Source organism: Pan paniscus, chromosome 17, assembly GCF_029289425.2.
Source record: "Pan paniscus chromosome 17, NHGRI_mPanPan1-v2.0_pri, whole genome shotgun sequence".
NCBI classification, from domain to species: domain Eukaryota; kingdom Metazoa; phylum Chordata; class Mammalia; order Primates; family Hominidae; genus Pan; species Pan paniscus.
This window is the reverse complement of record NC_073266.2, coordinates 33,628,658-33,772,836: the sequence shown is the minus strand read 5'-3', so window position 1 is coordinate 33,772,836 and position 144,179 is coordinate 33,628,658.

Below are 144,179 nucleotides of genomic sequence, written 5' to 3'. Positions count from 1 at the left end.
AGGACCCCAAAATACATGTAGCAAAAACTGACAGAATTGAAGGTAGAAGTTCTCAATTCAACAATAAGAGTTGGAGACATCTATACTTCACTCTTAGTAACAGACACATCAACTAAATGGAATATCACCTAAGATATAACAGACTTCTGCAACACTATAAGTCAACATGACATTACACTTAACTATAGACCATGCAACCTTAAAACAATAGAATACTACACATTCTTTTCAAGCACACATGGAATGTTCTCCAGGATGGAGCATATATTAGAACATTTAAAAAATCTGAATAAATTTTAAAATATTAAAATCATACGAAGTATGTTCTCTGATCACAATATGTAATTGGGTTTAAACAACAGAAGGACACTTGGAAACTCCACAAGTATTTGGAAGTCAAGCAATAAATTTTGAACCCATGGGTCAAAGACAATATAAGAGAAACTAGAAAGTACTTTTAACTGTATAAAACTGAAAACATATTGATATGGTTTGGATTTGTGTCCCTGCCCAAATCTCATGTCAGAATTGTAATCCCCAATGTTGGAGGAGGGGCCTGGTGGGAGGTGATTGGATCATAGGGACCTCCCTTTTGCTGTTCTAGTGAGATAATAAATGAGTTCTCATGAGATCTGGTTGTTGAAAAGTGTGTAGCACCTCCCCCTTTACTCCTTTGCCTTCTTCCATGATTGTAAGTTTTCTGAGGACTCCCCAGCCATGTGTCCTGTATAGCTTGTGGAACTGTGAGCCAATTAAATCTCTTTTCTTTACAAATTATGCAGTCTCAGGTAGTTATTTATAGTAATGTGAGAAGAGACCAATACATATATCAAGATTTAAAAGATGCAATTAGAGCAATTTATAGAGAGGAATCTAAGAGCTTTACGTTCCTATATTAAGAAAAACAAATGTTTCAAATCAGTAACCTAATTTGCACCTTAAGAATTTGAGAAATGAGGGCAAACTCAACCCAAGGCAAAGAGAAGGAGAAAACTCTAAAGAATAGAAGGGAAATCAATTAAGCAAAGAAAACAAAAAAAAATTAGAGAAAATCAATGAAACTACAGTTGGTTCTTTGAAAGATTAACAAAATTAACAAATTATGTAGATTAACCAAGAAGGAAAAAAGAACAGATAAAGTTCACCAAAATTAGGAATAAAAGAAGGGACATCACCACTGACCCTTCAGAAATTATAGGAATTAGAATACCATAGTACAATTTATGCTAACGAATTTGACATTGACTAAATTGATTCATAAACACAAATTAGCAAAACTGACTTAAGAATAAATAAAAATCTTAATAGAACTATTAGGTACACAAGTAAAGAAATTGCACTAGTGATCAAAAATCTTTCAACAAAGAAAAGCCTAGGCCCGGCCTTGCGCGGTGGCTCACACCTGTAATTCCAGCACTTTGGGAGGCAGAGGCGGGCGGATCACAAGGTCAGGAGATTGAGACCATCCTGGCTAACACGGTGAAACCCCGTCTCTACTAAAAAAACAAAAAATTATCTGGATGTGGTGGCGGGCGCCTGTAGTCCCAGCTACTCGGGAGGCTGAGGCAGGAGAATGGTGTTAACCCGGGAGGCGGAGCTTGCAGTGAGCCGAGATCGCACCACTGCACTCCAGCCTGGGTGACAGAGTGAGACTCCGTCTCAAAAAAAGAAAAAAAAGAAAAAAAAAAGAAAAGCCTAGGCCCAGAAGTTTCCCTGATGAATTCTACAAAACATTTAAAAAAGAAGTAATACCAATATTCTACAGTTCTTCCAAAAACATAGAAAGACAAAACATATTCTAGCTCCTTTTCTGAGGCCAGTATCACCCTAATAGTAAAGCTATGCAAATATGTAATGAGAAAATAAAATCACGGACAAATATTGGTCATTAATATAAATGCAAAAATCCACAACAAAATATTAGCAAACCGAGTCCAACAATATAAAAACAAATTATACAGTTGAGATTTATCTCATGAGTGTAGGGCTGGTTTAATGCTTGAAAATCAATTAATGTTGTATATCATATTAATAAAAAAGAACAAAAGCTAAATGATCATCTCAGTAGATGGATAAAAGCATCTATTGAAAAAAGTCTAACATCTCTTCATGATAAAAACTCTTAATACAGTTTGAATATAAAGGACATTCCTCAACTGATGAAGAGCATACAAAAAAACATTTTATGTGTATCACCATACTTAATGATGAAAGACTGAAGGCTTTTCCCTAAAGATTGAGAAAAGGGCAAGTATGCCTACTCTCACTTTATTACATAGAATAATTTAGCCAGTGTAAAAGGCAAGAAAAAGAAAAAGAAATAGAAATAAAAGGGAACAAAATTGGAAAAGAAGAAGTAAACCTTTTGTGATTGTCAGAAAACATGATCTTGTGTACAGCAAAGCTTAACTAGTCCACAAAACCCTACTGGAAGTGATAAATTACTTCAGCAAAGTTTCAGGATACAAGATTAACATTCAGAAATAAACGTTATTTCTCTATATTGGCAAGGACAAATATAAACATGAAATTAGGAGAAAGATTTTATTCACAATAGCATCAAAAGGAATAAAATATTTAGCAATAAATTTAACCTAAGAGGTATAATATCTGGACACTGAAAAGTTCAAAACATCAGTGTAGACAATTTTAAAAGATCCACACAAATGGAGAGATATTTCATGTTTATGAATTAGAAGATTCAACATTGTTAAGATTATAATTCTCTCCAATTTGGTCTACAGATTCAATGCAATTCACTATGAAAATTTCAGCTGAATTTTTTTTTGCAAAAAATATACAAGATAATCCACAAATTTATACGGAATCACAAAAGACTAAGAATTTGTCAAAACTGTTTTTAAAGAGAGCAAAGTTGGAAAACTTTCACTTCCAACTTCAAAACTTACTTTCAACTACAATTACTAAGTGTGTTGCTCTGGCATAAATACATAATTTACATAAATATATATGTACACACACACATATATATATGAAACAAAAACTAAGAGTCCATAAATAAACCTTTATATTTATGATGATTTGATTTTTGACAAAAGTGCTAATTCAATTCATTGAGGAATGGATAGCCTTTTAAAACAAATGGTGGTTGGACAATTGAATATCATATGCAAGAGTATGAACTTGGACCATTATCCCACACCAAAAACAAAAATTACCTCAAAATGGAATATAAACTTAAATGTAAAAACTAAAATGATAGGAAGTTCTCATTATTTCAAAAGATAACATAGAAGAATTTCTCTGCAACCCTGAGTTAGGCAAATATTTCTTATATATAATACCAAAAGTGTGATCTTTAAGACATAAAATTGATCAATTGGTTTTCATCAAGCATAAAAAGTTTTTCTCTTCAAAAGGTATCAGTTAGAAAATAAAAAGACAAACAAGAGTCTAGGAAAAAGTACTTGTAAAACACACATCTTATACAGGACTTAGGTCCAAAACATACCAAGGAGTCTATACCTCAGTAGTAAGAAAACTGTCCAATTATAAAAATGGATAAAATATTTGAATAGACATTTCACCAAAGAATATATATGAATGGTTAATAAACCCATGAAGAGATGCTCAACTTATTAGTCATCAGGGAAATGTAAATTAAAGCTACTAGAATGGCTATACAAAAAACAGAAGACAATGGCATAGGTTGATGAGGATGTGGATAAACATTCTCATATATGTTTGATACATTAGTGATGGTAATGTAAAATGGTCCAGCCACACTGAAAGTAGTTTAGCAACTTATTTAAAAGTTAAATATAAATTCGCCATAATAAATAGCAATTCTATTCTTAAGTATCTACTCAAGAATAATGAAATCAGATATCCACACAAAGATTTACACACAAATGTTCTCACCAGCATTAATCATAATAGCCAAAAAATGAAACAACCTATATTACCATTAACTAGTAGATAGAAAAAATGTCATGTACTCATATAATGAAACACTATTCAGCAATAAAAGGGGTAGAAGAGCCTACTGATACACGCTTCAACATGAATGAACCTCAAAGACATTGCTAAATGAAAGAAAAGTGCCCTTCAAATGAGTGTAATATATGTATATAAAATGTGTTCAATAAAATTTTAAAAGATGTGATTCAGCAGTAAACATGCCCTGTCCCCTAACTCCTATGAAGCTGAAAGATTTGCCTTGGCATTGAGGAGAATAACTGTGAAAATATCCTTGAAAATTGTAACCTTAAGCAGGTCCTCACAAGAATATCAGCCTAAATTGTTATTGCAATACACACACCTTAAGCAATGAATTAAGTTCAAAGTTGTTCCTGACGTATACTTTTCTGGTCACTTGACAGAAGCAAATATAAATTAGCCATCATCTTACCCTCAAAAACATCTTGTAGCCGGGCATGGTGGTTCATGCCTGTAATCCCAGCACTTTGGGAGGCTGAGACGGGTAGATCACTTGAGGCCAGGAATTTGAGAACAGCCTGGTCAACATGATGAAACCCCATCTCTACTAAAAACACAAAAGTTAGCCAGGCATGGTGGTGCATGCTTGTAATCCCAGCTACTCAGGAGGCTGAGGCAGGAGAATTGCTTGAACCAGGGAGGTGAAGGTTGCAGTGAGCCAAGATCGCACCACTGCACTCCACCCTGGGCAACGGAGAGAAACTCTGTCTCAAAAAAACAAAAACAAAAAAAATTGTAAACACTTAATGGAAATGATCATCTTACAATAAAAAATCATCAAGCACACAAATAAAGCCACCATGAGTAATAACAGAAACAACAGATAGAAGAAAGAAAACTTGCTAGCTTACTATATGAAATATAAGAAGTGTAAAAACATATGCAGAGAAGAGAAAATTATCAAGAATCACCGTGCATGTCTGAAAAAATAATATGTTTTAGAAATTAAAAGTAAAATAACCCAAAATTTCTATGGAGAATTGGAACAGCACATTGGACACAGTCGAAGACATAGATGATAAACTTGAAATATTACAAATGAAATTACCCAGAATACTTTACATAGAGAAAAATAGATTAAAAATAGAGATGGGACAAGATGACTGACTAGATGCAGCCAGGAGGAACATCTGCCACTGATGGAGTGGGATATCAGGAAGACTGGCATCCTCCTAGCAGATCATCAGAGAGAAAGCACTGAAAATGGATGGAGGGAAGACACAGATTCTGGGATGAATGGGGAGGAAGCTAGGAACCCTGCACAGAGCTACTGCACACCAAGGCTCATTCCTAGCCCCCAATGACTCCTGGGGAAGGGGTGAGTTGAGTGGATAAGGAGCAACTTGCTCTCACCATGGGCCTCTGGTATCATGGCAACAAGAGACTCCACAACCTCCACAGACACTTGAGCTGGCAGGGAGAGCTTCTTAGAGAAGTGGTGAGGCAGAACTCCAGCTGGTGTGAAGCCCAAAGGGTTTGGTGCAGGAGCATCTGTAGTGGAGCATGGCCATGAATGATTATCCCCCAAGGCTTGCCTTGCTCTCTTAGGAGACTTTAGCCCTAGGAAAACTGCAGAACCTGAAAAGGGCAGGACAGTCTTGCCCATGAGATGGTGCTGGTCGAACCTGAGAATCCCTTGATCTGCTGGTCTCTCCAGGGGCCCCATCCTGGCCATGCCTGCTTGCAGCCTTGAATGCCCAGATGGAGTGCTTTCTGGAAGGTCTGCATCACAGCTCCTGTGCTGGTGGACCATACTAGACCAGTGGAGAGCACTACGGAGTGGCCCCTGCAGATGCACACCAGCCTACCCACACCCTTCATCCACTGAAACCTCCCCCATGCTGCCTTGCCTACACACACTCACCCACGGCCACCCCCAACATTGCTTTGCCACACAGTGTCCATTGCAGGAAGACCTTGCCTCCCCTTTCCCACCAGCACGTGTGCACGTGCACCCCACTGTGCCACTGCTGCAGGTGTGAGTACACTCTGTCCCCCCAACCCCACCATGCTGCCATTGCCATCAGAGCATTTGTGGGCATGGAGACCACCAGCCCCATGCAACCAGCACCCCACCCCTGTGCTAAAACTGCTGCTGGTGCAAGCACACACAGGGACACCAAGAAGGTCCTCCCCTCACCAATGACCTTTTGCCACCACCACTGCAAATGCCTGCACAGAGCCATGCACCCCACCACAGCAAATAAGTGTGTACCCCACTGCACTGCCACTGCTGCTGACATATACAACAAGGATGAATAGTACTGCCACCACCTACAAAGCACTTTGGCTGGCACCACCCATGAGTGTTGTGACCAGTGGCCTTCAAACGCATTGGCCCCTCCAGTGTAGTAGGTTACTAAATTCAAGGGGAAAGAAAACAAAGCAAGGATCCTGATACCAGCCCCCTAGAGCCACAGCATGCTGTCCAGTAATCCTAAGCTGAGCCTTGGCCCCTTAAAATCTTCCAGACAGAAGCCAGCCAAATGAACCCATGTTATTCCACAATCAAACCTCAAAGCACATTAAATAGGATAAAAGGAACATCAAAAAGAAAACCATCCGAAGGATGGTAACTTCAAAAATTGGCAGAACATCAGCCCACAAAGATGAGAAAGAACCAGGACAAGAACTCCCCAACTCAAAAAGTCAGAATGTCTTCTTATCACCAAACAATCACATTAGTTCCACAGCAATGGTTCTTAACTAGGCTGAGATGGCTGAAATGGCAATAATAGAATTCAGAATATGGATAGGAACAAAGATCATGGACATACAGGAGAAAGTCAAAACCCAATCCCAGGAATCTAAGTATTACAAAAATGATATGAGTTGACAGATAAAATGGCCGTCATAAGAAAGAACCAAACTTACCTAATAGAGCTGAAAAACACACCACAAGAATGTTATAATATAGTTACAAATAGTAACACCAGAATTGACCAAGCTGAGGAAAGAATCTCAAAGCTTGAAAAATGGTTCTCTAAAATAACTCAGTCACAGAAAAAGGAAAAACAACAAAGAGGAATGAGTAAAACCTCTGAGAAATATGGGTTTATATAAAGATACTTAATCTATGGCTTACTGGTATGCCTGAAAGAGAGAGAAACCAAGGAACTTGAAAAACGTATTTCGGGATATCATCAATGAAAATTTCCCCAACCTTGCTAGAGGCCAACATTCAAATTCAGGAAATGCAGAGAAGTCCTGCAAGTTACTTCACAAGAAGATCATCCCAAGAAACACAGCCATCAAATTCTCCAAGGTCGAAATGAAAGAAAAATTATTAAAGGCAGCTAGAGAAAAGGGGCAGGTCACCTACAAAGGGAACCCCATCAGGCTAACAGTAGACTTGATCAGCAGAGACCCTACAAGACAGAAGAAATTGGGGCCTATATTCAGGATTCTTAAAAAAAAAATTTTCCACCAAGTATTTTGTATCTGGCTAAACTAAGCTTTATAAGCAAGGAGAAATAATATCCTTCTCAGACAAGCAAATGCTAAGGGAATTTGTTACCATCAGTCCTTCTTTACAAGAGATTTTGTAGGGAGTGCTAAACATGGAAAGAAAAGACCATTACCAGCCACTACATAAACAAACGTAAGTTCATAGTCTAGTCTAGTGATATTAGGTATCATCCATACAAACAAGTCTGAATAACCAGCTAACAATGTGATCACAGGATCTAATTTACACCTACCAATACTAACTTTGAATGTAAATGAGCTAAATGCCCCAATTAAAAGACACAGAGTGGCAAGCTGGAGAAAGATGCAAAACTCAGTGGTGTGTTGTCTTCAAGAGACCCCCCCCTTACATGTGATGACATCCATAGGCTCAAAGTAAAAGGATGGATAAAAATCTACAGAGTGAACAGAAAGCAGAAAAAACTGGGGGTTGCTATTCTAACTTCAGACAAAAAGAACTTTAAGCCAATAAGGTTCAAGAAAAGATAAAGAAGGGCATTACATAATGGTGAAAGGCTCAATTCAACAAGAAGACCTAACTATTCTAAATATATACACACCCAACACAAAGTATCCAGATTCATAAAGCAATTTTTTAGAGAACTATGAAGAGATTTAGATAACCAACAATAATAGTGGGATAGTTGAACACTGAACTGACAATATTAAACAGATCATCAAGACACGATACTAACAAAAATATTCAGGATCTTAACTCAACACTTGATGAAATGGACCTAATAAACATCTACAGAGGTCACTACCCCAAAGCAACAGAAAATACATTCTTCTCATCTGCAGAAGGTACATACTCTAAAATCGACCACACAGTTGGGTATAAAATAACCTTTGGCAAATTCAAAAAATCGAAATTATACCAACCACAATCTCAGACCATAGTGCAATAAAAGTAGAAATCAATGCTTAGAAAATTACTCCATATGATTAAATGGAAATTAAATAGCGTGTTTCTGAATGTCTTCTGAGTAATAATGAAATTAAGGCAGAAATCAAGAAATTATTTGAAATTAATGAGGAAAAAAGATATACCAGAATCTCTGGTACACAGCCAAAGCAATGTTAAGAAGGAAGCTTATGGCACTAAATGCTCACATCAAAAAGTCTGGGCCAGGCTCAGTGGCTCATGCCTGTAATCCTAGCACTTTGAGAGTGCTAGGTGGGTGGATCACCTGAGGTCAGGGGTTCGAGACCAGCTTGGCCAACATGACGAAGCCCCATCTCTACTAAAAATACAAAAAAAAAAAAAAATTAGCCAGGCATGGCAGCACATGCCTGTAATCCCAGCTACTCAGGAGGCTGAGGCAGGAGAATACCTTGAACCCAGGAGGCAGAGGTTGCAGTGAGCTGAGACCATACCACTGCACTCCAGTCTGGGCAACAGAGTGAGACTCTGTCTCAAAAAAAAAAAAAAAAAAATGGAAAGATCTCAAATTATCAACAACATCACAACTAGAGGAGCTAGAGAAACAAGGACAAACTAACTCCAAAGCTAGCAGAAGACAAGAAATGATAAAAATCATAGCTTAACTGAAGTAAATTAAAACATGAAAAACTACAGAAATATCAATGAACCAGGAGCTGGTATTTGAAGAAATTAATAAGAAAAGCAGACCACTAGCTAGACTAATAAAGAAAAAAGAGAAGTTCCAAATAAACACTATCAGAAATGACAAAGGGGATGTTACCACTGACTCCACAGAAATACAAAAACCCTTAGAGACTATTAGGAAAACCTGTATGCACATAAGCTAGAAAACCTAGAAGAAAAGGATAAATTCCTTGAAACATACAACCTCCAAGACTGAATCAGGAAGATATTGAGTCCCTGAACAGAACAATAATGAGTTCTGAGATTGAATCAGTAATAAAAAGCCTACCAACTAGAAAAAAACCAGTACCAGATACATTCACAGCTGAATTCTGCCAGATGTATAGAGTTGGTACCATTCCTACTGAAAGTATTTTTAAAAATTGAGGGAGAGAGACTCCTTCCTAACTCATTCTGTGAGGCCAGCATCATCCTGATATCAAAACCTGGCAGAAACACACCAAAACAGAAAACTTTAGGGCAATACTCTTGATGAACACAAATGCAAAAATACTCAGGAAAATACTAGCAAACAAAATCCATCAATACATCAAAAATGAATCCACCATGAACAAGTAGGATTTATTCCTGGAATTCAAGGTTGGTTTAACATATACAAATCAATAAATGTTATTCACCACAAAAACAGAAGTAAAAACATAAACCACATAACCTCAATAGATGCAGAAAAAGCCTTTGATAAAACTCAACATCCTTCATGTTAAAAATCCTCAAAACACTAGGCATTAAAGGAACATACTTCAAAATAGTAGGAGCCATCTATGACAAACCATAGACAACATCATACGAAATGAGTAAAACTGGAAGTATTCCCCATGAAAACTCGAATAAGACAAGTATGCCCACTCTCTCCACTCCTATTCAACATAGTAATGCAAGTCCTAGCCACAGCAATCAGGCAAGAGAAAGAAATAAAAGTCATCCAAATAGGAAGGCAGGAAGTTAAAATATCCCTGTTTGCCAATGATATGATTCTATACCTAGAAAACCTGATAGTACCTACCCCAAAACTCCTTGTTCTTATACACAGCTTCAGCAAAGTTTCAGGATATAAAATCAATGTACAGATATCAATAGCATTCCTATACACAAACAACATCCCAACTAAGAGCCTAATCAGGAATGCAATGCCATTCACAATAGCCACAAAAAGAATCAAATACCTAGGAATAGAGCTAATTAAGGTGGTAAAAGACCTCTACAATGAGAATTACAAAAAACTGCTGAAAGAAATCAGAAATGACATGAACAAATGGAAAAACATTCCAGGCTTGTGGATAGAAAGAATCAATATTGTCAAAATGGCCATACTGCCCAAGCAATTTACAAATTTCATGCTATTACTATCAAATTATCAATGACATTATTCACAGAATTAGGAAAATAAACTGTTTTAAAATTCATATATAACCAAAAATAGCTCAAACAACCAAGGGAAAATAACAAAGCAGGAGGCATCACATTACCTGACTTAAAACTACACTATAAAACTACAGTAACCTAAACAGCAAGGTACTGGTACAACAGTCATATAGATCAATGGAACAGCATAGAGAGCCCAAAAATAATGCCACACACTTAAAACCATCTGATCTTCAACAAAATTGACAAAAGCAAGCAAAGGGGAGAGGACTTCCTATTCAATAAATGGTGCTGGATTAACTGGCTCACCACATGCACAAGATCGAAACTGGTCCCCTTCCTTACATCATATCCAAAAATTGACTCAAGATGGATTAAATACCTCAATTTAAAACCAAAAACTATAAAAACCCTGAAAGATAACCTCGGAAATATCATTCTGGACATAGGACCTAGCAGACTTCATGACAAAGATGCAAAAAGCAATTTCAACAAAAACTAAAATTGACAAATGGGACCTAATTAAACTAAACAGCTTCAGCACAGCAAAAGAAACTATCAACAGAATAAACAGACAACCTACAGAATGGGAGAAAATATTTGCAAACTATGCATCCAGTAAAGGTATAAACTCTAGCATCTATAAGGAACTTAAACAAATTTACAAGCAAACAACAAACGACTTCATTAAAATGTGGACAAAGGGACATTAACAGACACTTTCCAAAAGAAGACACACGTGTGGTCATCAGGCATATAAAAAACTGCTTAACACTAGTAATCATTACAGAAATGCAAATTAAAACCACAAAGCCATTCTCACACCGGTCAGAATGACTATTATTAAAGAGTCAAAAGATAGCAGACGCTGGCGAGGTTGTGGAGAAAAAACACTTATGAACTGCTGGTGAGAATGTTAATTAATTCAGCCATTGTGGAAAGCAGTTTGGCAACCTTTCGAATAATTTAAAATAGGATTACCATTTGACCCAGCAATCCCATTACTGGCTATATACCCAAAGGGATATAAATCATTCTACCATAAAGACACATGCACACATATGTTCATCACAGCACTATTCACAATAGCAAGACATGGAATCAACCTAAATGCCCACCAATGGCAGACTGGATAAAGAAAACATGATACATGTACCCCATGGAATACTATGCAGCCGTAAAAAAGAATGAGATCATGTTTTTGCAGCAACATGAATTGTGCCAGAGGCCATCATCCTAAAGCAAACTAACACAGAAACAGAAAACCAATACTGCATGTTCTCACTTATAAGTGAGAACTAAACATTGGGTAAATAGGAACACAAAGAAGGGAACAACAAGTAGGCATCAGGGCCTACTTGAGTGTGGAGGGTAGGAGGAAGGTGAAGATTGAAAAACTATCTATCGGGTACTATGTTTATTACCTGGGTGACAACACAATTTGTACACCAAACCCTACAACATGCAATTTACTTATATAACAACCTACACATGTACGCATGAACCTAAAATAAAAGTTTAAAAAAGAGATGGAAAATAGAACAATTATAAGACATGGAAATAATATGCATTAGTTAGGGTTTCAAAAGGATAGGAAATTAAGAATGTGGCAAGTGCAGTATTTGGAGAAATAATGGCTCTGAGGTAGATTGATTGCAAAAATTGCTGCAGTTCTTTACCCCTCCCTGTATGCATGCTCTTTGCAATGTGACTTTGGAGAGGCACCCATGAAGAAGTGGAATTCATTTTCCCATGCTTTGAAAATAGGCTGGCCTCTTGACTTCCTTTGAACAATAGAATGCATAAGTCACAGAGTGCCTGTTCTGAACTTAGGCTTCAAGAGGTCTTAGGTGGTCCTACTCTTTCTCTTAGAGCCTTACCACTGTCATGCGGAAAACCTCCCTGCTGGAGAATGACAGCCCATGTGGAGGAAAGCCCAGTTTCAGCTGAAGACATCCTAGACAAGCCAAGGGTCAGCTGAGCCCCACATATGTGAGACGGTCCTGTCAAGATCATCAGAACAGACTACCTACCTGTCTCATAGCTGACTGAAAATTCATGAATTAGCCCGTCCAAAGTGGGCTTCCCTGGTGACCTACAAAATTTAGAATAAGTCTTTGTTTGTAGACTTAGAAGGAAGAAAATGTATATGGTAAACTTTTGAAATTCGCCAAGATGATAACCAGGCAGAATATTAAAAGTGTCAGCTGACTGTTCTTATCTGTGCATGGCACAGAACTGAAAAAAAAAAGAGAGAGAGAGATGAGCTAATAGGAGAACTGGCCACTGCACTAGTGTAATTTAGAGGAAATATAGAGAGTTGGAAAATAGATACATTTTTAATCTCCAGTCTCTCAGTTAGTAAAATTTTCTCAATGTAGAATGAGGCCTGAGGACTAAGATAAAAATCAAGAATGTGATTCTAAGACCCTTTTTGCCAGCAGGTTTTCTCATCTAGACAAAAGGGATTTCTAGAACATTCAAGGGCATAATGCATAGAAGCCTAATACCAACATAGTAGTAATTAGAAGAAAGCAAATTTCAAAAACAATTGTGGATGTGATGCTTGACGTAGAATGTAATCAGATACGTTGAATATCCACCAAGTTTTAAAGTAAATTGAGTTGGCAAAAGAGCACTAAGTTTATATTAAAAGAGACTGAGAGTGTTCAAATTGCAATAAGACCTTTGGGTCCCCAGTTTGCTATGAGCAATAAGCAGGTTGAGATGTCTACTCAATGCCCAAAATTTGTCATTCTTTAGAGGTGGTCAAGCAGGTTGAGTAGAAAGGATAAATGTCTTAGAGGAAAAATACAAGAAATGAGGACTCATAACCATTAGTAGGACATAGATTTTCTTACATATACATCAATTTTCTTGAATCATTACTTGTAAGATCTAGCAAAGGAGGTAAATTAGATAGCAATCTTATAGCATTTTTAAGTGAATACATTAAGACACCAGACTTTAAAAGTTTAATATTTGATTCTTGTTTGGCTTATTCATCCATTCATTCATTCGTTTTTATTATCATTGCTGGATTAACTAACAAGTCCACTAGGAAAGTTTTCACTAAAAATATGAATAATTTATTGCTATTGATAGAAGCAGGATAGCATTCATCATTTCTCTTGATCTGGAGTTTATGTCTACTACATCACCAACTGCCTCTATTCTCATTGCAAAATTCTATTAATGCAGAGAAAGCCCCAGTTCTCTTCATTTGAATGCAAGGGGAAAATGCTATTCTATTGCTTGAAAGACAAAACTTTTCTATTTCCTATAAAATTTACATATATAGATAGACATAGATACATTTATTGACAAAATACCACAAATAAAATAGTATTCCCTTTTCTTTAATACATGCAATAAATTATAAAACTTAATGTTCACTCTTTAAACATAAAGAAAAAAGTAATCAATGGCATAGGCTTCACTCATCTTACAATTTATTGTGTGCCATGCTTTATAATGTAGTCTTTGCAGTGAAAATCACTTATATAAACTTATATAAAATAAGTTATTTTCTTCTTACTGCAAACTCTTGTTCTGTAAAACATAACCATATGGATAAAAATGAAGGCTACTTGCAGGATTGGTTTCAAAACAGAGATTATACTTGAAACAGTAGCAGAATAACAAACACTTCATGCAGTTCATTGCACTACTATCATTGAAACTCTACAAAGCAATCAAATTTATCTGAATAGCCAAAAGTGTGATGAGACCCCGCATGATTAAAACTCTGAACATATTTATGTCTTGCTGAATGCCTGTGTGTTTCATGGGTTTTATTAATAACCCATCAAAGTGAATTTAACAAGTGTGGTCTCTCATTTCGATAGAAGACTACAAATTAAGACAGATAATGTTGACAAATATACACTCACTTTTAAACTATTGACAAAACTAACTATTACAATTTGAATCAAGTAGATATGATACCCTTTTGTTAGGCAATATGGTCTATAAGAAAGAGCCATGGATTGAAGGCAAAAATGATGTTCCAGTAAGGCTCAGTTGTTTGCTAGCTATTCTTAAACTCTAAAATCTCTGAGTTCATTTAAAAGCAATATTCAACTTGTCCAACTGAGGAGCTGCTATGATTAAATGTGGTAATGTATGTAAAATAAAGTCATTTGTAAGTTGCTATGGGAGATTAGAATAGCAAAAATGCCAAGACAATAAGTAAACACTTTCTTATGTAGTGATTTAGTTGTAACCTATAATGGCTTGGAATTCAGTGGGGGAGAACAGTGGGAGAAAGACCATGAACAGAGGCCAAGAATGGAGAAGGAAAAAGGAAAAGCCTGGCTCACAGAGAGCATCTGGATGCCACCTTGGAGGGAAAGTTGAAGTTGGCACAAACAAATGTATCTATTAGACTGAGACTCTAAAAATATATCTAAGTATGACCCATGCTTCTGTCTTTCCCTGCCTAGCATAGTATTCATATGTTATAGGTGTCTTCTCTCAAGTTCTCTAGAAAAAAAAAAACCTCATATTTTATTTGTGAAATACAAACTTAAGCCTTTAGCCATTAATTAAAAGTTTTATTTTTAAAAGTTTGAAGACAAAGAATTGGGTTTCCTAGGCACATAATAAGTTACAGCTCAGCACTGCTACGCTGATACTTTTATGTCTACCTCCTCATCAAGCCCAGAAAACTATAATTTTTCCTATACTATTCATGTAAAAGTGTTCTGTTGTTTATTGTCCCTCAAAATTATCCCCCAAACTTCTGCATAATTTTATCTCTTAGCCTATTTACTTACTTTTTTTTTTGACCTATTTACTTTCTACACAATTGGCCTTGGTGCCTCTGTTTCTGAAAATGGCACCGGCTAGTTTTCACTTCATTCACCCAATGAATTAATGAAAGTTTTTTATATTCTTGAAGCAAAAGAGGAGCTTTGAACTAGAACTGAGAAATTCAGTTTATGTGTAGGGAAAAAAATAATTATTTGGCCAATACTATTGCTATGCAACCACTACAACAACCAGCACTAAAATGAAATGTAACTTCATAAATGAGAGCTGGTTTGAAAAGAATATGGTTAGAGACTATTAATCAAAGCCAGCACCTGCTAGAGCCTCCTGAAAAGAACGAGCTAGAGAGGAAATCAAGGGCTTTATAAGAATTTATATAATTTTTTTTTTCTGAAGAAAGCCCAAGTGCAGACTCATGGGGTTGTTCCTTAAGTTCTAAAATTATCTCAGGCTGTGCATCTGCAATACACAACTAATTATGATTAAAGCAGTAATGGGCCACCTACACCTGTTATGATGCAAAAGAGACACATCACCATTTAGATTTTTTAAATGTTTCAACTGTAAGTGAAATAATATGTAGGTTTTTGTAAAGGAGAGGGCATGGTCACAAGGATAACTGAAAGCACTAATTCTATAGCTCCTCTTTGAAACTTAGAATAAAACTCAACATTGAATATTTGCTGAACATATTAATATAAGAATGCATTATTTTAATAAATATTAGAAAATCTAATAATGTCATGAAGTATTACAGATGAGACTTTTTTAGGGATATTTTCTCCATATGAGACAAAGCATTTGCTATCACTCTGGTCATTTTTTTTCTTTTTCTGTGGGGTGTCAAAGTGTACCCTAAAAATTCACATATGAATGAAGACTACCTACTTCTCCTTCCTTAAGGAAGAATAAAGTAATTGTAGGGTACGTATTAACCAGCATTCTCTAGAGAAACAGAAACAATAGAATATCTAGATTTTATAAGGCTGTCAAGTCCTGAGATCTGCAGGGTGAGTAGGCAAGCTGGAGAGTAGGAATGCTGATGGTTTGTTTCCAGTCTAAGGCTGAAGGCCTGAGACTTGGGAGAACTGATGGTGTAGTTCCAATCTGAAGGGCGTCAGACTTGAAACCCAGGGAGAGCCAGCATTTTGACTCAAGTCCAAAGACAGGAGAAATCTATTTCCCAGCTGGAACCAGTTAGGCAGGACGAATCTTCCCTTCCTTGGAGAAGGATCAGCTTTTTGGTTGTGTCCAGGCCTTCAACTGATTGAACAAGGCCCACCTACATAGGGAAGGTAACGTGCTTTACTCAATCTACCAATCTGAATATTAACCTTATCCAAAACACCTTCACAGAAACACCCAGAATGTTTGACCAAATATCTGGGTACCTTGTGGCCCTGTCTAGTTGACACATAAAATTAACTATCACAGGGTTCTTATCTGAAATGTTCCCATCTTTCAAGGTTTCTGTGATCTGGCCTCAGCCTCATTTATTCAACTTGGTTGAATGTTAATCACATGAGCCTTCTTGTTTCTGGTTATCTGGATCTAATTAATCCTCAAATATTTCCATGTACATGCTCATCCTACCATGCCCTTGATAGAAGTAGCCCCGATACTCAAAATGACTCATCTTCTTTTGTTTACTTAAATCTTCCCCAAATTCAGAGTCCTAGCTCTATTGTCATGTCCAGAAATCCTTCTGGGACTCCTTTAGCTTTAATGTATCTCTTCTTTCTCTGAAATCCTATAGAGTGAGGGAGGTCTGTGTCATCTAAAGTTAAAGTCTATTAGAGAATTTCTTTTGTTATTTGTTCTTTTGTAATGTGTGGTAATATTCTTAACAGAATGTAGGTTTGTTGAAACTAAGGGTCATCTGCTATTTTCATTTATCTATTTGACATGTAGTTAAAAATCTGCTCACAAGGTATTCACACTTTGATAAGGAAATTGGAATAATTAACAGATAATTCCAATAGTGTAATTAGTGATCCCATACAGGCAAGCATATGGTGTTATGAGTGCAGAGGTTAGGAAAGGGTTAAAAAGTTGCTCCAGAAGTAAGCAGCTTAAAACAAGAAATATTTATTATCTCGCAATTTCTGAGGGTCAGGAATCTGGAAACAGCTCAGCTGCCTGGTTCTGGCTCAAGATCTCTGATGAGAGATCTGTCACGCTGCTCATTGAATGTACAATCTCATCTGAAAGCTCAATTGGGGGAGGATCTGCTTCCATGTGCCCTTATCACATGGAACCTGGCTTCCCTCAGAAAAAGTTCATATGAAGAAAGAAAAGGGATCATCATTGCAGACAGGAGGCAGGACTAGATTGCAGCTCCAACTTAGATGGACAGAGCATCGTGCAGAGGCTCACATAGTAAATTTCAGTTCCAGAATCACTGCAAGAATAAATCAGGAATGCTGAGACAACCCACAGACCCTCCAAAGGAAGTGGACTGCTCCTGCAGGACCCGGGAGACATCCTAAATACTGTGAGTGCCCACACTGCAGAAGTGGGAAAGGGAGATCCTCCACCCCCGAACACTCACCTCCCACTGGGGAAACTGAAGGTCTAGCGTGCAGGAGAAGTTTCCAACTTACTCGGAGCTGAATCAATTTAGAGAGCTGAGTGAAAAACAGGGGTAGAGAAAGCAGCGGGAAAGGCCCTGGGAGCTTGCTGGGTCCCCAAGCCAGCCATTCCTTCCTGGCATCACAGGGATCCTTTGGGAGGGTGGCCAGAGGCATGGGGAAAACACCACATGGGGAAGGAAGTCACCAGCTGAACTTTGTAACAGTTTGAACCAGTCGAGAAGCCTCCTGGCCAGAACTCAGGGGAGGGCGCAAATCCTGTGTGCAGACTCCACAGGTTGGGGAAGAACTAAAGCCCTTTTCTTTCACAGCTGGGAGGTGGGTACCCTGGGGCAAGTTCTCAGCCCTGCTTGCCCACTGCCTGGAAACAGACTCGGTGCTGTTAGCGGGGGCATGGTGGGAGTGAGACCAGCCCTTTAGATTGCATGGGAGCTGAGTGAGGCCTGTGACTGCCGGCTTTCCCCCACTTCCCTGACAACTGACATGACTCAACAGAGGCAGCCATAATCCTCCTAGGTACACAACTCCATTGACCTGGGAACCTCACCCCCTTCCCCCACAGCAGCCTCAGCAAGACCTGCCCCAAGGAGAGTGAGCTCAAACACATCTAGACTTTCCCTCACCTGATGGTCCTTCCCTACCCACCCTTGTAGCTGAAGACAAAGGGCATATACTCTCGGGAATTCTAGGGCCCTGTCCACCACCAGTTCCTCTCCATACTAACATAGCTGATGCTCTCTGGAAAGTGCCATGTCCTGGCAGTAGGCCAACCAGTGCAAAAACAGAGCATTAAACCACCAAAGCTAAGAACAAACACAAAGTCCATTTCACCCCACTGCCACCTCCACCGAAAAAGGTGCTGCTATCCATGGCTGAGAGACCCAGAGATGGTTCACAGCACAGGACTCTATGCACACAACCCCCAGTACCAGCCTGGAGCCTGGTAGACTTCCTGGGTGGCTAGACCCAGAAGAGAGGTAACAATCTCTACAGCTCAGCTCTCAGGAAGCCATATCCATAGGAAAAAGGGAAGAGTACTACATCAAGGGAACACCCCATGAGACAAAATAATCTGAACAACAGCCTTCAGCCCTAGAACTTCCCTCTGACAGAGGCTACTCAAACGAGAAGGAACCAGAAAACCAATCCTCATAATATGACAAAACAAGTCTCTTTAACACCCCCCAAAATCACACTAGCTCACCAGCAATGGATCCAAACCAAGAAGAAATCCCTGATTTACCTGAAAAAGCATTCAGGAGGTTAGTTATTAAGCTAATCAGGTAGGCACCAAAGAAAGGTGACACCCAATGCAAGGAAGCACAAAAAATGATACACGAAGTGAAGAGAGAAATATTCAAGGAAATAGATAGCATAAAGAAAAAATAATCAAAACTTCAGGAAACACTGGACACACTTATAAAAATGTAAAACACTCTAGAAAGTCTCAGCAACAGAATTGAACCAGCAGAAGAAAGAAATTCAGAGCTCAAAGACAAGGTCTTTAACTCAGTCCAACAAAGAAAGAAGAATAAGAAAATATGAACAATGCTTCCAAGAATTCTGGGATTATGTTAAAAGAACAGACCTAAGAATAACTGGTGTTCCTCAGGAAGAAGAGAAATCTAAAAGTTTGGAAAACATATTTGGGGGAATAATCGAGGAAAACTTCCCCAGCCTTGCTAGAGACCTAGACATCCAAATACAAGAAGCACAAAGAACATCTGGGAAATTCATCATGAAAAGATCATTGCCTAGGCACATTCTCATCAGGTTATCTAAAGTTAAGACAAAGGAAAGAATCTTAAGAGCTCTGAGACAAAAGCACCAGGTAACCTAGAAAGGAAAACCTATCCAATTAACAGCAGATTTCTCAGCAGAAACCCTACAAGCTAGAAGGGATTGGGGCCCTATCTTCAGCTTCCTCAAACAAAACAATTATCAGCCAAGAATTTTGTATCCAGCGAAACTAAGCATCATGTATGAAGGAAAGATGCAGTCTTTTACAGACAAACAAATGCTGAGAGAATTTGACTCTAGCAAGCCATTACTACAAGAACTGCTAAACGGAGCTCTAAATCTTGAAACTAATCCTGGAAACACATCAAAACAGAAGCTCTTTAAAGCCTAAATTTCACAGGACCTATAAAATAATACTACAATTTAAAAAACAAAAACAAAAAACCAAGGTACACAGGCAACAAATAGCACAATGAATGGAATAGCACCTCATATCTCGATACTAACATTGAATGTAAATGGCTTAAGTGCTCCACTTAAAAGATACAGAAATGCAGAATGGATAAGAATTCACAAACCAACTATCTGATGCATTCAATAGACTCAACTAACACATAAGGACTCAGATCAACTTAAAGTAAAGGGATGGAAAAAGGCATTTCATACAAATGGACACCAAAAGTGAGCAGGGGTAGCTATTCTTATGTCAGAGAAACAAACTTTAAAGAAACAGCAGTTCAAAAAGACAAAGAGGAGCATTATATAATGATAAAAGGCCTTGTCCAACAATAAAATATTACAATCCTAAACATATATGCACTTAATACTGGGGCTGCCAAATCTATAAAACAATTACTAACAGACCTAAGAAATGAGATAGACAGCATCACAATAATAATGGGGAACTTCAATACTCCACTGACAGGACTAGGCAGGTCATCAAGACAGAAAGTCAACAAAGAAACAATGGATTTAAACTATACCTTGGAACAATGGACTTAACAGATATATACAGAATATCCTGTCCAACAACCACAGAATACCCATTCTTTTCAACAGCATATGAAACTTTCTCCAAAATAAATCACAGGGTAGGCCACAAAATGAGCCTCAATAAATTTAAGAAAACTGAAATTATATCAAGCACTCTCTCAAACCACAGTAGAATAAAACTGGAAATCAAGTCCAAAAGGAACCTTCAAAACCATGCAAATACATACAAATTAAATAACCTGCTCCTTAATGATCACTGGGTCAAAAATGAAATCAAGATGCAAATTAAAAAATTATTCAGACTGAAAGACAATAGTGGCACAACCTATCAAAACTTCTGGGATACATCAAAGGTGGTACTAAGAGGAAAGTTCATAGCCCTAAATGCAAACATCAAAAAGACTGAAAGAGTACTGAGAGACAGGACTAGCTGGATTTCTTAGGCCGACTAAAAATCCCTAAGCCTAGCTGGGAAGGTGACCACGTCCACCTTTAAACATGGGGCTTGCAACTTAGCTGACACCCGACCAATCAGAGAGCTCACTAAAATGCTAATTAGGCAAAAACAGGTTTTTAGCCAATCATCTATCGCCTGAGAGCACAGCAGAAGGGACAATGATCGGGATGTAAACCTGGGCATTTGAGCCAGCAACAGCTACCCTCTTTGGGTCCCCTCCCTTTGTATGGGAGCTCTGTTTTCACTCTATTTCACTCTGTTAAATCTTGCAACTGCACTCTTCTGGTCCATGTTTGTAACGGCTCGAGCTGAGCTTTCACTCACCATCCACCACTGCTGTTTGCTGCCATCACAGACCCACTGCTGACTTCTGTCCCTCTGGATCCGGCAGGGTGTCCACTGTACTCCTGATCCAGCAAGGCATCCATTGCCACTCCCGACTGGGCTAAAGGTTTGCCATTGTTCCTGCAGGGCTAAGTGCCTGGGTTTGCCCTAATCGAGCTGAACACTAGTCACTGGGTTCCACGGTTCTCTTCCGTGACCCACAGCTTCTAATAGAGCTACAACACTCACCGCATGGCCCAAGATTCCATTCCTTGGAATCCGTGAGGCCAAGAACCCCAGGTCAGAGAACACAAGGCTTGCCACCATCTTGGAAGTTGTCCGCCACCATCTTGGGTTCTCTGGGAGCAACGACCTCCTGGTAACATTTTGGCAACCATGAAAGGACCTCCAAAGCCATGAGTAATATTGGACCACTTTTGCTTGCTATTCTGTCCTATACTTCCTTAGAATTGGAGGAAAATACTGGGCACCTGTTGGCCAGTTGAAAACAATTAGCGTGGCCGCTGGACTTAAGACTCAGGTGTGAGGCTATCTGGGGAAGGGCTTTCTAACAACCCCCAACCCTTCTGTTGGGACGTTGGCCTGCCTGGAGCCAGCTTCCACTTTCAATTTTCTTGGGGAAGCTGAGGGCCGACTAGAGGCAGAAAGCTGTCATCCCGAACTCCTGGCATTAGCTGGTTGAGATCATGGTGCAGCCAGAAGTCTCTACTAACAGTCGCCCATGTGTGCACTGCTACCTTTCCTTCTGACCCATACCTCCTGGGTCCTGATCACGACTTTCTTGAAAGTGTAGCCCCCAAATTCTCCTTACCTCTGAATCTACTTCCTCTGATCCCTGCCTCCTAGGTATTAATGGTTCAGACTTTCATTTTCTCTAGCAAGTTGTATCTCCAAAGGGATCTAAGGAAGCTCTAGGCTGCGTCCTTAGGCATCTAGGCTATAAACCCAGGGAGTCTTATCCCTGGTGTCCCTCCCGATTTAGGTATACAGCTCTCGACATGGGCAGTTATGTGGGATCCATTCCCCACCACCCTTGCCAGGGCCCCAAGTTTGTAATGGCTAAGAGGAGGAGAGAGAGAGACATGGAAGAAAGAGAGATGGAGGAGAGAGAGAGAGACACAGAGGAGAGACAGACAGTGATGGAGGGGACAGAGAGAGATGGAGGGGAGAGAGAGAGAGATGGAGGGGAGAGAGAGAGAGAGTCAAAGAAAAAAAGAGAAAGAAATAGTAAAAAAATTAAAAAATAAAAAAACCCACAGTGTTACAGTGTGCCCTATTCCTTTAAAAGCCAGATAAATTTAAAACCTATAATTGATAATTGAAGGTCTTCTCTGTGACCCTATAACACTCCAATACTACCTTCTTGTCAGTGTAAACAAGGGCATAGCCTGAAAACACTGAGACAATTGACAATCCATAGTTTTCCTATCAAAAATCCTTAACCCAGTAACCTGCGGATGCATTCAATCTGTAGCAGCAACTGCTTTGCCAACAGAAGAAAACAGAAAAGTAACTTTTAGAGGAAACCTCATTGTGAGCACACCACACCAGTTCAGAATTATTCTAACTCAAAAAAGCAAAAAGGTAGCTTACTAACTCAAAAATCTTAAAGTATGGGGCAATTCTGTTAGAAAAAGGTAATTTAACAACAATCACTGATAATTCCCTTAACCCAGATTTCCTAACAGGAGATTTAAATCTTAATTACCATACAAAGGTCCGACCAGACCTAGGAGGAACTCCCTTCAGGACAGGACTATAGATGGTTCCTCCCAAGTGATTGAGGAAAAAAACCACAATGGGTATTCAGTAAGTGACAGGGAGACTCTTGTGGAAGCAGAGTTAGAAAAATTAAATTCCTGGACACATACACCCTCCCAAGACTAAACCAGGAAGAATTTGAATCCCTGAATAGACCAATAACAGGTTCTGAAATTGAGGCAATAATTAATAGCCTACCAACCAAAAAAAGTCCAGGACCAGATGGATTCACACCTGAATTCTACCAGAGGTACCAGGAGGAGCTGGTACCATTCCTTCTGAAATTATTCCAATCAATAGAAAAAGAGAGAATCCTCCCTAACTCATTTTATGAGGCCAGCATCATCCTGATCCTGATACCAAAGCCTGGCAGAGACACAACAAAAAAAGAGAATTTTAGACCAATATCCCTGATGAACATTGATGCAAAAATCCTCAATAAAATGCTGGCAAACCAAATCCAACAGCACATCAAAGAGCTTATCCACCATGATCAAGTGGGCTTCATCCCCAGGATGCAAGGTTGGTTCAATACATGCAAATCAATAAACGTAATCCATCATATAAACAGAACCAAAGACAAAAGCACATGATTATCTCAATAGATGCAGAAAAGGCCTTCAACAAAATTCAACAGCCCTTCATGCTAAAAACTCTCAATAAATTAGGTATTGATGGGATGTATCTCAAAATAGTAAGAGCTATTTATGACAAACCCACAGCCAATATCATGCTGAATGGGCAAACCTGGAAGCATTCCCTTTGAAAACTGGCACTAGACAGGGGTGCCCTCTCTCACCACTGCTATTCAACATAGTGTTGGAAGTTCTGGCCAGGGCAATCAGGCTGGAGAAAGAAATAAAGCATATTCAATTAGGAAAAGAGGAAGTCAAATTGTCCCTGTTTGCAGATAACATGATTGTATATTTAGAAAACCCCATCATCTCAGCCCAAAATCTCCTTAAGCTGATAAGCAACTTCAGCAAAGTCTCAGGATACAAAATCAATGTGCAAAAATCACAAGTATTCCTATACACCAATAACAGACAAACAGAGAGCCAAATCATGACTGAACTCCCATTCACAATTGCTTCACAGTGAATAAAATACCTAGGAATCCAACTTACGAGGGATGTGAAGGACCTTTTCAAGGAGAACTACAAACCACTGCTCAACAAAATAAAGGAGAACACAAACAAATGGAAGAACATTCCATGCTCATGGATAGGAAGAATCAATATTGTGAAAATGGCCATACTGCCCAAGGTAATTTATAGATTCAATGCCATCCCCATCAAGCTACCAATGACTTTCTTCACAGAACTGGAAAAAACTACTTTAAAGTTCATATGGAACCAAAAGAGCCTGCATTGCCAAGACAATCCTAAGCCAAAAGAACAAAGCTGGAGGCATCACGCTACCTGACTTCAAACTATACTACAAGCCTACAGTAACCAAAACAGCATGGTACTGGTACCAAAACAGAGATATAGACCAATGGGAATAGAGCCCTGAGAAATAATACCACACATCTACAACCATCTGATCTTTGACAAACCTGAGAAAAACAAGAAATGGGGAAAGGATTCCCTATTTAATAAACGGTGCTGGGAAAATTGGCTAGCCATATGTAGAAAACTGAAACTGGATCCCTTCCTTACACCTTACACAAAAAGTAATTCAAAATGGATTAAAGACTTAAATGTTAGACCTAAAACTGTAAAAACCCTAGAAGAAAACCTAGGCATTACCATTCAGGACATAGGCAAGGGCAAGGACTTCATGTCTAAAACACCAAAAGCAATGGCAACAAAAGCCAAAATTGACAAATCTCATTAAACTAAAGAGCTTCTGCACAGCAAAAGAAACTACCATCAGAGTGAACAGGCAACCTATAGAATGGGAGAAGATGTTTGCACTCTACTCATCTGACAAAGGGCTAATATCCAGAATCTACAAAGAACTCAAACAAACTTACAAGAAAAAAACAAACAACCCCATCAAAAAGTGGGCAAAGGATATGAACAGACACTTCTCAAAAGAAGACATTTATGCAGCCAAGAGACACATGAAAAAAAGCTCATCATCACTGGCCATCAGAGAATTGCAAATCAAAACCACCATGAGATACCATCTCACACCAGTCAGAATCATGATCATCAAAAAGTCAGGAAACAACAGCTGCTGGAGAGGATGTGGAGAAATAGGAATGCTTTTACACTGTTGGTGGGACTGTAAACTAGTTCAACCATTGTGGAAGACAGTGTGGCGATTCCTCAAGGATCTAGAACTAGAAATATCATTTGACCCAGCCATCCCATTACTGGGTATATACCCAAAGGATTATAAATCATGCTGCTATAAACACACATGCACACCTATGTTTATTGTGACACTATTCACAATAGCAAAGACTTGGAACCAACCCAAATGTCCATCCATGACAGACTAGTTTAAGAAAATGTGGCACATACACACTATGGAATACTATGCAGCCATAAAATAGGATGAGTTCATGTCCTTTGTAGGGACATGGATAAGCTGGAAACCATCATTCTCAGCAAACTATTGCAAGGACAAAAACCCAAACATCACATGTTCTCACTCATAGGTGGGAACTGAACAATGAGAACATTTGGACACAGGGTGGGGAACATCACACACCGGGACATGTGGTGGGGTTGGGGGAGAGGGGAGGGATAACATTAGGGGAAATACCTAATGTAAATGACAAGTTAATGGGTGTAGCACACCAACATGGCACATGTATACATGTGTAACAAACCTGCACGTTGTGCACATGTACCCTAGAATTTAAAGTATAATATAAAAAAAGTGGGCTAAGAATATGAATAGACATTTCTCAAAAGAACATATGCAAATGGCCAATAAACATATGAAAAAATGCTCAACATCACTAATGATCCAGGGAAATGCAAATCAAAACCATAATGCGATACCACCTTATTCCTGCAAGAATGGCCATAATTTAAAAAATCACAAAACAGTAGACGTTGGCATGGATGTGGTGATCAGGGAACACTTCTACACTGCTAGTAGGAATGTAAACTAGTACAAACACTATGGAAAACAGTGTAGAGATTCCTTAAAGAACTAAAAGTATAACTACCATTTGATCCAGCAATCCTACTACTGGGTGTCTATCCAGAGGAAAAGAAGTCATTACATAAAAAAAGTTACTTGCACATGCATGTTTATAGCAGCATAATTCGCAATTGCAAAATCGTGGAACCAACTCAAATGCCTATCAATCAACAAATGGATAAAGAAACATATATATATGTGTGTGTGTATATATGTATATATGTGTGTGTATGTGTGTGTATATATATATATATATATGATGGAATACTACTCTGCCACAAAAAGGAATGAATTAATGGCATTCACAGCAACCTGAATGAGATTGGAAACTATTATTCTAAGTGAAGTAATTCAGGAATGGAAAATCCCACATTGTATGTTCTCACTGATATGTGGGAGTTAAGCTATGAGGATGCAAAGGCATAAGAATGATACAATGTAACTTGGGGACTTGTGGGTAAGGGTGGGAGGGGGTGAGGGATAAAAGACTACAAATAGGGTGCAGTGTATACTGCTCAGGTGATGGGTGCAACAAAATCTCACAAGTCACCACTAAAGAACTTACTCATGTAACCCAACACCACCTGTTCCCTAATAACCTATGGAAAAATAAAATATCAATTAAATAAAAGTTTATCTGAGAGAAAGGGAATGCAATGAAGAAAGAAGCTGCAGTCTTTTAAAATCTACTCTCAGAAGGGAGATGCCATCGTTTCTGCCATATTATTATACATGTTAGAAGCAAGCCTCTAAGTCCAGCCTTCACTCAAAGGAGGGGAATTAGCTTCTTTTATTGAAGGAAATATTGAAGAATTGGTAGATATATTTTAAACCATCACAAGTTAGGGAACAATCTTAGAACAGATGAAAACTACATTAAAATTTTAAAAATCATTAGGTGAAAAAGGTAGGGGAAAAAGTATTTTTGGGAGAGAGACCCAAATATACAAAGGCAAAGAAACATGAGTGAGCATGAGACCTCTGGATAACAGAAATTTTCCATGCTATCTGCCTTCAAACAGCATGGATATAAAGGGAGAATGAAAGACAATGACTCGGCCTTATGCTCCACCTAAAGAGTCATCAGGCCTCATTAGGCAATCTAAATGGAAGAGTGACATGATCATATTAACACCAAAAATGAAATGAGGGGAACACAGAAAAATTGCTAGGGAGTGGGGGGCCTGCAGGCAGAGAGAATGCTGTATGTTTTATGGTGGTCCTTCAGGTGACGTAAGTGTGAGTCTTAGTAAGATAAACACTATGGTGACAGAGTGGAAATAATAAAATGGTGTTTTTAGTACACTGAATCAGCAAGGATCAATAGATATTTCTTATAGATTGAATACGAGAAGTAAGGGATAGGAAGAAATTAGGAATGACACTTGCTTTTCAAGCATGGGCAGTTAAGTAAATTTGAGGCAAAAAGTCTAGGAGTCAGGAGGAATGATGGGTCGATTTGGAATATATTGAATGTGACATCCCTGAAGGACATTCAAATGAATATATTTCGTAGAAGGTTTGACAGTCAGCTGCTGAGCTCAGGCTAGAAATCTGTCAGGACAAAAGCTGAACCTTTCAGAAGTCATCTATATGCTTAGTGATCTTTGTTGGAATCTTGAGAAAGGACAATGTAGAGGGAAAAGATGAGGACTGATGATAGACAGCAAATGGATGTTTAAAGGGTGGAAGAAGGAAACTAGCCTACAAAGGAGGGAAGGAGTCCTTATAGAGACTGGCTCAACACAAGACCAAAAACTATCTATAATCTCCTCAGAATATATGAAGGTGCTAAACCCAGAATAACCACTTACTACAAACTTGCTGTTGGCTGGCCGACCTGTTCATTAGCATTTATTAAAGCCAACTCCAAACCTGTCTGTGGAATGAATCCACTTTAGAAAGCATTCAGCTCCCCATCTTAAATATACAGAGCTAAGATTCATTTTGAAAATACTTCCCAGGTTTCATTTTACAAGCTTAACCACTATGGTTAATAATCCTTTCCAAAACTTCACAAAAGTTCAATTGGATTAAATATTGGTGATTATAAGAGATAAAAACTTACATTAATTCACTAAAAAGCACAACTATTGTGTTTTTTGGTTCTTGGACAGAAATCCTGACTACCGGTAACACCAAAATACATTAAGAAAAATTTTAGTTTTTAAAAAAAGTGAGACAAGTTAAATACAACTAGAATTTTAATTTTTCACCCAATACAATCTGTAAATCTAATTATAAATTTTATGATAGAGTCTGTCTCTGGTGATGTTACAATCGCAGAAACATAGAAAACTAAGAATGAAAATTCAACAAATATTCCAGAATATGCAAAACTTCTCACTAATTATATGGTGATAAATTATTACTATTTATATAATTATAACTAGATGTCTTTAAAACTCAAAAAATCAACTTAAAAACTTTTAGAACTTACTAGTAAGTTGTAATATACACTGCAATAATATCAAGTTTCTCCTATGTTAAACCATAATTACAAGATGAAATAAAAGGAAAATATTTTTATTTACAGAAGCAAAAAAAGAAAAAAAACCATGAAATACCTAGAATTGGCTAGCAAAATTTGCAACACATAGAAGAAAAAAAGCTATAGGAATTATTTAGAAAATCTGAAAGGAGATGAAATATATTGATGTACACAATGTTTTCTTTTCCCAGAAGGATTAAATATTGAAAAGCCAATACTTCTCAAATTGATACGGTTTAATTCAATTGTGATGGTATTTTGTGCACTTTATGAAAATGATTTTAAAGTTTATTTGGAAAAATAAGTATAATAGCTTCAAAAAGACTCAAAGAGAAAAGTTATGTTGCTAAATTGCACACAAAACATAAAACATAAGACTACCACGAATAAAATAATGTAAAACTGATGCAAGACAGAGCATAGGAGTGAAACAGGATAGATGTTCTGAAACAGAGCCTAACTCAGATAGCAAGATGATGTAAGAAGGACCATTACAAACCAGTGGGGCCAGATTATTCAAAGTTAGTGTTGGGGAAAATTGACCCTTGCAGAGATAATGATCAAATTTAAACCTCACTTTACATACTCTAACATAAAGAGATAAATATTTTAAAAAACAGGAAGAGGCTGGAAAAAATATATTTAACTGATCTTTGGATGCGCAAAGACTTCTTACGAGTACAGGAAATGAAAGAAAACACAAAGGAAAATATAAATAAAGTTATCCATGTAAAACTTTTAAAATAACGTTTGTCAATTGCAGGCTGTCTTCCTGTGCCTCTCCCTAACCCAGCACTGAGGCTTTCCCCGTGTCTGACATCAGAAAGAGGAGGTAACTTCTCTCATTTCCAGCTCCTAACGTTCCTTCTGACATTATATCTCTGAGCTTGCTTGTCAGTCTTGTTCCCTGAGCTCCAGTATGTCCCAAGGGCCTAGTATCTCCTTCACTTCTATAGTTACCTTCACAAAAGCAAGAATCTAGAAGGATCATTGTGTGAGTAGTAGAGTCCAGATTTGTTCAATAATGCTTAGCTATAAATTGCTCCTACACTAACTAGATTTAGGTGCTACTGACTTGACAGGCTGAGCTGCATTGCATCTTGTTGGATGATATATTACAACAGTCCCTCAAACTGTTACCATAAGTAGAATGTTTCTCCTCTTTCTCTTGACAGTTTGGTTTTGAACTAGAATTAGGAATCCTACAATTTTACACATTGCCTTAAATTCCTCCCGGAGACTTCCCACAGCCTACAGATCTTTTAACTTGCAATCACCAACAGTGCTTTCTCAAAAGCTTGTCACAACAGCAGGGAGCAATTTAGTGGCCTATTTTAAGCACACCCTCTGTCCTTATCTCTCACCTCTGAGACAATATAATCCACTCGACTCCTTCACCTGCAGTCTGAAAGACCTCATAATCGCCTGTTCCACATTGGCAGCCAGAGCTCTAGGAAGTTCAGTTACAGCTGGGAGAGAAGGAAATGACCTTGAAGTTAAAGTAGGTCAACCACTTACTTGTGGATAGTTTAAATTGAGGTGTAAATAAATACTGCACCTGAAGTCTATATCCACAATGGTAGCCCCACAAATCTAAACCAGGAAATTGTATCATAATCTTTTGCCCAAAAAACAGATCTATGGCTCTCTCCTGGAGCAGAGGGGGCGGGTATTAATCTCTCCACTTCTCTCTCTGTGGGAACACCTTAATCAATCCCTTGCTGCCTTTGACCCATGCTATCATGTTACTCTGGTACCTACCTGGGACAGGTGGCCTGTGTCTTTCTTGTGCCAGTTGCAGGATTCGCCACCACGCTGCCAAAAGTGATGCACACAGCAGCCCAAAGACATTTTGAATAGCCGTTAACTCAAAAACTTCCCCCCAATACAGACCACGCAGAATCACATGCCATACTCCTCGACCCTTAGAACAGCTTCACCTGGACAGTTCTAGGCCAGTAGCGGGTCTTGTGTGTGAGTTCTTCTCCCTTCTTCCAGCATTTCCTTCCTCCTGTATGTCTCTTCTGTGATGTCCTCTGTACTATTTATATGGCAATTTATAAGCTGGGTGGAGTGGTGAACACCTGTGGTCCCAGCTACTTGGGAAGCTGAGGTGAAAGGATGGCTTGAGCCCAGGAATTCTAATATAGCCTAGACAACATAGCAATATCTCATCTCTAAAAAATAAAATTAGTAAATAAATAAACATACTGCAATTTATACATGAAAGCGGAGACTGTCATGTTCACCTGTATACCTGCAGAATAATCCCTGGCACATACTAGACATTCAGAAATTATTAGTTAAATGAATGAAGATTCATTACATAAACTCCCATTTGCAAAAAGCTTCTCTTCAATCAGTTACAAACATTTTATGAGTTGGGGATTCTCTAGTTAGCAAGTATAAAAGGGAAGGGTTAGCCTTGATTTATGAAGGAAATGGTAGTAAAAGGACAGAAAGATGACTGCAGACAGAAACTATTTTGAGACACAATTAGAATGGCTCTTAGAGGAGAAAGGGTGAAAGTGGGAATGGACTGGTTTGATTCAATTAATTCTTAGGATGCTGAGGTCATCTATTTTTAACTCCATTATCCTAAGAGTTAAAACTGTCCTACTGCTCAGAATATAAGTCTTTGGCCTCCACCAGCCTCTGGCCTGATTTAGTGTTAACATCTTCACATAACTTTATTTGGTTCTGTATCAATGGGGATGTGGAATAACGCACAAAACCTTTTAGAAAGGCTCACTTCCTAACGTTATAGTAATTTTCAATGTTTTTAAAATGTGCTTTTCATTTGTTTAGAAGCATAAGAGCTTACTGAACTTTCTGTTTGGTTGGGACCCATAGGTGTTATATTTTAATATAACAAAATATAGGAAAATATATAATGAAAATATATATTTCAATATAATGAAATTTTCATTATATATATTTCCTGTCCTTTGCCTGTTTGTCTGTGGGCATGCCTGCAGAGTTTGATGAAAGTACTCTAAAGTAAACACTTTTCCTCTTTTATTTATTAAGTTAAAATTTTACTGGCTTTGGGGTACTTTATTTTCACTGAAACATATTCTTAGATTTTGAATTTTTAAAACCAATCATAATTTAAAATTTCCATGGTTTCTTGCAAGATAGAGACGCTCTAGGAAATTGTTTCATCAAGTAATGAAAACAATATTAACTTAGAAATTACAGAATGACTTTACATGAAAATTAATCTCTGCAATAATTGTAATATTCTGGCCATACCCACTATAACGTAAATTTAACTATTTGCTTTTATAAATTGATTTGCTTCATCTTCTCTCCTATGATTTATTCATTTTTGATATCTCAGTGTCTGCCTACATTTACTGAAAAAAAATCTCAAAAGTGAAGATAACACAGGTTCTATTCTCAAATAAATTTTCTATTGCTTCTCAAACTCCTAAATTTTTTCAAAATAAAAACAAAAATAAATACTGCACCTGAAGTCTATATCCACATTGGCAGCCCCACAAATCTAAACTAGGAAATTGTAACATAATCTTTTGCCCAAAAAACAGATCTATGGCTTGGCCGGGCGCGGTGGCTCACGCCTGTAATCCCAGCACTTTGGGAGGCCGAGGCAGGCGGATCACGAGGTCAGGAGATCGAGACCATCCTGGCTAACACAGTGAAACCCCGTCTCTACTAAAAATTACAAAAAAAAAATTAGCCAGGCGTGGTGGCGGATGCCTGTAGTCCCAGCTACTCAGGAGGCTGAGGCAGGAGAATGGTGTGAATCCGGGAGGCGGAGCTTGCAGTGAGCCGAGATCGCGCCACTGCACTCCAACTGCACTCCAGCCTGGGCGACAGATGAGACTGTCTCAAAAAATAATAATAATAAATAAAATAAATAAATACAACAAAAATAAAAAAACAGATCTATGGCTCTCTCCTTGAGCAGATGGGGCAGGTATCAATCTCTCCACTTCTCTCTGTGTGAACACCTTAATCAATCCCTTGCTGCCTTTGACCCATGTTATCACATTACTCTGGCAACTACGCGGGACAGGTGGCCTGTGTCTTTCTTGTGCCAGTTGCAGGATTGGCCACCATGCATTAGTGCATTAGAGGTAGACTTTTATTTCGTTTCAGGTAACATTAAATACTAGTACAAAACCATCATAAATTGATACTGATGACTTAGAAGAGGGAAAAGTAAGATAAAAGAGCTGTCTTATTCTGGAAATCTATTGAACAGCATGATGACTATAGTTAATAAACATACTGTCAACTTGAAAATTGCTAGGAGAGGAGATCTTAAATGTTCTCACAACCAAAAAAAAAGTATGTGAGGTGATGATGGATATGTTAATTACCTTGATTAAATCATTTCATGATGTGTATATGTATTATATACATATATCACATTCACTGTAAATATACACAATTTCTACTTGTCAATTATATTTTGATAAAGCTAGGGGGGCAGCTACATTTTTTAAAAAAGAGCTGTCAATATTTGGGAGTAAGGGCAGTGGAGTTCAGATGTGTTCCAGGCCTGAGGATGGCTCTGAGGTTGAAGATGTACCCAGGAAGCACTGAAATCTCTTTTCAGCTCCAGTAAAGTACACCCTGGTGATCACTGGTGTAAGAACAAGTCAGGTCACCTTCACTTCCATGATGTACACATTTGAAGTATATTCTGTTATCTTAAAACCTCCCATTTGCTGTCCCTGGATATCAAGGACTTGATATCATAGTCAGGCTCACAACTGGCTTTTAGTGTCTGGGAGCTCTTGTTTCATGCTTTGAGAGACAATTGAATATTTTCTCCTATTAAAATTGTAAAGCATTAAAATGACAATGAAATACTACTATATACCTATTAGAATGGCTAAAATCAACAACACTGACAACACAAAATACCGGGGAGGCTGTAGAGTAATAGGAAGGCTCATTCATTGCTGATGGGAATGCAAAATGGTGCAGCCCCTTTGGAAGATAGTTTGATAGTTTCTTAGAAAACTAAGCATACTCTTACCATATGAGCCACCAAATTGTACTTACCCAAATGAGTTGAAAACTTATGTCCACACAAAAACCTGCACACAAATGTTTGTAGTAGCTTTATTCATAATTGCTAATACCTGGAAGCCAATCAAGATGTCCTTCCATTGATAAATGGATAAACTGTGTCATATTCATAAAATAGATTTTATTCAGTAATAAAAAGAAATAAGCTATCATGCCATGAAAAGATAGAGAAGACTCTTAAGTGCATATTGCTAAGTTAAAGAAGCCAATCTGAAAAATTACATTCCTTTTCATGTATGATTCCAACTATATAATATTCTAGAACAGGCCAAACTGTGAGGGTAAAAAGATCCCTGGTTGCCAGGGGCTCAGTGAGAGAGAGGGAGAGGTGAATAAGTGGAATACAGAGAATTTTGGGGCAGCTGAAACTGTTCTGTATGATACTGTAATGGTGGATACATGCTGTTACACATTTGTCAAAACCCACAGAATGTACAGCACAAAGACTGAGCCATTGGGGGTAAACTTTAGCTAATAAAAATGTATCAATATTGTCTCATCAACTGTAACAAATATACCACACTAATACAATATTTTAATAAGGGGAAAAACTGTGTGTGTGGTGAAGTGAGGATGTACATGGGAATCTATGCTTGCCACTCAATTATTCTGCAAACCTAAAACTGTTCTTAGTCTATTTAATACATATATATATACATACATAAAATAATTTTAAAGTGGTAGGGAAAACTTAAAGATCAGACTTCATCAATAACCCATATAATTATATATTAGTTGTTTCTCTGTAACAATTGAGGAAATATTTTGATATTGGCAAAACATCATTGGTCTCTTGGTACTACAGATTACAATAAAGACAGAAAAATGATTTTAAGTCCAAGAAATACAAAAGCATCTAGACTGAAATAAACCAACTGCTAGCCCAGAGAAACTCCAAAAGACCGAATCCATCTGTTAGAAAATATTATTCCCAGAACTCAATAAGAAACAGGGAAAATTGAGGAAGAATATGAAAGAGAAAAAGAGTTTGGAGCAAGCAAAATGGAAGAAAGAAAAAATATTTGAAAATAAAAGGCAGTAGAAAGAACAAAAGATGAAAAATAAAGTATTCCAATGTTTAATAATGTACTTAAATGAAGAATAAAGTCAAATAAAAACATGTGCAAGTGTCTACAGATTCTTTTTAATCTAGTGACTTCAATAAGATTGATTGTGTAATTATCAACCAATAGTTTTTCTCTAGGATTTTTCTTCCTAGAGGAAGGTGAAGATATGAAGAGAGGTTTATAAAAATACACTGTTCAGGTATATTTTGTGCTGTGGTTACTTGTATAGTATCTGATTATTTTTGCTATTAATTAATGCACATTTTGGAAATGGATTAAAGGTTTGTAATAATGATAATAGAATATGTAAAATCAATTTTTAGGAGTTTCAAAGAGCCATTAAATATCGATGGCAGTTTGGATATTGACTTTTCTACCACAAAGGTTTGAATAACAACAAAAAAAGGCACATCTCTGCTATTGACTAGCATCGTGAAGCTGAACTACAATCAATGATTTGAAAGGTTTATTCAAAAGTCTGAGAGTTAGTTATTGGATTTGCCCACTTCATAGACATTTTGCATTCAAGCACTGCAGTAAATTTGGGTGCATATTTGTATGATGTTTAGGAAACCTCTGTACTGTTTCATTATTTTGATGTTTCCAATGTGAGGAAAGCAGCTTGAAAATAGGTTAAAAGGAAGGAGATAATACAATTCAAATTCTTACCATGGGCTTGCTTTTTTTTTTAAGCCTCTATTGTGTGTCTTTTGTGAAATTCTGTAATTTCTGGAAGCAACATTTTAGAATATACTCCTAACCATATATTTTCAATACTTTAACATTTAAATTGAGATACTAAAAGCAAATGGCATATGTCTGCCAAGAACCTATTCGTTGTTGATTTTCTAGGTGGAAACAGTATGTAAAACATCTACTTTCTAGTCTATTATGTTACCTATATTATTCTATAAGACATAATTTTACGCCTTTTAAAAGTAGAAAAATTCTAATTTAAGAAGGCTGGCATAGAGTCTAGTCTTAGATAAATGTCTTTAAGTGACTCCAGGAATGCTGCTCTGAATCTCAGTCATCTCATCATTAAGTGGGAGTCATGTGTTGTATGTATATAACAACATTTTGGCCAACAAATACTGCATATACAATGGTGGTCCCATAAGATTATAATACTATATTTTTACTGTACCATTTCTATGTTTGGATACATTTAGATAAACAAATACTTACCATTGTGTTACAATTGCCTACCGTATTCAGTACAGTAACATGCTATATGAGTTTGTAGCCTAGGAGCCATAGGCCATACCATTTAGCCTGGGTGTGTACTAGGCTGTCCCATCTAGGTTTGTGTAAGTATACTTTATGATGCTCACACAATGACAAAATTGCCTAATGATGTATTTTTCAGATTGTATCCCCATCATTAAGCAATGCATAACTGAATTATCTCTATCCCATTTCCCAGGGTCATCAAAAGGCTTAAATGGGCTGCACTGTAAATGATGTAAGCTGGGAGAATGTCAGCCTTATTGGTAGTGACTGGAGCAGCCAACCTGGAATATAATAGTATGGCATTCAAACTGGCAGACTAAGAGGTCTCCCAAATCCACAGCCTTTTGGGGCTAATCTCAGATTGGCAGCCTGTTCTAGAAATGTTAGTATAGAATATAAGGAGACCTACATAGAGACCTAGCTAAACCATGTCAGTAAACATAGATGCTGGACAAATTAAACTCTTGTTCTTTTACCTCTTCACACTGAAAATATGGATGATTTCTATAACATGTATTTTTGTTTTTTTCTAAATATTTTACAATGAATACAATTTAATTTTACATTGAGAAAAAATGTTTTCTGTAAAAAATGTGAAGAAAGGGGCCACCTTTTAGGATTGTTATAAGAAGTAAGATGCTATAATAATGCACCATCAATATGTTAGTTTGTATTCTTCATTAAAGTGGTGAAGAAGCCTAGAGACTTATTTTAGCCAAACTCTCTTATTTGACAAATGAGTAATCTGAGGTCTAAAAGATGTTATTTACTCAAATGTTTGTCATGGTAGGACCTTATGATTCCCTTCTTCATATTGCTTTCAATATGTCACACAACTAAGGGCACTGTGGACATAACACTTAGTCCATAAACTAAGTCTAGGTTAAGAGCTAGAAAAGGAACTTCTATTAGTGAAAAGAAGAGCAGCACAGCAGGTGGGTTCAAATGAGCCGAGCCCCAGAGTTTCTTCCTCTTAAATCAACCAGGGTAGGCTATACCTAGCAGTCAACAGAAACAAGGGCTGGAGAGAAAGAAAAAAAATATGGGAAAAAAAAAACCACGTTCCGATGATCTGGGACCAAAGAAAGGTTGTAAGATTAAAAAAAAAAAAAGAAAAAAAAAGGGAAAGGAGAAAGAAGGAAGTGGTCAAAGAAAGCATTACATACCACTTATTGGTTTATCTATTTTGTTATGTAACATAGGCGTGTGTATAGCATAGTACAAAGAACAGAGAATAGAAGTGGGAGATGAATTTGAATCCTGACTCTTTACTAGATACCACCTGAGAAACAAAAAACCATTGTAAAGGATTTTCTCACTTATGAATAAATTGTATGTTCTTTCACCAGATATGTGCTGAATACCTATTATGTGCCAGGTATTGTACTTGTTATTCCATTTATTCCTCTCCCCAGCCCCCAAATCCTCCCAAGTCCCTCTACATACCACAGATTTACAAAAGAGGACCCTGGGACTTAGAAAGTTAAAGAAATTTACTCAAGGTCACAAAGCCAGTAAGCAGTGGAGCTTGGATTGAAATTCAGATCAGCCATACTCCAAAACTTCTCATTTTCATCATATCTGGTTACTGATCCTGTTTCTAAGAAACAGAAAATTAATTAAATGTGTTTAGCTATCAGTCCCAGAAACATGCAATCTTTATTTATCATGATGAAATACAGAAAACTCTCTTGACTGTCGAATTTCAAGTGCTGCGCGTAGGTACTCAATAAGTATTTATTGACCAGTGGATTATTATTGCTCCTTACTTTTTTTCTTCTCTCTTCTTTTGCCTTTTGCATTGCCTGATCAATTTTTATACTGTGTAAAAATTTCCTTCCTTCTTTCTTCCTTTCCTTTCTTTCAACTGTATATATGTATATATATATATATATCCTTTTAAGTGTGGCATAAATATTTTCAGCCTGAGTTCATTTGTTTATAGTAAGCAATTGTAATAACTTACAATCTGGCCTATTTCTATCAACTTTGCTTTCTATTTTTGTGATTATTTGCAATTGCCTTTTTTTCTATCTTTTGTTCTATATTGTTTTGCCTGTCTCTATTTTCTCTTGATTTGAAAAGTATTCATTTCTTAAATATTTTTTACTGAATTACTTTTTTAAAAAACAAATTTTCAGAATTACAGTCTTTAATTATTAGAAACACAAATTTAGCAGGCTTTTGCCACCCTGATTCCCATTGCAAACCTTTGTAAGCCTTGGTTTAGACTCTCTAGCAGGACATAAAATAGTAGCAACCTCGATTACTTAAACTGATATAGATACACATTTGTGGTTTGATCAAATGTGTATCAGATACACATTTGATATATATATATATCATATATAGATACACATTTGATAAAGAATCACATTTGTGCTTAAAAAAGGTATAGGTTATAAGAAGAGTACAAATGGATTTTCTGTTCTCAATAAAACAGCCAGAGCTATCCTTTTAAAACCTGTGTCAGAACATGTCATTTTTCTCCTCAGAGCATTTCATGGTCTCAATTCACCCAGAGTAAACCCCAAAATCCTCAGAGTGGTCTACAAAGCCCTACACAGTCTATGTCCCATTACCTGTCTGATCTCATCATTGATTATTTTCCCCCTTCATTCAATGCACTCTGGCTACACCGGCTTTCTCGCTAGTTCTTCAACACATTAGAGCTGCTTTCACCTTAGGCTTTTCCAGGAGCTCTTTCCTCTGTCTGAACCATTCTTCTACCAGATATGCATGTGTCTAACTCCCTCACATCCTCCAAATGGTGGCCAACTGTCACTTCCGCACAATCTTACTTAAAATTGGAAGCTCTAGGACCCCCCAATCACTCTTACCTTGTTTATTTTTTAAAGAGCAACAGCGTGTCTATTTCTAGCACACTGCATAATTTATCACGCTTGTTGTTTGTTTCTTCCTTCTCATCCCACAAGAAGCTCTATGGCAGAAAGGTTTTGTTAGAGGTTCTGCTGTTTACTAAGACACACATTTTCTAAATGAACTTTAGACTCTGCCAGAAGGAAACAAGAACAAGAAGAAGATATTTGTGTTGATTTCAAGGATAAGGCAACATTAAAAACTCTGTTCAATAGACTCAGAATTGAGGTGGTGTAGGGAATACTGTGACCCCATATAGACTTCATCATGACAAATGAAGTGAGCAGTCCCAGTAAAGTCAACATGTAGGTGTGATGTTTGGTCATGTTACGAGAAGTTTAAAATAGAACAACAGCACTAGAAGTATGGCTTTACCATATACTAGGCCAACTTTACTTAAGATGAAAGAAGAATGAAAGATCACAAGACAGTCAAAAACCTACCTTAGACACGGCTCAAGAAATCATTTCTGGGTGAAAACTAAAGGGACATCACTTTCAATAAAATGGAAATTGTTATTTTAAAAATCACAAATGCTTAACAATACAAGTCACAGTGTTACTGAGCAGAGCAGAGACATCCTGAAAGGTGAGGATAAAAGGAAGATAAGTAGGTGAAATTATATCACTAATATTTAGCGCTTACTGTATGCAAAGAACTATGCTAGGCATTTTGCTACATATTATTTCAAAAGTCCTTAAAAAAAAAAACCCTCTGAGTTTTAAAAAAAACCCTCTTTATCCAGGTGAGAAAACTGAGTCTTAGAGAGGTCATGTGGCTTTCCCAGGAGCATACAGCTACTCAAAGTAGCTGTGAATATGAGTCTTAAGTTTTGTTCTGTCTCTTGTCAAATTCTAGGCTTTTACTTCTACTGTGATACTGAATCTGAGCTAACAAATTCACACAAATCTACTGGAGCCCTATGAGAAAACAGCATGAAAAAACCCCAAGAAAGAGAAATAGGATGTTTTCTTGTTTAGTTGATGAGGAGATAGAAAGAAGTAAGGAAAATACGAAGCATTTAAAGCTAAATCCAATCCACCTAGAATTCATCAGGGAGAATACACAGGAATAGCATATAGTAAAAATGACTTTAGAAGAGTCAGTTTTTGCCTGCAGTGTGCAGATAAAAATAAATCAAATATGATAGAGAAGGAGTTCAGAGAAATTACAAGAGAACAGGATCTGTCCTCCCAGAAGAAGCTGTGCTTTACTACTGTAGGGATCCGACAGAAGTCTGAGATTAGAGAAGTCACTAGTGGAAAGAGAAGAGGGAGTTAGAGCGCACTAAGAAAATACATAAGAGAGTGAAAGACAAAACTTAACAGGAATCTATATTGTAAACATTGCAAATATGCAAGCATATTTTTGACAGAAAATAAGCAACAAAATTTATTCTCAAGCAGTAGAAAAAACAATATTGATAAATTCACTGATCTGAGCTTTCATACCAGTCAACAGAGGAAAACTTCCCCAAATATGCGTGTATTTTTTGTTTACCACACCAGAAATTGGGCACTCGAAACATAAAAATTATTGGAATATGTGGCAGTGCATTGTGTATTGAAGAGGATACAGGTTAATAATCTTGTTTCAAGAAGTTGAACAGTTGGAGGTTTCAGCATATTCTTATTTAAACCCACAGCCTAAAAACCTTAAGAGGAAGAAAAAAAAACACACACACAGAAAGTGAGGAGTGAGTCAGTAAGCCAGATATTTAGATACAAAAACCAATAAAGATTGTAAAACAAAAAGTGGTCAAACTGTTCAATAGTGGGCTTACTTTCTCAGAAGAAGGAAAATATGGCAGCAACATAGTAAAGACAGGAACATTCCTGTAAGATTAAAAACTACATGAGAAATAATGACAGCTCTGCTTTTTCAGAGATGTCAGAAAATGTTAAAATAATCACACAGTGGAAGAAGTAATGCCAATTACAATGAAGGATAAAGTTAATATTTCTAGTATCAGATATGCTTTTTAATGTAGAGTATTTACAAAAAGAAGGAAAAGATTTCCAGCTGGAGTTGGAATATAAATGATAAAAATCAATGAGCAAGAGAGGTGATTCTCACTGGAAAAAGTGCAGATGATGAAAGAAAAGATATAAAAGAACAGTAGGTGGTGGTGGGCTTAAGAAATTTAAAAAGTTAGATGGTACCCAATAAAGTACATTTAATAAAAATGTATTTGTGCAGCTATTTCATGTTTGGGCAGCGGCAGGCTGGAATAAAGAGAAAACCAGGGCAAAGCTGAGATGCCAGGGAAAACACATAATCTAACAGAAAGCATCCATGTTGAAATGTGAGCAGCAGGCTTGTTCCTGGATGTAAGTGTCCATCTCTGAATTTTATACAGGAGATTACAGCAAAAGGACATAATTCTTTGGTGCTTTTTTCCCCCAGTGGCTTATGGAAGAATAAGTAAATGGCTAATAACATGGGAAGAATTTCTAAATTTCTAAAGACAATTTTAAAAAAGAAAAAGAGAGGTAAAAAGGCTTATAATTGGGTATGCCAAATTTTTCTTTAAACCATCTGATTTACCAGATAAGTTACTGAAATATCCATTATCTACATTCTTCAGACTAAACTGTAATTTATTTTCTCACATATCTGTATCCACTTATAGACTTCAGCTGCTAGAGGACAGGAATCATGTCTTATTCATTTTGGGATGCTAAGTGCTAAGAACATAACAAGTGCTTCATGGATGTTCTCTGAACTAAAAAAGATATGTGAATATACCATATATTGGTGCAATTAGCGTTCCTTAATGAAAAAAGTAATTAATCTATGGACCGAGTTGAAGTTGCTTCTAACTGTACAGGTGGTCGGTAAAATAACTCAGAAGAAAACATCCATCAAATATGAAAGTATCAAAGTATAAAGTTGAAAAGGGATTTGGTACACGGTAGCTAAAATGTATGTAGATTATATCACTTTTGATAGTATTTCACTGATACTATCTAAACACTAAGTAGATAATAGGCCAGTGCAAAAGGAATTGCATATTTACCATTAAAAATACTTCTAGCCTCCAAAATTGTGAGAAAATAAATTTCTGTTGTATAAGCCACCCGGTCTGTGGTACTTTCTTATGGCATCCCTAGAAAATTCATATAAATAGTAAGGAATGAGAAGAAGAATGGATGAAAAAAGTATTCAGGAGGCAGAGATGGTAAGGTGACTGGATATGTGAATGGTGAAGAAAAGAAAGGACTTCAGGATTCTTTTTCAGCTTTGTCTGCAGTCCCTCAAATGCATTTACAGATATTCTGAGAGAAGGGATTCTCCAGTGAGACATGGTAAAGGTTGTCTTTACTATCTTCTCTTCCTTGAGCTCAGTGTTTCACATAGCACTATAAAAGTTCAGAGGAAAGGCCAGGCATGGTGGCTCACGCCTGTAATCCCAGTACTTTGGGAGGCGGGAGGCCGTCAGGTGGATCGAGGCCAGGAGTTCGAGACCAGCCTGACCAACATGGGAAACCCTGTCTCTACTAAAAAAAATATATATATACAAAACTTAGTTGGGCATGGTGGCACACGCCTATAATCCCAGCTACTCAGGAGGCTGGGGCAGGAGAATCACTTGAACCTGGGAGGTGGAGGTTACAGTGAGCCGAGATTGCGCCACTGCACTCCAGCCTGGGAGACAGAGTGAGACTCTACCTCAAAAAAAAATAAAATAAAATAAAAAATAAATAAATAAATAAAAATTAAAATTAAAATTAAACCTCAGAGGATCTGGAGTGATCTCTTCCTTCTGTAAAGACAAATAGCATTCATTTTTTTAACCCAGCTTTATCCAATCTTATTAACCACAAAATACCTTCCTTCCATCTTTTCTGTGTTCCATAAAGCTGTGTATTTTTGTGTCAGAATGCCTATCAACATTAAATAAAATGTACATATTTTGGGTCATGATGGTCTAGAACAGCACTGATACAATATAGCAGCCATTAGCCATATGTGGTAATTTAAATTTAAATTAATTTAAATGAAATTTTAAAATTTGAGCTCCTCAGCCACAGTTTAAATTTTTAACGAATTTTCAGTTCATTTAAATTTTAAATGAAATTTACTTTATCCCTTCATCTGTTGATGGACACTTAGGTTTCTTCCAAATCTTAGCTATTGTAAACAGTGCTGTAACAAGCATAGAAGTGCAGATATCTCTATGATATACTGATTTCCTTTCTCTTGGATATATACCCAGCAGGGGGATTGCTGGATTATGTGGTAGCTCAATTTTTAGTTTTTTGGGGAACCACCAAACTGTTCTCCACAGTGGTTGTGCCAATTTACATTCCCACCAGCAACAATGTACAAGATATTCAGTTCCTCAGCCACAAAATCCACACTTCAGGTGCTCAAAAGCCACATGTAGTTAGAGGCTACTACGTTAAACGGTACAGACATAGAATATGTTCATCTTCACAAAAAATATGTTGAACAGCACTAGGTTGCAATACCTTCTAGATTACTTAATTGGGTAAAGGGGTGAATCAAGAGATATAAAATTGAGAAAAAGAAATATTTTGTCTAGGGTATTTTTCTTTGAGGGGAAAAAGTGGAGATGCAATTGCAGTTTATGACTTGCTGAGTTTCAGTTTTCTCTGATATATACAAGTGTAGCTGTTTATCTTAGACTAATGCTCACAGGAGACATCAAACTTTGGAGGCAAGGATTTGGATTTTATCGTTATACATAAAGTTAGTAAATCCAAGAATACAGAAATAGATAGATGGTGCAAGAAAACCAGGCAGTGAGAGCAGAACAGTAGCTCTGGGACATAATCCTCAAAACTCTTCAGGGGCAAACAGGAGAAATGGTCTAGGGAATAAATCAGCTGACCTACAAAAGGAAAAGCCAAGGAGGAGTGTCAGGAAGCCAAGTAAAGTGGGTTCTCAGAGAAAAAACTGGTGTTTGGTAATATTAAAGACAACAACAAGTTCCAGGGAAACAGACTAAAATGTGTTCTTTAGATGTACAAGTATGAAGCTATGGTGAGATTTGTCAGAATGATTTCATAGGGCTCCCTTAGGAAGAGGAGTCAGATTTCACTGTGTCGAAGCTCTGTTGATTACATTTCATCGATGATGGCTGCAAACAAAAAGACAGAGACAGTTTTTGCTTCAAGGAAAAACTAGAGATTTTTTTTTCAGATAAGAGAAACTTGAACACACTTGCAAGTTAAGGAGAAAGAGCCACTTGAAAGGGAGAGGTTGATGATATAAAGGAGGAAAGAGGTAACTGGTAGAAGAGCAAGGAGGAGGTAGTAATCAAGAGCTTAGGGGAACAGACCCCAACCATGGCTCCTACTAGGAGGCAGAACAACACGTCTTGCTGGCTCCCACTCCAGATCAATGCTCAAGAACACAAACCAAGACTGGAAGGAGACTAACTGACATTCCTATGGTGGTGGGTCCATAGGAGCTCATAACTTTAAAATAAATAATGGATAGAAATAGGGAGATACAAAGATAGAAAGGCAAAAAGAGGCTGTGTGTGGACCAATGCAGAAAGTATTTCATGAAACAAAGATAAAATGGACAAAATTCTACATGCCAGAGGTCCAATAAGATAAAGAGAAAAGAGGGGAGAAACTAACATAGATAAAGCAATTGACTTTAATCTTGAGGAAGGCTACTTAATGTCTGACTTGACAAATGTGATGAAGTCAAGGTGTAAATAAGTGTATAATTCAGGCGTAAATAGGTATAGACATAAATACATTTTTATGTGCAAGGTGAGAAGGGAAGTTGTCATTCACAGCTAATGTTCCCAATTTTCTTGATTTGGAAGCAAGTTAATCCTCTGAGAGAGAGAGGAGGGGCAGTTGGTTGAAATGAATGCTGAAGATTTAGAACATTTGATGATGAAAAAATACAATCAAGAATAGTTATATTCTCAAATTCCTTTTCTTTGATGGCATAGGTAGCATTGAATTATAAACTTTAGGACTCCATGTCAATAATAAATATATAAGGACGGGTTATTGCTCACAGTACAATGCTACAACTGATGGGTGATTGTGGAGGGAGTGCTACAGTTCCACTCTGCAACAATTACAGTAAAGATTGGGTTATGTCAGGACCATTAATGGATGCAAAATCTAGGGAGTAATTGTGATGGGGAGGTAGATAGCTATATAGTCTTAAAGTGTCTTTCTGCAAACTATACCAGTGGTAATAGAGAAAACCAAACTGCAATTATATAGCAGAGAAACCAGGCCACACCTTGACCAACCAATGGCACTGATGAAGGGCAGTTGACACTATGAGCCGTTATCTGTGATATCCTGAGAAGGACCCATCATCTGTGTACCATTCTGGCCAAGAATGAATAGTCTCAGTCTAGTTATAAAGAAATATCATAAAAGCCAACTGCTTAATGTTCTATTAGTAAAAAGGTGGGATTGAGAGTATATTTGTCAAAAATGTCAGTGTCATGAAAGGAAAGGTTTCTGATTTAAAGGAGGCTAATGAATCCTCACAGCTAAAAGCAATGTCTCACTCTAAACTGAATTCCGTGTTGGAGGGAACAATTATGCTATAACATACTTTATCAGGTGAACTCACAAACTGAAATCTGGACGGAAGATTAGATCAAAACATCATATCAATATAAATTTATGAAGCTGATAATCGTATTGTGGCTATGTAAGTGAAGATCCTTAATCACTGGAATGTTTTGGAGTAAAGAATCATAATATATGCAATTTTCTCTCAAGTTCTTCCAGAAAATAATTATGCATGTGTTTGTACTATACATAGGAAGATGGATAGATGAGGGAGTGATGGGGAAGAGAGAGAAAAGAGCAAATGACAAAGCAAATGGGTGAATAAATAATAGGGGAATCTGTGTATAGGTATTTGGGTGTCATTTGTATTATTTTTATTTTCAACAATTTTTCAAGTTTGGAATTAAACTATTTAATTTGAAATTTTTAGGGTAACCACAGTAATAGAAGTGGAATGACAGTTTCCACTAAGAGTCTTCAGACACAGTGAGGCTTGAGCTGGATCACCAAGGAGACAAAGCAGGAAAAGGCTTGACAAATTGTGACAATCGGCTGTGCTATTTGAAATATATGAGACAGAATATAGCAGTCCCCTTGCTCTGAACTTCCCTTTCATTTGGTGCCCTTGACATCAAGATGAAGAATGCTCCAAAACGAGTTTAAACAGAGATTAAATGTGAAAACAAGGAGGCTGTACACTGATGTACCTCCATTAACAAATCAATAAAGAGTCCTCTCCTTTTTGATATCCCTGGAAGTTATGCTGTTATGCCTTGCTGAACATGAAAGATAAAATCAAACTTACATTGTATAAGAAGACAAAAATTCCCATCTGATTAATGCCTCTACATATATTGCAAAGGATGTAACATGTGTTAGAGAATTCTTTTTTCAATCACTAAAACATAATCCAGTTTTTAAAAACAGTATGTTTTAGATGTCTCATTCACCACATACTAATATTAACTATTAATATGTGCCTGCCTTGGTCGCTTACATTTTAGAAGATTTTTTTCCAGTTTTATTTTATAAAATGTAGGAAAAATATCAGTAACACTAGAGAAGCATAACAAACTAAAATGTACACTCTTGGATAACTCAAGGATATTTTTAAACATGCCACCACTATGTTTTGAATCCACTAGAAACACAGATTTTTGTACATGGCCTCATTTCTCTGTTTAACAAAATGTCTATTCTACAATCCTATTTAAGAGGAAAAACCTAACAGGAAGGTTGATCCGATAGTCAATAGCTCACTTTAGAAAGCCAATAATAATTAGTCTACCAAAAGATATGGATGAAAACACTTAGTGATTTGTGGTCTTTTAAAAATAATTAATTATAAATTGTTGAGACACCTGGCTTCTTTTTAAAAAAATCCTCTTGCTGCTTTCAACTGAGCACTTAACGCTATAAAAATTAAATATTTAATGTCTATTTTATTTGTAGTATTACAGCTGGAATCCATTTTGCAAACGTGTTTGTTTCACCAGTCATGCATACAGATAGAGCTTTACTATTTTCAGGTGTCTGCGCTCTCTGGTTCCTGCCTCTCAGCAGCATTTTGCTGTGGGCCTGCCCTGGCGTGTTCCACCCTACAACTGATTCCTCTAGGTAATTTCCAAGCATTAGAATTTGCAAAACCATCAACGTCCCACATTGTGGCCTTTCTAATAGCATTCTTCATTCATTAAATATTCTGGGTTGTTAACTATGATACACACAGTTATAGACAATAATCTGTACCAGGAGGAAACCCTCAACTGCAGAACTTCAACCCCTAGAAAGCGTAGACAAATATGTTAAGAGTAACCTATGTTATAAATAGTTTGCTGTCTCCTGAACATTCAGTGTATTACAGACAAGGCCTCTTGATTGAGATAGAAATAGAGCCTCAAAATGGGACTTAGAGAAAGTGTCTATCACTAGAAATTACCTTGCCCCCATTGTAATAATTCCAGGAGACCCCAGGGAAGATATGTGATGGTGCAACCAGCTTTGGAATATTCCACTTACAATTTGGAATTCTGTCTCCAGTTTTGTACCTTTTGAGCAACAGCCAGGAGTGATGGAAAGGTGAGGGGGTGTCCCATTTTGAACTTAGACTTCTGCAGGGTTTTAGATGTATTACATGTAAGTGGAAAGAGATAACATATATATATATACACACACAAACACACACACACATATATACATACAATGATACAATGTCAAGTTTACTTAGCAAAGTTTGAAGAACTTTTGAAAATGGAGGCCACACAGGCAGGACCTAACGCAGCATGTCTCAGTATGACTATCCTAATGGGACAAATTTCAGGGAGCATCTCAGTACACATAAGGATCTTCCAGAGCTAAGGAAATCACCAAACTGTTGTTACACAGCAGAACTTTTATACCTACTGTTTATATTTACATCCTAAGTGGCCAACGCTCCCAATATATGCATTTCCTTTTGAGGGTATGTTAATGTGTATAAGGCTCTAATGGTTCTTGACCCAATTTAACCATTCACAAAGTCACACCCTTATCTGGCAGGAGAAATTAGAGTCTGCTTTCGGGTGTCTTTGACTTCAGTTTGCCCAGGACCCAGAATCCATTTTCCAACAAGACACTCCCTGATTCTTAGATTTGTTTCTGAGTGTGTTCTAAAGACTATAATCATTAAACTTTCCCACTTTTAAGTAGGCTTTTGCTGAAGCTTATACAAAAAGAGCAGGGTCCAAACATTCTAATGCCATTACTTAACTGCTCGTTACTACTGCTTAAAACATGTATGCATTTAGACTGCTGAGAAGACATAGCTCTCTTGACCTCTCGCTATATAAAATGTATAAAAAAGTTCTAACAAATACTAAGCTTGGCTTAATTTTGGGTAGTGAAAAACTGATTTTTTTAAAAACCTAGGAGAGCTCTCTTGAAGTTCTTTATGTAGTTTAAATAGCTGGTTAATATCAGTTAGTTTGTACCATTACTAAAAATTTTCAGAAGAAAACCCACCCCTTTTATAGCAGCACTTATGATTAATTGAAGACAAAATTAATAATTTTAGCACTACTCTTCTCAAAAAGTCAAAACCATTATAATGATATTTCTTGGCAAGTTTGAGTTTTTCCTCTATGCCAAACATAGTACTGACAGTTTTTTTTCCCCCACAGGTTGAAAAACAAATGATGACATTTTAAGATGTTGAAAGTGGTTGTCTTTGAAGGTGGTTCTTAAAATTATTTCTGTACCAGGACATTTTAAGAAGTTAATCACATTTATAAATCCTTCATTTTCTCAAAATTCACTATCTGGAATAATTTATTAAAAAAAACCCTCAAAATTTTCAAAGATCTCCAGAGGGCCACATATATCTTGAGTCTACACGGAGTCCCAATTAAGGGCCTTGCTGTTGTCCAGTTTTTGATAACGTGTGGAACAGAGTCATGGACTTGGCTTTCAAGACTACCCATCTACTTTAGGGACAACGTAAATAAATTCTTCACATGCTCTCCCTATGCCTCTGTTCTCTCATACATAAAAGGAAGATAATGTAAGTACTTTCCCCAGTGTGAGAATTATTCTTTCAACCAATATTTGCTGCATGACTAATGTGTGATGGTCATTGCTCGGGTAGGGAGATAAAAGAGTGAACAAGATAAACAGAGCCTTCATTGAATTTATAGCGTAGTAAGGAAGATGAGCAGTAAACACATAAAAACAATAAAAAATTAATTCCATTTAGGTAGGTACTATTAATATGAAGGGACACACCACATGCCATGAGAAACTATAGCAAAGGTCTGAAAGATGAGTCAGTGCATTTTTATTACCTAGGTAAAGGAATCTGGGACAAGGGTGTTATGGACAGATGAAAGACCAGATATTAAACACCATGAAGGTTAAACCTTCAAGGAACTAAAAAAAGTTCAATGTAGTTGTGATCTAAAAAGCAAAGTGAGACAGGGCTGTAGAGGAATGAAGGGGGTGATCACGCAGGCTACTATTCATTGTAAAGATATGGACTTTATCCTAAAAGCAATGGGGAATCATTATAATATGTTAGGCAGAGCAGTGACAAGACAGGATTGTGCTTTTTAAAATAAGACTGAATAGACAATCTCAATAAGCCTGTAGTTAGCAAAGAAATTAAATCAGTAATTAATAACCCCAAAAAACAAAAAGCACCAGGCCCAGAATAATTTACTGGTGAATTCTATCAAACATTTAGAGAAGAAATAATACCAGTTCTCTATAATGTCTTCCAGAAGATAGAAGCAGAGGAAATATTTCATAACCCTTTCTATGAAGCCAGCATTGCTCTAATACTAAAACCAAACAAAGACATTACAAGAAAAGAAAACTACAGGCCAATATTTATCATGAACGTAGAGGCAAAAATCTTCAACAAAATACGAGCAAATTAAATCCAGGAATACATTAGAAGAATTATACATTACGACCATGTCAGATTTATCTCAGTTATGCAAGACTGGTTTAACATTCAAAAATCAATTCAATCTATCATATCAACAAGCTAAAGAAGAAAAATTACATGATCATATGAATAGCTGCAGAAAAAAAACTCTGGACAAACTCCAACGCCTATTCATGATAAAATCTCTCAGAAATTTGTGAATGGAACCATGAAAGGAAAATAAATCTTGGGGCCCCAAATCACTAAGCTAAAGGGAAAAGTCAGGATAGGAACTGCTTAGGGCAAACCTGCCTCCCATTCTATTCAGTCACCCCTCTGCTCACTGAGATAAATGTGTATCTTATTGCCATCTTTGGAGAAGTTAATCAGAAACTGAAAAGAATGCAACCATTTTTCTCTTATCTACCTATGACCTGGAAGCCTCTCCCTGCTTCCAGTTGTCCTGCCTTTGCTTTGAGTTGTCCCGCCTTTCTTGACTGAACCAACGTTTATTTTATATATGTTGATTGATGTGTGATGTCTCCCTAAAATGTATAAAACCAAAATGTGCTCTGACCACCTTGAACACATGTCGTCAGGACCTCCTGAGGCTGTGTCACAGATGCACATCCTCAACCTTGGCAAAATAAACTTTCTAAATTAAATATTTGTCTCGGATATTCAGGGTTCACAGAGGGAAGCTTTCTCAACATGATAAAGAACATCTACAAAACCTCTACAGCTAACATCATATGTAATGGTGAGAAATTAGCTTTCCTTCTAAGATCAGAAACAACATAAGGATGTCCCCTCTCATTACGTCTTTTCAATATCATAGCAGAAGTCCTAGTTAATGTAATGACAAAAGAAAAAGGAAATAAGAGGTATGCTGATTGAGAAAAAGAAATAAAACTGTCTCTCCTTGCTGATGTCATAACTGTCTGCACAGAACATCCAAAAGAATAAAAAAAAATTCCTGGAACTAATAAGCAATTATAGCAAGATTGTAGAATACAAAATTAACATAAAAAAGTTAATTTTCTTTATACCAGCAACAAACAAGTGGAATTTGAAATTAAAATCACAATACCATTTACATTATCACTCCCTCTAAAATAAAATATTGTTATAAATCTAACAAAGTATGTGCAAGATCTATATAAACTACAAAACTCTGGTGAAAGAAATCAAAGAACTAAATAAAGAAATAGTCCATATTCATGAAGAGGAAGACTCAATATTTTCAAGATGTCAGTTTTTCCCAACTTGATAAACAGGTTCAACAAAATCACAAACAAAATCCTAGCAAATTATTTTTTGGATATCCACAAAGTTGTTCTAAAGCAAACAAGGAGAGAGGTAAAAGAATAGAATAGCTAACGCAATACTGAAGGAGAAGAACAAAGTTGAAAAACTGACACTACCTGACTAAAAGCTACAGTAATCAAGACAATGTGGTGTTAGTGGAAAAACAGACAAATAGATCCAAGGAATAGCATAGACAGCCCAGAAACAGACACACAGAAATATCAACTTATCTTTGACGAAGGAACAAAGACAATACAATGGACAAAATATAGTCTTTTCAACAAGTGATTCTGGAACGCACATACAAAAAACAAAATCTGGGGACACAGACTCATATCCTTCACAAAATTAACTCAAAATAAATCAAAGTGCCAAATGTAAAATTCAAAACTATGAAACTCCTAGAAGATAACATAGGAGAAAATCTAGATGACTTTGGGTATGGCAATGATATTTCGATACAACACCAAAGATGTATGCCATAGAATAAATGTAGTCTTGACTTTAATGAAATAAACAACCTCTGCTTTGCAAAAGACACTGTCAGGAGAATGAGGAGACAAGCCACAGACTAGGAGAAAACATTTGTAAAAGAATTATCTGATAAAAGACCGTTATCCAAAATACACAAAGAACTCTAAAAACAATAAGAAAGCTAACAGCCTGATTTAAAAATGGGCAAAAAAAACTTGAACAGACATCTCATCAAAGAAGATATACATGTGGCAAATAACCATATGAGAAGTTGTTCCACATTATATGACATTAGTGAAATGCAAATTAAAGCAACAGTGAATTACCACTACATACCTATAAGAACTGCTCAAATCCAAAACACTGACAACACAAAATGCTGGTGAGGACATAGAGCAACAGAAGTTCTCATCCATTGTTGGTGGGAATGCATAATGGTACAGCCACTTTGGAAGACAGTTTGGCAGTTTCTTACAAAAAAAACAAAAACAAACAAACAAAAAAAGCATGGTTTTCCTATACAATCCAGTGGTCACACTCTTTGATATAAACCCAAATGGGTTGAAAAATTAAGTCCAGGCCAGGCGCGGTGGCTCACGCCTGTAATCCCAGCACTTTGGGAGGCCAAGGCAGGTGGATCATGAGGTCAGGAGTTCAACACCAGCCTGGCCAAGATGGTGAAACCCCATCTCTACTAAAAAATACAAAAAATTAGCCGGGTGTGGTGGCGGGTGCCTGTAATCCCAGCTACTTGGGAGGCTGAGGCAGAGAACTGCTTGAACCCAGGAGGCGGAGGTTGCAGTGAGCTGAGACAGCACCACTGCACTCTAGCCTGGGCCACAGAGTGAGACTCTGTCTCAAAAAAAATAAAAATAAAAATAAAAATTAAGTCCAAACAAAAACTTTCACAATATGGTTCTAGCATCTTTATTCATAATTGCCAACACTTGAAGGCAATCAAGTAGTTCCTCAGGAGGTGAATGAGTAAATAAACTGTGGTATATGCAGACAATGGAATATTATTCAGTGATAAAGAGAAATAAGCTATCCAACCATGAAAAGACTTGGAAGAATCTTAAATGCATATTACTAAGTAAAAGAAGCCAATCTGAGAAGACTACATATTGTGTGATTCCAACTACATGACGTTCAGGAAAAGGAAAAATTATAGAGAGAGAAAAAAGATCAGTGGTCTTCAGGGATCGTGGGTAGGGAGGGATGAACAAGAAGAACACAGGGGATTTTTTAGCAAAGTGAAACTATTCTGTATGACTCTTTAATGGTGGATACATGTTATTATATGTTTGTCCAAACCCATAGAATGTGCAACATCAAGAATCAATCCTAATGTAAACTATAAACTTCGGGTGATAATAATGTGTTAGTGTAGGCTCATGGACTGTAACAATGTACCACCTGGTGTGGGATGTTGCTAATGGGGGAGGCCGTCCTTCCTGTCAACTTCACTGTGAACCTAAAACTGCTCCAAAAAATTAAGTCTACTTTTAAAAAAGAGCCTGGATGCAATGTGGCAAATTAATTGAAAAGAGGCAATAATGGATATGGGAAGACTTGATGGAAGACCATTGTAATTGTCCAAAACTGAGGTAGGGCAGTAGTAGAAAAGATGCATAGAACTGGAGAAAATGGGGAAGTTTTAAAAATAGGTGACACAGATATCAGCAATTGTTTGTATATGAAAAAGCTGGGCATTAATAATGACTCTGTTTCTACCTGGGAAAATCGGTAGAATCCGTATGTAGCATGATGACTAACACCTAGCTCAATAACTATTATCTATTGCTTTTTATATTTATTGATAGAAAAAGTAGGAATCGTGGTTATAGTAGTAATATTAATAGCAGCAGTGTCAGTGGCGCTAGTAGTAGCAGTAATGGTATTAGTAGTAGCAGCAGTAGTAGTGGTGGTTTTGGTAGTAGCAGTAATTGTAGTCGTAGTAGTAGTAGCAGCAGTAGTGGTAGGAGCAGTAGTAGTAGTAGTGGTGGTGGTGGTAGTGGTAGTAGTGGTGGTGGTAGTGGTAGTAGAGGTGATAGTAATATGCTTCTGTTTATTCTGAAACTTGACATCAGATCAATAAGCTGAATTATCTCATTGCTAGAATTGACATCTGAGCAATAATCAAATGCCCCCAAAACTTTCCCGTTTTAGAAGCTATTGTGTACCTCAAACAAGTATAATACCATTAGCAAACAATTCATACAAAACAAAGAGCTCTCTAGTGAAATAAAAAATTGCATTTTGTGGCTTCAAGTGTAGAACAAGGATCAATAAATTGAAATTTCATGGAGAAATTTCCATTAAGAATCATAACCATAATCACTCTATTCTAAAGAAATTTCTAACGATGAAATGTGCTGCCTGGTAAGAAGTGAGTTCTCTGCCAGTGGGAAGTTTGATCGCAGACTGTTTCATCCCTTAGCCAGGGTACAATAGGGCTGGTTCCCAACTTGACAACTTAACAGATAACTTGGGGAAGCTTTATAGAAATAGAGATGTCTGTATTCCATCCCTAACCCAGCATTTGAAGCCAGTGCTAGAGATTTAAGCATGAAGACTGTCAGTTAGATTAGATAATTTATGAGATCCCAGAGTTAATAAAAATTAATAATTTTCCTCTTTGCTAAATGATCAGTAAGACTTTATGTGTCGGAATACACTTATATTTTCTTTTTCCAAAATTTTCCCTACTCACTGTTATCCTACATTTACTTCTTTCTTACATTAATTTCCTTTCAAGTTTTTTCCACTGAACTGTAAATTCCTTGAGAAGTATAGCACCCTGGTCTAACTCATCTGCCATTTATCAAAGAATAATGTAATGTCTTTCACATACCAGTCACTCAATAAGCAGTTGTTAAATGCCAGACCTGGGGATGCTGCTTTGCACTATTGCAGTCATCTTTTTCCACCAGTGCACTAAATGGCTTCCTAGTAAACTAATTGAACCAAGGCATCTTCTGTTGTTTCTTAAGTCACAATCAGGGAATAATTTAGGAGACAGACTTCCTAAGAACCATTTCTAGAGTTTACATTGCTATAGAAATAAGAAAAATACCATATCTTCTACTGTAATTGACAACTAATTTTATAGATTATATAAACAAAAGTATCAAATAACTAACTTATAGTCATATAACATGCACAAATAACTAACTCATCATACTCATATAATTTATCCAGCTTAGACGGAGCCCACATGCCTCTTATACAACCACCTACAGAGAACTCCAAAATTATCAATTATCTGAAGCCTAGAAAGTTATACAGTTTTCAGAAAACAAATTATTATTTCTTAAATAATAAAAATATTAAAAACATGATGACCAAAATGGAATTCAGAAAATTGCAAAACAATATCTTCAAAATGGAAATTTTTGCAATAGACAAATAAGCTGCTGTCATCAATATTGCTATGAATATACAGTAAGGCATGAATGTTTAAAGCAAATAAAATCAGAATATTTGGGGGAACTTCTATGGTAATTTTCTATGACTTCACTATGTGGATGACACCATACAGATATTTTCATTGCCATGAGGGTTACAATGATCGTTGGAGATAGAAGACGTCTGAATTCACAAACATACAATTCTAGCCAACAAGTATCTTTTCAGTACTCTCCAGATATTAGTCAACTCTGAAATGTAATACAAGACATGGTCTTTCCTGAGAGGGAATTCTATTTCTGCTCCAATGATGCTTTAATTTTCAATCACCCTGCCTCCTATTACACTTATATTGTTTCTCTCCATCGTTCACTTCTCTCTCCTCTTCCATTTTCCCTCTATCAGGCTGTATTGGAGTAGAAGGTAGATTTAGTTGGGTGTGCACACCATGCTTATATCATCTTATTCTTATGTACATCTTGCTTCACTATATTCAACATATACAGGGCTCTTACACCTTTTCTGGACAGAATCATAAGCTTCACAGATTCATCCTGTGCAACGAACAAACTGCAATGACTTGTACGTATTAAAAGTATAAATAAACAAATACATGTCATGGAGAACTATATTATCTCAGAATCATATTTATTCACCTCATGCCATTTCCATTTTTAAGTAAAGAAGAAACAAAAAGCAAATCTATTAGAATTTTGATTCAGCCTTCTGAGTCACTGGAATTACAGGCACAAGCCACCACTCCCAGCTGTTGATTGTCAGTTTTAATTCACTTCCTGTTACTTTTTGTGGCATTGCCTTCTCTTTTCTATTATGCTCTGATTCCCTCTTGGATACTGTGATGTCCAGAACAACAACATAGTAATGCCAAAACAAGTATTTTCAAAACAGGAATACTTAAGCTTCTAAGTAAGATCTTGTTGATAGAGCTGTTTTTGATTTGCTTATGGTCGATCACATATTTCTCCTGGGAAATGTTCACTACAGGGAGAGTAAAGCTCTTGACCTGGAAGAATGTCTTGATCACTGCCTCCAGGGTAATCTGGCTTCATTTTGGAAACTAGGTCAAGATTTAGTGGTAAGTACAACTGATGACTGGTAGACTGCATCCTATCAGCAGTGAGTAAAATTTCTCTTCTTGGTTAGGGAGGTTCATTTCTAGGCTAATGCATGCTTCCTTCTAAATAGGAAAGTCAGGGGAGGCAAGCTTTTGGCTTGGTAGTGCTAGATTGTGGTCAACATTATACTGTTGTGCACTCCAGGCCTTCTTTCCAACTTTTGCTTGTTTTTGTGTTAACTTCGTGGAGATAGACTTTTATTCTAGAAAAGTCCTGAAAAGTGTATATTTCCATGACCAGGAAATTCAAAAGCCAAGGAGAGACAAGGGTTTGGGAAGAGCACATGGTAGGGAAAGTATTGCTTCCCTGGAGAACTGACCATCAGCTGAAGAAGCAATAACTACAGCAGGGCGGGATTAATGGAGCTGTGGTTGGAGCGAGAGACGTAGTGGATGCTTGGGTTGTGAAGAATGCAAGAATTCAAAGTGAAAGATGCAAGAATCCACTTTGCGTGGAAAGTGATCTGTTATACATGTGGAGTACTCTGTTTTCTGTGATTCTGGATAGCACTTGTCCTTCACTCAGTGCAAAAGTACCAGATTCACAGAGTTCAATGTTAAGTATTAAGTAAAATCATAAAAATGTATAGGAAAAGCTCTCAAAGGAAGGTTGGCTGTACCTAAGGCACAAGTGCTAGAGATGACTCCTGAACAAATCTCTAAAAATTCCTGAAAGATAGAAGTGCTTACCTGCTGGCCTTCAAAAGAAGAGGCAACCTCTCTCTATGGGACATTTCTCCAGCCAAGTTTTAGCTTTAAAAGTTGACTTTGGATGAAAGGCATATTTAACTGGCATTCTGGCAAAGATGAGCTCATCAAGTCTTTCTTTATTCCTCCAAATAATACTCTGGTGTGCTCTGTAGTTACCATCAGAATATGGATATGCAATGTAAGACATATTGGCTTCTGAGGGAAAACCTCACATGTGACACATATCAGAGTAGAAGGAAATTTGGGCTAAATTTTCTTCTCCTCTAATATGTGTCACTCATGCAACATATAAAGTGCTGCAGTTCTGGAACTTGATAGTATCTTTAATTTTTGCCTGTAGAATTACTGTTATATGATTTTTTTTTGTCCTATTGCTTTTCTGAAATTTTAGGAAAATGGGAAAATAGAAAACATCTTGAGAAGTTGGAGCAGAAGATTCCTTCCTCCAGAGCTGCTCAAAGAGACACATTCTAATGAGACTTCAGCATGAGAAAGCAGTGATTGAAAGAGAAAAGATGGAAAAATTAGAGTAAAGATATTTTGTATATATTTTGATGTTTACACCAACATAATGTGTGTATGTATGCATATATATATATAACATATATATGTACTATGAAGATATTTATTATAAAGAATTGGCTCACTCAAATGACCAAAATATTATAGGTGCTGTGATCTAAATATTTGTGTCCCCCTAAAATTCATACACGAAACCTAATACCTAATCTGATAGTATTATCAAAATGGGGTCTTTGGGAGGGGATTAGGGAATGAAGTCTCTTCCCTTATGAATGGGATTAGTGTCCTTATAAAAGATACCCCAGGGATTTAGCTATTCCTTTCCATCATGTGAGGACACAGTGAGAAGGCACCATCTATGAACCAGAGAGCAAATTCTCACCAGATACTGAATCCAATGATGACTTGCTCTTGGGACTTGCCAGCCTCTATAACTGTGAGAAATAGATTTGTGTTGTTTATAAGCCAGCCCGTTGTTCTAGCAGCCCAAACACACTAATAAGATTGAAAGGGTAAGCAAACTGGAAACTCAGAAAATAGTTGTGGTTCAAGTCCGAAGAAGTCATGCTGGAGACGAGGAAGAGCCAGTGTTGCCAAGGAAGTCTAAAGGTTGTCTGCAGGCATAATTCCCTCTTGCTTGGAGCAGGCCAGCCTTTGGTTCTATTCAGACCTTCAACTAATTAGATGAGGCCCACCCACATTAGGGAGGGCCATTGGCTGTACTCAAAGTCTACTAATTTAAATATTAATTTAATCTTAAAACACTCTCATAGAAGCACCTAGAACAATGTTTGAGCAGTGCCACTCATTCTCACAGGTGAACGAAAGACTGCAAGCCCCTGTAGAGACCCTACTCCTTCCCCTAAGACTGAAGGGGCTAGAGCAGTCTGGACTTTTATGAGTTTTCAAAACTGACCCCCAAAGGCTCCCTGTCTGAACAATGTACCACACTAAAAAGACACTGCTGGGAGTGAAAGCAAAATTTGGCAGATAAGCAAAATAGAGAGAAAAGAAGAAGATTATCCACATAAAATGAGGGAGATAACCAGGCGAAGGAATTTCAGAAAGCAAGCTGCCATAAATCAACAATGAACAAAAATAATAAAAGAGAGAGAGAGCGAGTTCTGTGTAGTTGCAAACACTATGTGAACCCAATCTCTTTTTAAATATTTAGGGAAGCTTAAATTTAAAGTACTTAAATTTACAGAAGAAATATTTAGGGAAACGTAAAGTACTTAAACTTAAAGTACTTAAATTTACAGAAGAAAAGATTGAAGTCCAATTCCATTTGAAGTTTTTCTAAGAACAAAGAAAAGAAGATAACAAACAATATGAATCTCAGGTAAGGGGAAATATGTACTTAAGGAAAAAAATATCAAAACATAAGTACTACTTCAAAGCAAACTAAAGAAATTAAGAAAAATAAAACACGGAAAATATTATTTTCAATTCAAGCAATACTCATTATCAATTAATATGTGTAGCCATTTTATGAGATCATTGGAGAAGAAAAATAAACATGATAAAAATTCCAGCTTCCAGGACCTGACAGGCACATGAGGAAGGACATTAAAAAATCACTCAATCACAAGACTTTAAAAAAAAAATAAATGAAACCTGACATTAGCAAGCTTTCAGTTAAAAGCCACCCACCCCCCAAAAAAAATTCACCATTGACCAAATCCTCAATCACTTCGTAAGTTTTACTTGGGAGAATTCCAAACTAATTTGGAATTTCCAAACTAATTGTAAATTTTAGTTTACAATTTTCTAGCAAGTCTCAAATAAAACCAGAGATCAAGTGCTAATCAAGCTGAGTAAATTATTATGTGGGGAGAGGGAGGTTAAGAGTAAAACAGTGTACATTTTGAATGAAATGTTTCAAATCCAGTATGACTAAGTCACAGTAGGGATGACACATTTTCAGTCATTTCAGGTCATCACATTCACGGGTGGAAGAACTGGAGACCCTTGTGAATGAGGAAATACAGAAGCAAGGTGTGGAGCGCCACAGGGGACAGGGAACATGGCCTCCTTTCCCAAGCAGCAGATGGCTGACCTCTTTGCCTGCTTTTGCTTTGCTTCTTTTCTTCAATTTTTCCTGACAGGGAGATGCCCAGCACTGGGTTTACTAGCTTCCCTGGTTCTCTATCTTCTTCTTACTCTTATCCCATCACAGGCAATTGCAAGGGCCTGGCCTACCAAGGGTGCCTGGCTCAACTATGGAGAACTGCCCTAATATTTTCTTACAGGTCAAAGAGCTGTAGTTAAATACTCAGTTAATCTATGCCAAATTTCCTTTTTTCTGATAATTCCAGTTTGATCAGGGGACTCAGATCCATTTTCCTTCCCAGGACAAAGCTCCTACTTTCTATCCCAAACTGCCTAAGTTGGGTCTGTCTGCTCTCTGTGAGTGCTGGCTTGCCTGATACTAAAGCCCTGTAACACAAAGACTGCTCTTGCTCCTGCCAATGCCCCTACAGTACTCTGACTCAGCCCTATTTCTCGCTGCCTCCACACTTTTCAGGGTGTTGTCTGCTCTTTGATTCTCAGGGGTCAGGCTCCAGTCACCAATACCAATATTCCATTATTTGTTGTTTGACCTCCTTGAAACTACTGACTACTTGTCTGGGCCACACACTTTTTGGATACCAAGCTAACCTGCCTGGTGGACATTTTTGCCATTATACACATCTTGGGCCATCCACCAACATTTTCCCTGCCTTAAACAGCATGATGGATTTTGTGGTCCTACGTTTTGTCATCTGCCCTAAGCTGATGGTGAACATTTACAAGCTAGAGCAAGTCAGGACCTATCCTTGACTTCCCATTCTCTCACACCCATATCCAACCCACCAGTAACCTCTGTCAATCTTCAAAACATGTAGCACATGTCACTCCTACTCCGCCACTCACAGCTGCTCTTCTAGCCTCAACCACAATCATCCTTCACCTGGACTGTCAGCATAGGCTTCTGCTTTCACTTTTGATTCCTACAGTCTAGTCCCCATCCAGTAGCCAGAGTGATGGCTCTTACCAAACATGATTATATCATTCCTGTGCTCAAGACATCCCTATAGCTTCAATCACATCATAATAAAATTCAGAATCTTCACCACAGCCTCTGAGGCTGTACATGATCTATCCCCTTAGGTCTGTCTGGGTTTATCTTCCAATACTCTGGGCCCCATTCATGCACCACTGACATCACACTGGCCTCTTTGCATGTCCTCAAAAACCCAATCTTCTTTCTGCTTCAGTGATGTGAAACTACTGATCCCTTACCTGGAGCATATCCCTCAACATTCACATCACTTCTGATACGGTCTGCCTCTGTGTCCCCACCCAAATCTCATCTGGAATTGTAATCCCCATAATCCTCACGTTTTGAGGGAGGCACCTAGTGGGATGTGATTGGATCATGGGGATGGTTCCTCCAGGCAGTTTTCATGATAGTGAATTCTCACGAGATATGATGGTTTTATTAGTGTTTGACAGTTCCTCCTTCACACACTCTCTCTCTTTTGCCTGCTGCCATACTTGCTTCCCTTTCAACTTCTCCACGATTGCAAGTTTTCTGAGGCTTCCTCAGCCATGCAGAACTGTGAGTGCATTAAACCTCTTTCTTTTACAAATTATCCAGTCTCAGGTATTTACTTACAGCAGTGTGAGAATGGACCAATGCAACTTCCTTTCTTTCTTTGCATTTTGCTGAATTACTGCTTTCCCCACAGAGGCCTTCCCTGACTGCCTTATCTAAAATAACCACACAACATGTACACACACCTCCAACAAGCACTCCTGACACCCTTCCTTTGTTTATTTTCCCTCATGGTACTTTTTACCATTTGACATTAGTTTATGTTTTTATTTTCTAATTGGTTTATTGTTTGTCTCTCCTACTATGATGTAAAATTTATGAATAAAGGGACTGTTTTCTTTTTCTTACTGCTACATCTTCAGTTATAGAACAGCATTTAACACATAGTAAGTATTCTATAAAAAGCTTATTTAATTAACGTGGGATGAGGCTGAACCAGAAGAATGAAGTGGATACATTCACCTATAATAGGAAAATGGGGCTAAACTCATTAAGACCAGCATATTCAATGTTTCAACCAAGGACGGATGTGGTCAGCCTCAGGAATAAAATTGACAAAGCTCGCCCTCTTCAGTTAAAAATTCCAGGCAATACTCTAACATATATATAGCTCTTCCCTAGATCTTTTCAACATCTCTAATTTGTAAGCTGTTCTCAACACGCCGAAGCCTACCCTCTCTTGTTGTCTTCCCTGGTGTGTCCTACTGATGATCCTTGAGATCTCTTATAAGTTGCCTGATACCTCTAAGCTCTTCATTGATTTAAAAAAAAAGGAATATTTATAGACTCTAACTTACAAGTTGGCAGTTGGTGACAGAATGAAATAATATATGCTAAATATTAGCACATTGTTGGCCAAAAGTGAAGCTAAGTATTACAATCTTCTCTTTGCTCCCCCTTCTCTCACATAGTGAAAAATAGGATGTAGTTCAGTGTTTTTCTGACTACCTAATTAAAGCAACAATGAAAGTATTAACAATTATCGTAGTGCTAATCACAAATTATTGATCATATATTATGTGAAAGGGGCAGATACATGATGTCTCAAATATCACCCAGAAAATATTTGCAGATTAGCATTATTGGCCTAATTTCATGATAAGTGAATTGAATGCTGGAGAAGTTTAATTCCTTGTTCAAAGCTATAAGTTGGTAATTAGACAAATAAGTATTTCAACATAACTAAAGATTCCATATTTCTTTTATTAAATTTAATAGGGTAGCAACATTTCAAAAGAAAATCAGGATACAGACATTTGTACTATTTGAATTTTCAAAATTCTTTCACAATAATTTCTTTATTTAATAATACATCACCATATCACCTTTCTCCACTGATAAACAAAATATATAGTCAGAGTAGTTTAAATGTTAGCCATCTCTCTCTCAAGCTAAACCTTAGAAAGGGGCTAAACTTACAGAACCCAAAAGAAAAGTGAAAACAATGACTTGGGAGGTAATATGAATTAGCTTACTGCAGAGAAGACTTTTTTAAACATCAAAAAGTGAATTAAAAACTGCAGCTCTTATACAACTTTGCTCCAATTTTATTAGATTGCTTGATCTTTTATATATTAGATGACAGTAAGGCCTAAAGGAGTATATTGAGGGTACTAAATAAAAAGGAAAAAAACCCAGTCTGATAATGATTAACAAATGAATTTTCCTTTGCCTGAGCAGCTCTTATCTCCAAAGATCTCCCAAGTTGGGGTCTCTTACTCTTTCCCCACATGTCATATCCCTATCCCAATTTCATCACAGATGAGATGATTAGTATAACTAAAAGACAGGCCAAAAGAAATTATCCAATTGGAATAATAGAAGGAATAAGGTTTGAAAATACTAACCAAATGGTATAACATGCATGTAACTGTATAGCTGGAATGGGAAGATTGGGAAAAAGGGACAGACAATATTTGAATTAAAAAACCTGAAAATTTCCCGAATTTGGTGGAAAACATTAACTTATGGATCCAAAAACTAAATGAATTTCAAACATAATAAATACAAAGAAAACCACAGCTAGCACAAGAGTCAAACTTCTGACACCACAAATAAAGAGAAAACCTTGAAACGAGACAAAAATAAAGGACACCTTACATATAAGGGAACAATGACAAAAATAATAGTTGATGTCTCATCAGAAATAATAGAGGTCAGAATAAATTTAAATGACAGTTAAAGTGCTGAAAATTAAACTATCAACCCTAAATTCAATAGCCAAAAACCACATGCTTCAAAAATGAAGGCAAAACAAAAACATTTTTGCATGAACAAACATGAACAAAGTTCAATGCCATTAGACCTGCATTGTAAGAAAGACTAAGGGAAGTTTTCCAGGCTGAGAGAAAACGACAAAAATTAAAATCTCAGATCCTCAGGAAGGAATAATAAGCACAAATGATGGTAAATGTGTAATAAATATCCAACCAAAGAATTATTTAATGTAGGCATTGCTATATTGGATTTTAGAGTTTATATCATATATAAATGTAAAATTTATGAAAACAATAGCAGAAGGGTGGATGTATATAAATTTCTCATTTTGAAATTCTGCATTTTATGTAAAAATACAATATTAACTCCAATTAAACTGCGATACCTTAAAAAGACACACTGTAATCTCTAGTTACTACTAAAAATTATTAAAAGATAAGTGATAAGCTATTCAGGAAATTATATAATTACTTTTAAAATTATTAGTACCAAATAAAGCAGCAAATAAGGAAGAGAACAAAAAAATAAGAAATAGAAAACACAGGTAATTAACTGGTGATCTATCTCTAATTCGCCGTTAAGCACATTCAGTAAACCTTTTATTATAGGTAATGTTTTTCTGTTCTTTAATATACAATTAATTCTTGTTTAAAGCCTCCATTTCTGTACTGATATCCCCCATCTATTCACTCATTAGAATCTCTTTTCCTTTAAATTCTTGATCATATTTAAAATGGTTGTCTTAAAGTCCTTGTTAATTCCAGTATCTGGGTCATTCTAGGGTCTGATTTTATTGATAACTTCTGCTCTTGGCTATGTGACAAATTTCTCTTTTTCTTTGCATATCTAATAACTTTTTATTTTATTCTAGGCAGGATTGAAGAGTTTCCAGGTTTTGAAAAAACTATTACTATAAAAAGTGTTAATTTTTGCTCTAGAAGTCAGGTCAATTTCTGGCTGAATGCACTTAACTTTTGGAGGCTCAGTTTTATGTTCTATTGAATATGACTGTGAAAAGCCTGAGCTGTTCCCCAAGCCCTTCTATCTTACCAAGACTTTATCCTCAAGTCTATCTCTCTGTCATGGCAGTGGCAGAAACATCTGATGAAAATTTTTACTTTTCTATCTATTGTTTTCCATCACACTTCTTGAAGTCTCTCCCATGCGTGCTTACTGGTCATCTTAACACTGTAGAAGCTTGGCTTTGTAATTTGATAGCATATTGCAGTTTTGCCCCTTATGAATTATTTAGCACCATATTCTTTGGAATATAGTCTTTACTTCTAAGATGTGGTTTTCTTGAGGTTTCAATTTAAAGCCCTAAGTGTTTTCCAAGTCTCTTTATTTTGCTAGAACTCAAACTCCAAATTTTATATCCCTATGATAAGCAGCTGTTGAAACTCTGAAAAATAGCTAGAGAGTTCTTCTAATGATCTCACAGGGTGAGATCATTGAAATCTCATCCTGTTTAAGTTAGAGGCCAGCAAGATTATATACAGACATGAACGAAGTTTCCCTGCCATAGGGAAACAAATCTCCCCTAGAATCTTTCCTTCCTAGGATCTCCCCAGATCAATTTCCAGGCACTCTAGCAATCTCAGACTCCATCCTCTGATCCTCAGGACAATGGGACTGTCATTTTCTGCTTGATCTCTATCTGCAATGCTACATGCAAACTTAAAATTTCCCTCAGAGGGATAAAAAAAATATAAATACAGTTTCACCCACTGTGATTACCTTCTTTTAGTGATGGAATCTCCTCTAGTTTCCTCCTCTTTTTCACCATTCCCCATACCTCAGATAGTTACCATTTGCATTTTATTTAAAGTTTTATCAGGCTTACTGGAAGCTACAGACCTGAGAATTCTTCAAATGCTCTATTTTGATCATCTCAGTCTGTGCCAAGTTATCCCATTTTCTAGAGGAGAGTTCCCACAGTTGCTTTTATTACATATTATCTGTAGCTTCAAGGAGCAACTCTCAATAAATTTTCTTACTTGGCACACTCCTAGGAGAGTCACTTTCCATCAAAGCGCTAATCATGGCCTGGTGACTTTACAATATGGGGACCCTACTACCATTCTTGAATTCATCTACTATACTTTCCCCCTTACTTTCTCTGCTTTAGTCACAGACACTTATTATTATTCCTTAAACATAAAGCAACGTACGTAGGCTTTTGAACTTAATCCATCTTCATAAAACCATCTTCTGCCAGATATCCATGTGTTTCACCTTCACACTTCATTTAGGTCTTTATTCAAATGTCACCTTCTCAGGGAGGCTTCCCTGACCTCCTATTTAAATTGCAACTTCTTCATCATTCCCTGTTTTTTTCTTTCCTTATATTTATTGCTATATACATAGAATTTGTTATTGACTTGCCATGTAAAGTGGTGCAGGAACAGTACCCCAAAATATGGCACCTTAAAAATTGAGAAAACAGCAGTAACAGGAAGGCCACTGTAACCTTCTATATCTCCTTTCTCCCCTGAAGCAGACTAGAAACTAGAATTGCCCCATCACTTCTTCCCTAAAGCAGTAGAACACTGGAAGGTCACTCTCTGACCTTCTCCATTTCTTCTCCTCTAAAGACCCTCATGTGACAGGTACCCTGCCATAAAGAAAGAAATGTCACACAGAAACAGAGGAGAATCTCAGCAAACATGCCTTACTCAGTTCTCCCTAGTTTATTACCATTAGATGATGCCCTTTGTCCTCAAAGTGTACTTCTCTTCACTCTTTATCAGACCTAAGTTTGATATCAAACCTTATCTAAGTTGTAAAAATACAACTTTCCTCCTTTCTTTGGGTCATCACTTCTAAAGGTTCCCATATCATGTAAACATTTATTAAATAAATGTATGTGCTTTTCGCTTGTTAATCTGTCTTTTGCTATGATGGTCTCAGCCATGAACTTTACAATGGGTGAGAAAAATATATTATGTTTTCTCCCCTACACGTTTGTCTTATCTATACTCCTACTAGAATGTAAATTCCACGAGGGAAGGGGTTTGCGCCCATTTTGCTCACTGCTTTTCCCCAGTCTGGTTTTCCCCGGCACTGAGTGTTAAACAAATGAATAATGTAATTTAGTTTTCTCTCTGACTTACTGAATATCTTCCTTTTTAGATTTGTATGTTACTTTGTCACCCTGTCTCATCTGGTAATGTGAAATTTTCATCTGTTTTCCTAGTTTCCTTTAATAAGTGGTTAAGATCGAGACTATCTCCTTTTTGTATAGGTCTAGTTTGTCTGTTAAGATTGCAAGTCTCCCATTAAGTAAGTAGGTCTTTTGTTTCATTTCTTGATATTTTCCCTACCTAGCTTCTGCCATTTGTGAAACATTATATTTCTGTACTGTTTCTGTAGTAAGTCAAAGTAAGCTTTCAGGATGTAGCAGAAAATATATGTGTATAGAAACCCAGATAAACATGATATGCAAACTGAATTACTTTGGGGACAAAAAACAAAAGCAGATTAAAATGTATTAAACAGAAATGAAACAGTTAAAAATTTTTATGTTAGAGCTAGACTTTTTGCATTCATATCCCAATGCATCTACCTACTACTTCTGTGATTTGGGGGAAGTTACTTAAGTCTCCTACACTTTTTTCTTGACAGCAGGTTTTGCCTGGCCTTCCAGTGGCACTATCATGGCTCACTGTAGCCTTGACCTCCCAGGCTCAAGTGATCTTCTCTCCTCAGACACCCAGGTAGCTGGGAGTACAGGCACACCAACACACCTGGCTAATTTTAAAATATTTTTTGTAGAGATTAAGCCTTACTATGTTGCCTTGGGTGGTCTTGAACTCCTGGCCTAAAGCAATACTCCCATCTAGGTCTTCCAAAGTGCTGGCATTACAAGTGTGAGCCACTGCACCTTGCCACTTAAACTATAATGATATCTACTTCATATGGTTGTCATCTAGCTTGAATTCATGTAAAATACTGAGAATAGTGACAGACAGATGAACACTAAATATGTGCTAGCTATCATTACATAGCCTAGAATTATGTGCCTCATAAATGACCGAGTCTTGGGAATGTGGGTCTGATTCAGCATCCAGGTAGCAGAAAGAGTCTGTTTGGGAAGCTTCCACTACCAGCACTGTCTGATACCCTTACAAAAGAGTTATGTTGTGCATTTGCAAAGGGAACCCCATTAGGAGAGTTGAATTAAAACAGAGAAAGCAAATAAAGCCTTAAAGATGAGATGTACAGGAGCAATTGGTGAAGTATTTTAGCAGGAACTGCAAAATTTATAGTAGTCCTAGCCAGAGCAATCAGATAAGAGAAAGAAATAAAGTGCTTCCAAATCAGTAAAGAGGCAGTCGAACTGTTACTTTAAACTCATATGTTCATATACCTAGAAAATCCTAAAGACTTCTCCAAAAAGCTCCTAGGTCGGATAAATGCATTTAGTAAAGCTTCAGGATACAAAATCAGTATAAGCAAATCAGTAGCACTGCTATACACAAACAATGACCAAGGTGAGAAACAAATCAAAAACGAAATCCCTTTTACAACAGCTGCAAAAAAATAAAATAAAATCCTTAAGAATATAACTAACCACTGAGAAGAAAGATCGCTGCAAGAAAAACTACAAAACACTGCTGAAAGAAATCATAGAAATTACAAACAAATGGAAACACATCCCACGCTCATGAATGGGTAGAATCAATATTGTGAAAATGACCATACTGCCAAAAGCGGTCTACAAACTCAGCACAATTCCCATCAAAATACCATCATCATTCTTCGTAGAACTAGAAAAAAAAATCCTAAAATTCATATGGAACCAAAAAAGAGCCCACATAGCCAAAGCAAGACTATGCAAAAAGAACAAACCTGGGGGCATCACATTACCTGACTTCAAACTATAGTACAAGATTATAGTTACCAAAACAGCATGGTACTGGTATAAAAATAGGCATGTATACCAATGTAACAGAATAGAGAACCCAGAAATAAAGCCAAATACTTACAGCCATCAGATCTTCAACAAAGCAAACAAAAACATAAAGTGGGGAAAGGACACCCTATTCAACAAATGGTGCTGGGATGATTGGCAAACTACATGTAGAAGAATGAAGCTGGATCCTCATCTGTCACCTTATACAAAAATCAACTCAAGATGGACCAAAGACTAAAATCCAAGACCTGAAACCATAAGAATTCTAAAAGATAACATCGGAAAAACCCTCCTAGACATTGGCTTAGGTAAAGAACTCATGATCAAGAACCCAAAAGCAAATGCAACAACAACAAAAAATAAACAGATGGGACCTAATTAAACTAAAAATCTTCTGTGCAGAAAAAAAAAAATCAGAAGAGTAAATAGGCAACCCACAGAATGAGTGTTAATATTCACAAACTATGTATCCAACAAAGGACTAATATCCAGAATCCACAAAGAACCCAAACAAATCAGCAAGAAAAAAAAATAATCACATCAAAAAGTGAGCAAAGAACATGAATAGACAATTCTCAAAAGAAGATATACAAAAGGTCAATGAATATATGAAAAAATGCTCAGCAGCACTAATTATCAGAGTAATGCAAATTAAAACCACAATGAGATACCACCTTACTCCTGCAAGAATGGCCATAATTTTTTAAAACATCAAAACATAATAGATGTTGGCATGGGTGTGATGAAAAGGGAATACTTTTGCAATGCTGGTGGGAATGCAAACTAGTACAATCACTATGGAGAATGGTTTGGAGATTTCTTAAAGGACTGAAAGTAAAACTACCATTTGATCCAGCAATCCCACTACTGGGTACCTACCCAGAGGAAAAGAAATCATTATATGAAAAAGACGCTGCACACACGTCTATAGCAGCACAATTCACAATTGCAAAAATGTGGAACCAGCCTAAATGCTCATCAACCAATGAGTGGATAAAGAAAATGTGAGATATATAAATATATATATGAATACTACTCAGCCATAAACAGGAATAAAATAATGACATTCACAGTAATGTGAATAGAGCTTGAGACCCTTATTCTAAGTGAAGTAACTCAGGAATGAAACATCAAACATTGTACACTCTCATTTATAAGTGAGAGCTAAACTATGAGGACACAAAAGCATAAGAATGATATAATAGACTTTGGGGACTCTTGGGGAAGGGTAGAAGGGGGATGAGGGATAAAATACTAGACATTGAGTGCAGTGTGAAGGGTGCACCAAAATCTCAGAAATTACTACTAAATAACTTATGCATGTAACCAAACACCATCTGTTCCCCAAAAACTGTTGAAATAATTTTAAAATAATTAATTAATTAAAAATTAAATAAAAAAACTTACAGTAAATTACCTTGAACTGAGAAACCAAGTAAAGTGGGAAAGTAAGGGAAGCTGACTGGAGTGGTCAAAGAAATTGACATTGATTCTCAATCTGAAAAGCTCTATACATCTTAAAGTGCTAAAACTGTTCCCAAGTAATGGAAACACCAGCATACTTCTAAGATATTGTGGGTTCAGTTCCAAAGCAATAAAGCAAAAGTTCAGACCACAGCAATAAAGAAAATGTCACAAAAAAATGAGTCACACACATTTTTTTGGCTTCCCAGTGTGTGTAAAAGTTGCATTTACAGTATACTACAGTCGATTAAGTATGCAATTACATTGTGTAAAAAGACAATGTACATACCTTAATGCTAAAAAAAAAAGATGCTAACAATCATCTGAGCCCTTAGAGAGTCATAATCTTTTTGCAGGTGGAGGGTCTTGTCTAGATGTGGATGGCTGCTGACTGATCAGGGTGGTGGTTGCTGAAAGCTGGAGTGGCTGTGGCAATTTCTTTTTTTGTTTTTTTAGGCAGGGTCTCACTCTGTTGCCTAGGTTGGAGTGCAGTGGTGTGATCATGGCTCACTGCAGCCTTAAACTCCTGGCTTCAAGTCATCCTCCCACCTTAGCCTCCCAAGTAGGTACACATCACCATGCCGGGCTAACTTATTTTTAATTTTGTGGGGAATAAAGATGAGGTCTTGATATGTTGCCCAGGCTGGCAATTTTTAAAAATAGACAACAATGAAGTATGCTGCATCCATCGATTCTTCCTTTCATGAAAGATTTATCTGTAATATGTGATATTATTTGATAGCATTTTATCAACAGTAGAACTTATTTCAAAATTGAATTCAATCTTCTCAAACCCTGCCACTACGTTTTATCAACCAAGTATGTACTAGTCTAAATCCTTTGTTGTCATCAACAATGTTCACAGCATCTTCACCAGAAGTAGATCCCATCTCAAGAAACCATTTTTCTTTGCTCATCCATAAGAAGCAAGTCCTCATCCATTCAAGTTTGATCATTAGTTTGCAACAATTCAGTCACATCTTCAGCTTCCACTTCTAATTCTAGTTCTCTTGCTATTTCCACCATATCTGTAGTGACTACTGAAGGAAGTCTTCAGCCCTTCGAAGTCATCCATGAGGACTGGAATCAACTTCTTCCAAATTTCTGCTCATGTTGAGATTTTTACCTCCTTCCATAAATCACAAATGTCCTTAATGACATCTAGGATGGTGAATCCTTTCCAGAAGGTTTTTAATTTGCTTCTCTCAGATCCACCAGAGAAATTACTATCTATAGCCACAATAGCCTTACACAATGTGTTTTTTCAACAGTAATATTTGAAAGTAAAAATTACTCCTTGATTCATGAGCTGCAGAATGTATGTTGTGTCAGCAGGCATGAAAACAACATTCATCTCCTGTATTGCTCCATCAGAGCTCTGGAATGACCAGCTGTATTTCAATGATCAGTAATATTTTGAGAATAAATCTTTTTTTCTGAGCAGTGGGTCTCAACAGTAGGATTAAAATATTCAGTTAATCATGGTATAAGCAGATATGCTGTCATCCAGGCTTTTCAGTTCCACTGATAAAGCACAGGCAGAGGCAATGTAGCGAAATTCTAAAGGGCCTTAGTATTTTCCAAATGGCAAATAAGCTGTAGTAGCTAAAGTCGCCAGCTGTAGTAGGACCTAACGAGAGAGTCCGCCTGTCCTCTGACGCTTTGAAGCCAGGTATTGACTTCTCCTTTCTAGCTATGAAAGGTCTAGAGGGCATCTTTTTCCAAAACGAGGCTGTTTTGTCTACACTGAAAATCTGCTGTTTAGAGTAGTCACCTTCATTAATGGTCTCAGCTAGATCTGAATAACTGGCTACAGTTTCTCCATCTGCAGTTTCTGCTTCACTTGTGCTTTCATATTATGGAGGTGGATCCTTTCCTTAAACCTCATAAACCAAGCTCTACTAGCTTCAAACTCTTCTTCTGCAGCTTCCTTACCTCTCTCAGCTTTCATATAATTGAAGAGAGTGAAGGACTTTGTCTGGATTAGTCTTTGGCTTAAGAGAATGTTGAAGCTGCTTTGATCCAGACGACTCAGACTTTCTCCATAGCAGCAATAAGGTTGTTCTATTTTCTTATCATTCTTGTGTTCCCTGGAGTAGCACTTTTCATTTCCTTCATGAACTTTTCCTTTACATTCTCAATGTGGCCCCAAGACTGTCTGGGGCCAGAAACCTAACTTTTGGCCTATCTCAATTTTTAACATGCTTCCCTCAATATGCTTAATTATTTCTGGCTTTTGCTTTAAAGTGAGAGACATGCAACTCTTCTTCTACTCCAACACTCAAAATCCACCGTAGGGGTATTCATTGACCTAATTTCAATATTGTTGTATCTCCAGGATAGAAAGGCCCAAGAGAAGGGAGCGAAGTGGGGAAATGCCTGGTCATTGGAGAAGTCAGAATACACATAGAATTTTCAATTAAGTTCACTGTCTTATATGGGTGTGATTTGTCACACCTCAAAATAATGATAATAGTAACATCAAAGATCACTGATCACAGCTCACCGTAACAGATAAAATAATAATGAAAAATTTGAAACATTGTGAGAATTACCAAAATGTGATACAGATACAGAAAACAGAACACATACTGCTGGAAAAAAATAGTGCTGACAGACTTGCTCTAAGTAGGGTTGCCAGAAACTTAAATTGGTTAAAAAAAAAAAAAATGGTCTCTGTGAAGTGCAATAAAATGAGATGTGCCCATAGTTAACATTCAGGGATCCATCCACATAGTATACTACTTCTGATGAAACAAACAAAAGAGGTGGCAATTTGAGGAGAAAGTTATCACAAAGGTGAAGGTGTCATGACAAATGAGTCAAGGGCAGATGGGTGTTAATGAATTACCTAAATGCAAAAGTTAGGAGGACAAAAGTTGTACTTAAACATTTATGAAGTCAATTAGAAGTAAAAGAAACAAAACCATCTCAGAAACCTTAAGGCATGACTACAAACACTAAATATTTGAGAAATAGACTAAAACTAGGGGCTTAATTTTATGAATCACTGCAGTTCAAGGCTTCTGGAAAATAGGGATATTTAATTTTTTATATCAAACCACAAACCTTTTTCCACCATTCCTTCCACATTTCCTATCATCCTTTGCCCTAAAATCCCCAAGATCTTCATGCTGCTTTACTTCTCTACAGCAGGGGTGGCCCACCCTGGGAGGGGTCCGTGGCCTGTTAGGACTTGACTACACAGCAGGAGGTAAGCTATGCCTCCTGTCAGATCAGCAACAGTGTTAGATTCACGTAGGAGCATGAACTCTATTGTGAACTGCATGTGTGAGGGATCTAGGTTGCACACTCCTTATGAGAAGCTAATGATAAATGTAATACTCTTGAATAATTCTGAAACCATCCCCCCTGCCAGCCCATCTGTGGAAAAATTGTCTTCCATGAAACCAGTCCATGGTGCCAAGAAGGTTGGGAACCACCGCTCTATAGGACATCCTGCTGACACCCAGAAAAGTTCCACAGGTTTATTTTCCCTCTCCATCTCTCCCAATATAAGACCTTGATCTCACTAGATAGTAAGAAGATAGTAGCAGGTAAACAAATGCTCCCTAAGCTAAGCTCCCTGTATGTGTCAGTACCTAGGAATGGTCTCCAGTATTGACAGCTACATGAGAATCAACAGAAAGAGTAAAACTAAGTCTTCCTAAGTAAGATTTCCCACTCTCATATAAGACCACACAGGCCTTTATATGATAAGATCAGCCAGATGCTAAGGCAATCCTGAGCATTTTGTTATCCAAATGTGCTTTTTTAGGAAGCATGTGTTAGAAATTCATTTCTCTAACCTTCTAACTCGATCACTTTGTAAAATATAAGCATTACCCAAATGGCAGTTGTATTCACAGATGTAGGCCTGCACTATGTTTCTGGGGAAAAGCCAAGAATTTGGAATTTCTCTGCATTTTTAATGTTACCAAATATTTCCTGTAGTAGAAAATTTCATTTAATGTATATAGATAAAATTTGGGTATTATAAAAGTGGGTGAGATATTACTTTATGTTGTAGGGGAGAAAAAGTAATATATTTTCCTCAGCCATTGCAAGATGGATGGCTGTCATCCCTGTAATAAAGGAGAGATTAACAAGAAAGAAAGGCAACAAATTGATTAACCAAAGTTCTACGTGACGTAGGAGCTGTCAGAAATGAAGTCCGAAACACCCATGGAAAACTGCAGTTTTATGCTTCAGTTTGATGAACACTGGACAGTGATGTATGTAGAAGTGTGATTGGACGAAATTGGTATGGTATAAACAAACTGGGAGGAACTTTGCAATTTCTGTTTGTTCAATTTTTCTGTGTGTCTTTATGTCTTCATTCCTTTCCTCTGGGTATAGGGCAGGGCATGTGTCACAAGAGGATCCTCAGGGGAGAAGGGAGAGAGAATTCTTTTCATGTCCCCATGCAGAAAGGCAGAGGAGGTTAGTGATCTTCTGCTCAGGCCAATGTGACATACTTTGGGATACAGCGTTCTGAGCCCTGACACTAGACTGTACACATTGTGTTGTACAAAGAGATGAGACTTAGACAGTATAACCTCTACTCACACAGCTCATAAGTCATGGAACCAGACTTTCTGGGTCTAGGGATTCCTGTCCAGGTGCTTTACATACCTCTCACTGGTGTATCTAGAGATGTTTTTGAGGGTGGTCAGGCAGAAACTCCAAAAGGCACATCTCTTAAGGACTAAGATTTGTGTACCCTCAGCTGTGGGAACACTGCCCCCGGAGTCGTCTGAGGACTCAGCCTATGCCCTCCCTGTGCTGTGTGTCATTGACAGCTTTTATTCCTCCCAGGGAACTCCCTCATTACAAACCCCAACTAACTGCCAGGAGGTGGAACTGGACTAAGAAACCTACGATCTTCTTTGTGCCTCTTCAAAATAAGGATTAAGGCAATGTTTCATTACCATTTTCTTATATCCAAGTTCCATCCTACCTCAGCACCACTTAAAACTCTCTCCAACTTGTGCTCTTTCCTTCAAGCAGCTCACATCACTCTCACTCTGTAAACAGAGGTTTTATAATAATAAAACGTACAAGTCTCACATAAATATGCATGAAAACTGCCACTGTTCCACAACATCTGGTGCCCACATCTGCCTTAAATTTCTCTTCTAGAAATTAGCGTCAGAGCTCCTCTCTCCCTTGCATTCTGACTTAATGACAGATTTGCAAATTATTAAGGAAACAAATTATATAACACTTCAAGTAGCTAGTGTGACAAGATCTGAAACATTCTAGGCATGCATGTATCTGTTTCACTTCATTTCTTCTTTGGAGAATAATTTCTATTGTGACTCCTTTAAGTTTTTGACAATTAGCTAGGAAACACATTTTCTGGAGTATCCTCAATTTTTAAGCTAAGTTTCAGGAATAGAGTCAGAAATACTACGTCTTCTCTGGAGACGATGCCATATGCTCCATGTGCTCTTGGTGACACTCGGATGCTTATGCTTTGACCCAGAGAATTTACCCTTTCCACTGTCTGCTTTGCCACAGCCTTTGAGCAGATGAAAATCAAGCTCTGATTTCCTTGTTTTTGTACATTAGGTCCAGGCTTTCAGGAAGCTCTGATAAAACACTAGAGAAAGCTCTCTGACGACCAAAATTAGTCTGCCACACAAAATAACATGCTCTCTGCCACCCCTTGCCATAATGCAGCAGTGTTAAGAGAAGGTTAAAGGGAGAGAGAGTGGGAGGGGACGGGAGCTTGGGGCAGCTGAAATAAAAGCTATAATGTCTCTGGATTTGCTTATTTGATGCTAACCTTACCTGCCACTAGCTTCAAATTGGACATGCCATTTGAGTAACATAATGACGAGTTACCAACCCACTCCAAACACTGATTCTTAGGAAGGCGTACCTTCTTTTTTTCTTTCTGCCCTTCAGCATATGTAAGCTTTCTTAAAGAGACGTCCAGTCTGGTGGCACACCTTTAATCATCCGTACGCCAATCATTCTCTCTGGTTCCTGCCAGATGCCCCTGAAATAGACCACTGCCCACAACCTGGCAGGCTGGAGAGGCTGATGACTGTGACAATTATAAGAGGCTAATTAGCACACCAGAACGGTGGTAACCTTGCCTTTCCTGTGCAGTCACCGTGCAGAGTTTTCTCCAGAAATTTCTCCGCAGCAATGTTACAGGCTGTTCTTTTCCACCGTCAGAGGTGAAAGCAAAATAGAAACTAAAATTGGAGTGTGTAGAGCCATCTGGATCAGATGTGGCACAGACAAGAAAGTCTGGCAACTTTTTCAATCCTTGTCATGTAAAGACAGCTACCAGAGCCCAGAAAGCAAGCTCTATCAAAGTGGATAGAGGTGATAAAGGCGATTCTACACTATAATTTGTCCATCAAAAAGACCTCCACTAAAAACCCCTAAAAGCACTCAGCACTTCTCTCTTCGTGGTTCTATGCCATTTTGTTGGACAAGTCACAGTGAAACTTCTTGTATGTCTTTCTAGTAGGAGCTCTAGAAGAATCTCCCAGAAAAAGTTGCTGTGCAAGTTTTTCTTCTTTGAAAACTAGAGAAAGAACATTTAACACCACAATACTTCACTTCTGGGCTCCTGAAACCAACTTGATATTATGGGAAAAACTTATGCTTGGAAAGGACTGAGTCCCAGATCAGCCTCTTCTGACTGTGTGTTCTTGAGCAAGTCACTTGCTCCATCTGAATTTCAGTTCCGTCATCTGCAAAATGGGCATAGTAATACTGATACCTGCCTTACTCAAACAACACAATCAATGAAATAAAGCAGGTGGAAGTACCTGATGCTATCAGCCACTCCGTATGTAAGTTGGTCCCTATTGTTTTAAATGAAAATATTTTATTTTTCTGATGGAAAATTGTATTTGCTTATACTAAAACTTTTCAGAAATTGTATGAAAATAGAACAGGGTAGAAATGGTTTCTCTTTTCAAAGGGATAACCACTAACAACATTGTGATATTTTCCCTTCCAGTCTTCCTTTAAGCACACACCCCCACTTCACAAAAATGGTGTCATACTATGCCAGTTGTTTGTGAAATGCAATTTTTATTTAATGTAATGTGAAAAAATGTAAGTTATTATTTTTACTATGAAAAGGAAAGTAACCCAGATGCAAATTGAAGATAGCACAAATATGCCCAGCATATGGCATTTCCCCACTGTGTCAAAGTGAATTATTCATAAGCATTTGTCAGAAATATCCAACATTACTGAGCTATTCTGGAACAACAGGGTACCAATTCTGAAGCAGAGATTGCCACATGTTCAATAAAACCTGTTTTGTTTCCCTCCTGGGCATATGGCAAAGCTATATTTGCTAGACCCCCTTGCATTTAGATGTGGTCACATGACTGAGTTTTAGCCAATAGAACATGAGTAGAAGGAATCTGTGTCAATCCCAGATGAAGCGGTGAAGAAGAGTCTGTGCCTTTGCTGCAGAATCTCTCATCCTCTGCTAATTGAATGAAAGGAGCCTATAAATCTGGGTCCTGGAGCAACCGTGATGTATACCACATGTCAAGGACACACGGATCTCAACATAACTAAGAAATAAACATCTACTAGGCTACTGAATTTCAGAAGTTTCGATTCCAACAGCTATTCTTACTTGCCCTAACGAATGACACTTTTAATATACTTCCAAGTAATATGTATAGATTGAAACTTGGAGTACATCCAGAACATTCCTGACATGTGGGCAGAGCTGAAAATCATTGAGTGTTTTAATTTCAGAAACGCAGAGAACGACTCTCCCTAGTCACTTACTTGTTACAAATAAGTCTCTCCCTATTCCCTTATTAAAAATTTCTAAATTGCTGTTCCTAGAGACAAAGCCTTCTTTCTATATGTCAGATTAAGACTGAAAATGTAAATATCCCTCAGAGAGATAACACATTCATTCTACTCTAAGGTGTGAAAAGGGATATTATTTTTACAGCTAAAATGCAGGGTGAGGTGAAAGAAAGCAGATAAATAATAAGAGTCTAAAAGGAAGGGGAAAGTAATACAGAGAAAAAAAGAAAAGCTACCAAAATGCATTGTTAAAAGTTCAAATATTTCCAAGTTTTGTCTGAGATTGGTCATATGAAGTATGTACATTGAAGGCACATTGCCTAGTTTAAAGAATAGTAAAGACCATAAAGAAGGGCTAATGTCAGAAACTGCGAAGAGCAACCTAACAAGTTAGCCTGCCATGGTATTTTGTGGATGCTGGCAGAAGACAGAAGGCTCTTAGATCAGAGACAAAGGACTATTCCCAGAGCCCAGCAAATAACATGAATTTCATATCTCTCTTGTTGCCCCTTGCATCCTAGTGCCCATGGGGATGATGTGAAGGCAGGTCAGGTCAATGCTGTACACCGAGTGGGCTCTGTGTCCCAGTTGAGGAAGCCAGAACTTGAGAAACCCTGATATTTTATAATGGACTGTAAACAAACCTGATGTGTCCACAATTGGTTCCTTCTGGTGAGTTCTTGGTCTCCCTGACTTCAAGAATGAAGCTTCTGACCCACGTGGTTGAGTGTTAACAGTTCTTAAAGATGGTGTGTCCAGAGTTTGTTCCTTCAGATGTTCAGATGCATCTGGAGTTTCTTCCTTCTGGTGGCTTCGTGGTCTTGCTGACTTCAGGAGTGAAGCCGCAGACCTTCGCAATGTGTTACAGCTCTTAAAGGTGGCGCGTCTGGAGTTGTTTGTTCCTTCAGGTGGGTCTCGCTGGCATCAGAAGTGAAGCTGCAGACCTTCATGGTGAGTGTTACAGCTCATAAAGGTAGTGCAGACACAAAGAGTGAGCAGCAGCAAGATTTATTGTGAAGAACAAAAGAACAAAGCTTCCACAGTGTGAAAGGGGACCCTAACAGGTTGCCACTACTGGCTTGGTGGCCAGCTTTTATTCCCTTATTTGGCCCTGCCCACATCCTGCTGATTGGTCCATTTTAGAGAGCGCTGATTGGTCCTTTTTACAGAGTGCTGATTGGTCCATTTTTAGAGCGCTCATTGGTGCGTTTACAAACCTTTAGCTGGACACAGAGCACTGATTAGTGTGTTTACAATCCTTTAGCTAGACAGAGAAGTTCTCCAAGTCCCCACCCGACTCAGAAGCCCAGCCGGCTTCACCTCTCACTGACAGACATTTTTGTCCTGGAAAATGGCATTACTTTTATTATACTAGACTAAGTTTGTCAAACCTGCAGCCCACAGGCCACATGTGGCCCAGGACGGCTTTGAATCTGTCTCAATACAAATTCATAAACTTTCTTAAAACACTATGAGATTTTTTGTGATTTTTTTTTTAGCTTATCAGCTATCATTAATGTTAGTTTTTTTTTAATACTTTAAGTTTTAGGGTACATGTGCACAATGTGCAGGTTTGTTACATATGTATATATGTGCCATGTTGGTGTGCTGCACCCATTAACTCGTCATTTAACATTAGGTATATCTCCTAATACTATCCCTTCCCCCTCCTCCCACCCCACAACAGGCCCTGGTGTGTGATTGTGTGATGTTCCCCTTCCTGTGTCCATGTGTTCTCATTGTTCAGCTCCCACCTGTGAGTGAGAACATGCGGTGTTTGGTTTTTTGTCCTTGGGATAGTTTGCTGAGAGTGATGGTTTCCAGCTTCATCCATGTCCCTACAAAGGACATGAACTCATCATTTTTTATGGCTGCATAGTATTCCATGGTGTATATGTGCCACATTTTCTTAATCCAGTCTGTCATTGTTGCACATTTGGGTTGGTTGCAAGTCTTTGCTATTGTGAATAGCACCACAGTAAACATACATGTGCATGTGTCTTTATAGCAGCATGATTTATAATCCTTTGGGTATATACCCAGTAATGGGATGGCTGGGTCAAATGGTATTTCTAGTTCTAGATTCCTGAGGAATCGCCACACTGACTTCCACAACGGTTGAACTAGTTTACAGTCCTACCAACAGTGTGAAATTGTTCCTATTTCTCCACATCCTCTCCAGCACCTGTTGTTTCCTGACTTTTTAATGATCGCCATTCTGACTGGTGTGAGATGGTATCTCATTGTGGTTTTGATTTGCATTTCTCTGATGGCCAGTGATGATGAGCATTTTTTCATGTGTCTGTTGGCTGCATAAATGTCTTCTTTTGAGAAGTGTCTGTTCATATCCTTCGCCCACTTTTTGATGGGGTTGTTTGTTTTTCTCTTGTAAATTTGTTTGAGTTTTTTGTGGATTCTGGATATTAGCCCTTTGTCAGATGAGTAGATTGCAAAAATTTTCTCCCATTTTGTAGGTTGCCTGTTCACTCTGATGATAGTTTCTTTTGCTGTGCAGAAGCTCTTTAGTTTAATTAGATCCCATTTGTCAATTTTGGCTTTTGTTGCCATTGCTTTTGGTGTTTTAGACATGAAGTCCTTGCCCATGCCTATGTCCTGAATGGGATTGCCTAGGTTTTCTTCTAGGGTTTTTATGGTTTTAGGTCTAACATTCAATGTTAGTGTGTTTTATGTGTGGCCCAAGACAATTCTTATTCCAGTGTAGCCCAGGGAAGCCAAAAGATTGGACAACCCTGTAGCTAGACAGTAAAAACATCTTCCATCTGCTCCAGAGAGGGACAATTCTGTTTTTCAAGGCTGTTTGCTATGTAATAATCCTTGGAAAGTTAGCCTAGATCAAAGTACATATTCTCTTAAGACATGCAAAATCGTGAGAGATCCATGGAGTATTGTCTCCAAACAGTTAATTTCAATACATATATTTGGCTGTTAAATGCTTACCACTTCAAAACTGAAACACCATCTAGTACGTTGATGGCTTTAAATAAAGATGTTAATATAACTACAAAAAAGATAAATTAAAATGTGCCATGGAGATAGCATATGGCTAAAAGCAAAGTTTTGGAATGAGACACTCTTAAAATTGAGCCATATTTCCATCATCTATTACCTATGTGACTTCAGGAAAGTTGCTTGATTTCTTTCCATTTTAATTTTTTCATCAGTAAATTGAAATAATACAAATCTCAAATATTACAAGAATCATAAATGGTATCACGTAAATAAAGCAGATCAGTACATAGCATACAGTTAGTTCTCAGAATTTGGTGCAGATTATTATTACTTAATCTCTGAATAAGTCATATACAAATATTCCTTAAACACTTATCATTTGGTTTACACTGCATTAAAGACAGTGTTAGTGATAATGGAAAAAGATGTAAGAGAGCCTCCATTCTCAAATAACAAATTACACTATAACAATGGAAACAAAAGTAGCACAGACAGAATTTCATGGATATAGTACCATATACAATCAGTACCATAAATTGCTAGAATATAGATTCCATGGAGGTAGGAACTTTTTCTCTAGCTCCTTAATAGTATTCAGCACATACTAGGCTTTCAATAAAATTGTTGAAAGGATGTTGAATAAAATGATTAGAGAATGACTCCTTATTTCACTGTAAATCACTGTGAACTAGAATAGCCAGGGAAGGCTTAGTGAAGAAAATGGGACTTGGGCTGTGTTCTCTGAAGTTTTCATGAAAGAGGAAATGTGAAAAATGACAGCATCTTTTCAGCCCGCTACAGCAAACACAGGGCTTCTTGCAGCAAAAGTGGAAGTTATCATTTTAGTAAGTCTTACCCATGCTCAGCTCAGCAGAGCAGGGCAGCATGCTGGCTGTACCACCTGCTTACAGGATGAGTGTGCTGTGGCTGCCGGAGAAGAAGAGGAGACACAGCAGGGAGGTCAGCTTGGACAAAGTCTCTGCCTGGCAGGGAGGGTGGATGGTCTCAGGAAGTTGTCTGGATGTGTACATGAAGCAAGATTTTGGAGAATTTTTAACACCATTATTGAGGTATAACTTGCATACTATAAAATGCACCAACTTTTGCTTTATCGAGTTAAAAGTACACTTTATACTTAAAGTATAACTTGTACAATTAATACTTTAAGTATAAAGTTTGGGAGTTTTAGCAGATGTATACAGCTGTGCAAATATTCCCATAATCCAGTTTTAGAACAGTTCTATCTACCCCAAAATATTTCCTAAGGTCTTTTTTTGCAGTCAGTCCTTGATCCCCACCCCAGGCAAACAACTAATCTGTTTCTGTCTCTACAGTTTTGCCTTTTCTCGATATTTTACATAGATTCACATAACATATGTGGTTTGTGAGTGGCTTCTTTCATTTGGCATGGCATTTTTCAGGTTTTCCTATGTTGCAGCTTGTATCAGTAGTTCGTTCCTTTGTATACTTAGTAGTATTATATTGTATGTCTATACTATATTTTCTTTATCACACAAAATATGTGATTGGATTATTTCCCATTTAGATAAAAATCTGTCACCTTTATCCCCCAAATTCAGATTTTTGCCTCCAGATCCAAGGAGAGCACCCCTCCTGGCAGCAAAGCTGCTGACTTTGTGCTCAATATCATCTTGAAAACCTTCCCTTTCCACCTTAAGGACTAGGAGGTGAGAAGGGCTCCCTAGGCAAGGTCATCTGTCCTTTCCTGGAGGTCTATCAGTTTTTCAAGAACAAATGCTTCAACTTTTCTGCCCTGGTCAATTTCTAGTGCCAGAAAATGGTTGTTTTTGACAGTTTTGACAGTTCCATCGGAAGAATCACCAACCTCTTTATGTCACTTTAACTGGAAATTCCTTTCTTCTAAAGGATGTTGAAGGTCAAGATACAAAGTTTGATTCTCTGAGGATCAATAGGAAACCAGTTTCAGAGTCAAATAACCTGTGTGTTACTTTAGAGATGTCAGCATGGGGCATAATGTGCAGTCAGTTGGAGGGGAGCAATTTCAACCAGGAAATTCATCATATTAATCAAATAGGACAGGTTTAAAACTTCTTAAGTGAATTAGGGCTAGGGCAGTGGCTCATGCCTGTAATCTCAGCACTTTGGGAGGCCAGGAGGGATCACTGGAGGCCCGGAGCTACAGATCAACCTGGGCAATATAGTAAGAACCTGTCTCTACCAAAAAATAAAAAATAAAAAATAAAAAATAACCTGGGTGCGGTGGCATGCACTTATAGTTTCAGCTTCTTGGGAGGCTGAGGCAGGAGAATAGCTTGAGCCCAGGTGGTTGAGGTTACCGTGAGCTATGACTGCACCACTGCACTCCAGCCTGGGTGACAGAGGGAGACTCTCAAAAAACAAAACAGAAGTTAATTGAATTAATCTAATGCAATTCAATTGCATGGTTTATTTTTTTTTGTCAAGTTCTCCTTCACATGGCAATGTTTATGCTATTTCATACATTCTTTTTGAGAATATGAGGGTCTTTCTTTTTTGCTCATTACTCAGCTTCTACGCATGCCCATACAGGTCAAAGTTTGAAATTACTAACAGCATGCAAGGATGCCCATTATCACAAAATACCTTGAAGGCGCTATGCTTTCTTTGGTCTGTAAGCATTTGTGTATACTGTGTCCTTTGCTTAGTACTGTCTTATGCTCACCTTTTCTCACCAGGCTGAATGCTATCCACCCTTCAGTCACAGTTTGATATCATATCCTCCTGGAGCCCTTTCATGCATGACATCCTGAGGGTCTTCCGATGCAGTTCCCAACCATATTAAAATTGTGTATTTGCAGATCTATTTCCCTTATTAGATTTAAAGTCTGTGATGGGAGGGCCCAGGCTGCATGGCTCACTATTATAGTCCAAAAATTTGGTGGACCTTCAGAAACAGAATATGTGGTTGATCAATACATACAAAATTGTTTTAATGGAAAGTTGCATAGGATTATTGTAAAAGGACCAACTCCTCATGACCTTTGGCAAATTACTTAACCTTTCTAAGCCTCAGTTCAGTTTTGAAAAACAGGGTTGATCATTACACATGTTGTGAGGATTAAAAGGAGAGATGCATTCAAAAGCTGTTAGCACAGTGCCTGGCATATAGCAAATGCTCAGTATGTGCTAACCATTAATCAGGAACCAATTACAGTCATTGTTGGTGGCATGGGAAAAGTGCCTGCTGCTCAGCTCTGCTGTGGGGAGCATAGCTGACCACGACTCCTGGCCGCTGGGTTCTCTGGACTCCCACCATGTTAATGCCAAGCCCCCCACCCCAAGGCTTCTCCCAGCCAAGGACTGAGCAGTGGGGCACTAGTGCAGGGCCACTCCTGCCAGACAGGTGACTTCTCTTGAGGACTCTGATTCAGCCAGGTGGAACATGCCCTGAAACTGCTCTGTAGCTGATGCTCTTTCTGCCCTCTCCTCCACTGCCCTCCATCCCATCTCCTTTCATAAGTGTCAGACCACGCCTCTTCCTGCACATTCCTACTCTCCCTATGGTCCCTCCTGGCATTTTTTCAATAAATGCCCTGCATGTCAGATCCCACCATGCTGCCTGCTTTTTGGAGGATTCAGACTAACATAGTTGGTTCCAGTGTGGGTATTAAAAAACAGGGCTTGAAGAGAGAGCTTGGGGCTACCTCACTCACTGCCCAGTAGACAAGATGGATATCATGCTGAGTGGAGTGGGGCACACATAGACCCTCACATAAACAGTGGCCCAATTGCTGCAGAACTCTTTGTTGTTGACTTGGGAAAACATCCTGGTGGAGGGGATGCCCTTTCCAGGGCAACGGTTCAGATACTTGAAAGATATGAGGAGCAATTGCTACTAGGATGGCAGAGCTGGCTGATTATTGCTAAGTTGTATTGAGACTCAGCAGAAGCGTAATGAGAAACAGAGGGCCAGGAACAAACAATTAAAAATAAGAGTGAGAGCCAGAGGGCCTTTTTGGTCTCTTTCAAAGAGCCCATTGTCTCCTGTAGTGACAGGTCTGACCCAGCTCAGGAGCAGGTTCACTTGACAGTCTCAGCCAAGGCAGCCTGTGCTAAGTTTGGAGCCTTGGTTGAGAAAACCTGGCACCCTGAAACACGGGATATGACATCCAGACAGGTGTTCCTTGGGAGTTTGGCTCTGTGGAACTTAACCCTCAGAGCTTGCAGACATGATCTACCCTTCTCTTCTAGTGGCTAGCACTTCCTCCATGCTAGAAGATGGTGCAGGTCCCCACAAAGGTATGGTGCCTCCCTCAAGAGCTACTCTCACCTCTTCTCCTGGGTGCCAGGCTGATAATAGAATGAAAGCCCAGCATATACTAGGCCTGAGAAAGAAGGAAATGATTATATACTGAAGGGACTACAAAATCAAATTGCACATAGCAGTAATCACTAAGGCAGTGTCCCTGGGAATGGATTTTTCAGGGTGCTGGATGCAGGGGGCCAGGGAGAAGCCACCTGCATCACTAAAGTGGCAGTGATAGTTCTGCTGTGATGCAAAGACTGAGAGCAGGAGAGGCTTCTACAGGGCTGGGTTTATTAATACCTATGTGCTCAAGGGGTTTGGGGAGTGAGGACCATGTGGTGGTGCTTACCTATCAGAATCTGGGATGCCGGAGCTCCTCTAACAACTGCAAAATTCAGAGGGGTAGTGAATATGAATTGACTCACATGGAGGTATGGAGATGGTGAATAGAGCTCAGCATCCCTAGAGGCAAAATACTCTGGCAGTCAACAAAGAAGATGCTTATCTTTGTAGCCAGACAAAGGCAAGAATCACACAGCAAGGGGCTGAGGGCAGTTGCCTCAATAAAATATCATAATCATCTGTTCAGATCCAGAATCCCCTAACTAGATGGCAGGAATTTACAAAACTGTAGCCAGTATACATTCAAATGTTTCCCCATTTTTTCTTTCCCAAAGGGACTTATGGTCATTACTTTGGTGACTCTACTAGGGAAAGAGAAATACTCAAACATACTGGAGACTCCTGGACACCGAGCCTGAATTGGTATTGATTCTTTGAAATCCAAAGCATCATCAGAAACCATTCAAAATGAAAGAGGGGTTGGACATCCAGATAATAACAAAATGACTAAGTCCGTTGACATTAGCTAAACTTTGTCATCATCATGATGAGCATGTGAATGTAGTGGCCACAGTGACAGAGATGGATGCTACATATAAGGCCCAAAACATGAATTTCTACTTATCGAGGCTGATCTAATGGCTGTTGTCTCTGAAGGTCCAGCCTGTCAGTCACAGACACTAGTGTTCTTCCCTGAAGTGACTCTCTTCCTTGAGAAGACCAACCAGCATTTGGTGGCAAGTTGACTACATGAGTCCCCCTCTATCTTGGAAAAGCCAGTTGTTTATTCTTATAGGAATAGATCCCTATTCTGGTGTTAATTTTGCAGAGCCTGTTTGCAGAGCCTCACTCAGCACCACTAACTGGAACTTACAGAATGCCTGATCCACAGGCATGGAATCTCACACACGGCACATCCAGCCAGGGCTCCCACTTTATAGGGAAGGAGATGAGTGAGTGGACCCATGACAATAAGATCTGCTGCTTCTGTTCCATACCACATCATTCAGAAGCAGTCAGCCTCAAAGAATGATGGAATGGCATCTAAAGACATAAATGAAGCACAGCTCAGAGGCAACATTGTAGATGGATGGGGTACTACCCTTTAGGATGCATGCAAGATTATATGCATTTAATCAAATACCTCTATATGGCATTGTGTACTCAATAGAAAGTCTATATCAATCTGGAAATCGCAAGGTGGAAGGTGGGATGGCCCCACTTACTCTCACAAATCCTGCTGGGAGATTTGGGGTTTCTCATCCCTTTATCTCTGGGCTCTGCAGCACTGGAGGTCCTGGTTGCCAAAGCGGGAGTTTTCTTTCTAGAAGACACAGCTAGGTCCCATGGAACCACAAGCTAAAGCTGCTCCCAGAGCATGCTGGACTCCTCTTGTCCACGGTCCAAGAGGCAAGGATTAGTGTCACCATCTTGGCAGAGGTAAAGGATCCTGATTGGTAGTAGGGGTTGTAGCCACCTTTACAAAATGAGGGCAGGAAGGAACACCTTTAAGAACCAGTTGATCTCCTCGGGCCCCTCTTTTCACTCTCTTGTTCCTTGTTACTGTTAAAGAACACATGCTGCAGCCTCAGCCCAAGAAGTGCCCAAGACTCAGACCTCGCAGGAATGACAAGTAATAGCTAAGAGTGTGGGCAATTTAGAATGAAAAACAGACAAGGCCAAGGATAAGGACCAGCTGAGACCCTGAGATTGACTGCAGGAGCTGAAGTTTGTCCCACTGATCTCTGCTTCCAAATTGCCTGTCAGGAAGAGTGGCCAATGAGAACCATGGAGGAGCTGCCCGTGAACCTGCGTGGAGAAGTAGATCAGTGCAGCTCAAGGAGATGACTCTGATGGCTGTGAAACTGCACTGCTCAGCTCTCTTACTGCAGGGAACATAGTTGATTGACAAAGCAGCTACTTGTGCTCTAGATATACTACCACATGCATGCTGAGGCTGCACTACCCAGCTGCTTCCAGCCAGACAGTGAGTGTGGTGAGGGTATTAGTGCAGGCCCATCTCTCAGAGATGAAAGGCTCAAGGCCTCTCTGTCAGCCTGATGGAAACTTCCTTAGAACTGCACTGAAGTCTGAGATTTTTCCTAGCCCAATCCTTCCTTCTACCTCTCCTTTCTCATATTTGAAACATTCACCAGTCTGAAGGCTGTTGTTATGCATTCCTGCTTTCTCCTCTGTATGCTTCACAGGCATTCCTTCAAAAATCTTTTGCATATATAACTCAGTGTTGACATCTCAATTCAAGTTGGGATCGGACATTCACTCCTCAGTGTGAAATAATTTCTGAGTTTCCTAAAGGTAGGTCTAGACAAGGAAAAAGCAAAGCCAGAATTGGTTCCCTCATGTTGGACCACAAGTAGTGGAAAGGCACAAAATGAAGTTTGAGATATTGAGATTAAGCCTGGAAAGCTTCACAGTTCTGTTCTAGTTGGGGCCCTGCATTTTCTTGAGAGCTGCAGATGAGCATTCTAAAGGCAATCATTTTCTAGACAACATGTAGTTTTTTGGCTTTTAGTTTTGTGCACATTAAGGATAGAGAATATAGCCCCTTGTTACTAATAGTGTGAGCCCACACCAGCAGTATTACAGTCACCTGGAGGTTTGCTATAAATGTGCATCCATGGCCCTATCTCAGACATATGGATCAAAATCTGCTTTAACAAGGCCCTCAGGAGACGTGCAGACACATTGAGAAGCATGGTATGGCTCAGTGGATAAGATAACAGTCTGGAAAATTGGCTTAGATTTCTGTCTCTGCCACTTACTGACAAATTGCCTAACATCCTTGCACTTTAACCTCCTAATCTGTTGCATAGACGTAACTCCTGCCTATTTTTTCTCTTATTCCCAGTCTTTGTTTTTACTCCTTGTATTTTCCCTAGGCATAATCTTTCAATGTTTCTGATATGTTAGCCTTCTTCAATCATTTGTACTCTTACTGGAAGCCTTTGCCTAGGGGGAGAGAATGTACATGCACATATACATATCTAAATACATGTATTTAGATGTATTTGGATACATATGTATTTAGATACATAAATACATGTATTTAGATGCCAGCATACACACCCAACTTTATTTATTTCAATAAGATTGACAAAAGATTAAGCTTGTCTTAATGAATAGGGAAGTTATTTGACTATTTAAATGTTTCCTGCACATGCCAGACAGTCTGGGCCAACATCTAAATGAATAGCCAGTTTGTATGTGACTGGTTTAAGCAAAGTTTGTATTTTTATCAATCAGATTCTAAGTAATCACTACACTTTGCTTTTTTTTTTTTTGAAGAGCTAAAATGACTAGTTGATAATACATACAAATCATTCTCCCTGCAGTAACCCAAACATCGTGCTTCAGTTTCCTTTTTACAAAATGAATGCTTGCTCTAACTTATCTCTATGGGCTCTTCCAACTATAAAATTCTATGATTCTAATTCAAAGAGTCATCAGAACAAAACACTTGTTAAATATTTAAGGCAGAGAAACATGATTTAATGTGTTTTCTTCAGGTCCTGCCTTAGGTATGTCCAACTGAAGAGCAGACATGACCCAAGCAGCCTGCCAAATTCTCATTTCATCCCAACAAAACCCAGTCTCTCAGAAATTCCAGGACAATCTGGACAAATGCTTTTAAGCAAGGTCTTTAAAATTTTAATCCCAAGCCTCAATTCAACTCAATTATTTATCTCATTGCAAATGTCTAACATCTCTATCAATTTTCCAAAGATAATTATGCATGAGGTTTGGACCCCAAAATGAAACTCTTGGCTTTTGAGGTTGATTTTTAAATGAAGCTAGAGAGCAAATTCAGATGCCGAATTGAAATTTACAAGAATGTGTAATTGACTCACTTAACACTTTCATAGAGGAGAAAAACTTTCCTTTTCTTGTAAATTCCATAAATCTTGATGGAGCTGATAATCTAAATTCTGATTCATTGTTTTATCCTGAATTAATCACACAAAATTTCAAATTTAAGGAATAACTAATACCTTAGGGATTGCATCAACAGCTCCTAAACAGAAATAAATTGCTTTTCTCTTGAAAGGTAAAAATATATGTCTACAGTGATTTGTTCAGAACCACAGACATTTAACTCTCAAGGTGTTTTGCCATTTCAGTCAAGATTTAAGATTTATGGTTACAATAACAATATGTCATATTTACATATTTGCTACTAAATTCTCATTTCCTGCTTGCTTGGTTACAGGTTTACAAAAACTCAGTAGGCTCATCAGGTTTGTGGATGGTAAGAAGTGAACCATTTTCCATAAAGTAACAGCAACAACTAACCTTTACTGATCACTCATTATGCAACTGAGGTGCCCAAAAGGTTTTCCTTATATTAACACATTTAATCCTTACAAGTACCTTTCACAGGTACGAAAAACAAGAGACAGAAAGACAGAAAGACCTGCACAAAGTCACACATGTGGTAATTAGCAGTGATGATTGGAACCCAGACTGTCTGACTTCACAGTCCATCCCCTTAATTATGACACTGTTGTCCTATCCAACTCCAAATCCAACATATATTTTACTAAATTAAATTAGATTATGTTATATCCTAATGTGTTATCTTCTACCAATAGATTAACAACATTTTGCCTCTTATTACATGCGTTATGTAATGTTTGCATGATGGTGGTGCAAACAGTAGGACTGGGGAGCAGTAATATAATTTATGTTTATTGGGCTGAGGAACCCCTGTTGTCTTCCCTAACTCTAAAGACTTAACTTCAGTTTAATTCTTGGGCTTACACAAGTAAGAAAAAAACCAGCAAAATAAGAAAATAAATAATCAAAAAAATCCCATTTACAGGCTCTACTTAATAAATATTGGTGGTCGGAGGTTCCCTTGTATGTTCTTCGCCCTCAGGAGTTGAAAACTCAAATGCATCAGTACCATGTTGCTTTGTTACTATAGACCTGTAGAATAGTTTGAAGCCAGGTAACATGATGCCTCCAGATTCGTTCCTTTTGCTTAGGATCACCTTAGCTATTTGTGCTCTTTTTTGGTTCCAGATGAATTTTAAAATAGTTTTTTTCTAGTTCTGTGAAGAATCTCAATGGTAGTTTAATAGGAATAGCATTGAATATATAAATTGGTTTGTGAAGTATGGCCATTTTTACAACATTGATTCTTCCTATCCATGAGCATGGAATGTTTTTCCATTTGTTTGAGTTATCTCTGATTTCTTTGAACTGTGTTTTCTAGTTCTCCTTGTACAGATCTTTCAGCTCCTTAGTTAACTGTATTCCTAGGTATTTTATTCTTTTTGTGGCTGTTGTGAATAAAATTGCATTTCTGATTTGGCTCCCAGCTTCACTGTTGTTATAGGAATGTTAGTGATTTCTGCACATTGATTTTGTATCCTGAGACTTTGCTGAAGTTGTTTACCAGCTTAAGAAGCTTTTGGGCTGAGACTATGGGGTTTGCTATATATAGGATCATGTCGTCTGCAAACAGGGATAGTTTGACTTCCTTTCTTCCTATTTGGATGCCCTTTATTTCTTTCTCTTGACTGATTGCCCTGGCCAGGACTTCCAACGCTATAATCTGTACAACAAACCCCCATGACACAAGTTTACCTATGTAACAAACCTGCACATGTATCCCTGAACTGAAAATAAATTTTTTTAAAAAGAAGAAGGAAAAAAAAAACAAAACTCAAATGCCTGGAGCCTGGAGGAATTGACCCAACTGGGAACAGCCAGTCAAGCTGGTGGGATGGGAGGTGCTCAACTGCAGAGTATCGACCAAGCTGCAGGGGGTGCCACTCAACAACAGTCTGGCCTATGGTGGCCATGAGCGAAGGGTAGCCCAGTATCAATAACTCCTTTGATGTGTCCAGGGAAGTCAGAAATACTGAATTTTCTTATTTTTTATTTTTATTTTTTACTTTAAGTTCTAGGATACATGTGCAGAATGTGCAGGTTTGTTACATAGTTATACATGTGCCATGGTGGTTTGCGGCACCTATCAGCCCGTCATTTAGGTTTTAAGCTCCGCATGCAATAGGTATTTGGCCGAATGCTCTCCCTCCCCTTGTCCCCCACCCACTGACAGGCCCCGATGTGTTTTGTTCCCCTCCCTGTGTCCATGTGTTCTCATTGTTCAACTCCTATTTATGTGTGAGAACATGCAGTGTTTGGTTTTCTATTCCTGTGTCAGTTTGCTGAGAATGATGGTTTCCAGCTTCATCCATGTCCCTGCAAAGGATGTGAACTCACTCTTTTTTATGGTTGTATAGTATTCCATGGTGTATATATGTCACATTTTCTTTATTCAGTCTATCATTGATGGGCATTTGGGTTGGTTCCAAGTCTTTGCTATTGTAAATAGTGCTGCAATAAACATACATGAGCATGTGCCTTTATAGTAGAATGATTTATAATCATTCTGGGTATATACCCAGTAATGGGATTGCTGGGCCAAATAGTATTTCTGGTTCTAGATCCTTGAGGAATCGCCACACTGTCTTCCACAGTGGTTGAACTAATTTACATTCCCACCAACAGTGTAAAAACGTTCCTATTTCTCCACAGCCTCGAGAGCATGTATTGTTTCCTGACTTTTTAATAATCGCCATTCTGGTTTCACCCATGTCCCTACAAAGGACATGAACTCATCATTTTTTTATGGCTGCATAGTATTCCACGGTGTATATGTGCCACATTTTCTTAATCCAGTCTATCGTTGTTGGACATTTAGGTTGGTTCCAAGTCTTTGCTATTGTGAATAGTGCTGCTATAAACATACATGTGCAAGTGTCTTTATAGCAGCATGGATGAAACTGGAAACCATCATTCTCAGCAAACTATCACAAGGACAAAAAACCAAACACCGCATGTTCTCACTCATAGGTGGGAATTGAACAATGAGAACACATGGACACAGGAAGGGGAACATCACACACCAGGGACTGTTGTGGGGTGGGGGGAGGGGGGAGGGATAGCAGTAGGAGATATACCTAATGCTAAATGACGAGTTAATGGGTGCAGCACACCAACATGGCACATGTATACATATGTAACAAACCTGCACGTTGTGCACATGTACCCTAAAACTTAAAGTATAATAATAATAAAATTTTAAAAAATCACCATTTTGACTGGCATGAGATGGTATCTCATTGTGGTTTTGATTTGCAAGAAATATTGAATTTTAAAAGTTAACAATAATTTAAAAACCAAATATAAAACATTGCAAAGACTGAAAAATCCTTGTAGGCAGATAGATGACCTTTATAGCCTGGATGCTACCTTGGTCTTCAGCTTGTTACCTCAGCTCTTCTGGTCTCTACTTTCTCTCTAGATGACATCATCTGTCTCCTTGGCTTCAAAGCCCATCTAACGTTTATGACTTCCAAACTTATATCTGATCTTACTCCTGAGATCCAGACTTCAATCTCTAATTATCTCTTCAGCAAATCCTTGCTCAGAGGCACTTCACACTCAATGAGTTGATGAGAATCTCCCTGTCTATAAATCTTCTTCACTTGCAATGATTTCTACCTTGGTTAATGCAATCTATTGGGTGATTTCTATGAAATCACCCAATGTTCTTTGACTCCTCTTTTTTTTTTTTCTGAGATGGTGTCTCGCTCTGTCACCCAGGCTGGAGTGCAGTGGCACGATCTCGGCTCACTACAGGCTCCGCCCCGGGTTCACGCCATTCTCCTGCCTCAGCCTCCCGAGTAGCTAGGACTACAGGGACCCGCCACCTCGCCCAGCTAATTTTTTGTAATTTTTTAGTAGAGACGGGGTTTCACCATGTTAGCCAGGATGGTCTTGATCTCCTGACCTTGTGATCTGCCCGCCTCAGCCTCCCAAAGTGCTGTGATTTACTCATTTTTTAAATCTCATAAATATTATTAATAAGTAAGTCCAATTGAATCTACCTCAAAATATTTCTAAAATCTGTCCAACAATTGCCCCAAAGTCTGCTAGTTAAGTAAACTAGGAGTTTTCCAATTTTTTTAAACTACAATATATTTTCTTTTTACAAAATTTTACTTAAATTGTACTTAGAAGGCCAATTGCAATAGATATAAGTAGATCTTGTCAGGTAGAAGTTGGATTGGAGACCCAGACTCCCACCCACTCACCCTCATTGTCCTTTGAAGTGGCCCACGAGGCATCTCTAAGAGACTCACAACAGTCCCCAAACACAGTTTAGAAACCAGACAGAAACATAAAACTCCCAACTGGGCCGGGCGCGGTGGCTCACGCCTGTAATCCCAGCACTTTGGGAGGCCGAGGCGGGCGGATCACAAGGTCAGGAGATCGAGACCATCCTGGCTAACACGGTGAAACCCCGTCTCTACTAAAAATACAAAAAATTAGCCGGGCGTGGTAGCGGGCGCCTGTAGTCCCAGCTACTCGGGAGGCTGAGGCAGGAGAATGGCGTGAACCCGGGAGGCGGAGCTTGCAGTGAGCCGAGATCGCGCCACTGCACTCCAGCCTGGGCGACTGAGCGAGACTCCGTCTCAAAAAAAAAAAAAAAAAAAAAAAAACTCCCAACTGGCTTCCCCACCACCACTCTTCCCATCTGCTGTACTGCTACAAAAATTATCTTTCTGAAACACAGATGTGGTCAGATTTCTATTTAAAAAGCTTTGGTGGTACACTACTAACATAGAATAAATCCATACTTCTTAACGTGAATTTATACACTTTACAAGCCAAGTGTATAGCCAGTCAGTAATTACACCTCAGTTCACACTACAGCCACACTGACTTTTTCGTGATCTACTCTCTTGCCTCTTGCTTGGTTCATACTAGTACTTTGGCTAGTAAAAAGTTTAACCTGGGTTCAAAATGGTGCTGGACATATAAGGCTGAAATGCTACTTGCTCCTCTAATTTCCACACTGCCTAACCAAATGTAATTGTTACCTATCAAGGGCAGGATCATTCAGACTGAAGGAAGAGTACAGTTGCTTCTATAACAGCCATGAGGTATATATGCTTAGTCTCCAATCAATGGATCACCTTTAGAGAGTGGCATTCATAAGGATGTATGGTGGGCATCCGATATCCACCTTGCTCATTAAATTGACTGGTCCCTATTATTGATCATTATAATCATGCAGTATTACCTAGCTTTCAACTAACCAAGGCACTTCTGGTTATCGTACATAGACTATTCATTTTCAAAGACACAATCAACAAAGCATCTATTTTGTGCCCTATATAATTAAGACCCTGTAAAAAACAAGACAGTTTCTATGGTTAAAAAAATGTAATCTAGTTAAGAAAACAGAACTATAATTCCAAACTGTTTATGAGCAGCATAAAGAAATATACAATTAAGTAATTAAATATTATAGATGATTAATGCTAAACGAATTTAAGAGTAGGTATATAGATAGCACTGTCTTTTAGAGTTCTTATAATAAACCTCACAAAGCAGATTGTTTTAAGCTGGGGTTTGGAAGGCAGGGAAGATTTACAGAAGATAAGGAAAAGGTGCTTCAGGCCAAAGAAATAATATAAGCAAAGGTGCAGGATTAAAAACAAACTGGCTTGTGACTGCACCAGAAAGAGAAGAATGGACTAGAATGTTGGGTAATTGAAAATACTTCAAATTCAAAGAGTTTCAAGTTTTTATAATAGGTTACAAAACATGATTGAAGGTCACGTTGTATGTGTTGGGTGCAGATGTCCCTGGAGAAATAACATGAAGATGAAACTTAAGGAAGAGCCGTCTTGTACAGTGGTAGAGTGTGCAAGATGGATTATAGAAAGGAGACTGGAGTCGGAGAATCTGGTTCAAAAAGCAGAACACCTGTGCAGTAATTAAGATAAAATTAATGTAAGCCTAGACCAGAGTGGTACCCATGGTGCCTTGGAGAGAAGATGCCTCAGTGTGAAGGAAGAACCAACTGGGCTTTTGAGAGTCTGTGTTTTATCAATAAAAGAAAGAATGAGTGATACTAAATGAACACAGGGTTTTCAGGGTTAGTGATATTGTTATGTTTTAACAGACACAAAAGCCAAATTGAGTGATGAAAAAAAGTTCGTTTTCTTTTTTAAAATGTTAAATTTTAAGATTAACCTGGTTTCTCCAGAAAACAGAGCCTGAGGCAATTATTAAAGTGCTGATGCGTTGTTGGGGTGGGAATGAAAATACAACAAAGCAGGTAAGAAAGGATGTTTAGTGAGACAGCAATTCTTTCCTGTACTGGCTGCAATCTCACAAGGAGCGGAGGAGAGACACAGGAGGGGCCTTAGCAGGTGTGTTCATTCAGCTCACAGGACTTTTCTAATCAGGCTGTGAGAAAGAACCATGCTCCAGATTAGTCTGTGGGGGAGAGGAGGAAAGAAAATCAATCTGCCTGTCTCCCTTCACACTCCTATTTCTCATTAGTCAAAAAATCACTCCAAAGGGCATCAACTACCCTCATCATCTGGCTCTTAGGTATGAGCTTAGGATGCCAGAAGCTATAACCTGCAGTGTGGGGTTCCATCCAAGATCTGATGTGGTGCAGGGAGTCTGAAACTCCAGATATACAGCTGGTCAGCCAGGTGTGGAGGGCCAAGGGAGGGACTGGCACTTCTGGGGAAAGAAACAAGCGGCTGTGGTGTCCTGGAAATGGGCGGTGCCTTTGCAAAAAAAGGACACATCATAGGGGTTATGATATGAGACATATATCACATATCATATATATCATATATCTGACATGATAAGTGATTAATCCATGTGGAATTAACGGGCAAAGGTTGGATATATAGGATAAAAGCCTGCGGGAAACCTTGTAACAAAAGCTGGTGGGTCAAAGTTTATAATTCAGCCCCCACGAAGTAATAATTAGAAATTGAGAGAAAGGGTGAGCCCTGGGAGAAAGAGAACACAAAGACAGGAGGGAAAAGATGAGGACCTAACACTGAGAACTGAGGAGCACAGAGGAAAGCAAGGAAAGAAGAGAAATATGGTGTGGTCATATTAAAAACATTAGAAACAAAACAAAAAATAAAATACAGTGTTTTAGTTCATTCCAGCTGCTATAACAAAATATCACATCGTAGACTGGGTGACTTATGAACAACAGAAATTTATTTCTCACAGTTCTGGAGGCTGGCAAGTCCAAGATAAAGGCACCTGCAGATTCGATGTAGTTGTCTGGAGAACGGGGGCCTGTTTTCTGGTTTATAGAGGGCGCCTTCTTACTGTATCCTCATATGGTAGAAAAAGGGGAGCTCTCTGGGGCCTCTTTTATAAGAGCACTAATCCCATTCATGAGGGCTCCGTCCTTATGACAGGAGAGTTATCTATGGAGAATCCTAAGAGGTCAATCCATAGAGAAAAAATAAATCAAGATATCTCTTGTTGTGTACAGAAGGTGGGGTTGAAACTAAGGTGAGGACTGGGTTGGGGCTAGTCACAGAGAGACAAACAGCATTAAATGGTGTCTTAGTTTGTTTGTGCTGCTAGAACCAAACACCACAGACTATGTCATTTATAGTGGACAAACATGTATTGGCTCATGGTTCTGGAAGCTTGGAAGTCCAAAACTGAGGGGTAAAGATCTGGGGAGGGCCTTCTTGCTGCATCATCCCATGGCAGAAGAACAAAGACAATATGAGAGATTGCAAGAGATGAAACTTACAGCCTAAAGCTCTTTTATAATCAGAATTAATCCATTCATGTAAGTGGAGTCCTCATGATCTAAACCTCCCATTAGGCCCCACCTCCCAACACCATTCCACTGGGTATTGCATTTCTAACACAAGCATTTAGTGAGATGCATTCAAACCATAGCAAATAATGAGCTTTAAACGAAAACTGCCTGGGCCCCAAATCAAGCTCCACTACTTCCTTGCTGTAACCATGGCAAGTTACTTGGAAACTCCAGTTCTCGATTATCTCACTTGGAAAACAGATATAATAATAGAATCTATGCTATTGGATATAGTGACTAAAATGGGGTATAAATGATATGCTGTATTTGGCAGAGTGCCTAGCATGTAATAGAACTTTTTACACCACGTATTTACATGGATGTCTCAAATGTAACATGTTTAATGATACCTCCCACCATTTGATGCACCTCTACCTAAAATAATCACACCACTGTCCATTCAGCAAGCCAGACACCTAGAAGTCATACTTTGCACCTTATCCCTCATCTCCCACATCCAATCTGACATCAGTTTTACCTTCAAAGTATCTATATGAATCTATACCCTCTCAGTATGTATACTCCTATTATGCTAATCCAAATTGCTGTTTTGCTTTAGCTGTGCTACAAAAATGGTCCATGAACCCATGAACTCAGGCACCTGCACAACCACTTTGGCTTTTCTGCAATCTCTTCTTGAATCCAGAGGCTCCCAGGCAGTGTCATATATAAGACACAGATGCCCAAGGAACACAGTATACAACCGAAGGTCCAGCTTGTGAGTCCTAGAGAATAAGCCAGATGGAAGCTTCAACAGATACAGCTCAAGACAAGACCCAATTATCTGTGTCAAATAGACTGGTATTTACTTCTGTCTGACATGCCATTTTATTGGCATCCAAGTAAACTGCAAGCTGACCTTTCTAACAAATACATTTATGCAAGTGCATTTCACAAATTAGAGCTTCGGTATTATGCTATAAGTTTTTTTATGAATTCAATTTTAAATATACGTCCTAGTGCTTTGTATTTCATTTTACTTACTATAAATGGAGATATAAAGAATCTGTTAATTATTTGTTTTCATCAAATCTCATCAAGATACTCCTAAATCCCCTCATTTTGACGAGGGGATGGAAGAAATATTATCATTCTATATTTGCGCCATAACATGGGCAATTTAGGGAAATCAGAGTTCTTATCTATAGTCAAAGCAGTCTTAAACAAAGCAAAACTGATCCTGTAACTGCTCTGCATAAAAGCCTAATGCTTCATAGAGCTCTCGGAATAAAGATCAAAATAAGCAAAGTAGACTCCAGGCCTGTGTGTTCGCCCACACAATTCCCCTGGTTTTATCTTGGGCCACTCCTCTTCTCATTCTCTACATTTCAATTACCTTGACTTTTTTCATTTCCTTAAAGGCATCATGCCTACTGAAGTCATAGAAACTTTGTGTATGCAGATCTCGCTTTCTGAAATGAAAATGCCTTACCCAACCCTGCACAGTTACCCAATTAATTGTATTTCATCCTTTAGCTCTTTGCTCAAGGATAACTTCCTCAAGGAAGACTTTCCTGTACTTACCTCCTTCCCAGTCCAATTCAGGGCTTCTATGCACCTGTCAAATAACACATATACCTATGCTCCCCTACTGTATTCCCAACATTTTACATACTACTTGACATTTTGTAGGAGCTCAATGAAAAACTTGCAGAAACTAGATTGAGGACAAAATTCTAGCAAGCCCTGGGTAAGGCCTCAGGTTGTGACCTTCGGCTGTTTTGCCCTGATTCAAGAAGGCTGACTCCCCTTACGTATGGCTGTTCCAAGGGTGGCATGTTCATTCCTAAAGACTCACCGTGCTGAAGGAGATATTTCTTTTTGCTTAACTTTGTAAGTGTGAAAAACTTTGAAGGACTTTTCAGGGAATAGAAATCAATCATCATTAATCCTTCTCATATGACAAACTGTTTCATTTTTTATAACAGCTTCTGTTCATTGTCAAAATACGTTCATATTTTACACAAACAGTGTACATATAATATTTGTATGCTGCTTTTTATTCAGCATAATGTTACATACATTTTATTAAATTACTACAAAGTCTTTATAGCTATCATTGTATGTAACTACACAATTAGATCTTCCAAAATACTTCTTTTTTTTGAGACTGTCTGCCTCTCTTGCCTAGGCTGGAGTGCAGTGGCACGATCTCAGCTCACTGCAACCTCTGCCTCCTGGGTTCAAGTGATTCTCCTGCCTCAGCCTTCTGAGTAGCTGGGATTATAAATGCACACCACCACACCCGGCTAATTTTTGTATTTTTTAGTAGATACAGGGTTTTGCCATGTTGGCCAGGCTGGTCTCGAACCCCTGACCTCAAGTAATCCACCTGCCTCGGCCTCCCAAAGTGCTGGCATTACAGGTGTGAGCCCCTGCGCCCAGCCAATATCTTCCAAAATACTTATCAAGAGAGTATAAGTGCCAAGTACCATGAAAGCACAGTGAAGCAAAAATTCATTCAATTTATATAAAAAATGTTGAACAAAGAAATGATACAGAAATGGGAGAGGAAATGGGGTTAAAGAGGAGCTGTTTCTTTTTTTGTTTGCTTTAATTCCAAGGGTTAAGATACCTTTGTGTGCTAATGGAAATAATCTTGTAGAAAGAAAATTGATGATGAATTTGGATTGTGGTTTTGACAAGTTAGGATTACACAGTGTAGGGGTTGAAAAGGTACAATACCTTTTCTTCAGAAGGGTCATGGCTGACACTCCTATAACAATGACAACAACAAAGACAGATTAAAAAGAGAAAAGCATGATACATTTATTTAATCAAAGTGTTACATGACACAGGGGCCTTCAGAAATGAAGACCTAAAGACTCAAAGAAAACGATTTTTATGCTTAGGTCCAACAAAGAATGGACAGCCATGTAGAAATGTGATTGGACAAAAATGGTATGATATAATGGTAATAGACCTAAGTGGGAAAGACAGCGAAGGCTGCCTGTTCAGATTCTTCTTGACTTCTATTTGCAGCATTTCTTTCTCCCAGGTATAGACCAGGTATAGACCCCTTTGGAAATGAGGGTCTTATGATCTACTATCAGATAAAGTAGGCCAGAGAATTTATGGCCATCTTCTACACAGAAAGGAAGGTGGAAGGTTAGAGCAATACAGTTGATCCTTGAATGACACAGGTTTGAACTGCGTGGGTCCATTTATATGTCGATGTTTTTCAATAAACATATTAGAAATGTTTTCAAGATTTGTGGTAATTTGCAAAAACTCTCAGACAAACCATGTAGCCTTAGAAGTATTGAAATAATTAATAAAAGGTTATGTATGTCATGAATGTATAAAATATATGTAGATACTAGTCTATTGTATCATTTACCACCATGAAATATATGCAAATCTGTTATGTAAAAAAGTTAAATATCAAAACTTATGCACATGCTTACAGACCATACATGGCACCATTGGCAGTCAACAGAAATGTAAACAAATGTGAAGACACAGTATTGAATCATAACTGCATAAAATTAACTCTAGTACATACCCATCTACTGCAATAATTTTGTTGCCACCTCCTGTTGCTACTGCAGTGAGCTCAGGTGTTGTATCTGCTTAAAATGCCCTGTGACGTTAATCATCTCCACATGAGCAGTATTGCAGTAAAAAGTTTTCTCCAGCTGCTCTTGAGTATTTTTCATCATTTTTAGTGCAATACCATAAACTTGGAATAATATCACAGGACCCATACAAAGTGCCACTAGTGATGCTGGAATTTGTCCCAAGAAGCAAAGAAAACTCATGATATTATAAGAAAAAGCTGAATTGCTTGATACGTACCATAGATTGAGGTCTGCAGCTTCAGTTGTCCACCATTTCAAGAAAAATGAATCCAGCATAGGGATCATTGATGTGAAGCCATCACTGCAGCTACATCTTAAGGTGCAAAAACCATACACTTTTTATGGAATAACTTTCAATCTCATATTGAAAATACAGCTTTTATATGGGTGCAAAATTACTATATTACCTATAGATTGTAATATATTTTGAGAAAAAGCAAAATCATTATATCACAAGTTAAAGCAAAAAGAAGGTGAAGGACCTAAAGCTGGAGGATTGAATGCCAGCAAAGGATGGTTTGATAATTTTAAAAAGGCATTTAACTTTAATAAAAATGTCAAACTTGTGAAGAAGCAGCTTCTGCTGCTCAAGAGGCAGCAGACGAGTTCCCATTGCCATGAAGAAAATCATTATCTGCCTGAACAGGTTTCTAATGAAGATGAAAGTACACTTTTTTTTAATCCTGAAAAAAAAAATGCCACAAAGAAGATTTGGTAGTAAGGAAGAGAAGCACACACCAGGATTTAAGGCAGGAGGGGATAGGCTAACTCTACTGTTTTGTTCAAATAGAGTTGGGTTTATGATCCGGACTGTGCTTTTCTATAAATCTGCTAGCCCCTGAGCCTTTCTTTGTATTTTTTTTATTTTTATTTTTTGAGACAGAGTCTTGCTCTGTCACCCAGGCTGTAGTGCAGTGGCATGATCTCGGCTCACTGCAACCTCTGCCTCCCAGGTTCAAATGATTCTCCTACCTCAGCCTCCCACGTAGCTGGGATTACAGCTGTGAGCCACCACACCTGGCTAATTTTTGTATTTTTAGTAGAGATGGGGTTTCACCATGTTGGCCAGGCTGGTCTCCAAATCCTGACCTCAGGTGATCTGCCTACCTCAGCCTCCCAAAGTGCTGGGATTACAGGCATAAGCCACTGTGCCCAGTCACTCCTAAGCCTTAAAGGGGAAATAAAAACACCAGCAGCCAGTCTTTTGGTTTTACAAGAAGGCCTGTACGAGGAGAACCCTTTTTCTGAATTGGTTCCATCAGTGTGTTGTCTCTGAAGTCAGGAAGCACTTTGCCAGAAAGGAATTTCCATTTAAAACTCTTTTGGTGTTGAGCAATAACCCTGGCCACTTAGAATCTCATGAGTTCAACACCAAAGGCATTGAAGTGGTCTGCTCTCCCTCGAACACAACATCTCTAGTTGAGCCTTAGATGAAGGGGTCATAAAGACCTTTAAGTCTCATTACACAGGGTAGTCTATGGAAAGAATTGTCAATGCTATGGAAGAGGACCCTGATAGACAGAACACCATGAAAGTCTAGAAGGATCACACCATTGAATATGCCATCATTGCTTTAGAAAACCACGAAAGCCATCGAGCCTGACACAACAATTTCTTCTGGAGAAAACTGGGTCCAGATATTTTCCACGACTTCACAGGATTCAACAGTGCCAGTCAGGGAAATGATAACACAGATATGCAAAAAAGGTGTGAGGTGAAGGATTTCAACATATGGGTCTTGGAGAAATTCAAGAGTTAAGAGAGGGTATCCCAGAGGAATTAACAGAAAATGACTTGATGGAGATGAGTACTTTCAAACCAGTGCCAATGAGGAAGAAGATATTGAAGAAGCAGTACCAGAAAACATAATGACATTAGACACTCTGCCAGAAGGATTCTGATTATACAAGAATGCTATTGACTTCTTTTATGACACAGACCCTTCGATGATATGGGTACTGAAAATAAAGTAAATGGTACCATAGAGAAACATTTTCAGAGAAATTAAAAAGCAAAAAAAAGGCAGACCAAAATTACAATGTATTTCCATAAAATTATACCGAGTGTGCCTGCCTCTGCTGCCTCCCCTTCCACCTCCTCTGCTTCTCCCACCTCTGCTACCCCTGAGACAGCAAAACCAACCACTCTTCTCCCTCCTCCTCCTCAGCCTACTCAGCATGAAGACAATGAGGAAGACTTTTATAATGATCCGCTTCCACTTAATGAATAGTAAATATACTTTCTCTTCCTTATAATTTTCATAATAACATTTTATTTTATCTAGCTTTATTGTAAGAATATAGTATATCATATATATAACATACAAATTATATGTTAAATGACTTTATGTTATCAGTAAGGCTTTCAGTCAACAGTGAGCACATACACATTGTAATTCCCAAATTGTTCCAGGGTCATCTGTATTTCTAGTTCCTACTACCCATCTTGGGGAAGAAGAACTCCAGTCCTGTGGTCTGCCTTGGGGAAGGAAAGGAAGCAAGAGAAAGGCAGGCAGTAGAAGGTCAGAAAGAGGCTTTGCTTCTGAGGCCCTTCCAATGGCCTTCAGTTCAAAGTACTCTGCATGCCAAAGAGTTATACTTTTGGGTATCATTTTCTGAGCTCCAACAATAAAAGAGGAGCCCAGGATTTGAGAGGATATCCAAGAAAATAATTTTGGTGATGTTTATTTGTTTCATACTCCTTGTTCTCAGGGGGCTCACAGCAGGTGAAGAAAAATACAAGAAACAGTACATAGTAAAAAATGCTAAAATAGAGAAATACAGGATGCCATGCAAACACAGAGGAAGGATTTGATGTACCATAGTTTACTAAATCATTACAGAATACTTCTATTAATTATGGATAATATCACAATAAACATGTTGGTGTACATATAACACATTTTTAATAATACTCCTATAAATACATCAGAATTATTTGATGTTTCACCTTATTAACTAATATTTGGATAGTTTTGTTCTATACTGAAATATTTCTGAGAATGCTTAAAGTTTTGAGATTTTGTTTGGCTTTTAATATTGTAGTCACATTATTTCTATAATCACTTTCTTTTATAGATCATAGAGGTTTTCCAGGGATATGGGGGAGCTAGGGGCCAAGGGAAAGCTTCCCTTTTGCCTTCTGAAGGTTCAGTGCAAATAAATCAATCAAATAAATAACAAAAGGTGGATTAATTGGAGAAAAGGCATGCAAATATTATTAGCAGGAACATGGAAGCCTTCAGAATGAAGAACCAAAGATTCAGGGGAAATCATGCATCTTTATGCTTAGGTTAAACAAAGTATGGGCAGCTGTGTAGAAGTATGATTGGACAGAAAGGGCATGCTAATAGACTGAGTGAGTGGGGGAGCTCAGCAAGACCTATCTATTTAGATTCTTCTTGGCTTCTCTGAACATATATTTCTTCCTTCTGGGTGTGGGGCAGTATCCTCTCTGGAATGGGGTCTCATAACCTATAGTCAAACAAGGTAGGTCCAACAATTTCTTTATGATCAGTTTTTACACAGGGTGGGGGAAACTTAGATCAATATTTTTAGGTTGGGCCGGGCGCAGTGGTTCATGTCTGTAATCCCAGCACTTTGGGAGGCCGAAGCAGGTGGATCACTTGAGGTCAGGAGTTCAAGACCAGCCTGGCCAACATGATGAAATCCCGTCTCTACTAAAAATACAAAAAATTAGCTGGGCATGGTGGCAGGCACCTGTAATCCCAGGTACCCAGGAGGCTGAGGCGGGAGAATTGCTTAAGCCTGGGAGGCAGATGTTGCAGTGAGCCGAGATCATGCCACTGCACTCCAGCCTGGGCGACAGAGCAAGACTCTGTCTAAAAGTAATTAATTAATTAATTAAAATAATAATAATATTTTTAGGTTCTACGGTAGACTTCAAGGAAAAGTGGTTCTAGTTTCTATGACCTACTTTGGGGTAGAGGGAGTCCAGTTTCTATGGCCAGCCTGTGGAAAGAATATTTACAGACAATATAAATGAGATTTAGGAGAGCAAAAGAAGGTTAGAGAAAAACCTTTTCTTCTGAGGCTGCTTCTGAAGCTTCATCTGGGGTTGTTGATTTACAACAGAGTCAAGCACAGCATCATTCTGAATCAGAAATAATCACTGCATCTGCCACCCAGCCTTGAGGAGGATGTTAATCAAAGACAGTTATCTCAAAAACCATGGTTTTCCTCTCTGTATTCTGGTTTTATTAGGGAGTTCCCACCAATATAGAATACAAATTGTGCCATCCTAGTTTATATATAACTAAACTCCAGGTGTGGAAACTATAAGATTCTCTAGCATACAGAAGAGATATAAGAGGAGGTAATTCCTAGGCCAGGCAGGGTGGCTTACGCCTGTAATCCTAACGCTTTGGGAGGCCGAGGAGGGCGGATCACCTGAGGTCAGGAGTTCAAGACAAGCTTGGCCAACATGGTAAAACCCCATCTCTACAAAAATACAAAAATTAGCCTGGCATGATGGCAAGTGCTTGTAATCCCAGCTACTTGAGAGGCTGAGGTGGAAGAATCACTTCATCCCGGGAGGCAGAAGTAGCCGTGAGCCAAGATCTTGCCATTGCGCTCCAGCCTGAGTGACAGAGCAAGGCTCCATTTCAAAAAAAAAGAAAAAAAAAGAGAGGAGGTAATTCCTATCTTATCCACATGATCATATCCACTCAAGATAACTTATTACATATATTTTTAATTATTTTCTATTGATTAGTTACTCTGGGACTATTGAGTTAATCAGTCTCTTACCAACCAACATATATGTCTACTGCAGTTTTACTACAACCTTGTCAGTATTAAGTGCTATATTTTTAACTTAATATTTTCAATGTATGTTGTTGAAAAATATTTTGGAGCAATACAGAAAGACTCTCTGTATAGTAAAATTGTCATTTTTCTTTTTAAAAAAACAAATGATTAGTTTTTTCTTAAATTACTGAACATGTATACTTCAATTCCTAATCTTCAAATCAGTTAAAAACAATCTCCTAGTGAAAAATGAAAAAAGCTCACACTCTTGTAGCAGAAAAGGTCTTCTTTTGAAAACGAAGTGCATGGGCCAGGCGTGGTGGCTCATGCCTGTAATCCCAGCACTCTGGGAGGCTGAGGTGAGCAGATCATGAGGTCAGGAGATCAAGACCATCCTGGCTAACACAGTGAAACCCCGTCTTTACTGAAAATACAAAAAAATTAGCCTGACGTGGTGGCAGGCGCCCGTAGTCCCAGCTACTCTGGAGGCTGAGGCAGGAGAATGTCATGAACCCAGGAGGCGGAGCTTGTAGTGAGCCGAGATCGTGCCACTGCACTCCAGCCTGGGCGACAAAGTGAGACTCTGTCTCAAAAAAAAAAAAAAAAAGTATTCCATGGTGTATATGTGCCACATTTTCTTAATCCAGTCTATCATTGTTGGACATTTGGGTTGGTTCCAAGTCTTTGCTATTGTGAATAATGCCGCAATAAACATATGTGTGCATGTGTCTTTATAGCAGCATGATTTATAGTCATTTGGGTATATACCCAGTAATGGGATGGCTGGGTCAAATGGTATTTCTAGTTCTAGATCCCTGAGGAATCGCCACACTGACTTCCACAATGGTTGAACTAGTTTACAGTCCCACCAACAGTGTAAAAGTGTTCCTATTTCTCCACATCCTCTCCAGCACCTGTTGTTTCCTGACTTTTTAATGATTGCCATTCTAACTGGTGTGAGATGATATCTCATAGTGGTTTTGATTTGCATTTCTCTGACGGCCAGTGATGATGAGCATTTTTTCATGTGTTTTTTGGCTGCATAAATGTCTTCTTTGTGGCACATATACACCATGGAATACTATGCAGCCATAAAAAATGACGAGTTCATGTCCTTTGTAGGGACATGGATGAAACTGGAAACCATCATTCTCAGTAAACTATCGCAAGAACAAAAAACCAAACACCGCATATTCTCACTCATAGGTGGGAATTGAACAATGAGATCACATGGACACAGGAAGGGGAATATCACACTCTGGGGACTGTGGTGGGGGGGGGAGGGGGGAGGGATAGCATTGGGAGATATACCTAATGCTAGATGACGAGTTAGTGGGTGCAGCGCACCAGCATGACACATGTATACATATGTAACTAACATGCACAATGTGCACATGTACCCTAAAACTTAAAGTATAATAAAATAAAATAAAATAAAATTAAATTAAAAAAAAAAGAAAAAGAAAAGAAAGTGCATGTAGCATGTGTTTTTAAGACACTGCCAGTAGAGGTCTTTTTCAATTCACTATATTGTTTAAAAATGGTGTGCAAATGATGAAAATCAGGGCACATGAATCTGAGAATCATGTGTGGTTAGAGCTGGTGGCATTCCTCACCATTGTGATGACTTAGACCCATGGGACAATGAACCTTAATGGTGATGATGAATAAATAATATTCTCTCAAACCTCATTCATTCATTCACCATATACTTAGATTCGAACTAGGAACAGAGCACTTGAGTCACAAATATTAACAGGACGTGGCCTCAGAAATAATGAGCTCACTAAAATAGGAAACAAAGGTATAGTAACACAGGAAAGGACAATGCCAGCATTATAGAAAGTGTCAGAACAACCACAGAAAGGAGGACAACTAACTCTGCTTATAAAAGGGGTGTATTCTCCCTTGTTGCTGTAACAGATTACCATAGACAAAAAATGATTAAATTGCTTCCTTAAATTACCAAGCATGTACACTTGAATTCCTCATCTTCGAACCTGTTAAACTTTCAATGCAACCTCAACTTGTGGTTATACCTCATAGACCAGGGATGGAGAACAATGGCTTCTCTCCACTTATACACAGGAAAGAAGCAGCTTCCTCCATCTCTTGTCCAAAAAAGAGAGGTAAATCTTTGTTTCTTACAGACAGGATGAAAAGTATCCTGGGTCTAACCTTAACCTTTGGGAATGTCAATAAAATCTCTCCAAAAGCCAGATGGTCCCATGTGTCTTGAATTTTTTGACCTAGAAATGTCTTCAACATCTGGGCTTCATCCCTTTTGACATGCAAATGCTGGGGAGACGGCGTTTCAGATTTCTTGGCACCTTGGAGGCTTTGGGGGGTCTCATTTGAGCTGTAATCATTGGCCCTCTTAGGGAATAAAAGTTGTGTTGCCTTTTGGATAGAGTAGTTAACGAGACGAAAGGCTATATACTCAAAGTATGTGAAGAATAAATGTTTCTAGGGGAAGATATTGAAAACACTCCCTGTATTTATAGTGTATGCATTTCTATGTCTCAAGACACCAAGATCTCTTAGAGGAGCACTGAGAAATTCAGGGATACTTTATCCCCAAGAATCCATGAATTGTTCTTCAATATAGCTAATTTGATAAGACCAAAAAAAAAAAAAAAAAAGAGCTATCTTGGGACATAAACAAGACAGCTGACTAGAAACCTCTAGTACTCTTCACACACACACACGCACACACACACACACACACACACCCCACAAATAAACAACTAAATTCTCACCAAAATAACTACAGGAGAGCTCCAGAGAACAGCAAAGAAGTAGCAGAAATCCTGTAGAGCACAGAAATGCAGGATGGCCACATAGGGAAAAGAAGGAAACAGCTTGCCTTTAGTCAGATTGTTAGAGTAGGCAGATAGCCAGAAATGAGCAGGCAAGGGAGCCCCTGGGGAGAGAAGTCCAGGAGATGCTGCCCATTGACAGTTAACAAAGGAGACGATGGCTACACTGGCTACTTCTGGCCTTGTGATTGCGCTCCTGTATCCTCGAAGGGGACTTATCAGGCCCTAGCAGGAGGTAACCATGATAAAGACTTTCCCTGCTGACAAGCATGTACATTCCTCCAATAACTCACCCTAGAGTAGCCTTTTGCTCATAAAAAACACATCCTTGGGTGGAGAATTTAATGCTAATGAGACATGTGACATGTATCTCACTAGCATGTGCAACCACAGAGCATGTGTGCCCAAGAGGAATGTTTAAAACATGATTGCAAGTGACACCCCTCCATGGCCGTTCATAAATAATTATGTAAGATTCTCATAGAGTCCCCCAGCACTAGCAGCTGCTGGCTCATTCTCTTGAGCAGCCTGTTCTTTCTCATCTTTCAGAGTTTACTGTCTCTTTAAGTAAACACTGCTACTATTTTTCCAACTGGACCAGCCCAGAGCTATTTTCCAGACACACAAGGCCAGAGCTGTTTTCCAGCTGGGTCAGCCCACTTTTCTCTTGGAGTGTACTTTTATCTCCTTAATAAACCTTTTGCTTACATTATTAATTGTCCCTTGGCTGAATTCATTCTCCCAAGTTACACAAGAATCAAGGATTCCTGCACTTCACAGTAGCAGGATGAGCTCAGAATCAGGAGGGTAGGGAAAGGGTAAGAAAGAAGACTCCAGCAGCCCCCATTACCACCATGAACACTGCAATCTTTGCTACTGGAAACTCTTGCAGTCCTGACAGTTTCTGAGCCCAACTGAAGGAGCTCCCCAGAATCCACATGCTCAGCCACCCCCCAAAAATGAGCAGACACCATTCCCCACCACCACCATTCCCTGTGCTGCTATTGCACTGCACCATCTTGGAATCAGAGACATTGCTAGAGGGCTTCCTGCTGTGGGGGTGTTGCCATTGCCTCACCCCTTCATCCCTGAGGGGGATGTCCACACGACAATGTGCTATTTCTTAGCCAAGCTCCAGCTATGCCCTACCCCAGGATCAAGCTACCACTGAGTGGCTGCACAACCCCAGTTCCAGTCACTGGTGTATCTTCCTTTCAGGGCCAAGATAAAGTTGTGCTCTGTCCTCCAGGGACCTCACCCAGGGCTCCTGAACACCACCAGTGCCATAGGTGAGGCAAGACCCCAACCCATAGGGACCTCAGACTTCCGGCACGCCAGAGCTGTTGACCCCTGCACCAGCACCCCAGGTGAGGCAGTGCTGGGGAGCCTCTGAGCCTTTAGAAAACTGGAGCACTTGCATCCTCCAGCACTACAGCTGATGCAGCACCCCAGTCTCAAGGGGTCTGGAGGCTCTCTTGACCTATATAGCCACACTTTCTGGAGTTGAGGAGATGTGGCATTTTGCATCCCAGGAACTCATAGCCTTGGCTGAGTTGTGCCACTCCACCCGCAAGGCCTAACAGCCACAGTGCCCCACCTACCTGGAACAGGATTAACCCCTCTTCCCCTACAATCTAAGCTGCTGAGTTATCCCATCTCTCTAGGGAGTGGAGTCATTGCCGTGCTGCTCCCAGCTTCCCAGGACCCAAGCAACAGCAGAGTCTTGCCATTCCTGGGTCCTTGCTGCTGCACCCAGCCTCACAGAGTCTTAGTTACTGTCATGTCCCACTATTCCAGGGTATAGAGTCACCACCATGTGGTACTCATCTTGTGGAGCTTGAGCTGACAATGTGCCCTATCAGTCTTGGATCTCAAATTGCAGCTGTGCTCTGCTCCCCAGGGTCCCAGCTTCCAAAAGCCCCTCTCTTCTCCAGAGCTGTGCCAGTATAGTGCCCTGCCCACCCCATGGTCAGAATCACAGCTACATCCCAGCCCCATGGGCTAGATATGCTGGGATATGCCTCAGAGCTACAAATTCCAGCTTAGTAGAAGAACTGAATCCACTTGATATGGATTGACTCTGTGTCCCCACCCAAATCTCATCTTGAATTGTAATCCCCACATGTCGAGGGAGGGACAAGGTGGGAGGTGATTGGATCATTGGGGGTGGTTTCCCCCATGCTGTTCTTATGATAGTGACAGAGTTCTCATAAGATCTGACGGTATAAAAGGGGCCATTTCCCCTGCAATATCTCTATCTACTGCCGCCATGTGAGACATGCCTTACCTCCCCTTCATCTTTAGGGGCCATGATTGTAAGTTTCCTGAGGCCTTGCAAGCCATGTGGAACTGAGTCAATTAAACCTCTTTCCTTTATAAATTACCATCTCAGGTCATTTTTTATAGCAGTGTGAAAATGGACTAATACACCTCTCATGCCTTGGAAAGAACCTATGCCTTGAATCCCAGGTCTAATAACAGTGTCACAAGACTCTGAGTCCAGGAACCAAGCTACACAGCTGCTCCAAGCACCTACTCCCCATATCCCAGTGCTGCCATGGCTGTCTGTGTGCTCTGTCAGATCCACACCAAGAGAGATCTCCTCAGCTGAGTTGACCCACTATGGGGAAGACAAAGAATAGGAGGATGAAACCTTAATAGGTTAAAGCCTTTGCCCTAATAACCTATGGAGCCACCATCACTGCCACAAACTCCTGCAACCTTGACCACAGAGGCATTCACAGTAATCACCAGTTATCACAACCGAAGAAGCTGCTGGAGACTACACCACTGCAATCACATGGAACCAGAGCCACTGCACCCTGCCCAACCAACAGTCTCAGGCTCTTCTTCAAATGAACATCTTCTCCTACAAACGCCACTGTGTAAAGTTGGGAAGAGGTGACTGCACCACCAGATGCACAGACATTAATGCAGAGACACAAGAAAAATGAAAAAGCAAGGAAAAATGACACCACCAAATGAGCACAATAATTCTCCAGTAAATGACCTTTAAAAATAAAAATGTATGAATTACTTGAAAAAGACAGAAACTCAACAAGATACAAGAGAATACAGACAATTAAATCAGAAACAATTCATGATCTGAGTGAGAAATTCAACAAAGAGAGATTATTTAAAAAAAAATTGGAGAAGAATCCAATCAGTGAAATAAAAGGAACAATAGAGAGCTTCGATAGCAGGCTAGATGAAGCAAAAAGAAAGAATCTGTGAAGTTAAAAGATAGGTCTTTTGAAATGAATCAGAGTGGGGAAAAGAATGAAAAAGAGTGAAGACAACCTATGGGACTTATGGGACACCATTAAGTGAACAAAATAAAATGGCAGCCTAAAAATCAGGGAATAAATTGCAAACCATATGTCTGATAAGGGGTTAATATCCAAAATTTAGAAAGAATTCATACAGCTCAACAGTAGGAAAACAAATACCCCAATTAAAAATGAGGAAAACATTTTAACAGACATTTTTCCAAAGAAGATATAAACATCGCCAACAGGTATATGAAAATGTGCTCAACATCATTTATCATCAGGGAAATACAAATTTAAGCCACTATGAAATACCACTTCACACCCATTATAATGACTACTATAAAAATGTTAACAAATGTTGATGAGAGTGTGGAACAGAGGAAACTCTTGTACACTGTTGGTGGGATTGTAGATTGGTGCAGCTATTATGGAAAAAGGTATGATATTTCTTAAATACATTTTAAAACAAACTTCTGAATGACCCAGCAATCCCTCTTCTGGGCATATATCCAAAGGAATTGAAATCACCACCTGGTAAAGATATTTGTGCTCCCATGCTCACTGCAGTATTATTCACAATAGCCAATATACAAAAACAACCTAACAGTTTGGTAACAGACAAATGGACAAAGAAATTGTGTGTGTGTGTGTGTGTGTGTGTGTGTGTGTGTGTGTGTGCGTGTGTGTGTATATATGTATTATTTGTTCAGTATCAAATGTTTGCCTGTGTAGAGGTGGGAATAGACTGAAAGAAGCACAAGGGAGCTTTCTTTGGGCATGTAGCTGTTCTATATCTTGATTCGTTCAATATTATTCAGTCCTAAAAAAGAATGAGATCTTTCCATTTGTCATAATGTAGGTGAGCTTCGAGGACACTGTTATAAATGAAATGTCAGACATGAAAAAAATTGTATAATCTCACTTATATGTGGAACCAAGAAAATTAAATATACAGAGAAAGAACAAAACACTGGTTACCAGGGGTTGGGGGCTGGAAGGGGAAATGAAGAGATATAGGTCAGAGGATACAATGCAGCAGATATGTAGGATGAACAAGTCTGGAGATCTACTGTACAACATGAGACTATAGGTAATAAAATTATATTGCGTTTAGGATTCTGGTTAAATATATAATTTTAGCTGCTGTTCACACAAAAAGAAAAAAATGATAATTTGCTTCAGTATAGTAAAGTTTTACTATCTATATATATCTGATAACATTATGCTATATACCTTAAATGTAGAAAATAAAATTCATTTTTACAAAGGATAAACTATTGATACATGCCATAATATTATGGATGATGATAAATCTCAAAAACATTATGTTTTATGAAAGAGGCTATACATAAAAAACCCCATACTGCATAATTCCCCCATAAAGAACAGCCAAAACTAAACTATTGTGATGAAAGTCAGAAGAGTGTTTGCCTGTGCAAAGGTAGGCATAGACTGTAAGAAGCACTAGGGAGCTTTCTTTGGATATAGGGTTGTCCTATATCTTGATTCAAGTGGTGATTACACAGTTGTACATAGTTGACAAAACTTAAGCAATTGTACACCTAAATCTGGCATTTCAGTATTTGTAAAATTCACCTCAATTTCAAAAGTATTCCTCATATGTAGTCTTTTTTTGTATGCTGATTTATCTGAAAATTCCTGGTGTCTATGTAAAATCCTTTCCTCCTCTACGAAACTTTTGTTGTCAAAATGAAAAAAATCCAACCACAAAAGGATGTTTAATCTTTTCTCTACCTCCACCTGCTGTAGGGCTGAATAACGGTAAATGCTGTCTCCAAGACAAACAAACAGGAATTCTGTAAAGTAGAGTGAAACTGCCTAAAGTGATACACTAATAACATGAGGACTGTACTCCCAAAATTCTGATTTCTAAATTAGTCTGATTTTTTGGGGGACACAAACTATTCCACTAAGTAAAAACTATTATTATGGTGGTAAAGTGGAAGGAACACAATGATATCCCATATACCAAAATTATCACCAAGGGGATAGCATGACTGGCAAATAAATGACAAATGGCTGAGAAAATAATAAAAGTAGAACACCAGCTATAAAGTGTAAGCCTGGAATTAGAGTTTGTGAAGCCTCAGTTGAAAACATATATATAACAGAATATTTTGGCAAAGGATACTGATATAGTGGCAGTATAAGGTGGATTATTCATATGAAAAACTATAATTTATTTATTATATATTTTTGAAGTTTCCCATTTGAAAATTTAAAATTATCTGGAAGTGTATTAGTTTTCTATTGCTGTTATAACAAATCACTACAGACTTAGAGACTTAAACCAGCATAAACTTATTATCTTAGCTCTGTAGGTCAGAAGTCCAACATAGGTCTCACTGGACTAAGTCAAAGTATCACAGAACTGTGTTCCTTTATGGAAACTCTAGAGAAGAACTAGGTTTGGCATTTTCTAGATCTAGAGCCCACCTGTATTCTTTGGCTTGTGGCCTCCTTTTGCCATTTTTAAAAGCCAGAGCTATCAACATCAGATAACATATTTTCACTTTGCCATCTATCTTATCTTTGCAGATAGGAAAGGTCCATAAGTTTTAAGAAACTTGTGATTTGATTGAGCCTGCTTGAATTATCCAGGATAATCTTTCCTTCTCAAGATTCTTAACCTTATTAAATTGGCAAAGTTCCCTTTCCTATGCAAAGTAACATATTCACAGGTTCTGATGATCAGGGCATAGATATCACTGTAAGACACTATTTTGCCAACCATAGTGGTTATCAAAGCATTCTTTACAGAGAAGGGTGATCCTCATATGGGGTATTAAAGAATGAGCAAAGAAGAGTTTTGCTTCTGACTGAGATGAAGAGACTGCTTTTACCCTTTCAGCTAAAATAACAACAAAAAGACAAAATATATTAAACACCAACTTTCAAACATTGGATATCAGGCAGCACAGGGCAGTAATGTCTGAAAGAGAGGAAACAAATAAAGTGAGCATTAAGATTGCCCACCTTGCTCTATGGAAAGAGATTCCACTGAATTTAGGGAAAAAATCCCAGGAGAAACTCAGAGATCTGTTTCAGTTGAGGAGAAGGAGTTGGGAGTGGAGGGAGAGTGGATATTCCAGGGTGACTACATATCACAGGGAAGATTACCAGAAATGAGAGAGCTCCCTAGAGAGAGAATAGAGATCAACAGAGAGTCCCCTGGAGTTATTCACCAAGCACTGATCAGCACATTTGTCAGCAAACTATCTGAGACCAGGGAAACAGCTACCCAGAAGAAGCAGAGAGAATAATTCCTATAACTTATACAGGGCTTATGGTATTTTCAAACAATACCATTTACAACAGCATAAAAATATGAAACGCTTAGGGACAAATCTAATAATCTAATAAAATATATGTAATATCTACACACTGAAAACTGAAAAATGCTACTAAAAGAAATAACAGAAGACCTAAATAAATGGAGATATATACCATGTTCATGGATAAGAAGACTCAATATTTTTAAGATGTCACTTCTCTCCAAAATAATCTATAGATGTAACACAATTTCAAGGAATATCCCAGAAGTCACTTTTTTCATAGAAACTGACAAGATTATCCTAAGACTTATATAAAAATGCAAAGACTTCAGGACAGACAAAACAAACATTGAAAAAGAAAAATAAATTTGGAGGAGTTACACTACGTCATTATAAGACTTAGCATAAAACTACTATAATCAAGACATTGTGTCATTGGCATAAAGTTTGACAAATAAATAAATGAAACAGAAAAGAGAGTCCAGAAATAGACTGACACAGACATGGTCAATAATTTTTTACAAAAATGCCAATAAAATTAAATGGAAGAAACTTATAATTTTCTCAAAAGATGGTGAAAGAACAATTGGATTTTATCTTGCAAAACATACACACACAAACACAAAACAAAAAACAAGAAAGGGTACAGAAAAGGCAAGATGGCTGACTAGACACAGCCAGGAGGAACATCTCCCACCAAGGGATGGGGCACTGGGAAGACTGGTGTACTCTAAGCAGATCTTCAGAGGGAAGGCATTGAGAATAGATGGAGGGAAGACACAGATGTTGGACTAAAGTGGGAGAAAACTGGGAATGTTGCATGGGGCTACTGTACACCAGGATGCATTCCTGGGCCCCAAAATCTCCTGGGGAAGGGGTGTGTTGAACAGGCAAGGAGAAACCTGCTCTCGCCACGGGCCTCTGGAATCTTGGCAGGAGGATACCTCTTGACCACCATGGACACTTACATTGGCAGGAAGAGCTGCTCAGAGAAGTGGTAGGGAAGAACTCCAGCCAGAGCAGAACCCAGAGTGTTTAGTGTGGGAGCATCTGTAGAGGAGCATGGCCAGGGTCATCCCTTTCCCTAGGCTTGACTCACTCCCATTGGAGACATCAGCCCTAGAGGAACTGTCAGACCTGAAATCTGCAGAGAAATCTTGCCTATGAGACTGGGCCAGTTCAACCTGATCACCTCTCAGTCTGCTAGATACTCCTAGGGCCCCATCCCAGCCACGCCTGCTTGCAGTTCAGCCCCCCAGATACCTCCTAGGGGCCTGCATCATAGCTCCCATGACAGTGGACCACACACGTGACTAGCAGAGTGCTCCAGCAGAGCAATCCCAGTGGACATGCACCAGCTGGCCTGCACCCTCCTCCCACTGCAGCCTCCACTTGCTGCTTTGCCTGCACGCACTTGCCCACAGCCACCCCCCCCACCCACATTACTTTGCCAGTGTGTACGTGCAAGTGCAAACCATGCCTTCCCTTCCCTGCCAGTACACATGTGCATCTCCATCCTGCCATGCCACTATGCATGAAGAGGACCTGCCCTGCCCTGAATGGCTACTGACACCTACAGGAATGTGCACAGACATGACACACAGTCCTGCACCCACCTGAGTCCTGCTGTCATGCTGAAACCACCACCTGCATGGACATGCACAGTCACACTTTCAATACCAGCCACTGCTACAAATGCATACAGGAAAAGGCCTACTGCTTCTGTGAATACTGGCACAGATGCTATGCTGTTAATGCCAGCTGCTGCTGCAAATGCCCACATGGAGGCTGGCACCCTGGCACCCGCTAGCACCCTGTTGCAACTGACAATGGTTCACCCCACCATGCTGCAGATGCAGCTGATACTGGCATGTGCAAACAAGGATGGATCCCACTGCCACCACCCTAGGATGTGCTTTGGCTGGCATTTCCTATTGGAATGTTATGAACAGCAGTCTGGGAGCACCTTGACTTTTCTAGTGCAACAGGTTCTTAACATCGAGGGGCCAGACTGGGTGCGGTGGCTCAGGCCTGTAATCCCAGCACTTTGGAAGGCCAACACGGGTGGATCACGAGGTCAGCAGATCGAGACCATCCTGGCTAACACGGTGAAACCCAGTCTCTACTAAAAATACAAAAAAAATTAGCTGGGCATGGTGACAGGCACCTGTAGTCCCAGCTACTCAGGAGGCTGAGGCAGGAGAATGGCATGAACCCTGGAGGCGGAGCTTGCAGTGAGCTGAGATCACCCCACTGCACTCCAGCCTGGGCGACAGAGTGAGACTCTGTCTCAAACAAACAAACCAACAAACAAAAAATAAACATCGAGGGGCCAGAGAACAAAGCAGGGTCCAATACAAGTCTCCCAGAGTTACAGCATGAAGTCCAGGAGTACTGAGCTGAGCCTTGGCCACTAAAATCTTCCAGAAATGAAGCCAGTCAATCTACCTTACATCACAAAAGGCATCAAATACAATAAAAGAAGAAAAAAATTCAAAAGACAGCAACTTCCAAGATTGAAGGGCCATCAACTCACAAAGATGAGAAAAAACCAGTGCAAGAACTCAGACAACTCAAAAAGTCAGAGTGCCATCTTTCCACCAATCAACACTAATTCTCCAGAAAGGGTATTAACCAGGCTAAAATGGCTGAAATGACAGGAAGATAATTCAGAATATGGATAAGAATGAAGATAATTAAGATACAGGAAAACATTGAAATCCAATCTGAGGAAACTAAGAGTCACAATATAAAGACACAGGAGTTGACAGACAAAATAGCCAGTACAGGAAAAAAAAATAACCAATCTGATAGAGCTGAAAAACACTCTGCAATAATTTTATAATGCAATCACAAGCATTATCAGCAGAACAGATCAAGCTGAGGAAATAATCTCAGAGCTTGAAGACTGACCTTCTGAAATAAGACAGTCAGACAACAATTTTAAAAAAAGAATGAAAAAGAATGAGCAAAACCTCCATGAAATATGGAACTGTATAAAGAGTCCAAATCTATGACACTTGGGCATCTCTGAAAGAGATCAGGAGAATGAAAGCAGCTTAGAAAACATACTTCAGGATATCATCCATAAGAAGTTCCCCAACCTAGCTAGAGTGGCCAACATTCAAATTCAGGAAATGTAGAAAACCCCTGCAAAGTAATTCACAAGATCATCCCCAAGACACAAAAACATCACATTGTCCAAGCTCAAATTAAAAGAAAAAATGTTAAAGGCAACTAGTGAGAAAAGACAGGTCACCTACAAAGGGAATCTTATAAAACCTAGCAGTGGACCTCCCAGCATAAATTGTACAAGTCAGAAGAGATTGAGGGTCAATATTCAACATTCAAAAAGAAAAGAAATTCCAACCACGAATTTTATATCTGGCCAAACTAAGCTTCATAACGGAATGAAAATAAGGTCCTTTTCAGACAAGTAAATACGGAGGGAATTTGTTACCACCAGATCTGCCTTATAAGAGCTCCTGAAAGAAGCACTAAATATGGAAAAGAAAGACCATTACTAGCCTCTGCAAAAGTACACCTAAGTACACAGACCAGTGACACCATATAGCAACCATACAAACAAGCCTGCATAAGAACCCGTTAACAGCATGATGACAAAATCAAATCAACACATATCAATACTAACCTTATATGTAAACAGGCTAAATGCTCCAAATAAAAGGTACATAGTGGCAAGCTGGATAAAGAAGCAAGATGCCATAGTGTGCTGTCTTCAAGAGACCCATCTCACATGCAATGACACACATAGACTCAAATTAAAGGGATGGAGAAAAATCTACCAAGCAAATGGAAAAGAGAAAAAAGCAAGGGTTTCAATCCTAATTTCAGACAAAACAGACTTTCAACCAACAACTATCACTAAAGGCAAAGTGAGGATTACAAAATGGTAAAAAATTCAAAATGCTAAAAGATTCAATTCTAAAGCGTTACAAAATGGTAAAGCATTCAATTCAACAATAGACCTTAGTATCCTAAATATATATACATCCAACACAGGAGCACCCAGATTCATAAAGCAAGTTATTAGAGACCTACAAAGAGATGTAGACTCCCGCACAATAATATTGTAAGACCTCAACACCCCACTGACAGTATTAAATAGATCATCAAGGCAGAAATTTAACAAAGATATTTAGAACCTGAACTCAACAGTGAACTAAATGGACTTGATAGAAATCTACAGAACTCTCCACCCAAAAACAGCATAATATACATGCTTCTCATTACCAGATGGCACATACTCTAAAATTGACCACACAATTGGACATAAAACAATCCTCAGCAAATGCAAAAGAATGGAAATCCTACCAATCACTCCTTTGGATCACAATGCAATAAAATTGGAAATCAGGATGAAGAGAATCACTCAAAACAATACAATTACCTTGAAATTAAAGAACCTGCTACTGAACTTTTGGGTAAATAATGAAATTAAGGCAGAAATGAAGAAGTTCTTTGAAATTAATGAGAACAAAGATAGAACATCCCAGAATCTCTGGGACACAGCTAAGGCAATGTTAAGAGGGAAATTTATAGCACTAAATGCCCACATCAAAAAGTTAGAAACATCTCAAACTAACAATCTAACACAACAAAAAGAAGTAGAGAAGCAGAATCAAACCAAAACAAAAGCTAGCAGAAGACAAGAAATGAACAAAATCAGAGCTGAATTGAAGGAGATTGAGACATTAAAAAAACTTTCTAAAGATCAATCAATCCAGGAGGTAGTTTTCTGAAAACAATTAATACAATAGACCATCAGCTAGACTAACAAAAAGGAAAACAGAGAGGATCCAAATAAACACAACTAGAAATGACAAAGGAGATATTACCACTAACCCCATAGAAGTACAAACAACCAACAGAGAATGCTATGAACACCTCTATGCATACAAACTAGAAAATCTAGAAGAAACAGATAAGTTCCTAGACACATACACCCTCCCAAGACTGAACCAGGAAGAAATTGAATCTCTTAATAGACCAATAATGCTCTCCAAAATTGAATCAGTAATAAATAGCCTACCAACCAAAAGGAAAAAAAAAAGCCCAGGACTAGGGAGATTTACAGCTGAATTCTACCAGATGTATAAAAAAGATGTGAAAGATCTGGTATCATTCCTACTGAAGATATTCCAAAAAACTGAGGAGGAGGGACTCCTCCTTAACTCATTCTATGAGGTCAGCATCATCCTGATACCAAGCCCTGGAAGAGACACACACACACAAAGAAAACTTCAGGCCAATATTCTTGATGAACATTGATGGAAAAATCTTCAAGAAAATACTAGAAAACTGAATCCAGTAGCACATGAAAAGGCTAATACACTATGAACAGGTAGGCTTTATTCCTGAGATGCAACCCTAGTTCAAAATATGCAAATCAATAAACATGATTAGTCACATAAACAGAACTAAAGACAAAACCACATGATTATATTAATGGATGCAGTAAAAGCTTTCAGTATAACTCAACAACACTTCATGTTAAAAACTCTCAACAAATTAGGTATTGAAGGAATATGCCTCAAAATAATAAAAGCCATCTATGACATACCCACAGCCAACATCATACTTACTGGGCAGAAGCTAGAAGAACTCCTCTTAAAAACTGGCACTAGACAAGGATGCCTTCACTCACCACGCTTTTTTAACATAATATTGGAAATACTGACCACAGCAATTAGGCAGGTGAAAGAAATAAAGAGCACCCAAATAGGAAGAGAGAAAGTGAAAATATCCCTGTTTGCAGATCATACAATTCCATACCTAGAAAACCCCACAGTCTCTTGCCCAAAAGCTCCTTGATCTGATACATGGCTTCAGCAAAGTTTCAAGATACAAAATCAATGTACAAAAATAAGTAGCATTCCTATGCACCAACAACATCCAGGCCAAGAGCCAAATCAGGAATGCAATCCCATTCACAATAGCCACAAGAAGAAGAAAATACCTGGAAATATAGCTAACCAAGTGGTAGCCTCTACAATGAAAATTACAAAATACTACTGAAAGAAATAAGAGACATAACACAAACAAATGGGGAAACATTCCATGCTCATGAATAGAAACAATCAATATTTTCCAAATGGCCATACTGCCCAAAGTAATTTACAGATTTAGTGCTATTCTTTTCAAACTACCAATGACATTCTTCACAGAACTAGAAAAAAAATTATTCTAAAATTCATATGGAACCAAAAACAGCCTCAATGAACCAGGCAATCTTAAGCAGAAGAAAGAAAGCTGGAGGCATCATGCTACCTCACTTCAAACTACACTACAGGGTTACAGTAACTAAAACAGCACTGCACTGGTACAAAAAAAGATACATAGACCAATGGAACAGAATAGAGAGCCCAGAAATAAGGCCACACACCTACAATCATCTTATTTTAGATAAAGTTGACAAAAACAAGCAGTGGAGAAAGGACTCCCTATTCCATAAATGGTGCTGGGATAACTGGCAAGCCATATGCAAAAGATTGAAACTGGACCTCTTTCTTATACCGTATACAAAAATCAACTCAGTATGAATTAAATACTTGAATATAAAACCCAAAACTATAAAAACCCTGGAAGACAACCTCAGCAGTACCATTCTGGACATAGGAATGGGCAAAGATTTTATGGTGAAGATGCCAAAAGCAATTGCAGCAAAAGCAAAAATTGACAAATAGGATCTTATTAAACTAAAGATCTTCTGCACAGCAAAATAAACTATCAAGAGAGTAAAGAGACAACCTACAGAATTGGTGAAAATATTTGCAAATTATGCATCTGGCAAGGTCTAATATCTAGTATCTATAAGGAACTTAAACAACGTTACAAGAAAAAAAACACACAACCCCATTAAAAGTGGGCAAACATGAACAGACACATTGCAAAAGAAGACATATACACAGCCAACAAGCATATGAAAAAAAAAACCCAACTAACACTGATCATTAGATAAATGAAAATCAAATCCACAATGAGATACCATCTCATATCAGTCAGAATGGCTATTACTAAAATTAAGGTTGCGAAAAATACACTTTTGGTGGGAGCATAAATTAGTTCAACCATTGAGGAAAACGGCATGGCAATTCCTCAGAGACCTAAAAACAGAAGTACCATTTGACCCAGCAATTCCATTACTGGGTATATACTTGAAATAATATAAATTCTTCTATCATATAGACACATGCACATGTATGTTCATTGCAGCACTATTCACAATAGCAAAGACATGGAAAACCTAAATGGCCATTAATGGTATTCTGGATAAAGAAAATGTGGTACATATACATGATGGAATACTATGCAGCCATAAAAAAGTATGAGATCATGTTTTTTGCAGGAACGTGGATGGAGGCCATTATCCTTAGCAAACTAATGCAGGAACAGAAAACCAAATGCCACAGGTTCTCACTTATAAGTGAGAGCTAAATGATAACACATGGACACAAAGAGGAGAAAACAGACACTGGGACCTACCTGAGGGTGGAGGGTGAAAAAAGGGAGAGGAGCAGAAAAAAATAACTATAGGGTACTAGGCTTAGTAACTGGGTGACTAATCTATACAACAAACCCCCGTGAAATGAGTTTTCCTACATAGCAAACCGGCACACGTACCCCTTAACCCAAAATTAAAGTTTTTTACAAAAAGAACAACAAAAATCTTGAATTTTACCTCACATCATGTTCAAAAATTAACTCATAATCAATCATAAACAGAAAAGTAAGAGATAAAACTATAAAATTTCTTTTTAAAATGAGGTAAAATCTTAATGATCTTAGGTTTGGCAAATATTTCTTAGAACACAAGAAAAATCAACTCTAAAATTACAAAAATCATTAATTATATTCCACCAAAAGTAAAAACTTTTTTTCTTTAAATGCACTATTAAGAAAATGAAAAGGTAAGCCACAGATTGGGAGAAAATATTTCTAAAACATATCCAACAAAAAAACTGTGTCTAGAGTACACAAAAGCACTCAAAGCTCAGTAATAATCAGAGAAAAAACTCAAAAATGGTCAAAAGTTTGAAGAGATACTTCACCATCGAAGAAATATAGATGGCAAATAAAAATATGGTAATATACTCAACATAATTAGTTGAAAAATGCAAATGAAAACCATAATAAGGTATTAATACATGCCATGTAAAATGTTTAAAATTAAAAAGAATAAACATTTCAAGTACCAGTAAGAAGATAGAGCACTTCTACACTTATTTGCTATTATTTGGGACCAAATTGTTGCAATCATTTTAGAAGAGTTTGGTAGTTTATTAAAAAGTTAAACATATTCCTACCAAATGACCCAGACATTCCACTCTTAGGCCTTTACCCCAGATAAATAAAAGCATATGTTCATACAAAGATTTGAATGTAATTATTCATAGCAGTTTCATTTATAATAGCCCTAAACAGGAAACAATACAATGTTCATTAGTAGATGAATAAACAAATTGTGGCATAGCACATAATGTAATACATTCAGCCTTTTATTCCTTTTGGTGCTACCAGTAATTCGTTCTCTTTCCTTTTGCATTATTTTTCTTTAGGTTGCTTTTTCACAGGACAATATATAAGCCCATAATTGAAAGGACAGAAAAATTGAGTGTGCATTTATACACTCACAGATAATTGAGAAACGCTTTTACTGATCCTAATACACCCATGCTCACTGTAGAAAAAATATAAAATTAAAAAAAGAATCATGTACACAATATCAGCACAATGTCAGGTCCAAAAGAATTGCTGTTATTTGCATTTTACATGGTTCATTCTGGTTATTCAATGTTTATTTCTGTTGTTTTGGTTTCTATTAAGTTATCAGAATCATTAATATTATCCCATAAGTATTTCCCATATCAATTCACCAACCTTTCTTCATCTAGACACTGACAAAGGTGATGGTAAGGAGGGGCTGAAAGTGCTCTATACAATTCTAGTGAGATTACTACTCCATCTTCCCATGTATACTCTCCAACTCACTAAAATCAATTAACTAGGAATCCAGCCCCAGTTAATAGACTACAAGTAGAGTGCACACCTTTCTATGAGGAACCCTCAGGGTATATGTAGGGGAGAAAAAAGTAATATATTTTCCTTACCCATTGCATGATTCATGGCTGACACTCCTATAGCAAAGGACAGATTAACAAGAAAAAAAGCACAAAAAATTATTTAATCAGTTTCACATGACACAACATCCTTCAGTAATGAAGAACTCAAAGACCCAGGAAAAAGTGTATTTTTATGCTAAGTCTGCTGAAAGAAGTGGGTAGTTGTAGAGAACATGTTTGAACAAAAAAGGTAATAAACTGCAGAAAACTCAGCAAGGCTTGCTTGTTCAGATTCTTCTTGGTATCTCTGTCTGCATTCCTTCCCTCCGAGTATAGGTTAGGATGCCTATTACATGAGGATCTTATGACCTACTTTCAGGGGAGGTAGGTCAGAGAGTGATGTTCCTTGGTTTTATAGCTTGCTTTGGTTGTGGGGTAAGGGGGAAAGAGCAGGGGAGAAGAGGAAGTCAGAGAGACCTTCTTGCTGCTGAAGTCCTCCTTTCTCCTTTAACTAAAAAATACCCAACATGCCAAGGCATCATACTTTAGGTTATAATTTTCTAAGCACCATACTTTAGGGTAACATGTTTAGAATTTAAAGGTTTCCTGATCTGTCTTCTTCCACAGTCCACACCATTTTCTATATCCTGTTAACCTCAGGTATCTCAAGAGGTCTATGCCTCAGTTCTGGGCACTTTCCCCAATCAATGCTACAAAATTTCCAATCAAATTAGGACTCATAGTCTGTCATCATCAAAATCCTCTACATCCTCCTGCTCTCCTCTAGATGTTCTCCTAACCCTGTTTTAATTCAACCTGGACTCATCTCTGAGACATTACTGCTCTACATTACTTTCAAGTGGGTCTTATTTTTTTCTGTCTTATCCTACATAGCCCTGGACTTTTAGGGTCTCATAGCCAGACACATCTAGATCATGTTCCCACTTTGTTCCCTAAAGAAAATACCACTTCCTTTGAGGCTTTTACCATTAAGTTCTACCACCCAACCCCTCTGTATTGAAAGTCATTTATTAACTAAGTGGATCCTAAATACCGCCTGGCTATCCTATTCGTACTTCAATTGTCTATCCACATTTTTACTCTCTAAAAAATTATTTAGCATCTCTTCTCAAATGTCCAGCACCCCTTCCTTTTCTAGACACACAGCTGTCAATTACACAAGAAAATAGAAACAATCGCAAGAGATATTAATCGTTTTCTCATAAAATTTACCAAACATATGAACTTATGTGCTCTGCCGTTCCTTCTGTTATACTAGATTAACTGTCCCAGATCCAATCTAATGTCAACCCCTAGGCTATGCCCATCTCCTCTCACCTACTCAAGGACATATCTTATGCAATTAACCTCTATTTCTAAAAATACCAATTTTCCTTCCCTACAGCAATCCTATCAACTAACATGGTGTGATGTCTTTCTTCTTAAAAAAACAAACATACAACTCTTCCTTGACCTATTATTACCTTCAACCCTGTAATCCCCTCTATAACAAAACAAATACATAGAGTTATTTTTATTTGTTTTCTCCAGTTGTTCAGCTTTTCTTTCTTCCTCCAACCACTCCAGTTAGGCTTTTGCAACTATCACTCCCAGTGAAAGAATTATAAGGTCAACAATGGTCTCTACGTTGCCAAATCCAAGTTTCAATCCATATTTTACTCAGGTACTCAATAGCATTGGACATGGTTGATCATGGCCTCCTACTTAAAAATATTAGGTTGGTGCAAAAGTAATTGTGGTTTTGCCATTACTTGTTTTGCTTACTTCCCAGATTCCTCAGTGTTTTGCCATCTCAGTAGCTGCAACTTCAGGATCATTTTGTTTGTTTGTTTGTTTCTATCTTCTCACTAACCTCTTAACATTGAAGGTCCCAGGGGTCAACTGTTGACCTTCTTCTGTATCCAATTTGCTCCCTAGTTTATCTCATTTAATGCCCGAGGCTTTATATATCAAGCTGATGACCCGTAAGTATTTTACCTCTTGCTGAAACGGGAGAATTCCCTGACACCCAACCCCCCTTGCAGAACTTGTGACAGGGTGTGGCTCATCTGTTCTGTTGCTGCACACTCAAACCCCTTATGGGAAGGGAACCATGCAGACAGGCAGGTGCAAGTGCCTTTGGGCTCTGGCCCCACAGTAGTGTCTAGGGGTGGGTGCCTGCAACTCCCGAAGCCCCAGTGAGTGTGTTACAGTCCTCTTTCAGCTCTGCTGTCCACAGATGGCTTAAGTGTTAACAAGCTCAGTGTTCTCTTGGTACCCAGGTCCTTGTCCAGTGTTCAGAAAGAATCAGTCACAAGAAAAATTGAAGGATGGGAAATGTGGAGAATTTTATTGCTCAATGGAGGTGGCTTTCAGAGGGATGGATGGGGAGCTGGAAAGGGGATGAAGTGGGAAAATGATCTTCCCCTGGAGTTCAACCATCTTGCAGCCAATGTCCTCTCTAACGATCCCCAGCCAAACCCCTCTCAATGTTCAGACACTCCTTCTCTTCTCTCCTTCTCTGCCACTCTGTTTCTCTTGTATCCTCTGTTCTTCTGCTTGTGGAGCCTGGAGTTTAGGGTTTATATGGGTACAGGATGGGGAGCATGGCAGGCCAAAAGGCAACATTTGGGTGCAAAAACAGGAGTGCCTGTTCCCATTTAGGGCTACAGGTTTCCAGGCTTGAGATTGGGGCCTTTGCCAGGGAACCGCCCTCTTTTACCTAGTATTTCCCTACTTCCTGCCTGTATCATTGCCTAATCTCCAGATTCATGTATGTATATCCCTAGTATCTAGAAAATACATGTTAAATGATAGGTTCTCAATAAGTATTTGTTTTAGGTACAAATCACAAATAAATATCACTAAAATTACTTAAAGCATAATTTTAAGTATTTTGCTAATACTAATTTACAAATACATTAAAATACATTGCTAATTTTCTTTTTCTATTCTTTTTTTTTTTTTAATTTTTTAGACAGGATCTTGTTTTGTCACCCAGGCTGGAGTACACTGGCACAATCTTAGCTCACTGCAGCTTTGACCACCTGGCTTAGGTGATCCTCCCACCTCAGCCTCCCTAGTAGCTGGGACTACAGTGTGCACTATTACACCTGGCTAATTTTTGATTTTTGTGTAGACATGGTTTCTCCATGTTGCCCAGGCTGGTCTCAAACTCCTGGGCTGAGATGATCCACCTGCCTCTGCCTCTCAAAGTGCTGGAATTATAGGCATGAGCCACTGTGCCCGTCCATTGATAATTTTCTATCATAGGTCTAAAGTTTTCATATTTAATATTGAGAATTTAGTTTCTAAATGTTCTGTAATCAATAATGTTGGATTCTAAATCTCTCTAGCAGCCAGGTGGCCATGAATTCTTGCTTGACGTTTTTATTGTTGTTGCTTCATTTCTTTTCAAGTCTCTTGCTTTATGTGAATGATGGGGGGAATGCCTGTGTACATGAGAAGGATGCACACTAAGTGAGATGATGCAAAGCACTTGTCATATGCCCAACATTGTGATAGGGGCCCAAAAATAATACTGTCTTTGTGCATGAATCCTTGAAAACATCAAGGATTCTTACCTCAGATTGGATTCCCAGAACTCTAATTACACTGTTGGGGCATATGAATATTTGTATTGCCACCAACACGTATTGCCAAGCAGTCTTTCCAAAAGGCTGTACTAATGTATACTTGCATTAACACTCTATGAGAGTACCTGCCTCATGATACTTTCGCAAGAACTATTATCAGTTTACAGAAATTGAATTAGCAACGTTTAACTAACCGAAGTAATATAAGCACGTACTTCTTGTATCGGATGTAATCCTAATATGGTAACAACTTGTCATATTACTTAAATTGACTTTGCCTTAGTTTCTCCATCTGTGAAATGGAGATAAATTTGGGGATTGAAAAGGGAGATATATAATTGGACTAATCAACAAGCATAGTGCTTTTTGAAAAGATAGAATGCTATGGGGCCATGTGATTTTACCACATGATATACTCAGAATATCCCAATCAAAATCAAGTGTGCATTGAAAGAGAGCTGTGAGCACAATTTAGCTGATAAATGCTGTCAGGAAGGCATACTTGTTTCTTTTCAGAGCAGCTGGCTTGTCTGAATTGCTTAAGCCGTACAGTAGCCTTGCAATTATGATGTGTATGTCTGTGTGCTTTATCCTTACAAAATCATCTCCATGTTCATCTGCTTAGTCATTAAGTTTTATGGTGGAAATTGAATGCCTAATGAAATTGCAGATTTCAACTGTTTTATGGCCACTAACAAAATCTCATTTACCACAGAGTAGCTATGAAAAGATGTAAATGACAGATGAAAGTATAGAGCATTATTATAAATGGAAGAGGGAAATTAGTTCCAAGGATACACAAAGAAACAAAGCTGAAGCCATTTTTTACCATTTCCTCCACCATTCTTTCATCTGTTCATTCATTCATTCATTTAACCATTCAACAATCATTACTAAACACCAACTGAAGTGACCAGGACATCATTTCTTTTTACAAAAATCCTGTAATATAGATATGGAAACTAATAGGGCCATAGGCAAATCAAGGCAGCTACACTACTTACAACAATACTTTTGTGTGATGGCTTTAAAGGAAGTGGTGATGGTGGAGTAGAAATTCTCAGGTATGTGAATCAAAAGGAGCATGAGACAGTGGGTAATTCTCATAGGATTTAAAGTTGTGTGCTACATTAATTAAATTTAGTGGTTTCCAACTAGGCTGGAATAATGAATAGATCAATATCCTGAAAGACATATGTTCTTGGACAATTTACATTATTTGAATATTAATTTTTATAGGCTCCCTTATCTCTCTTTTCTGTGATGTGGGTGTGCATGTGTGTCTGTCTGTCACTTTGTCTTTCTGTCTCTAATAAATGAAAAGACACAAAAAACTGTAAACTGACAGGTTTGATATTGGCCATCAATAAAACGACTAACGTGAAACAGGGAGCTTGTGCTCATGTAAAAAGATCTAGATTTCAGTCAGAATGCAAAAGCATTCACTGAGAGATGACATTTGATCAGATTAAATATTTTGCTTTGTCTTCACAAATTTACTTGGTTTTGGAATCATCGTGGACAATGGACATGTCATTATGTTGATTCCACAAATTCTGTGACAAAGTGCTTTTGGAGAGAAGAAAATATGCACTTAGGGGGACTCTCAGCTTGTGACACAACTACATATGCAATGTTGATGCGTCCACAAAATTAGCAATGGATGGGAAACAATGACACAAGCTGGAAGGCATGTCTAGTTGTTTCACAAGCCTTGTCTTAGTCAATAAATTCTTACCAACAATTCTGACATAATGAATGGTGGCAGTGAAACAGGAGAGTTCCCTGATACCCCTCACAGGATGTGCAACAGGGGCGTGGCTCATCTGTTTGGCCACTGTGCTGCACGCTCAAATCCCTTATGGGAGGGGAGAGCACACAGATGGTCATGTACAGGAGCCAGGGTGAGTGCCCCTGGGCTCCGGCCCCATGGCAGTGTCAAGGGATGGGTGCTTGCAACTCTAGAAGCCCAAGTGGGGGTGGGTCACAGTGCACTCTTTTAACCTTGCCATCCACAGACAGCTTAAGTGTTAAACTGCTCAGTGGACCCTCTGTCTTGTCATAAGGGCAGAGGGGCAGTGTGACAGCTTTCTGTATCCTGAGCTCTTGTCCAGTGTCCAGGAAAAATCAGGTCTCCCATGGTCTTGAAGGACAAATGTGGGTGTTTTATTGAGTGGTGGAGGTGGTTCTCAGTGGGACGGACAGGGAGCTGGAAAGGGGATGGAGTGGGAAGATGATCTTCCCCCTGAGCTTGGCCATCCAGTGGCCGATCTCCTCTCTGAATGCTCCCAGCTGAACTCCTCTTGGTATTCAGATGCTCCTTCTCTTCTCTCTGTCACACCATTCTGCCATTCTTCTGCTCTTCTGCTCGTCTCCTCATCTGCTCGTGTACTCATATGCTGGTGGAGTCTGGGGCTTGGCATTTATACAGATACAGGATGGGGGGCATGGCTGGCCAACCTCCTTGCCCCCTGGCTTCTGGTTGATATCAGCCAATAAGCTGCAGCAGCAGGGCAAGAGTGGGGTTGAGGTGTTCACTTCCTTACATCTCTGCCTTCAGGGTAAACCGGAGCTGGCTACATTCTTCCACTAAAGTACACAGCTCCTGTTGGTGTTGAGGGGCTGGTAATCACTCAGGCAACTACTCAGGTAAACACTCCCTTGCCTTGCCCCTTCAGGCCTAGTTATGGTAATGTCTCTGGCAAACAGCATTCTCTTCTGTACGTTCCCCTTATCTCTGCCCTCATCTTTGTAAATATCCTCCATCATACTCTTCTCACATATTCCATTTGAGTGTGCCTGCTCCTTCCAGGCTACTTGTTTAGAAACCCCAGAGTAACCTGCAGCTTGCTTTATTCTTAGTATTCCACATACAATTAGTTGCCAAGCTCTGTCTATTCTACCCCCCTCCATGGCATCAAGTCCATCCTTTTTTCATGCCTATTAGCACAGTGCTAGTTCATATGAACTTTGACATTAAATCATGTGATCACATGTAAAAGCAACATATAAATTATAAATGTCATTTCAGTATTACTTATAGTTACTATTATTATTGCTGAATAGCTATTATTCAGCAATAGTTACTATTATTATTGCTGAGCCCCTGAACTCCCCTCTTGGTTTTCTAGCTTCTTCAGTACATACCACACAGAGCCAATAGTTCTTTCTAAAACCAAATCCGATCATATCACTTTCCTGCTCTAAAGTTTTTAGTGGCTTCCAAGGGTCTAGAATAACCCTAAGTTCACTTTGCATGCTTTCATGCCCCAACAATCTGGCTCTAGTACATAATCCTTCTTATCTTGTGCTGTATTCTATCTATGGGCCTTTAGCTTCCTGGTGCCACTTCATGCCCCAAAATGTCCTGAATTTATCCATCCCTGTCTCCTTGCTATATGATATTCCCCTGGTCTATAATATCATTTACATAGTGGTCCCATGTTGGTGAAATTCTATTCAACATTCATGACCTTTAACTTCAAATGCCACCTTCTCCACAATATTTTTTTCTGATCCTATGAGGGAAAGAAACTCTGTCTTTTCCACACTCCCCCAGATCTTGTTCATGTTCCACTAAGGTATGCATGTAGCACCTTGGGTTGTGTTTACTTACAAAATGACTGTTCCACAGGGCCATGTTATACTCCTGGGCAGAAATCATTTGGCCTACCCCACTTACTTAATTTTCATCCCTTCAATGTTTAGCTCATATTGACTGCTTGAACTGGATGATGACATATGATTAGAAGATAATTTTATCAAATTCATGTACCAAACAAAGCTATCATGCAAAGTTAATATGAAGGTTGACAGAATCAAGTTTCAAGATCATTTTGATTGATAGAATAGCTATGGTGAAACTAACAAAACATACTAAAGGATGTAAAGGTATTACTCTAAATTTTAAATGCATAAATGAAGATCTAGTGAGTCCTAATTGAGCAGCAGTTTAAATTATAATTCTGGATTTTTTTCATGGGCCATAATGAAAACATGGAATAATAAATGCAACCAAAATATAAAGGTAAATTTCATATCAAGTTTTAATAAATAATAGAATTTTAGAGTAAAAGTAACAAGAGTTGTATTTTATTCTGTGAAGTTTAGACTATTCCAGGTAAGATATACATATTTTAAAGAAGGGTTTGACAAATTAGTAAGAGTCTGTTAGTGAGAGTCTACACAAGTTAACCAGGATATTTTTCCAGAAACAAAGAAGACTTTGAAATAAAGCCAATCACTGCCCTCACCCAATATGTAAAGCTGATTCATCTTTGTAGTTTCCAAGACTCAAAATTACAGCCAATGGGCAGAAGTTGTAGGTAGAAAGTGGTCAAGTAAATATGAAAAAAGAGTATAGCTATTTCTTATAAAATCCTAAGCTCCTGGTTACTATAATTGTTTAAGTAGAAGCTAAACAGTCCTACATCAGTGATGAAGTGAAAGGAATTTCCACATTCGCAGGAAAAAAAGAATAGATCACTTTCGAAAGTCACTCCCTGGTAAATCTGCCACAAACACAACTTTTAATGTCTCAGTTCATTTTTACAAAACCTTATTTGGCTCCATGTTTTCCACTGTTTCAATTATAAACTGCTTCTCAATGCCTTTCATAGTCATACCTAGAGTACATATTCTTAATTCTGAATTATTCTCAGGAATTGCCTCTAAAAGTATAAGATCTGTCAGTATATGCCTCTAAAAGTGTAAGAGCTGTCTCATGCCTTAGTAACATACCAAGATCTTGTGGTTAACACTGGTAAAGTAACAGTAAGTTTTTTAAGGTTTGCTTTTCTCAAGATAATAGTCATCAGTCTATAGAGTTCAAAGAGAAATATTTTGTGTGAAGACTGGAAAATTGCCACCTCCTCGGGCCTCCCAACTATGTTTTTTATATGAGGTAAAGATCATTCATTTAACAAATATTTATTGGTAAGTAAAAGTACTTATGGATTTGGGTATAAATATATGGTGCCACTTCTCATTGTGCTTAAATATGAGAGGTCTTCAAATGGATTATGGAAAATGTGTATTATGAAAAAACTACTTAGATTTTCATTTTTTGTACCAAAATGATCTTGAACTATCTTGTTATAACATGTCTGAACACAGTCGAGTTTGAGGCACTAAGAAGGATGAGACAGGAGTTTCAGAAATGCCTCTATCAGAGCAACATAAATTCTGCTACAATTGAAGCAAGAACAAACATCAAATTTGTGGTGAAGCTTAGGTGGAAGAATGATGAAGTCATTGGTGCCTTATGAAAAGTGTACGGGGACAATGTTCCAAAGAAATCAACAGTTTACAAATGGATAACTTATTTTAAGAAAGGACAAGAGGATGTTGAAGATGAAGACTGTGGCAGCAGACCATCCACATCAGTTTGCAAGGAAAAAATTAATCTTGTTCATGCCTTCATTAAAGAGGATAAACAATCAACAGCAGAAAATAGTCAACACAACAGGCATTTCAGTTGGTTCAGCTTACACAATTCTGACTGAAAAATTAAAGTTGAGCAAACTTTCCATGTGATGGATGCTAAAACTGTGGCAGCCAGATTAGTTTCAGACAAGAGTAGAGCTTTCAATGGAAATTTTAAAACAAGTGGGGTCAAGCATTTCTTTGAAATATTTCTTTGAAATATTTCTTTGAGGAATTATAACAGGAGATGGAATGCAGCTTTACTAGCAGAATCCTGAAGACAAAGCACAATCAAAGCAATGGCTACCAAGAGGTGGCAGTGGTCCAGTCAAAGCAAAAGCAAACCAGTCAAGAGCAAAGGTCACTGTCGCAGACTTTTTCTTGGATGCTCAAGGCATTTTGTGTCTTGACTTTCTGGAGAGCCAAAGAATGATAACATCTGCTTATTATGAGACTGTTCTGAGAAAGTTAGCTAGAGGTTTAGCCAAAAAACACCCAGGAAAAGCTTCAGCAGAGAGCCCTTCTCCATCATGACAATGTTCCTGTTCATTCTTCTCATCAAACAAGGGCAATTTTGCAAGAGTTTCGTGGGAAATCATTAGGCATCTACCTTATAGTCCTGACTTGGCTTCTTCTTATTTCTTTTTGTTTCCTAATCTTAAAAACAAAATCTGTAAAGGGCATCCCTTTTTCTTCAGTTAATAATGTAAAAAAGATTACATTGACATAGTTAAATTCCCAAGACACTCAGTTCTTTAGGAATGGGCTAAATGGCTGGATCATCACTCACAAAAATGTCTTGAACTTGATGGAGCTTATGGTGAGAAATAAAGTTTATATTTTTAAATTTTATCTTTTAATTCCATTTTTCCACAAATTTTTTAAAAGCTTTGTTGTATGGGGGAAAAACAGGAAAGCAGATCATTACATTCCAAATAACAAGTGCAAGGGCAAAGAAGAGAAAGTGCTTGTGCTCTGGGGAAGTTGAAAGGGTAAGAGAAGGATCCACATCGGAGGTCAATGTTGAAGTCAGGTTTGAGACATGAACAGAAGCCCAGCAGAGGCAAGCAGGGAGAAACTTTCATGCCTGAGAAAACTGGGAACTTTTACACAGACTTAGGAGAACAGAATGTATTTGATAATTTACACGTGATTTTGAACTTGCTCCAGCTCTGTTTAAGCAGGTAATAGAAGTTGAGGTTGAGCAGCATTCAAATCACAGGATCTTGCTTGCTTTGATAAGAAATTCAGACTTTATGCTATTTCTATTCTGCCATGATAGGGAAGGAGGCTCATCAGGGGTTTTATTTTATTTTATTTTATTCTATTTTATATTAAGTTGTGGGTGGTTTTAGACGGGAAAAGGGATACATGGCTTGGATAAAGCCCAGATATTCTGAATTCCCAAAGGTTAACTCCTGGACTAAAAGCAGCTTTCCCTTCGGCAACCCAATGAAGTGTGTGCTGCTTCCGGGCACAGTCACACCTCTGAGGCTGCTGTGCATAGCTTCCGTTTCAAGTCCAAACACAGCTGACTCAGAGAGGCTAGAGGAAGAGAAAAATCATTTCGGACAAGGACACTCAAGGGACATATTGCTGCAAATTCCACCAATTGAAGCAAATTCTCTGGATTGTGGAGTAGCGGTGTGCGGGAGCTCAGTGCCCAGCAGGAAGTCAGGTGGCTCCGCGCAGAGGCCTAGTACGAGCACAGCTGCGCGGCACTTGTGTTGCCTGCGAAGCAGCGACAAAGAAAACACTCTTCAGGACGCTGAAGAATGATCCCTGATTGCTCTGGAAAGAGATAGAAGAACACGCGGCAGATATTTTAGGTCCTTGGCCTTTGAGGAATTATCTTGAGAGCTCTGTTAGGTTATTCTTGGGAAAATGCTAACCTTGCAATTCAGGGTCTGAAAATGCCTATCTATTATGAAGACAGCAAGGCTTAAGATCTGCTTCCAAAACTGGTTATAAACATCAGCTCCTTAGCTTTTAATGCCTTTCTCTCTTTCTCTCTCCTCCCCTCCCTCACCCTTTATTCCTAGCATCAAAACTGGGAGAAAAGAAGTAGGTGCATTAGTTCATATAATCAGCTTCAATGAGATTGTTCCAGTTTTCTGGAATGTAATCTTATTTCCTATTGTGCTCTATGCTTTCAGTAAAGAGAAGTATAACCATACTTTTCCACATCCTTTTTGGAAGAATGTGCATCCCTTCAGTGTCTGAGGGACAATGGGGTCAACCCTTAAGCATCATGTCCAGATCTTCGAAGCTGGCATAGGAGAAAAATGAGTTCCACAAATTGCCCAGGTCACCAAACAGAATTGTAGAGCTTGAACCTGATGTCTACACACAGAGTTCTTCCAAACAATATTTGCTGCATACATTTTCATTAGAATATTTTCTTAGCTCAGTCTTCCAGCACTTCTTTTCTTGATTGCTCAAAGATCAGTGACAACACTTCAGCATCCTTACTTATAAGTTTTCTCCCTACCTTCAATGATATTTATTAGGCAAATTGTCTTTGATGCATTCAGGATAGTTAAGTGCTTCTAGAGTATTCCTTTATCCACCTTGCTCTTCATTCCCCACTGTAGGTCTGTGTTCTTTTCAGTTTGAAGATCCTCACCATGATTTCATAAGAAGTTAGAAACAAAATAAGAGACAGAGAATTGTTTTCTCTTCATTGGCCCCAAATCTCTGACCTATATTTTGCAGTAAACTAAAGACTATCTCAAGGAAGGCAGGGAAAGTGATCTACTCACCTCAGAATCCCCATGCCTAACACTGTACCTGCTGCATCCTGTCTGCCTGATAATTGTTCTAGTGAGTGGAGCCACATCTCCTCTCTCCAAATGTGGCAAACACATCCTGCAGTGACCCCCAGTGAGTCACATCCATGGTAATCCCATCTCCTGGAGAGTGGGCAGAACCTGTTACCTGCTACTAACCAATAGAATATGGCGAAAGTGACGGAATGTCACTCGCATGATTGTGTTTCTTTATATGGTAAAACAGAAGGGAGTTTTCAGATGACGAAATTAATCACCAATTAGTTGATTTTGAGTTAATGAAGAAGAAGCTTGCCCTGGAAAGGCCTGACCTCATCCACAGAGCTCTTTCAAAGAGAATTTAGGCTTTCCCTGAGCTCAGAGACTCAAAGCAGCAAAGACTCTCTCTCTCCCACTGGCCCTGAATAAAACAACCCACCATGAATTCTGCAGCTGCAAGGAAATGAGCTCTAGCAACCACATGAGCTTGAAAGCAGACTCCAGCCTCAGATGAGATTGCAATGCCTTGATTGAAGCTTTGTGAGTTCATAAGCAGAAGACCTAGCTAAGCCATGGAAACTGTAAGATAATAAATGGGTGTTTGAAGTGAGTTTTTATGTAGTAATAGAAAATTACTGCATTGAACATACATCTGATTGCCCTTTGCCATTCTTCTTTGCATTCCTTTGCAAGTCTCAGTTATTTTTGCTATAGATTCTTCCTGACATAATTTTTTAAAGTTTTATTTGTCTGTGGTTATTTTGTTTATTTATTCCCATATATGTATGATTTTAAAAGGTGTTCCACTGGGACATTGCCTGACTTACCATGTTGTGTGGGTTCTTTGGATTTCATGTCCCTTTCTTACTTGCTGAGGCTAAAAGCAGTGACCTAGGCAGAATTTAATCTTTCAAAGCCCTTGACTGTCTCCGGCCCTTTCTTTCCTCTGGAGTTTTGTGGCATAGACTCATGAAATCATTTCTTTGATACTTAGAAAACCTACCACCTGGGTTTGTTGTGAGATCGCACCAAAATATAGAGCATTAGAATGCCCCCTATCACTTTATAGAGTTCAACATATTTTTCTTTTTCTTTTCTTTTTTTTTTTTTTGAGACAGGGTCTCACTCTGTCACCCAGGCTGGAGTACAGTGGCACAATCACAACTCACTGCAGCTTGGACCTCCTGGGCACAAGAAATCCTTCCACCTCAGCCTCCTGAGTAGCTGGGACCACAGGCACATGCTACCATTTGCAGCTAATTTTTTTTATTTTTTGTAGAGACAGGGTTTTGCTATGTTGCTTGGGAGTTGCTCAGGTGTTGAACTCCTGGCCTCAAGTGATTCCTCCTGCCTTGGCCTCCCAAAGTGCTGGGATTATAGGCATGACCCACTGTGCCCAGCAGGATTCAAAATTTTATAGAGCCCCCTAGAAAACTTCTTTCACCTCCTAAAGATGGAGGCCCATTGCTTTAAGATAACATGGCCGTGTTTCCTCAGGCTCACGTCATATCCTTCTCATTTGCAGATAAATCCTTCTTTGGATCAAAATTATTCCCAAAGTAGCCATTTCTTAATTGTCTCCATCACCTCATGGGAGATGTAGCTGTTGGGAAGCTGGGCAAGCAACAAGGTTATCTGTAGTTATTAAGACTTGGGACAGGTGCCTGGGTGGTGAAAGCTCACTAGCACTCCACTCTCACCTCTGAATCAGTGCAAGAACTCACACAGGAACTGCATCTCCCATTGTTCTACTTACCTAGGAATGAAGTCATGCAGTAAAGAGCATTATTCTAAGAAGGACCTAAAAAAAGGCAAGCTGGGAGCAGGCTAATGCCAAAGCACATATGAATCTCCTGAACATTGCCCTGTAAGGACAACTGCACCACACATGGGTGCGGGGAGACGTTTTCCTCAACTTGACTTAGTGAAGGGTAAACTAAAAGGGACCGGGAGGGAAGGAGACAAAAAATACTAAAGTCCTGGAGGGCAAGATGTCACAGGGGAGTGTGTTCATTCTTTCGCTCACTCACTCATTGCTTCATTCAGCAAACACGTATTGAACAGCTCCCAGGTGCCAGGTTGCTTTTGTATGATTAAAAGAAGGAGATGATCAAAGTGTGATTTCATGAAACAGATGGTTTATTTTAATACAAAGAGAATATTTTGTTAGGTTCACAATGCTTAAAGAGGGGGAGAACAATGAGAACAAACTCACAGGGAATACATTTGATTTTGATAGACAAGGTACATCTCCACATAGTGAGTGAGTTCCAAAACTATTAAACTCTAGCTAATCAATTAGGATGGAAGCAGACCTCTGTGGAAAGTAAAGTCCAGTTAAAGGTTAAGGTGTGCCTTTATATGAAAAGTTTCTCAGGAAAGCTGGCATCCAACACAGCAGAGATCAAACACAGCAGATATCCATGATGAACCTAAAGCTGAAGGGTGGTGTTGGTGCTGCCAGGCCAGGCTTTGGAGATAACTTCAAAGGCTAACAGGCTGTGGTGCTGTGGCTGCCTAAGCTGTGAGTATTGGCAAGGCAGCTGAAAGTGCAGCCTGCCATGGCCTCAGCTCTTAGAGTGTCTGCCGAACTCCTGAGTTTATTGTATTTGAAATCCAGTAGTTGAGGTCAGTAGCTCACATATGGGGTCTGATTAAGGTGTGGTATCACATTCCTAAGGGCAGGGGAAGTATACTCCATGTTCACACATGTGGAGTCTGATAAGATGTCCCATTCTCCAGAAGAGGAGGAATGCTCTCCAAGTTCTATTACAGCAAAATATACATCACTCATGTTGCAAATTATGTAGGTGTTTGGAATCATTTCAAAGTTACATAATATAGGTATTAAGCAAAGTGCTAGGGATATTAAGATTAAAACATGGTTATTGGCTTCAAGAAACTATCTACTGCAAGGGATAAATTAATCCCAGATAGTAAAAGCATGGTAGGAACTGGAATAAAAATAAATACAGATTGTTATAAAAGCAAGTAGGAGTTCAGTCCAAGCCTGAACTCAGCCTAAGCCTGAACTCAGCCTTGGAAATAAAAAATGTTTCTCAGAGATGTTTCAATAACACCATCTTGAAGGTCATGTAAGAGTTATCTAGGACAAGAAGGAGAAGAGCTATTAAGGGAACAAAGCATAACCCAGAATGAGAAGAAAAGGGACCATTGTGAGCAACGCAAGTGAAGAAGAAGCCCATATGACTGGACAGAGGAATGTGCAGGAGTAGGTAGAATTCAAAGAAGTTAGAGAGACAGGCCCAGGAATTATCATGATTGGCATAATATGACATGCCAAAGAGTTTAGATTTTATCCTAGAGGGATTGGGGGCCACTGAAAAAGTCTTAAGTGGGAGGGTGACATTATCAAACTTGTTATAAATTAATATTTGCTGTTTGAAAATTTTGTCCACTAATTAAGTTTTATACTACTCCAACTTAAAAAGGCTGTGACCAGGTATTCATAGCAAGGTCAGAGGTAGAAATTAAGAGTCATATAGGACAACCTTACATCTTCTCAACCAAAATCAATGTTGCAACTGCATTATACGTAGTAGTGAAAGAGCACCTTTTGCTTACTGAATCCTATCTTTTAAAGCACTGAGAATGTAATAGGGCCTTAATAACTGAATAGTAAATGAATGAGGGTCTGTGTGTTTGAGCTTATGATAGTGTTTCCTAGTTGGATTGTTTCAATGCAACATGCCTAAATGTGCCTCAGTGACAATGATAGATGCAACAATAGAAGGGAATGTGTGATGTGGGTCACAACTTTGGGCCTAATGCTGCTATTTTAGCACCATTCAATGTATGTCAGTGGATACTACGATCCTTCTAGTTTTATGTGTGATTGTTTTGGAAACAACCTGTGCAAAATGTATTGAAGTAAAACTATAAAAACAAATATTCTCCAGTTAGACAGGGGAAAAACGCATTTGCTATAAAACGTGAATGCAATAGAAAGTATTGTTACAGTTGTATTTCTAGTAGACACATTCACATTAAAAGAATTAATCCTGAAAAAACAGAGTGTCTTCCAGAAATTCAAGCAAGTACTTGCACTAAGGAACATTCCACTGAAGACGAGTGGTTTGGTAATCACAATAGTTTCATGTATTCATCTGTAGCTTTGACTTTTCTTCTAAACATCCATTCCTCTTTCCAATCAACTACTAGACATTTTTACAAAACAATGTCCCACAAACATATCAAGCTAAGTCTACCAAGACAAATCTTATGATCTCCCTCTACCACAACCTACCGATCTTCTAAGATCTTTATTATAATTGGTTGTACCATCATCAACACAGTCACCCAACCTGGAACTTCTGTAGTGGTCCCAGAATATTCTCTTCTCTTAATATCCCAATTTAGTCACCATCCCTACTGATTCTAACTTCTAGATATTTTTCAAATTTATTGCCTCTTCTGTTTGCTCATGGTCTCTGCCTTAGAAGAGGCTCTTAGCACTGTCATCTAGAAGATGGTTTTTTGCAACCAAGTGAATTTTCTGCGACCACACTCTTTTTCTTCCTAGCTATCTACTGCAGTACCACCAAAAATGACCTTTAAGAACTCAAATTTATTCATTTCACTGTCCAACCTTAAGCCCATTTAGCCTCTTTTCATCACACAAGCATGGCATAAAAGTAGGGTTGTAACGGAAATACAGGTTCAGTTGCTCGCCACTAGCAGAGTCCAATCAACAAGAGTAAGTTCTGGTATAAAGAAAGTGACTCTGTTTCAAAGCTTAGCTTAGGGGAAGAAGTACAGGCTCCTGCCTTTAAAGGTACTGTTTAGCTTTCGGGGAAGAAATCAGGGGCTTTAAATGGGAACTCAGCATGAACAGTATGCAGGAGAGACAGCAAGCAGGTGGGGGTCTACAGGACTCACTTCAGTGCCTTATCCACCAGGTGGTCTAGCGAGCGGTGCTATTGTGGGCAATAATAGGTTGTAAATTGGCTGTTGGCTCAAGATACTCTCCAGGTGGGAAAGACTTTTATCATGCACATACTTTAGATTGTAAATTGACTGTTGTCTCTTGAGGCAATCTTCTGGTGGGAGAGAGTTAAGTGAGCACATAGATAAGCTTGCTATGTAGGGAGTGTCTGGTAAAGGGAAGGTAAAGTTTATAATTGCATTTCTAAACAGCAAAGTAGGAAGTGGGGAACAGGAGAAAAGAAGAAAAAGGAATAGAAAAAAAAAGTAATTTAAAAAATAACTCGGCCAGGCCCAGTGGTTCACACCTGTAATCCTAGCACTTTGGGAGGCCAAGATGGGTGGATTGCTTGAGGCCAGGAGTTCAAAACCAGCCTGATTAACATGGTGAAAGCCTGTCTCTACTAAAAATACAAAAAATTAGCTGGGCATGGTGGTGAGCGCCTGTAATCCCAGCTACTGTGGAGGCTGAGGCAGGAGAATCGCTTGAACCCAGGAGGCAGAGGTTGCAGTGAGTTGAGATCACGTTAGTGCACTCCAACCTGGGCGACAAGAGTGAAACTCTGCCTCACAACAAACAAACAAACAAAAAACAAAAAACAAAAAACTCATTCTCTTTCTCTATGAAAAATAGGAGTACTAAGTTACAGAGTGATAATTTGTTTTTATTTACCCAATTTTGGCCTGTTTTTCCAGCATAATTATTAAATAACTCCCTTTAACTATGAAAAGTGCCCTGACTTAGACAATAAGTTATTAGATGACTTTGTTAATGATGTTCTGCATGATCTACTTCCCATCCACTTCTTTTGCTGTCTGCCTGGTGAAGAGCTTTTCATCATCTTAAATCACCTGCTTCACTAGGACCATTTTTCTCCGGCAACTGATCACACTGATCACACTGCTCATGGAGCTTCCTCTAACCTTTTCCATGGTTCAGTTGACGTAGATGGATCACTTTTAGGCCTTATAATAGAAGTGGTGAGGCAGAGACCAGGCCACAGTTAGCCTTGCAACGCCAGAACATAGCAGAAGACCACCATACACAGAAGTGCATCTTATAGAGCTACCATCAAGCCTAGCTTCAGCAACAGTTCAGAAGACTGTACTCCCCAACATAGAAAATTGTTCACGTATTTCTATCTACAGAATAGGTGATTAAAATATATTTGACAAATATTGCCTTTGTTTTCATTTGTGTTAACACTTAAGAGTAATACGGCATCGTGACAAGACTTGTTTTCAAAATTAAGTTTTGTAAATGTAATAACATATTTGGTGACCAATTAAAACTATATTTTTTTAGGGACTATCAATCTTCATTCAGGTCAGAGATTTGCATTTTTTCTACACCCTGTAAGGCATCTTACTTGCTGTCAACACTCCATGGAGTGTCAAACAGCAGTGATAATTAGGCTTTTATATTTGTGCTCATTAGCCAGAACTAAGGGTGTACATGCTACTGAAGTACAATGACTTCTCTCATTTGAATATTTACAGTCCTGACAACTTGAAAATATATTATGTAGTGTTAATCAAACAAAGAATTTCACATTCTTCTCACAAGCAAAGGATACACGTTTTAGGTAAAAATTAGCATTTGACCTTCAATATAGAGAAAACACATCTCATATAAATCAAGGTCACCTGAATATGTAAGCCAACTAACAGCATATATTTTGTAGAATTCTTTAGTTTTATGAATATTAAGTTATAGAAGGAGCCACAGCGATTCTGATAGTTTGTAGGATTTGAGTTTGTGTGATCTCTGACTTAACATTTTCTATCCCCTTCTCTTTCAATTCCTTGCAATTGAGAGGTGAAGCTGGCTGGGCTTTTGGGTCAGGTGGGGCCTTGGAGAACTTTTCTATCTAGCTAAGGGATTGTAAATGCACCAATCAGTGCTCTGTGTCTAGCTAAAGGTTTGTAAACACACCAATCAGCACTCTGTCAAAACGGACCAATCAGCACTCTGTAAAATGGACCAATCAGCCCTCTGTAAAATGGACCAATCAGCAGGATGTGGGTGGGGCCAAATAAGGGAATAAAAGCAGGCCACCTGAGCCAGCAGGGTCAACCTTCTGGTCCCCTTCCACACTATGGGGGCTTTTTTCTTTTGCTCTTCGTGATAAATCTTGCTGCTGCTCAGTCTTTGGGTCTGTGCCACTTTTATGAGCTGTAACACTCACCGCGAAGGTCTGCAGCTTCACTCCTGAAGCCAGTGAGACCACGAACCCACCCAGAAGGAACCAATTCTGGACACATTTTGGCGACCATGAAGGGACCATCGACTATCGCTGAGCGGTGAGTACCGTCATACCCCTTTTGCTTGCTATTGTGTCCTATTTTTCTTTAGAATTTGGGGGCTAAATATCGGGCACCTGTGGCTTTATTTTTGAAGTCAGTGAGACCAAGAACCCACTGGAAGGAACCAATTCCAGACACAAAATCACCAGAGAAAGAAATTTCCCCCATTCATGGGGTCCCTCTGAATTATTACACGAACAGTACTGTTGTCTGTAGAGGCTTAGTAACCAGACTGGCCTGGAGTCACAGCTACTAGCTTCATTATTCCTAGCTGAAAACATGAAAGTGGGTGCAATCACCCAGGAAGATAATGTAGACGTGACAAGGGGTGAAATCCCAGGATGGAAACCTGAGGAATACCACATCATAGGAATGCACTGGCAGAGGTTGCTGAGAATGTGAAGGCAGAGAAGTAAGAGGAAATTCAAGGAGGGTATAAAATCTTTAAACTGAAGGAAAATGGTTATTTTAAATAGGAGGGAGTACTCATGAGTACATAGAAATTAGTGTAAAGACCTGGACATGATCCCTGGGTTTTAAAAGAAGATAATTGTAGATGGTCTTGGGAAAAATAGCTTTTATGAAGATGGAGAATAAAAGTCAAACTTCAGTGTGTTGATGAGTGAATAAAAGTGAGGCAGAAAATGAGGTTTTTAGAGAAGTTTGATGGGAAAGGGAAGTGAAGACCATTGGCTCCTAGCAGTGAAAGAAGTCAGATTTAAGGAAGGTTTCTTTTGTTACAATGAAGATGCTGAACATAATTAGGTGTCACTATTAAAGGGAGAAATGAGCATAAGATGAAGAGAGTGAATGATTAACAGACTAGGTCCTCAGGAGGTGATGTGGATGGGATCCAGAACTTAAAGAAGACTAGCCTTGAATATGTCCATTCTCCCATAGTGAGAAGACAGAAGAGGAAAAATGAACGGAAATGCTGTAAGATTAAGTGTAGGGCAGATAAAGTCCAGAGACTTCCCATTATATTGTTGTCTTCGTCTTTCTCTGTTTTCCAAGAACAGGAAGAGGCAAAGTCATTTGCTGAGAGTTGGAATTAGGTCATAGCATATAGGATTTGAGAAATTAATTTTTTAAAAATAGCATGGAGAGAGAAAGGAGGCAAGCCTGACTAGGAAAACAGAAGGAAGGCCAGGTATCCAGGGCACCCAGCTTAGGTTGGAGAGTATCAACTGATAGAGGCCCCCCAAGATTATCTATAATTATCTTGTTTTAAAACCCAGGGGTGACGTCCAGACCTTAACGTCTATGTACTCATGAGTACTCCCTCCTATTTAAAATAAGCTTTTCCTTCAGTTTGGAGATTTCACGCTATGAAGTCTTCTCCAGCAGGACTCATCAGCTGGGTATAGGCATTGAGAAATCAGCTGTTGGATTAATCTCAAGCTAGGTATTGTGGAGTAGGTGCCATGGAAGGATATTGAATCATGGGAGATGAAGTGGTATATCATTTCATTCAAACCTCTTCACATCTCTGTAAGAAAGGTATCCTCGTCTCCATTTTACTGAGTATGAAACCATCACTCATAGAGGTTTATGTTTGCCTGATCTCATCCAGATTACACAGGCTGAGTTGAGAAAATTAGCTGGGCCTTTTGAATCAAAG